At 53.3% G+C, this 108593-nt stretch overlaps 2 protein-coding genes across 3 annotated transcripts; both read right to left on the bottom strand.

The window, feature by feature from the left end:
• Positions 1 to 862: 862 nt before the first annotated feature.
• On the bottom strand, positions 863 to 74030 carry LOC140903746 (alpha-2-macroglobulin-like protein 1). Its single transcript, XM_073325506.1, has 35 exons — positions 73931 to 74030; positions 53057 to 53457; positions 52368 to 52530; positions 51848 to 51900; positions 50781 to 50801; positions 49801 to 49954; positions 47792 to 47876; positions 47398 to 47521; positions 46180 to 46294; positions 45125 to 45234; positions 29696 to 29860; positions 28928 to 29158; positions 25776 to 25839; positions 25485 to 25630; positions 24108 to 24257; positions 17494 to 17602; positions 16283 to 16412; positions 15217 to 15442; positions 14853 to 14979; positions 13146 to 13267; positions 12584 to 12635; positions 11902 to 11976; positions 11327 to 11503; positions 11112 to 11193; positions 10676 to 10832; positions 10121 to 10195; positions 9128 to 9284; positions 6754 to 6965; positions 6285 to 6500; positions 6009 to 6133; positions 5480 to 5570; positions 4990 to 5058; positions 4438 to 4540; positions 3682 to 3723; positions 863 to 1026 (listed from the first exon to the last, which is right to left on the bottom strand). The coding sequence occupies exons 1-35, from the start codon at positions 74028 to 74030 to the stop codon at positions 863 to 865; spliced, it is 4593 nt and encodes a 1530-aa protein (XP_073181607.1).
• Positions 74031 to 86738: 12708 nt separating this feature from the next.
• Positions 86739 to 103013, bottom strand: PRR29 (proline rich 29). 2 transcript variants are annotated; one of them, XM_073326129.1, is made up of 6 exons: positions 102771 to 103013; positions 100668 to 100758; positions 97071 to 97186; positions 91252 to 91451; positions 89715 to 89785; positions 86739 to 89120 (listed from the first exon to the last, which is right to left on the bottom strand). In XM_073326129.1, the coding sequence occupies exons 1-6, from the start codon at positions 103011 to 103013 to the stop codon at positions 89089 to 89091; spliced, it is 753 nt and encodes a 250-aa protein (XP_073182230.1). In that variant the 3' UTR covers positions 86739 to 89088. The 2 variants fall into 2 exon arrangements, with proteins under 2 accessions (XP_073182230.1, XP_073182229.1); XM_073326128.1 differs by lacking the exons at positions 86739 to 89120; positions 89715 to 89785; positions 91252 to 91451; positions 100668 to 100758; positions 102771 to 103013 and adding exons at positions 93934 to 94566; positions 94955 to 95514 and having other exon boundaries at positions 97071 to 97138.
• Between the last annotated feature and the right edge of the window lie 5580 nt (positions 103014 to 108593).

The following is a 108593-nucleotide window of genomic DNA, read 5'->3' as shown; positions in this document are numbered from 1 at the left end:
TTGACGTTAGATGAAGGTTTCTAACCGTCAGAGGAGTGAAGTTCTGGAGCAGCCTTCCAAGGGAAGTAATGGGGGGGGGGGCGGGGGGAAACCTAACTTGTTTCAAGACTGAGCTTGATAAGTTTGTGGAGGTTGCCTGCAATGGCCTATGGCCCATCTGTGACTGCTGTTAACAAGTATCTCCAACAACCAGAGATGGGGCACTAGATGGGGAGGGCTCAGCATAACTACAGTAAATTCTTTCCCCCTGTCTGGCTAGTGGGTCTCGTCCACATGCTCAGAGTCTAACTGATGGTTATATTTGGGGTTGGGAAGGAATTTTCCCCCAGGTCAGACTGGCAGAGACCCTGGGGAGATTTCACCTTCATTTGCAGTGTGGGACACTTAGTGGTTTGAAGCAGAGTAAATGGCGGATTCTCTGTAACTTAAATCAAGATTTGAGGAATTCAGTAACTCAGCCAAAGGTGGGTGGGTGAGATTCTGTGGCCTGCCATGTGTAGGAGGTCAGACTAGAACAGGGGATCTCAAACTTCATTGCATTACGACCCCCTTCTGACAAGAAAAATTACTACACGACCCTAGGAGGGAGGCCTGAAGCCTGAGCCTGCCTGAGCCCCACCACCCAGGGTGGGGGGGCCAAAGCAGAAACCCAAGGGCTTTAGCCCCAAGTGGGGGGCCTATAACCTTAGCCCCACCAACCTTAGCCCCACCATCTTCAGCCCCAGGCAGTGGGGCTTGGGCTTCAGCAAGTCTAATGCCAGCCCTGGCAGCTCCATTAAAATGGAGTCACGACCTATTTTGGGGTCCCAACCCACAGTTGGAGAACCGCTGGACTAGATGATCAGCATGGTCCCTTTTGGCCTCAGTCTCTCAGTGCTGGGTACCGCACCGAGCATGGAGCTGTCAGTGGGACAACTGGAGACCTGCTGACCCCAGAATCGGCATCGGAGGCGGCAGCAGCAGCTAGATCAAGCCACTGACGTGACTCTGGAGATGATACCGGTCTCTGAGAAGGCTTTGTTGCCACTGCAGCACAACCGGGGGCTGCACTCAGAGGAACGCCCAGGAGCAGCCTGCTGGGGAACCAGCGGTAGAAACGGGAGAGGCAGAACTCGCCCCGGAGCCGGGTAAGTGTCTGGCTCCATGTTTGTAGCTGCTAATAGAGGAGTGGGAGGGATTTCGGGTTTATGTGCCAATGCGAAAGTAACGACAAGGGTGGGCCAGCAGCGTGTATCTGCCAATGGCGGTTTGCACGCCAGCACCTTGGTGCCCCACCCCACCCCTCCCGCTCCACCTGGAATTCAACATGGGGAAGCAAACAGTCAAACAAACGTTTCAGCTTTAACTTTTATTAGGAACTCGCACACTCTTGCCAAAATGTGCTGGGATGTTAAAAATAAGAACCTTATGGGGGGAGGGATAGCTCAGTGGTTTGAGCATTGGCCTGCTAAACCCAGGGTTGTGAGTTCAATCCTTGAGGGGGCCATTTAGAGACCTGGGGCAAAAATTGGGGATTGGTCCTGCTTTGAGCAGGGGGTTGGACTAGATGACCTCCTGAGGTCCCTTCCAATCCTGATATTCTGTGATTCTATTGCCTTCCTGTGACTACAGTGTAATCATACACCTATAAACAATTAAATGTATGGGGTGGGGGGAGTCCATTTAAGTTACATGTAGTCCATGGGTGAGGAAATCATGTGTCCGAAATATGGCTGGGGGTTTGTAGGCAGCCCAGAAGTGTGCCGGGGTAGAGGTGGGGGTGTGACGGCCTGCAACAGCAAGGTTGGGGGGGCAGAAGAGGCAGAGTGGGGATGGGGCCTTGGGCATAAGAGGCGGGGCAGGGGGCTAGGCTCCCCAAACGGGGGTTTGGGGGGGTGCACACACCACCCATGCCTTTGCACCTTCTCTCACTCTCAACTTCAAAATCACTCTCTTCTGGCTCCTTTCCATCAACTAGGCAACTGCTTCCTCTAAACTCAGACACCTTCCCTCTATCCCCCTGTGGCTACCGCCCCATCTACTCCCCTGTTCCAGGGCAGCTGGCCTCTTGAAATGAAGCAGGTCCAGCTCCCCTTGCTAGAACAGGGGCTCCCAGTGTGGCCAATTAAAAGAGTGGGGCAGCACCTGGGCTATGGACAGCAAGGCTGGCAGTAAGGACGGGATGCTCATGGAGTAGGAGGCAGTGGGAACGTGCTGGGCGAAAAGGGGCACCAGGCAAAATGCCCTGGTAGGTGATGCTCTGTCAGAGGAGCACAGAAGAATCTGCGAAAGGCCCTGAAGCAAGAGGGACTGAGAGGCAAAGGGGGAAATCCCTGAGCATGGGCTGAGGATTTGTTTTGTTGGTTTTCTTTATGTTTGGGAAATAAAATGGCCTGATAAAAGACACTGGGTGTGGCAGCGGCTCCTCCATGGGCTGGGGACAAGCCAGCACCTTACATGTCCTTTGCCTCCAAACTCCTGGACTCCACTCCGTTGCCTTCCTCCCCTGGCTGGAGGGCAGCTTTGCTAAAGAGCTCAGCCCCCAACCTGCACCTGGCATGCTGACGGCTGAGAAATCTGGCCACCTGTTGGTATCTAAATGGAGCTGGATTGGCCTGGAAATTCTGGCCTTACGCTCTCCTGGATCCTCCCTGCATCTGGATCCTCTCAGCAAAGGTGAATTGGCATAAACCACAGCTTCCGAAAGCCCCTCTCCGGCAAACTGAGTGACCGCTTCCGTAGCGTGACATACAATTGGGGATGGGACTGCAAGGATTGCTCTTTGGGACCAGGCAGCTGAGGCTGAGAACTACTAACTCGCTGCATGGGTGAAATGAAAAGGGTTGCTAAAGCCACCATAGAGGGGGCAAAGGAGGGGGCGGTCACCAGGTGCTGACGCAATGAAAGTGACCAGGCTCTAAACAGTGAGTCAGGCAGGGGCCTTGGGTGCTCTGTCCATTCCAAGCAGTGCAGTTAGTGAGGGAGCAGGCCAGCAGCTGGTCCTAGCTGGGTAGGTCCCTGCCCAAGGTGTCCGTTTTCTTTGCACTAATCTTCCGCCGTCCCTCTCATTTTCGTGGTGAATTGTCACGGGAGCAGGTGGGATGTTTCCAGAGAGAACGGGGAGGCATTGGCCGAAGAAAGCGCTACGAATCCATGTCTCAACCGCGGGGCTGCAGCCTCCTTCCAGCCCAGGGCCAGGGGATAGGGCAGATGGTCCGGGAAGCAGCAGCTGAGACAAAGCCTGTCCACGCCCCCCCGCCCCGATCCTGGGGTGTCTGGCTGCCAGCAGAGCACTCTCGGGAGGGGAGGGGGCTGCCAAGCAGGGGTGAGGGTGTCAGCGGGAATTTCCCATCGTGTTCGCATCAGGAGCTTTAAACAAACACAAACATCCCCTCAGACAGGATCAAAATCACCCACACATACCTGCAAACACCTGTAGACATGGCTCCCCAGAACTCTCCCAACACCAACAAAGACCCTCCCCACAGTCACCCCCCGCCCTCAAGACAGATTCCCTTGTGCCCCACATAGACCCTTCTCCCCAGATGTCTCTCCCCCCACACACATGGTCCTGGTGGGTTCCATGCTCCCATCTCCCCACCCTTTGCCATCTACAACACACACAGACCTCTCCCGCCCATTGACTCCCCACACCCATAAAGCTGTAGGGACTGGAGTTGTGTGTGGGTACATCACACCTACCTGAGCCGCAGGGGGCGCTGTACTCAGCCTCTGTGTGTTCACCTGGAACAGCAAGGGATGTAAGGAATGGAGGAGAGACCCAGTGGGGGGATATGAACCGCTCCCCCTAATCCCACACAGGCAGAGTCTGTTACCCCAGCGCCAGGGGATCCCTCCTGCAGGTCTGACCCCAAGAAGGGAGTGGGAGGTCGCCCCCCACTGTCTGAGTGGGGCTGTGAACTCCAGGCACTCATGGAAACCATCCTGCCACCTCCTGGCCCAGCACAAAGGATTCTGGGGGATTCTGAGGAGCTGCATTGCAGGGTAAATGTGTGGGGCCCTGGAGAGGAGTGACACACCTGCTCCGGCCATTCCTGCTGGGAGAGCTCCAGTTACACCAGCCTCATGCGCCCCACGAGCCCGAAGAGCACATGGCTCCCATGTCCCTCCCGGTGAGCCGACGCCACAGATCGAACCCAGGAACATGCCTCCAGCAGGTGTCTCCAGCTTGACCCCCGCAGGCCCCACGGCTGGTCATCTGCCAGCATCTGCCCAAGTGCTGCGCTCAGGCCCGAGCAGGGGGAGATCAGCTATGGACACGGGTCACAGGGAGCAGGGGGGATTCCAATGGCACCACCCTCTAACCAGGCACTGGTTGTGACACAGAGCCCGCAGGAGTGGCTGTAATTGGGGCGGAGCCAGGACAGGACACCCGCTCTGCAGCCACAGACTGCAGCATGGGGCCCGCGGGAGCAGCCCTACCAGGGCGGGACTCACCCGTCTCGTAGTAATCGTACAGTCTCACTGGGGCTGCTCTGAGATTCTTCACAGGGAAATCCTGCTCCAGGGAGAAGGTGAAACTCGCCGCCTCCTTCGTCAGCTACCGAGAGAGCGACAGAGCGAGCCCCTGGGCTGAACGTCTGCACTGGCAGCTCTAACCCCCTCCTCCCCGAGGCTCGGACTGGCCCAACCCACTTCCCTCTGCCCCTGCGGCCTGGAGCAGTGAGAAAAGGCTCCCCCTGAATCCCTGTTTACCCCCCTGCAAAATGTGACCCCTTTCATCACACTCAGGGCCCAGCTCCAGCCTCCACAACCCTGAGCTCCCCATCGCTCGGTTCACGGCCCTCCCTGGGGTTGGCTGAGTCTGGTCCCATCTCCCCGTCCTTTATGGAAACAGGTCACTTGAAGCAGGGGAGATTTCAGTGACCCCACGCCGTGCGTGTGACACAGAGCCCACGAGAGCAACTGTAATGGGGGTGGAGCCAGGGCAGGACACGCCCTCCCCATTCACACCACGCCCCCCTGGAGCCCTGAGCCGCCCACACTCACCTGGTCCAGATAGAGCGTCACCTGGTCGTTCTGCACCTCCAGCCTCTTCACCAAACGCTGCTTCTCCAGCTAGGAGCAGAGGGAGGAAACGGCTGAGCCAGGAACAGAGGGGCTGGGGCAGGAGTGTCTGCTCTGATGGGGGCTGGGACATGGGGCACCAAATGCCCCTGTTGCTGAGGGGCCTGGCTGCCACCCTCCACGTCAGTCACAGCTGCGCACTGGGTGTCTGCTGGGGGAGGGGCGAGAGTCTAGACATGGGCGTCCTCTTCTGGGGGAGCTAAGCAGGGTCAGGACCTGCTCAGTGACTGGATGGGAGACCCCAGGGCTGCACAGTGACCTGCTGCAGGGGGGAGGGCTCTGCAGGGGGAGCTCCCCCAGGGGTCAGAGCTGCAATCTGTGTTCTCCTGGGGGTCTGGGCTCTCCCCCATGGATCAGCCCCTGGTTTCACGCTGTGACTGGCGCAGCGTGTTCTCCTCCCTGGGAAGCTCACCTGCCTCACGGAGCTCTTGACGGGGGTGTAGCCGGACGGCAGCTTGGCCTCGATGATGGCCATGTTGGTGGCTGAGCGCTCCCCGCTGTACCTGCAACAGGAGCCCTGTGCTGAGGTCGGGGTTTGCCCTGGATACAGACCCCAGGGGGATGGACAGGGAGGGGAGGCCTCCCGTCTTCTCAGCTCTGCCAGTGTCTCTAATGCCCTCTGCCTACTCTGGGCCGTGAGCCCCGCTAGCCCCCGGCCAGCCCTGAGCTCCCCAGACAAGGGGCCCCGGGCCCAGGAGTGTCTTGGGAGCTGACTGTCTGTTCTAGATCAGCCCCGGGACCAGCCCTTTAGCCCCTGGCACATTCCAAGGGGCCCCCTGCCTCTGCCCCGAGCCCTGGGGGTGGATGGCTCCCACAGCGATTCCAGCCATGCCCCGGCCCTGCAGTGGGGCGGCTCTGCCCCGGCCATTTCCCTACTGCCTGGGGCCTGTCCCTGCCCCCAGGAGCTCAGACCCAGATGGGTGGGGGGCTGGGGCTCATACCGGGCGTGCAGGACGAGGCCGAAGTGGGATCTGGCGCTCTCGGTGCACTCCTTCGGCTCCGTCTCCACCCGCAGGTCAAAGGTCACGGCGCTCTTTGGGGGCGGCACGTTGTAGCGCAGAGTCAGCTGGGAGAAAAGCAGGAGGGCTGAGGAAGAGCCTGCTGCGTCCTGCCACAGCAGATCAGAGCCTGGGCCCAGAGCCAGGTGCCGTGGGGCAGTGCCAGGTCACAGCCAGTCACCGCTGGGCCGGCTGGTCCCCAGGGGCCTCTGCACTCACCTGCACAAAGACACAGCCCTCGCCGCTGGCCCGCACTGTGTACTGGCCGGGGATCTCCTGCAGGGCCGCTCGCTGCAGCACCAGCCGGTTGGCGTTCTCCACGTGGAATTGCTGCCGGGCCCCGGCCTGGGAGCTCACTGTCACCGACACAGCCCCGCTCGTGCTGTACGTCAGGGCTGCGTATTTGGCCAGGGCCTGCAGGGCCACCACCGTGTCCTGGGGAAAGAGAGTCACCGAGCTGCTGTCACGCTCTGGGGAGAGGAGCCCGGCTCAGACTCACTGCGGCAGCATCGGGACCTGCTGGGGCGCTGACATCGAGACCCCGGCTCCCGGCCCCTGAGGGCAGGGGGCTCGGCACCCAGGACTCCCTCTCCCAGGAAGGGCCTGGCTCAGCTGTGGAGATGCAGCTCCTGGCCCCTTCCTGCACCAGGGCCCCCGCGCTCATTTGCCCTGAGGGCAGGGGTGTTACCTGTGTGGAAGCAAAGCCCCCGTAGGGGTTCTGCTGCTTGCTGAGCCAGCGGACGATCTGGGTGGCGGTCGCCATGTCGGCAGCAGACACATTGGGCAGGGAGAGATAGGCCAGGAGCACGTAAGCCGTCATCTCCACCTCCGCTGACGGGGCCTTGTTCCCGTAGGGGCTGGGCAGGGCCTTCACCTTCCTCTGCCAGTGGAGCTGTCCCCCTAGGAGAAGGGCCGAGGGAAGGGCAGCCCCATGGCTGCAGTTACAATACAGTGGGTCACCTGTTTGCTTTCCAAAGGGGCTCCAGGGGCTTCCCAGGCCAGAGGGACGCCTGCCCCGCACTGAATCAGTCACCTCTGGGGCAGGACATGGCAGCTGATTCAGAGCTCACAGGAGGGCTACACAAGTGTAACACGATGCCCCTGCGTGGGTCGTCAGCAGGGATTGAACCCTGGCCCGCTGGCTTGAAACCCCTGAACCTCTGGTGTCTGAGCTAAAAGCTGAGCCCAGGTGGGTCACTGGCTCCAGGCAACCCCTAAGCCTCTGGGGTGCAGCCACTAGAGGGGGGCAGAGATCCCCTGTGTTAATTTGGCCCCCTGCTCAGAGCCTGACCCAGCTAAAGGGCATGGGGCAGAGCTGATGCCGAGTTAACACCCCCCTCCTGAGTGATCCCTGGGGCCTTGAAGTTGGGACCCTCACCCGAGGGCTGTTTCAGTCCAGTGTCCCATGGGCCCTCAGTGCACTCCTAGGAGCAGAGCTCAGTCTGAGCTCAAATGGAGCCGGTGAGAAGCCCTGAGGGGGCGCATGGTGCAAACAGAGGCATACCCAGAGGCCTCCTCCCTGCCCCAGCCCCGCTCCCAGAACTGATTTATGCCTAGTGCCGCCACTGCTCGAGGGGGGCAGAGAGCCCCTGAGTGAATGTGCAGCCCCCTGGAGCACAACCCAGCTGAAGGACAGGGGTTGGAGCTGACGCCGTGTTATCACCCCCTCCAAGGGATCCTAGGGACCTCGCAGATGGGTCCTGTTACCCGAGGGCTGTTTTACCCCAGTGCCTGGCAGCCCCTCCCCCAGGAGCAGAGCCCCCACCTCTCCTTTCTCTGGGGCAGGAGCCAGGTGCTGCTCCCAGCACTTCTTACCCGCCTCGGGGCGGGGCGGGGCGGGGCAGGAGGCGACACGCAACTCGCGGGCACAGACCAGCTCCAGCCACCGTGCCGGGGCTTGGAGAGAAGGGACTTTTCATCTGAGCCGAGACACGACAGAGCGGCCTGGACCATGCAGGCTGGTCCTCTCTGTGGGGGGATGTCTCCCCAGGGCCCATCAGGAACCGAGCGCGCCAGGCCTCAGCTCCCAGCTCAGCTCAGTCTGAGCTCAAATGGAGCCGAGGAGACATACAGAGATCACGGGGCCTCTTCATGACGAGTGTGAGGGACCCAGCCTGGGAATCCCAGGCACCATACAGAGGGCTCCTTCAGCTCAGCACTGACGCGGGGCAGCCCCACCGCCTGTGTCCCCAGCCACGCTCCCAGTGGGCCTCAGGCCTCCCATGGGACCTCCCGCCCTATGGGGAGCTGACCCCAGGCTGCATAGCTCACATTGGGGGCTGGGCTGAGAGCGGCACAAACCCAAGGGCATTTGTGCAGAGAAAGGCTAGGGGAACTGGAGCTGGGGAATGAGCAGCCTCCCATAGGTCCATGGTGGGCACAGGCTGCAGACAAAGGAGCACCCAGAGACCATCTTCCCTGTACAACCCCCTCTCCCAGGGACAGCAGGGCCTAGCCGGCCGTTAGCCCAGTGCAGCCTGTTCCCCTCCCAGTATTAGCTGGGCCAAGCAGAGACTCGGGCAGGGACTCCCCAGCTGGGATGTCCCCAACACAGGATGGGTGCTGGGATCCTGCGGCATCTCTCCAGGGCTCGGTTACGGCCCGTTCCCCTTGGGAGCTGCCTACGCAAAGCCCTGCCCCACGGGCTCTGAGCCCACTGGATCCCAGCATGCTCCTGGCCCCGGGTGCTTTAGAGGGCTGGGTGGGACATGGGGCTTTGCCCCTGTAGGTTCTCAGCTCCGATACCCCCAGCCTGGAAGCGACCCAGACTTGTCCCCCTTCACTCCATGTGCTGGGCTCTGGGAAATGGCGGGCCGATCTCACTCCAGGTCTGAGGGGACAAGTGTCCCCATGACAGAGCCCAGCGCGTCGGCCCCTCACTGGCAGCCTCAGAGCAGAGACCACGGACTGACTGGGCCACAGAGACCCAGCTCCCCTGCCAGGCTGAGAAGGCCCCAGGGCAGGGATGACACCTGGGTGGGCAGAGCCGTGGGGGGCAGCTGGCCCTGCCATGTCGAGAGGCCGGCAGCGAGGAGAGCACTAGAGCGAGGGGCTGCCGGTACCCGAGCTGACGCTGTGCTGGGCCAGGCTCTGCAGAAGGGCGCCCCGCAGCTCTGTGCTCCCCGCCAGCCCGAAGGCATAGGCCAGCAGCGCCTGCGTGTAGAGGTCACTGGTGCTCGACTCCTGGAGGCACCGGAGGGCCCTGGTCATCATGGGGTCCTGGGACGGGGGAGACACCGAACAGACTCCCCGTCAGGCTGAGCCGGCCAGAGGAGACACCCTGCGCCTGGGGCCTGCGCACGTCCCCCGGCAACCACCCCATGGGGCCTTAACAATGCTCCACCAGGCAGGCATCTGTCATCTCCCCTGACCCATCCCTCCCCACCGCCACCTTTGCCATGGGCCCATCTATAAACAGCCCGCCCAAGCCACGCCCAGAGCCAGAGCTGGAGCTGGACCCAGAAACTGACCGAGCTGCTGCATCTTTCTGATGCCCTGACTCCACTGTCCCCATCCCAGTCTCTCCCTCACCCGCTTCCCAGTACCAACCCCTCTCCCCACGGCTCCCAACAGCACCCCAAATCCCTCCCTGGTACCAACCCCCCAGGACTCCCCCGTCTCACCCCAAACCCTTCCCTGGTACCAACCCCCCAGGACTCCCCCGTCTCACCCCAAACCCTTCCCTGGTACCAACCACCCACGGCTCCCGTGTCTCACCTCAAACCCTTCCCTGGCACTGACTCCCCAGGACTCCCCCGTCTCACCCCAAACCCTTCCCTGGCACTGACTCCCCAGGACTCCCCCGTCTCACCCCAAACCCTTCCCTGGTACCAACCACCCACGGCTCCCGTGTCTCACCTCAAACCCTTCCCTGGCACTGACTCCCCAGGACTCCCCCGTCTCACCCCAAACCCTTCCCTGGTACCAACCACCCACGGCTCCCATGTCTCACCCCAAACCCTTCCCTGGCACTGACTCCCCCCTCACTGTCACCAACAATCTCCATTTCCCCTGACTGTTGGCCCCTCCCCTGGGACAGCAGGGCTTGGCCTCACCGTGAGCGGCTGCCCCAGCTCCAGCAGCCCTGCCGTGATGTAAGCCGAGAGAGAGAGCTCGTCCACCACGCCGCCCTGAGGGGGATGGAGACACCGGGAGCCGGCTCAGACTGAGTTGTGGGCCACCTTGCCAGGAACAGGTGAGCCGCTGCCCAGCACAAGCCCATTGGGCCAGAACAGAACCGGCGCCAGCGCTCCGAGTGGCTGGGTTTGGGTCCTGCCTCCTGCTGCGACCTGTCAGGCCCTCTGGGTCCCGAGCAGCTGCCCCCAATCTGTGGCAGTGAGTTCCCCAGACTAGTTCAGGAGAGGCAGTAGTGGCTGCACTGGACTCCTGGTATAAAATCCTATCTGAGCCCCCCAGGAACCAGAGGCTGGTAAATTGCTTTGAACTGAGATTTGCCAGATTTCCTGTGAAGACCAGGAGCCCTTCCTGCAGAGGCTGAGGGATTTGTCCCTCCTTGGGTGAGTTCCTGCTCATTAAATAGCCTCCCCCATCCCTTCCCCAGCTTGTCTCCTCCTCCCCCATCCCATCAGCCCATCCCCCCAGCCTCCCACCTGCAGGGCATTGTTGAACAGCTTCCCCACACTGCGGAAGCAGCCGCTCTCCAGCTGGTGATGCTGCAGCCACCCTAGGGCGTCCTCTAGGTGCTTCTCGTCGATGGAGATGTAGGGTCTGGCCTGGCCAAAGGACTTGAGAACGAAGGCCGTCAGCCTGGGCGGGGAGAGACCCCCTTAGAGGGACACTCTGCTGGTGATGCTGCGGGCCAGGAGGGAGGCGTGTGGGGGACGGGGATGGGGGTCAGCATTGTGGGGGTGAGCAGAGCTGTCAGGGGAGCCCAGGACGGGAATGGGGGGTGGTTTGAGTGAGTATGTGGGGCAGAGCTGTGTGGGGAGCAGGACTGGGATAGCAGAGGGGCTGGGGGTCAGGCTGCAGCCCGATAGGCCCTGCCCACCCAGAGCCCTGACTTGCCCGTGCCATGCGGCCCCTCACCAGGTGTTGCCCACGGCGTCGCTCTCCCCAAAGGCGCTGTAAGAGCCGTCGTTGTGTTTATAGAGCAGCTCGCGCTGGTAGCCTGCGGGAACAGGAGAGAGACAGCGAGTCCTGTATCCTCTCACCCCCGGGGGCTAGAATCCACCCCCAGCCTGCACCCCGTGAGGCCCTGATCCCTCCATGCCCTGGAGGTGGAGAGGTGGGAGGACACTCACCGCTCTGGAGGAATCCCTGGGCCTTGTGTCTGATCTCCGGGCTCAGCTGCCCGCTCTTCTCCAGGTACTGCTGGATGTAGATGTTGGGAGCAAACCGGACCATGTTCTGCTCTCCACAGCCATAGGGCATGGCCAGCAGGCGGTCTATGTTCTGCAGAGCCGTGCCCATTATGTCTCCTGGCACCAAGCGAGTCGGGGGAGCAGAGAATTACCAGGCTGCACAACAGTTGCCCCGTCCCTAACACCATGTCTGTGGAGCCCTGGCTCACGGGGGCCAGTTCGATTCCGGTCTGGTGGGGTTATGTGGATATGTGGTGCTGAATGGCTAAGACGCCAGTGCCCTGGCACAGCTTCATGGCATCACCGTGGGAGTCTATTGCCCCTTGCTGGGGACGAGGCCCTGTAGCACAGACTGCAGGGACCAGTCCTGCCCCGGCCCCAGGCACCCACTAGACCTCATTGGTCTTTTCCATCCATGATACCCCAGCCTCTCTGATCAGAGCGCTGGGCCACAGACGGGCTGGCTGGCGAAGGGCACCGTGCCCTGACAGGGAGGGGGCACGGGAATTCCTTACCCAGGACAGTCACGTGGGCCCGCTCGGACCCTGCCAGGACGTTCGCAGGCAGCTGCAAGGAGATTTCTTCGGATGCTGCGTAACACGAAGGCAAAGACACACCGTTAAAGGTCTGTTGGGAACCTGCCCCTGCCTCCAGCCAATCAGATCCCTCCATTCCTCACCGTTTGGGTCTCTCGCCCAGTCACAGCCCCTCTCTCAATCCCAAGCTCCCCCCACCATGGCACATACGTACCCTTGAGGGTGAGGGCTGGGGGTTCACAGTGTGGGGTCCTGCCTGTGGGACTCGGTCCCTCTCCTGGCCCCAGAGAGCCGGTGTGACGAGCTCTGCAGGGAGCATCGTACACACAGGGGCCAGGCTGAAGGGGAGAGGAGCTGGCGCAACAGGGGTCCAGTGACACTCGGGAGCAGGAGCCAGACGTACTCGAGCCTTCGGCCTGTGGCAGACGGCTCCATAACTGCCCACTAGGGAGTGCATCTTCCCTGGGCAGCTGGGCCTGGACCCTGTCCCAGGCCGGACATTGGTCTGGATGCCCCCTGGTCCAGTCTGGCCGCTCCTGTGCCCCTAGCTGAGCCATCCAGCGGCCCAGCCATCACTGACGTGCTGCAGCCAAGTGACGGCTCGGGCGTCTCCCCGCGTTAGTGACACCCACTGAGCCCCGCACAGGTGCTGGGATCCTACCTTCCTGGCAGAGCAGGGAGCTGTGCGCCTTCTCCTCCAGGATCCCCCCCGGCTGTTGGGAAGGAGCATCAGACAAGGTCAGGACGAGGGACTGTGCACGTCACAGCCTGACAGGGCCTGCTAGGTCAGCCAGTGCCCTTAGCCAGGGCAGGATCATTCCCTACAGCCCGTGCTGTGGGGCTCAGGCACATCCAACTCTCAGTGCTCCAGCGATGGGGCTCCCGTCCCTTCCTCGGGGAGACGGTTCCCAGCCCAGCAGATCTTGCCATTTCTTCTCTGCTAATTCCCTCCGCCCCCTCGAGACCCCCGTGTTACACTCAGCCACCCCCCTTGGGGCTAACCCCCATCTCTGTCTGCCCCAGGACTCTCCTGCCAGCTCCCTGATCTCGCTGTGACGGGGCCGTGCAGGTCAGGGTCCGGGACATGGATGGTGTAGTGCTGGGACATTATTTCCTGTGGCAGGACAAAGAACAATGCAGACTTGGCCCACGGCTACCAGGGGGTGAGACCCAGACACCAGATCTTGCTCTGCTCTGCCCAGAGGCCCCGACCAGACACTGACCTGGACCAGTAGGGGCTTTATCACAGTGTCCATTCGTCCCTGGGCCGGCACCACAGCCAGTTCATTGCCGCACAGCTCCTCGGTGTGCAGAGCCTCGGTGCTGACAGTGAAGTTCACCTCCCCTGCCGAGCAAGGTGGGAGACGCTCCCATTAGACAGACCAACGCCCCGCCAGAGGCAGAGAGGAGCCTGTGTCCAAGGGGGGGGAGGATATTGGAAGAATCATAGAATCTCAGGGTTGGAAGGGACCCCTGAAGGTCATCTAGTCTAACCCCCTGCTCGAAGCAGGACCAATTCCCAGTTAAATCATCCCAGCCAGGGCTTTGTCAAGCCTGGAAGAGGGAGAGGCAGAAGAGAGGGTGGTGAAGAAGGGAGAGAAAAGTAGAGAAAATGGAGAGAGAGAGAGAGAGAATGGGGGAGAAAAGAGAGAGAAGGAAAGAGGGGAAGGAAAGGATGGAGGGAAATGATGAGTTGAGTGTAATGGGTTTCTCTGCCTTAGCCCTTGTGCGGGAACAGCGAATAGCAACCCAGAAACTGCCCCCCTCCCTGCTGAAATCACTGACAGCTGCGTTACATGGGGGACCCTCGGAACATGACATCGCAGCAGGAAGCAGCAACGGCCAGCGAGACGGCAGAGGGGTCCTGACCTACAGGGCTTGGTCAGTGAGACCACTGGAAGCGAGCGGGGAGAAACTGTGCTTGAAGCTGATGTAGTTTGTTAAGTCAGGTAATAGTAAACGGCTTCTCTCTGTTTTTCTTGTAACCATTTCTGACTTTTATGCCCCATTCCTTGCACTCACTTAAAATCTCTCTTTGTGGTTAATGAACATGTTTGATTGTTTTATCTAATCCAGTGTGTTTAAACTGAAGTGTCTGGGCAACTCCATTTGGGGTGACAAGATGCATGCATGTTATTCTCGTAAAGGAATATCAGCCTAAATGTAACTTGTATTGTCCAGGAGAGGGCTGGGCAGGCAGGACAAACCTTTCTGGAGGAAGATCTCGGACTGGGGGTGTTGGGGTCGCCCTGCAGTATAACCCAGGCTGGCGAGAGCCAGAGTGTAACCCGAGAGTGGCAGGCAGGCTGCAGTCACACACAGACGCTCATGGTGCGGCTTGCACACTGGGGTCTGTTTGTGAGCGGCCCAGGTGGGAGCTACTGAAGTCAGCCAAGGTGGCAGGGCAGGGGTGACAGAGCTGCTCATTCGTCTGGATTCTGCCCGGCTATAGCGCAGTGGCTCAGCAGCAGAGAGCCAGCGGAGCTGTGAGCCAGCTGCAGACAGCAGCAATAGAGGCGTTGGCAGTGAGAGAGGCCGAGCTGGCTCTGTGTCGTGCTCTTAAGGGGAGGCCCGAGATATTGAACCTGGCCCTTGCTGCTGCCAGCTCCACCTGGCAGAAGGGTTAACGTGAAAGGGGTTTTTCTGCTGGGTGTCCTTCTCTCTCCCCCCGCCCCCCACAGCCCTTCCCATCCCCTCCCCTTCCCCTCGGCACCAAGCCCTCAGCAACCCTGTTCTGCGCCCTCCTTCTCACTCCCAGAACAGAGCCTCCAATGCCCCTTACCCGTCTCTCCCCCCATGCAGAGCCTCCAAAGGCCCCTACCTGCTTTGCTAGTGCAAAGGCTCCAGCACCCCTCTGCCCCCTGCTGTGCAGAGCCCCCCACCCCTTCCCTGCCCCTCCCCTCCAGCACAGAGCCCCCAGCGCCCCTTACCCAGGCTGCTCGCCGTCACCTCCCACTGGAAGGTTTTCCCTTCATCTTCACAGAGGCAACTGGTGTAGGCGCCGTCCTCACTTTCCTGCACCTGGAACTGCGCAGACTCCGCCAGCGTCAGCCGCACCTGTGGGGCCCAACACGAGAGCCCCCTTAGGGCTGTGGGGGACTCACTCACATGTGTCAGCTCCAGGCCAAGACGTGGCCCCTCTGGGGCTCAGGCCCCCTCACCGCGATGTGCTGACCCCAGGGATCACAGGGTCACAGCCAGTGACTGACAGTGCCACTTGCCAGCCTGCACGGCTGCCCAGCTCCCCAGCCCCAGGTCACCAGCCCCAGCAGCTCAGCCCCGGGCGGCGCTCACCTTGATGCACTGCTGCAGGTAGTTGAAGACGGTGGCCTTTAAGGCGAAGGCCTCTCCCCGGATCACGGAGTACGGCAAGGCCAGCTCCACAAAGAAGGGTTTGAAGGCCATGAAGGTGGCTGTGGGGGAGAGCCCAAAGCCCACCTCTGCCGTGCAGAACATCCCAGCTTTCCACTCCGTGATGGTGTCGGGCACCGAGACTGGGATGTCCTTGGAGCCCCCCTCGCTGGGCCGGGACAGACACAAACCGAGCATCAGACACGCAGCTGCCCCATGGGAAACACCCATGAGCACGGCCACCAGAGACATCCCTGCCCGGCCCTCCGCTGGGCTGAGGCCTTGGGCTGGTGGCACAGAAACAGGGCAATCCCAGACAGCAGAGAGGGGAAGAGCTGTCAGTGTCCCCATCTCGTCCCCTCCTCCGCCTCACGTCAGCTAGCGCAGGATCCTTCCCTGCTCCGGGGCTTTCTGGGCTGGGCTCAGTGTCCCACGGGATGGGGATCCCCCCTTCCGCAGCCAGACACATCTCCCTGTCACGGGGCTATTCCTGGGTGTCAGCCTCAATTCCCCCTGCTCAGGATTCCCTGCCTCTCCCACTTGTAACCCACGTGCCGCTCTCAATGTCCCGCTTCCAGGGGTTCATTCCCTTCCCATGTTCTCAGTGCCGGAGCTCCCAGGCGCCGCTTGAGAATGAAACCACCAGAAAGGGCAATGGGGTCGGGATGATAAATGGGGTCGGGATCCAGGGAACAGCTGGGGAGGGGCTGGCTTGAACCCCGCTCTGCTGGCAAGACGCAGGGTCATGGTGCTGCCCGGGCTCCCAGCCCTCTCCCCCGCTCTGCAGGTTCGTTACATCTGTAAATAGACAAATCCCACAGCACTGGGGGCTTGTTATTCTCCATTGCTGTGCTGGGTTCCTCTCTGCTGGCAACAGGGTGCAGGAACCAGCCCCACGCGGGCAGCCAGCCCTCCCCCAGCCAGTGCACCGCCTCTGGGAGCTGGTGCTTTCGAGGGTGTGGCCTGGAGGCCGCTCCGCTGGGACAGTTTGTGACAGCTCCTCACTCACCCCACAGGGATCAGGTCCCACAGCCATGTCTCTGGGAAGTATGCACGTGGCGCTGCCTCCTTCTGGGTGCTGGGTTCTGGCACTAGCAGGTCATTGATCCGTGGGGTCCTTGCTGCACTATCCACATGTGCTGCCCCAGGGATCATGCCAAGAAAAGATATAAAGGCGGGTTGAGGGAGCCCCAGGCTGATTTGGAGGCAAATCCAGACGAGGATTCACGTGTGTTTGCACTTGCAAAATCTCGATGTTTGGGGACATTTTGGGGGACTGCACATGGCCACCAGGAGCTCTGAGAACTGACCCCTGATGGCAGGACTGGGGCTGGAGGGGGCTTGGGCTGGGGGTGTCCTAGATGCAGCACACACTGGTGGACTCAGCACTTGGCAGGAGCCAGGGAGTCCTGAGCTCAGTCCCAGCTCTACCCTGAACAGCATTAATGGTACGTTGAACTCCCAGAGCCCTTCACAAAGAGCCGCTAGCCAGGCAGGTCAAATCATTAGCCACACTGAGCAGCTGGGACATGGAGGCCTAGAGAGGCTTAGTGCATTTCTACTGCAACCAATGAGCATGAAAAGCCATCGGTCTCCGTGTGACCATAAGAACGGCTATACTGGGTCAGACCAAAGGTCCATCTACCCCAGTATCCTATCTTCCAACAGTGGCCAATGCCAGGTGCCCCAGAGGGAATGAACAGAACAGGTCATCATCAAGCGATCCATCCTGTCACCCATTCCCAGCTCCTCGCAAACAGAGGCTAGGAACACCATCCCTGCCCATCCTGGCTCATTGCCATTGATGGACCTGTCCTTCATGAACTTATCTAGTTCTTTTTTTAAACCTGTTATAGCCTGGGCCTTCTCAACATCCTCTGGCAAAGAATTCCAACCAAAGGAGGAGGACCAGAGCTGAATTGGAAGGGTCAGATGATCTTGTGTACCCATCCCACACTGAATACACTGGAGAAACCCTCCCATCCCTGCCCCATTGAGAACAATGGACAAACTCCCACTATCGGCATCTTTGAGAACAATGGAGAAACCCCCACCGCCCACTCCATTGAGAACACTGGAATTGACAATGACAGTGTCAGAACCAGGATCAGAACCCAGGTCCCAGGCCCAATCCATGAGCCCACACATCTGCCCTCAGAGGGCAGAGAGGGCATTTGGAATTGCTGTTCGAGGGAGATGGAAGCTCCCGGCCCATCTGACCTGCTGTGGGGAATGACAGGCCAATGCCTCTAGAGTCGAAGTACTGTAAGAGTCCACCTTGACAGGGCTGCTTGGTGTCTGTGTTGGTGAGAATTTTCAAAGCCGCATCCTGGGTGAGATGGAAGACAGAGGAAAAAGCATCAGGAGCTGCTAAAATAAGGGAGTGTGGCATCATACTTTGGCCTTTCTCCTCCCCCACCTACGCTGGAAGCAACAAGAACCCTGGGAGGACAAAGACTTCAACTGAGGAGACTGGTCCCAGGCTTAAAAGGGGAAGCCTGTTGTGACGGGCTCGGTCACAGAGATCCCCTTGGGATTGTCACCTGATTTGCTGAAATTACCTCTGAGCCCATTTTCCCTGCCAGCTTGGGACTTCCAGAACCCTGTCTTGTTGAGCCAGACACACTAGCCTGCTGCAACACAAACCCAGGGTTTGGTCAATGCCCCCAAAGCTGCAGACTTAACTGAAAACTGCTTAGCAAGTTACCTGTCTCCAGCACCCAGACACCCAGCTCCCAATGGGATCCAAACCCCAAAGAAATCTGTTTTACTCTGTATAAAGCTTATACAGTAACTCCTCACTTAATATTGAAGTTATGTTCCTGAAAAATGCGACTTTATGTGAAACGATGTTAAGCGAATCCAATTTCCCCATGAGAATTAATGTAAATGTGGGGGTTATGTTCCAGGGAAATTTTTTTCGCCAGACAAAAGACATTATATACATAAACAGTATAAGTTTTAAACCATTTTAAACAAGCAGTTTAATATTGTACACAGCAATGAATGATTGTGAAGCTTGGTTGAGGTGGTGGAGTAAGAGGGTGGGATGTTTCCCAGGGGATGCCTTTCTGCTAAATGATGAACTAGCACTCGGCTGAGCCCTCAAGGGTTAATACGCTGTTGTTAATGTAGCCTCACACTCTACAAGGCAGCATGGACTGAGGCAGTAGGGAGGAAACACAATAGCTGCAGGGCAGGATCCGCAAATACTTTCCTGCAAAAACTGAACATGATGATGAGCCCACGCTATCCAGCTGGAGCGCGCCACTCCCTCCTCCTGACAGCACATGCACCTCTGCACAGGTGCTGACTTTCCAAAGTGCTGTGGGGTGTGTGCATGAGTGAGAGAGAGAGAGACGTGCATTGCCCCTTTAAGTACGCCGATCGCATTTCAAGAATGTTGCCCTTTTAAGCAGATCAGCCAGGTCAGACAGGAAGCAACAGCTTCCTGCAAGCCCCCCGCCCGTCTTCTCCCCATGACTGTCCCCTCCTCTGCTTTGTGGAGAGGGGGTACGGAGGGGGCAGGGAAGGAACAGGGGGACATCTGACATCAGCAGCATAGGTGCCAACTTTTCCTGGCGCCAGTGGGTTCTCGCCTCTGGCCCTGCCCCGACTCCACTCCTGCCCTGCCCCCTCCCGCCCCTGCCCCGTCCCCATTCCAACCCCTTCCCCAAAGTCCCCACCTCAACTCTACCCCCTCTCTGCCCCATTAGACTCCTTCCCCAAATCCCTGCCCCGGCCCCGCCTCTTCCCGGAGCACGCCGCGTTCCCCCTCCACCCTCTCTGTCCCAGGGCTTGCTGCCGCAAAATAGCTGTTTCATGGCGGCAAGCCCTGGGAGCTAGATGGAGAAGCGGGAATGCGGCGCACTCAGGGGAGGAGGCGGAGCGAGGTGAGCTGGGGCGGCGGGGGAGGCAGGAAGCTGCTGGTGGGTGCAGTGCCTAGAATCAGCACCCCTCTCTGCCCCTTTGCCAGCAAGCAGGAACCTCCCAGGAGCAGTTCCAAGGCAGAGAGCAGGGCAGGAGGGGCTGCTCTTCCAGAGAATCCTGCAAGTGGTGGACAAAGCAGGCAGCTGCCAAACGACGTTATAAGGGAGCACTGCACAACTTTAAACAAGCATGTTCCCTAATCGATCAGCAACATAACAACGAAACAACCTTAACCGGGACAACGTTAAGTGAGGAGTTACTGTACATGGTAAATTCGTAAATTGTTTGCCCTTTATATCACTGATAGAGAGATATGCACAGCTGCTTGCTCCCCAGGTATTAATCGCTTACTCTGTTAATAAAATCACTTTTGTTTATTTATAAAGTATAAAAAGTAGGATTTAAATGGTTTCAAGTAATAACAGACAGAACAAAGTAAGTTACCAAGCAAAATAAAACAAAACACACAAGTCTAAGCCTAATACATTAAGAAACTGATTACAGGTAATGTCTCACCCTCAAAGATGTTCCAATAAGCTTCTTTCACAGACTAGACTCCTTCCTAGTATGGGCACAAACCTTTCCCCTGGTACAGTCTTTGTTAGATCTAGCAGACATCTCAGCTGGTAAGCAGGGATTTCCTCATGACTGGCAGCTCCCTTTGTCCTGTTCCACCCCATTTATAGCTTTGGCACAAGGCGGGAATCTTTTATCTCTGCTTGTCCCCACCCCCGCCTCATCAGTGGAAAAGTACAAGGATTAAGATGGAATCTAGTATCAGGTGACGTGGTCACATGTCACTGTAAGAGCCCTAGTCTCCATTCTTCCTGGGTTGGCTCACATGTACACAGGAAGGTTTGCAGGTAAACAAACCATTTACAGTCAATGGGAGCCATCAAGATTCTAAACCACCATTAATGGCCCACACTTTGCATAATTAGAAAATGGACCTCAGAGTTATACTTTATATTTCTAGCTTCAGATACAAGAATGATACAGGAATATATTCAGTAGGTTATAACATTTATTATGATACCCTACAAGAGACCTTTTGCATAAAGCATATTCCAGTGACATCATATTTACACTCATAAGCATATTTCCATAAAACATATGGAGTGCAACGTCACACCTATGTATTAAGAACTATAACCTCTAGTGGGGTGAGAAAATTGCTTGACCCAAATACTGCCTAGTGTAATTAAGGTTTAAGATTTAGACTGTGCACTTACCTTTTATTTTTGTTGGTAACTACCTCTGACCTTTTGTGCCTACCACTGAATCACTATCTTTCTGTAGTTAATAAATCTGTTTTATATTTTACAGAAAACAGGGTGTTTTGGTTGAAGTCTTGAAAAATCTCAGCTGAGGTTACAAAGGCTACTGTGTGTCCCATCTACACATCGAGGGAGGGGAGGACTGGGTTATAAACTTACCCTGGTCAGGCTTCTGAGCAGGGCAAGACGGTACAGTCCCGGGGTGCAAGGCAGGTGGTTTGCAAGATTGGCGGGTGCCTTTCTCTGTGTGATTTGTGAGTGGCTCTGGGAGCAGTCATGAAATCTAGCTGGGTGGGGGGCTCCACATGCTGTTGTGCTGAGCGATAACAGCACCTGGAGGGGTTTGCTGCTTGTCACTAGCAAAGCACTGTGAGAGACAACCCAGGTTGGAGAGTTAAGCGGCCACAGCAGTATCCCAGTCCCAGGTTGTACCCGGGGATCCCATCACACAGAGCTGTGCCTGAGACAGGAGGAGAGGGGCACGTGAACCTCGAAGGGTCCAATCTGCCTCAGTCCAGCTCTGAGGAGCCTGCTTGGATTCTCCTAACCGGGTGCTGGAGCTTTGCCCTTCCCTCTGGTCGATGCTCATTTCCTTGACAACCCTCTGCAGGAACGGCAGCATCTGCACGCGGCTCTTTCAGCCCTTGAAAACATCACCCTCAATCTGAGATTTTGGTCTCGGGCGAAACTCCACAGAGCCCCAGCCCGGCTGCACATGCGCACCCCACTCTCTGGGGCCTCAGTTCAGGTCGCCTCCGCTCAGGTTCTGACCGTTCCCCTCAGTTACGCTGGGAATATTGCTCCCCAGAGGCGGGGGTGGGGCACTAGCTGGGGTAAATCCCAAGCAGCTGAGATCACTTCGGGAGAATCAGAGCCAGAGCTGGAGCCCCAAGTGTGGGCAAACAGCACAATGAGAACTGGGCGGTTGTGTAAACACGTTTTATGAGGGGGGCTGTATCTTGAGTCCCCCCACCCCTGATCAAATGACCCCACATTTGGCCCCCTAGCCCCACCCTGCACTGCCACGAGGCACAGCAAATCTCAGGCCAGGCTGTGGATGTCAGTGCACTCAGACACTCCTCTTTTAAACAGCCAGTGACACTCAACCTCTGCTGGAGCAGAGCTGCTGCCCCGCTGCAATGTGCAGTACCCGCCCATGGGGCCAGCCGCGCCTCCCCGAGCTCCCCCCACGGCAGCATCTGTCTGGTCCCGTGGTGCCCAGAACCCAACGCCCCTGCCCGCCTGGGGGACAGTTCTGGGGAGTGACTTGGCCACTGGGCAGCCCCTAGATGCCGTGGTGCTGGGTGCCATGGGCACCACGCTCCCTGTACGGGGCTGCTGGCAGCGGGAGGGCGACCTCGGCCCATTCCACTATGGCTGTCTGACTGGGATCCCAGGCCCTGGGAGGCTGCCATCACTCAGAGCAGCCCCCAGCTGGGACAGAGCCCCAGCTTCTGCGGGATTCAGGAGGACGCCGTCCATCCCTCCCTCTGCTGGGGCAAGATGCCATCCCCCAGCCCTTCTTGACCCCTCTTTTCATTCCCCCAACTCCCTCTTGCTCCCTCTGCTCCCCAGACTGCCTGGGACCAGCTGGGGAGCACTGGGAGTGCCAGAGGCACGGTCTCCAGCAGCCCCGTTCCCGCACCCAGTGCCACCGCAGGTCCTGCTGGCCGGAGGAGCCGTTTCAGGAAAATCCTGCTCTGCCGCTGTGGCCCTGGGCTGGAGCAGGCTCAGTCGCTCTGTGGCGAAGGTGCGCACAGGCCGGTCGGCATGTAGGAGGGGATGGAGCAGGCGTGGTGCAGAGGGATTCCTCGCAGAACAAGGCTGCCAGACTCCAAGCCTCTACTGGGCATGTGGGTCCTGCCATTCCCAGGGGCTTCCCATTCACCCAAATGGGGGCTGGATGCCATGGGAAAGGCAAAGGGCACCTCCCTGACCCCAGGCAACCTCCCGGCCAAGGGTCAAGTCTCTGCTCCGAGGCAGGGAGCTTTTCAATTAAATAGTTACATTTTATCATGGAGAAACAGAGTATTTTCCCCACCTCCCCTTCTGAGCAACTGCTGAGCTGTGTTAGCTGAAATGCCTCAGAAAGTTCGGCCTGAGGCTGACCCCTGGCTGGAGGAATTTCAGTCCCAAACGTTTCAGTCAGACAAAGTTACAAGAAATGAAAACTTCTAACGGGAAGTGCCAGAGATCTGTAAGTGGAGGCGGTGCTGCCAGCCCCGCCTGTAACACCCCTGTGCCCAGGAGTGGGGCGGGATGGGGCGCTCCCGCTCTCTGGATACGCCGGGGATCTGTCCCAGGGCCTGGGCCGTGTCTGAAGGTGGCTGGGGAGGTGTTTCCCAGGCCTGAGTTAGCTGGGAGCGTCCCTGGGGATTCATTAGAAGAGGCCGGACTGTTCGGTGGGATGTCATCCCTGGTGCCAGCAGCTCTGAGCACACTGGAGCCAGCTTAGTCCTTTCAGGCTACAGAGGAGTGTGAGGCATGGCCAGGAGCAACCCTACCTTAAACAGGCTGTAGGCGTCACGTGGTGGAGGAGTCCAGCTGCTGGTCCCTCTGCGACACCTCCACCTGTGACTTAAGCCGTGGCAGTGAAAAGCTGGAGCTAGAGCGCCGTGCATATTAGAACATGAGTCAGGCTCGTGAGCTGCGGCGGGATAGTCTCCTTGGGGAAAATCGGGGAGCAAGTTATAGACCTAAAGACAAACACAGAACACATCAGCCATGAAACCAAGACACGAGCTACCACAGAGCCAGCTCCTGCCCCTCCTCCCACTAACACATCACCCCACAAACCTCCGCTCTCGCCCCAGCCTCATCTCTAGCCTGGACATCTCCCCGCACCCTGCCCAGCACCCAGCCCCGTCCCCCACATGGGCATCTGTCCCTGCATCTCCCCCCCACAGTCCTAGGAGAGGGACCTGTGGCTCCCAATGCCCTGGGAGAAGCTGGGGGAGGGAGGTCACGTGCCCCTTCTCTCCGTGGGGCAGTGAATGGCTTTTAGTGCCCCTCCCCCCCTCTGTCCGGATCACAGAGGGGCCTCGCCGGGGGCTGGCCCTGGGAACATGGCTCGCAGGGACAGGATGAGCCAGGGGCTGAGTCACGAGTTCCAACTCCTGCTGCCCCCACGGGACTTGGGAGGCTCCACTCGCCATGTGCAGAGCCCGTGAGCCCCTGGATGGCAGGCGCCAGCGATGGGCCGAGTGCGATTCCGAATCATCGCCCGGGCAGGGACGACTCCCACAATGCACCTGGCCAGCTGACCCCTGCTGTACATGGGGGGCAGGGAATTCTCCTGTCCCTGCCCCTGGGGACCAGCTCTGCCCTGGAGAGCGAGCTCCGGTTACCTGGCCAGTATCTCAGCTCCGAGCTCCATGTTCCCAGCCAGAGCTTGGAGGCAGGAGTGGGGGAGTGCCGGGAGCGGGGCACTGCATGGGCTGATGGGAGAACAGGCAAGGCAAGCGGGGACCCCCAGAGTTAGGGGCTGTCAAGTGCCATGGGAGCAGCCCTCAGACGGGGAGAGGGGGCCTTGAGGTCCCCCAGCAGCCGTGCATCGCCCCTCCCTGCATGGGGGGAGGACTCGAGCGGGAGGTGGCCGGGCGAGCGGCCGAGCTGCTCTGGACTCACGGTGTCGACGCTGAGCTCGGCCTGAGGCTTCATGAGCAGCACGCTCTGATCCACAGCGCGGACGGCGCACAGGGACCCGGGGGCAGCCTGCACCCGCAGCTGGAGCTCTGAGCCCGGCAGGGCCCGGTCCTGCGAGAAGGCCAGCTTCACCTGGGGAGGCACAGCGTGTCAGAGGGGAGGGGGAGACAGACCCCCAGGGGCAGGAGGAGACAGGCCAGGGCAGGGAGGGGCAGGCACCAAGTTTCACTCTGGCCCCAGACCCCACTGGCTGAAGGGCTGGGGCTTTGGGAGTCGGTGCTCGGGGGCGCGAGGATTGAGAGAGTCCAGGCTCATTCAGCGCCCCTGTGGGATGGCTCATGGAGCTGCAGTTATTCATAGACACCCCGGGGGTAGCGGGATAGGAGGTGCAGGAGGGTAGGGATACGATGGGATCGCCAGCCCCCCCAGATAAAACTCATGCGTCAGACCCCTAAAAGTCCTGAGATTCTTGACAAGGACGAAGCCCTGGGCTGCTGTCTGTCCTTTGGCTTCTCCACTCTCCTGCCCCTCCCAGTGTGTCTGGACACGCACAGCACTGCCGGGGGCAAGGGGGTCTGTTGACACTTGTGCCCCAGTCTTTAGAAGCCCTCTAAAGAAATATAGCCAGCTGGTGACCCCCACAAGACTCCAGAGAGGAAGGGGGATCAGACCATCATATCCTGCCCCCCCACCCCAGGAATCTCCAAGGGTGAGCAGGGGCAGCGCAGTTTGGAGGATGGGCAGTGGGTAGGATTGAGGCGGCAGAAGTTCTGCGGGGTTGGGGGAGCATGTGGCTGGGCAGACTGGGGAGTGGGGAGGCTCAGGGCAGCAGGTCCCTGCCGGGAAGCCCAGAGTGGGACGGGGAGGGGCTGGGTCACAGGTACCTGCCTGGACCTGGTCAGTGGGGCGGGAGGGACAGGAGAAGCAGGAGCTCTGGGGAGCTGGGTATAGGGAGGGCGAGAGGTGGGGCAGGCAGGCAGCAGGTACCTGCTGGGCCCGGAGTGAGAGGCTGAGTCCGTGGGGGAAGCAGGGTGGGCTGGGGGAGGCAGGAAGGGTTTGGGGAAGCAGGTACTTGCTGCGGCCAGGGCGAGCGGAATGGGGGCGGGGGGAGAGTGTAGGCACCTGCTCCTACGTTGTGTGGGGGCAGGAGCATTTCCTGTTGCGCCTGCAGACGGGGATGAAATGGCTCGTGATCAATTCACCGGAGCCGGCACAATCACTAAGAGCCTGGCGCTGCTGTAAGGCCGGGGAAAGGGGGGCCGAGGGCACCCAGCGATGCCCCTGCTCAGCGCGCCTGTTATGGGGCAGGGAGGGATTTCCCCACCCCAGAGGCTCCTCCGCCCCGAGCCCCAGGCTCACCTTGTTCGGGAGGCACTTGGCCATGCGCAGCAGGGTGCTGTCGGCAGCCATCTCACCATCAGGCAGCACAGTGTAACCCAGCACCTTGGCAGCGGGCGCCAGCTCAGCACCGATGGGCAGCTCCACAGAGAAGGAGCCCTTCAGCCCTAGGGATGGTGGGAAACACCCAGGGGAAGTCAGGCCCAGCAGGCAGAGCCCCCTCCCCCAGCCTGGCCCCTGCTCAGGGGCTCAATCCCCAGTTGCTCCTGGGAGCAGGGGCCTCCCTGCAGTGACCCCTCCCCTGCCACTTACCAGCCCCCTCCCTGAGGTCCAGCCCCTTGTGGAGGATCCTGGTGATGGCTCCCTTGGCCACGACCTGCGGAGGAGGAGACGGGAGTCACTGAGCTTGTGATGCTGTGTGGAATCTGGGAGACACTTTATGGTATGATTGATACCAACATTATAAAATTGCAGGGGATCTGACCAGATATGCCATGTGAGGTGTCTGTGTGAATGGTATGATTTGCCAAGCATGATGATCTTGTTTATATGTTTGTATCACCTTTGTACTGTGTTCTAGGCCTGTATGGTACATCTGTGTTTCAAAACGCTTGCTGTGGTTCTGGGTGACACCCCCACACAGGCTGGCATCAGCACTGCCTAGCCTGTTTGATGGCACATCACGGGTCATCAGCCCTGCAGTGAACCCACTGAAAGGAACTAGGGGACACACCTTATGAGTCAGCAAGGCCTGTAGGGCAGGCTGGTGGACAGAGAACTCTAAGGCTTTTCCATGCCATGTGCTGTGCAGCTTGTGTTTGGGACAAAGGAATGGCAAAGGCAAAAGGACTATAAAGGGCAGCTGCATTGTCTCCATTTTGTCTCCTTTTTTGCTTCTTACCTCTGGAGTCACTTTTCCACAAACGAAGCTCTGAACAAAAGACTGAACGACCCATCCAAGCTGTGGATCAGTTCCAGAGGGACTTTCAAGCCAGCAAACTCACCAATACTGCTCAGAACCTGATATATGGACTTTGAAGTCTCTGAGTGTGATTGCTTTACCATTTAACAACTCCCCTCTTCTTCTGGAGATAGAGGTGGTTAGGGACTATTTAGAAAAGCTGGACGTGCACAAGTCCATGGGGCCGGACGAGTTGCATCCGAGAGTGCTGAAGGAATTGGCGGCTGTGATTGCAGAGCCATTGGCCATTATCTTTGAAAACTCGTGGCGAACCGGGGAAGTCCCAGATGACTGGAAAAAGGCTAATGTAGTGCCAATCTTTAAAAAAGGGAAGAAGGAGGATCCTGGGAACTACAGGCCAGTCAGCCTCACTTCAGTCCCCGGAAAAATCATGGAGCAGGTCCTCAAAGAATCAATCCTGAAGCACTTGCATGAGAGGAAAGTGATCAGGAACAGCCAGCATGGATTCACCAAGGGAAGGTCATGCCTGACTAATCTAATCGCCTTTTATGATGAGATTACTGGTTCTGTGGATGAAGGGAAAGCAGTGGATGTATTGTTTCTTGACTTTAGCAAAGCTTTTGACACGGTCTCCCACAGTATTCTTGTCAGCAAGTTAAGGAAGTATGGGCTGGATGAATGCACTACAAGGTGGGTAGAAAGCTGGCTAGATTGTCGGGCTCAACGGGTAGTGATCAATGGCTCCATATCTAGTTGGCAGCCGGTATCAAGTGGAGTACCCCAAGGGTCGGTCCTGGGGCCGGTTTTGTTCAATATCTTCATAAATGATCTGGAGGATGGTGTGGATTGCACTCTCAGCAAATTTGCAGATGATACTAAACTGGGAGGAGTGGTAGATACACTGGAGGGGAGGGATAGGATACAGAAGGACCTAGACAAATTGGAAGATTGGGCAAAAAGAAATCTGATGAGGTTCAATAAGGATAAGTGCAGGGTCCTGCACTTAGGACGGAAGAACCCAATGCACAGCTACAGACTAGGGACCGAATGGCTAGGCAGCAGTTCTGCGGAAAAGGACCTAGGGGTGACAGTGGACGAGAAGCTGGATATGAGTCAGCAGTGTGCCCTTGTTGCCAAGAAGGCCAATGGCATTTTGGGATGTATAAGTAGGGGCATAGCGAGCAGATCGAGGGACGTGATCATTCCCCTCTATTCGACATTGGTGAGGCCTCATCTGGAGTACTGTGTCCAGTTTTGGGCCCCACACTTCAAGAAGGATGTGGATAAATTGGAGAGAGTCCAGCGAAGGGCAACAAAAATGATTAGGGGACTGGAACACATGAGTTATGAGGAGAGGCTGAGGGAGCTGGGATTGTTTAGCCTGCAGAAGAGAAGAATGAGGGGGGATTTGATAGCTGCTTTCAACTACCTGAAAGGGGGTTCCAAAGAGGATGGCTCTAGGCTGTTCTCAATGGTAGCAGATGACAGAACGAGGAGTAATGGTCTCAAGTTGCAGTGGGGGAGGTTTAGATTGGATATTAGGAAAAACTTTTTCACTAAGAGGGTGGTGAAACACTGGAATGCGTTACCTAGGGAGGTGGTAGAATCTCCTTCCTTAGAGGTTTTTAAGGTCAGGCTTGACAAAGCCCTGGCTGGGATGATTTAACTGGGAATTGGTCCTGCTTTGAGCAGGGGGTTGGACTAGATGACCTCCTGAGGTCCCTTCCAACCCTGATATTCTATGATTCTTTCCTTTTTCCTTATAAGAAACCTTTCATTTCAGACACTAAAGGATTGGCTGCCAGCATGGTATTTGGGTAAGATCCAAACTAACATTGACTTGGTGACGTGGCTCACGCTTTGGGGTCAGAAGAACATTTTGTATAGTGAGTAGAGGTTTTAAATGACTTCTCACTGTACTGGACCTTGGCGCTGATTGGAAGCCAGAGAACTGGAATGCAGTAAAGGGGGCTGTGTGATTTCTTTTTTAGCTTCTTGACAACCAGTGTGGGGAATCAGGAGCAGTTTGCGACTGGTTGGTGAGTCCAACTTCAGTGTGACCCACCAGTTTTCAGAGAATCTGCTCTTCTGTTTGCAGCCTGCCCTGACCTTGGCATTTCCAGTGAGGGCTACCCCAGGCACAGTGGGTCACGAGCTGATGCTATACAGGGGGCTGACAAATGCCCCGACGTGGGGATGGCCACGCAGGCTGGAGTCAGGGGAGGGTGCAGCCTCTCCTCCCCACGGACTGAGCCAGCAGAGGTGGGGGTGCAAGAAAGAACATTCAGGCAGATATCCCATTCCCCAGCCCCCCCAGGCCAGCCAGCCCCCACTTTGGGGCCAGATTGGAACCAGAGCCCCTAGTGGGGAAAGGGGAAAAGTCTCGTCCTGATCTAGGCCAGCCCTTGTAATTCAAAGGAACCGTTCCATTCCCCACTGCTCTACTGTGGGGTCACAGCACTGACTCCGCAGCTCATGCTCACACACACGTGCTCACACACACACACACACACACGCTTTAGTCTCCCAGGATGGGGCTCACCAGGAAGATGAAATCCAGGCTCCTGGACACGTTCCCCAGGGTCTCCCTAGCAATGATGTAATCCACCTGGAGCTGCTGGGCCTGGTCGCAGGGCAGCACCCCACCCAGCGAGCGGATCTTCAGGAAACTCTGGCTCTTGGAGTAGAAGGGCTCCAGGTAACGATGGGTATCCGGGTAAATGGGAGAGACTGTGTCATCCTCAGCGCTGTCGTTCACCTGCTTGAAGTGCCCCTGGGGGACAGAGAGAGAGATGGGGATCGCCGGGGTGGTGAGTACCCAGCACAGGACAGGAATGCAGCCGGGACAGGCCAGGCTCTGATGCTGCTGACTGAGCTCACCCCCATGGCCTCTCACCCTGCGTCCGTAAGAGTGACCTGGAAAACCCCAGTGGTTCGAATGGGGCAGCCCAACAGTGGCAATGGGGCAGCTCCTAAGCTGAGCTGCCCGAAGGGGGCGACCTTCCTAACTAAACCCCACCCCGAATATGAATGAGAAGACAAGTGGTGGCACTAAGATGCCGTTTGTGTCACCCCATTGATGACTCTGCTGGTGGGTTCTGCGCCTTCCTCCACCCACCGTCTGGCCTGGCTATTCAGCCTGCAGGCTCTTCGGGCAGGGCCGTTTGCTACGCTGAGTGTGTGCAGCGGCCAGCACCATGGGGCCCAGATCCTGGCTGCTCCTTAGGCACTACCCTAATAAACATCACAGACACAATAACAGAGGCTGGAGTGCAGGGGCCACACTGGGGCTCGGAGGCCCGTCGCTTACTTTCAGAGTGATGCTCCCGGTCCAGCCAGAGGTGTCCAGCTCGAAGGAGGCTCTGCCAGACTCGTCCGTCAGGAAGGTCTGGGCCTTATTCTTATCTCCATAGCTAACAAAGAGCTGCAGCTTCTCATTCTTCAGCGCAGAGCCATCTGCTGCCTTCAGAAGCATCTGAGCCAGGAGAGAAAGGGGGAGATGCACCATTCAAGGGAGCAAACTCCTGGGAGAGTGTTGCCACAGTGTTTTCCCCAGGAATTGAAATTGGGAGGGGTGTTCGAATTTACTGGGCAGGGGGGGAGTGTCAGGGCCGATGAGGGGTGAGACCGTGAGGATGAAGGTGGGCTGTATGGCACCATAGTAAAAACGGGAAAATGTTTCATGACCATTTTATTAGATTAAATTAAAGTTGGCCACTCAAGCCTTCTATGAAGCTCTACATCTACATCCTTCTTGGTTTCTTGTTATAATTTTGCACAACTCTGTTAACGAACTTCTTGAATGCAATGCGTTCCTCTTTGGTGGTTTCTCGTGTGTCTGGTACTTCCATTCCTTCAACTGATATGCTCATTAGATCATTCACATGATCAGGCACAAGGCGACTTCTTTCAAAACACAAAATTCTATTCAACAAGGCAAAAGAACGCTCAACTGTAGCTGTTGTGACTGGGAGTAGCAAGAGATGAATTTCTACTTCTTTCATCCCAGGAAACATAGCACAAAGATCGGGTCGAGCCACTAGTTATGATAAAAAGGAAGTTGAAGTCATACTTCATACATACATAGTTGAAGTCATAGTTGAAGTCGTAGTTGAAGTCATAGTTGAAGTCGTATTCGTCATACGATATTCCACTGTGTGTTCAAATTCTCTAATCTGTCCTGAGCGCATGGCAGCCCCATTGCCGGCAGTGCCTCACTCCACTCAACTGTCGGTGTTTTATAGGACAGGGATCTGTAAAAGCTACATAGGGGTTGAGTAGAATCTAGAAGTCGCTGTTGTAGATTTTTAAGAATCAAGTCTATGTACTTTTTTGATTGTCTTAACAAACACTTCTTGTCCTCTTAACTTAAGGATTCAATATAAATGCCTTCATTAGTCAACTTCTGGACTGACGTCTTTGCTTCTTCCAGTACGTTTTCAATGGATAGCTCTCTGATTGATCCAAATGTAGCTTCTATTGCTGGACAAAGATCTACTACTGTTGTAGCAGATGCCTGGATGGCATTGTTTAATGACCCAAGTAGTTTCAACAGTAGACTTACAAGAGAGAGAATCGCAATAGTCTTCTATGAACGTAGTAGCAAAAGTAATCCACCAGCGTCATTGATGGATCCACCCCATCTTGGTAGATACTTTCCAAAGACAGTACTAACGGCTGGAGTAGTTTTAAGACAACAGCCAAGGATCGCTCATGAGAAAGCCAGCGAGTTTTCCTAAGTTGGACTAATTTGAACTTCAGTCCCAGTGTATCTTCTATATTTTCCAAGATATTCAGTCTTTTTGGACTCTTGCTGAAAAAAGAATATTATGAAGACATAAAATTTTTAGCTTTTTAAATGTCTTTTGAAGAGTCTTCAGCTCGTACTAGCGCTATTTGGAGTAGATGGCCTCTGCAGTGTGTTTAGGAGAGATTAAGGTTACACTTTTCTCTGAGCAAAGCTTGTACTCCCCCATGTCTTCCAGAGAAGTTTGCAGCTCCATCAAATGCACAAGCAGCCATCTCTTTGGGGTCCAATTGACAAGCATTTAACTCTTCTAAGATGTGGGTTGTCACACATGCAGCCGACGTGTCTTCTATAACTTGAACATCTAGAAATGCATCTACTGGCCTACCCCTGACATCAAGATAACGTACACAATGACTTAATACTTGATGACCATTTGCATCGGTGCATTTGTCAGCCATGTATGCAAATTTTTTGAATGTGATGAGAGAGTTCTTCACTTTTTCAACTGTTGAGTCTTTCACTGTTGCACCGCATGCTTCTAGCCAGTCAGTTGAGTTTCTTGCAGAAAGATAGTGAGCATTTGCTGGTCTTGTTCGGAACCAGTGTTCAACTTCAGGATGAACAAGTAACAATGCACTTAACATTGGCCTCCAGTTTGTAGTGTGTGGTATCTCTTGCTTAAATAGAAAGTAGGATGCCACAGCCATGTTTGTTCGCATGAACTGTGTTGTATCTCCAGCATTCTTAACAGCCTCATTAAGTACTTCTAAAATTGGCTTTGAAAGGGGGCTTATAAGGCTTTCTGCATGTTGATGCACTCCAGAGACCTGGTGTTTTGCAGCCTTTTCATGTCGTTTGTCAGCATTGGCTTTGCTGATCGGTCTGACAAGCCCAGCTCCTCCACTTTTACCAACTGTAGCATTGGGAAGCTTTCCTTCTTCATAAGCTTCTTTGCAAGAGGTGCACCATCTTTTGTAACTTCAATAAATGGGAACAATTTGACTGACAAACATAGGGAACTGCCTTTAGGTTTTGGAGACACTGTTTCTTCAGTACGTAGCTGTATTTGTGCTTCGGGCTGGTCGGATGTAGATACACCACTTGAACCTTCAGATGACATGTTGATATATTCTTGGTTCTTGATGTGTTCTTCACCTTTTTTTTTTGAGGCCTTTGAGTGGAAAAATTGTTGCATTATTTTTTGCCTTTTCATTTTCACTTTGACCTGCAACATATAAAAGAGATATGAATAAATTAAATGTTTTGTTAGGATAATGCAAATTTAACATAAGGATAATGCAAAATACACCAAAACACGTAACAGTTCTAGATTTCTAAAGCAAATATAATTTCTTTTAAAAAAATATTTAATTTAAATTGACTTTTGAAAAGTAAACCATCATGGGATAAGAGGGAAGTCCTCTCATGGTTCAGCAACTGGTTAAAAGATGGGAAACAAAGGGTAGGAATAAATTATCCATTTTCAGAATGGAGAGAGATAAATAGTGGTATCCCTGAGGGGTCGGTACGGGGACCATTATGGTTCAACATATTCATAAATGATCTGGAAAAATGGGTAAACAGTGAGGTGGCAAAATTTGCAGATGATACAAAACTATTCAAGATCGTTAAGTCCAAAGCAGACTGCGAAGAGCTACAAAAGGATCTCAAAAAACTGGGTGACTGGGCAACAAAATGGCAGATGAAATTCACTATTGATAAATTCAAAGTAATGCACATTGGAAAACACAATCCCAATTGTACATATAAAATGATGGGGTCTAAATTAGCTGTTAACACTCAAGAAAGAGATGTTGGAGTCATTGTGGATAGTTCTCTGAAAACATCCGCTCAATGTGCAGCGGCAGTCAACACAGCAAACAGAATGTTGGGAATCATTAAGAAAGGGATAGATAATAAGACAGAAAATATCATATTGCCTCTATATAAATCCATGGTACGCGCACACCTTGAATACTGTGTGCAGATCTGGTCACCCCATCCCAAAAAGGATATATTGGAATTGGAAAAGGTACAGAGATGGGCAACTAAAATGATTAGGGGATGAAACAGGAGGAGAGATTAAAATGACTAGGAATTTTCAGCTTACAAAAGAGACGACTAAGGGGGGATATGATAGAGGTCTAGAAAATCTTGACTGGTGTGAAGAAAGTGAATAAGGAAATGTTATTTAATCCTTCACATAACACAAGAACTAGCAGTCACCCAATTGCATTAATAGGCAGCAGGTTTAAAAAAAACAAAAGGAAGTACTTCTTCACACAAGATAAAGTCAACCCATGAAACTCTTTGCCAGGGGATGCTGTGAAGACCAAAACTATAAGAGGATTAAAAAAAGAACTAGATAAATTCTGGAGAATAGGTTCATCAGTGGCTATTAGCCAGAATGGGGAGGGATGCAACACCATGCTCTGAGTGTCCCTAGCATCTTTGCCAGAAGCTGAGAGTGGGCAACAGGGAATGGATCACTTGATGATTACCTGTTCTGTTCATTCCCTCTGGGGCACCTGGCCTTGACCACTGTCGGAAGACAGGATACTGGCCTATATGGACCATTGGTCTGACCCAGTATGGCCGTTCTTATGTAAAAATTAATTATAATAATAAAAATGCTTAGTACAGAAACTCCCCAACATAATGGCCTCTCAAGATAGCAACAATGTGAGAAAACAATAATGCGTTTTAAAAATCTTGGTCTACTAGGAAACAGATTTATGTAAGTTTCCATTCCCTGTCACAAATCTGGCATTCTGGAGCAAAGTCACTAAAATATAGCCCAGCAAACAAATGTTTATTTAACGTGCCCCTCACTTTCCCCTCCACCGCACCCCACTCACCAGTGTTGTCCTTGGTCAGTGGAGACTCAGAGTTCAGAGGTGCTTTCACGTGAGTTCACCTCCCAGTTGGGGGGCAAGAAGGCACCTTGCTCGTTCCTCCAGCTGCTCACTATTCGCTCTGGCCGCTGTTGTTCATTGTGCCACCGTTCACTCCATCGCTCTGTTGCCAATGGCCCTGCACCGTCACCTTCTGCTGCCACTTGCCGCTGTGACCTCTGAGAGTGGGTCTCTTGAGGTTCCCTCAGCTCTCAGTGATTTCAGCCGAGCTCTCAGAGGGGGAACCTCACGGCTAGTGCAGGCTGGGCTGTCTCTTCCACAGAAACACTGTCCCCACCGCAGGTCTGAGCACGTAGACCTGATTCTCAGTGATTTCAGCTGTAGTGATCACTTAACAGAACAAAAGACTCTCTATGGAGCCTAATCAGCTCTGTCTTTAAACAGTGGAGAGGGGCAGGTCAACTAGTAGTTGTGACTCAGGCAGACCATCAAGCAAAACACCTGTCCCCACCCTCTCTCTCGATGCCCTCAGTCAGCAGAGGCTCAGGACAGTTCTACTGCCCTTTACTCCGACAATAAGAACAACAACATTTCACCCCCCCCCCTCCCATTCAAGTGATTTGTAACCCAACCCCAGCCAAAATCTATCACTTGGGCAACACCGCTCTGTTTGCTGGATACCTAGGTAGATTAGGTGTGAATGTAAATACAATCTGGTCCTGAAGCCTTTTCCCCTCCCAGCCCCCAGCTCATCACTAGCTGTCAAGGAGAGCTCATTTAGACTTTGCTTACAAATCATAATTTGAAATTATTAGGTTGGCCAACATCGCCGAAATGAATGCACTGACATTGTCATAAAAAACAACAGCTGGTCAAGGAAGCTAGTCTATGTTTATACTTTTCAAATCCATTATAGTTTTTCAGATACACGTATTTTATCATGCACTGTATATGCTTTTAAAGTGTGTATTAATGTTTCAATTGCAATTCAAATTTCCAAACAATCACTAAATTGGCAACACTGCATGTAACTAGTTCACAAAACTGGGGCGGGAGGGGGGTTGGGGAAATTCAAGGGGGGTGTAGGGAAATCCCTGGTGTTGCCCACTAGGGGCTAAAGAGCTGGATGGCGGCAGAAAGGGACAATGCAATCCAACACTGAGACGCACTGGGAAAGCCCAGGGCTGGGATGGGGTGTTGGGGGTGAGGACTGAGGGGCATTAGCAGATCTGGGAAGAAGTTGGAGCAGGACTGGAATAGCTGGGGGTGCTGGGGTGAGCACTGAGGGGTAACAGGTTGTCTGACCCCTTGACTGAGCCCTCCCTTGGGATGTGGGATTCTGCAGTCCAGCTGCCCCCAGGCCTGAAACCAGGGCCTCAGATCATAGAATATCAGGGTTGGAAGGGACCTCAGGAGGTCATCTAGTCCAACCCCCTGCTCAAAGCAGGACCAATCCCCAATTAAATCATCCCAGCCAGGACTTTGTCAAGCCTGACCTTACATCTCCCAGCCCCTTTGCTTTGTTTACACACATTGCCTCTGAGTCCCATCTGGGCTATGGCCATGCTGGGCTTTAAGATTAACCCCTTACAGACAATGTGGTAGGCAAGCAAGGAACTCGGGGTTAACAAAGGAATTTATGAACCACAGTCACTGAGATGGCTCAAGAGTTACAGATCTTTGCCAAAGAACAAACGTCCTGATGAGCACCCTTGTCTAGTCTGATTTCATCCTGCCTCTGACTCTGGGATTTGTCAACAGTTGAGGCTGGGCAGAATCCCTCCTGCCTTGTCGGTCTCCAGCCAGTCCTTCTGCCATGTGGTGATGGTCAGCCCGGCTGAACAGAGCAGCACCCCTTCTTAAGTATAGCCTCTCTGGACCTTTCTGCTGTGTGCTCAGCTGGAAAACTCCTTCCCCCTCCCCCAGACGTGCTCATCCCACCTGCAGGCCCTTGTGTAGAAATAACATTGTTCTCTGGGGGTGGGCCGGTAGTTGAGAGACAATCAATACTGATGGCAGTAGATTGCCATCTTGAGATCTTCTCCATGATAGTCCTTCAACAAAGTGTCACACACCTTTTCTAGGCTGGGCACCTGTCGGGAATGCAATATGATAATCTGCCTTGGGTAAATTTAGGCATGTGCACAACACATCATACAGTGGGAAGGTACTTACCCGTTAGTAACTAGAGTTTTTCAAGATGTGGTGTCTATATGTGCTCCACTTCTGGTGTGCATATGCCCTGTGCACTGGAGATCTGAAAGCATTAGCCACCAGTGTCCACTGGTTGTGCCTGCACCCTGCATGCCTCCCTTGGGAGCTGAGATCTAAGACATAACTAGTAAGCTGTGGTGCACTAGTCCTTTGGGAGCAGCAGGCCTGGTAATTCTGTGAGTGCCCAGTGGAGAAGGGGCCGGACACTATAGGGGATGCTCAGAGGACTGGGGGCTATTACTCCCAGACCCTTTCCAGCAGCACTATCACCTGGCCAGGTGTTCACCATTTTGTAGTTGTTCATTTGACTTCTCCTTCCTAAGTGACATCTTTATCATATGGATCCACGGGAAGGAGGCCCTTGAAGAATTCCACCTGGATTTCAACAATTTCCATCCCACCATCAACATCAGACTGGACCAGTCCACACAAGGGATCCACTTCCTGGACACTACAGTGCAAATAAGCAATGGTAACAAACACCACCCTATACCGGAAACCTACTGATCGCTATACTTGCCTCCAGCTTCCATCCAGGACACATCATACGATCCATTGTCTACAGCCAAGCCCTAAGATACAACCGCATTTGCTGCAACCCCTCAGACAGAGACAAACACCTACAAGATCTCTATCAAGCATTCTTAAAACTACAATACCCACCTGGGGAAGTGAGGAAACAGATTGACAGAGCGAGACAGGTATCCAGAAGTCACGTACTACAGGACAGGCCCAACAAGGAAAATAACAGAACACCCCTGGCCATCACATACAGCCCCCAGCTAAAACCTCTCCAGCACATCATCAACGATCTACAACCTATTCTGGAAAACGATCCCTCACTCTCACAGACCTTGGGAGGCAGGCCAGTCCTCACTTACAGACAGCCCCATAACCTGAAGCAAACTTTCACCAGCAACTACACCCCACACCACAGAAACACTAACCGAGGAACCAATCCCTGTAACAAACCCCCTTGCCTTCTCTGTCCCTATATCTACTCTAGCGACACCATCACAGGACCCAACCACACAAGCCACATCATCAAGGACTCATTCACCTGCACATCTACTAATGTTATATATGCCATCACATGCCAGCAATGCCCCTCTGCCATGTACATTGGTCAAACCAGACAGTCTCTACGTAAAAGAATAAATGGACACAAAACAAAAGCCAGTAGGAGAACACGTCAATCTCCGTGGACATTCTATAACAGGTTTAAAAGTAGACATACTTCAACAAATGACACAATGAAGATGACTGGATGTGGAAGCTGTGGTATGTACATGATCCTGGAGGGGGCACCTGGTAAGAGTTTTCTCTGCATGAAATGCCGTCTGATAGAGCTGATGGAGGAAAAGATCAGAGGTTTGGAGATGCAGGTGGAAAGTCTGGTAGAGTTTAGGAAGGGGTTTGAGCAGATTATGGAGCAAAGACATGAGGTATCTGAAGGGAAAAGCTCAGACTTGCAGATGGAAGCAGGACTAGGGAATTCTGAGGGGAGACTGGGTGAGGAAAGTGGTCAGTGGAAGCATGTGACTAAAAGAACTAGGCAGAGGAAAAGACGGGCTAGTGAAGGAGAAATAGAGCTTCAGAATAGGTTTGCAGAGTTGGAAAATGAAGAAGGGGCTCAGCAGGTAGTCACTGAAGGTGATAGGGCAAGGAAGAAGAGAAGAGCGGTTAGTCCTATAGGAAAAGGGGAAGAGTTAATGGAGATTACGCCAAATATGAGCCCCAGGAGGATACAGGATGGGTTAAAAAGGATTACAAGGGAGAATGGGAATGGAAAGAACTTGCAGCCAGAGGGAACAGGGGATAGACTGGAGAATAGCACCGTCACTAGGAAAAGGCAGGTCTATGTGATTGGGGACTCTTTACTGAGAAGAATAGATAGGCCTGTAACCAGAGCTGATCCAGAAAATAGGAGGGTGTGCTGTCTTCCAGGTGCTAAGATACGGGATGTAGACCTGAGGTTGAAAAGGATTCTAAAGGGAGCGGGAAAGAATCCCCTAATTATCCTTCATGTGGGAACAAATGATACGGCTAGATTCTCGCTGGAAAGTATTAAGGGAGACTATGCTAGGCTGGGGAGGACGCTTAAGGAAATTGAGGCTCAGGTGATCTTTAGTGGGATTCTGCCTGTTCCTAGAGAAGGGCAACAAAGGTGTGACAAGATTATGACTATCAATAGATGGCTTAGGCAGTGGTGCTATAAGGAGGGCTTTGGGATGTATGGCCATTGGGAGGCCTTCATGGATAGAGGACAGTTCTCTCGGGATGGACTTCATCTGAGTAGGGAAGGAAATAGACTTCTAGGATGGAGGCTGGCACAACTGATTAAGAGAGCTTTAAACTAGGAATTTGGGGGAGATGGTTGGGAGATGTCCAGGTAATCTCCACGCCAGAATTTAGCATAGAGTGGAAAGAAAATGAAGTAAGAGTGGATACAGCTGTAGGTAGGAGGAAGGGCAGTGTAGATACAAGTCTAATAGGTTATACTGGTAGTAAAATAACCGTGCCTAATAGGGTACAGAATGTGAGTGAGGCCAAACAGCAAAAATTAAGATGTTTGTACACTAATGCAAGGAGCCTAGGTAACAAAATGGAGGAACTAGAGTTACTGGTGCAGGAAGTGAAACCAGATATTATAGGTATAACAGAGACCTGGTGGAATAGTCGTCATGACTGGGCTACAGGTATTGAAGGGTATGTGCTGTTTAGGAAAGACCGAAATAAAGGTAAAGGTGGTGGAGTAGCATTGTATATCAATGATGAGATAGAATGTAAAGAAATAAGAAGCGATGAAATGGATATGACTGAGTCTGTCTGGGCAACAATTAAATTGGGGAAGAAAACTATTAGAGCCTCCCCTGGGATAGTGCTTGGGGTGTGCTATAGACCACCGGGATCTAATTTGGATATGGATAGAGCCCTTTTTAATGTTTTTAATGAAGTAAATACTAATGGAAACTGTGTGATCATGGGAGACTTTAACTTCCCAGATATAGACTGGAGGACGAGTGCTAGTAATAATAATAGGGCTCAGATTTTCCTAGATGCGATAGCTGATGGATTCCTTCAGCAAGTAGTTGCTGAACCGACTAGAGGGGATGCCATTTTAGATTTGGTCTTGGTGAGTAATGAGGACCTCATAGAGGAAATGGTTGTAGGGGATAATCTTGGCTCAAGTGATCATGAGCTAATTCAGTTCAAACTGAATGGAAGGATTAACAAAAATAAATCTGCAACTAGGGTTTTTGATTTCAAAAGGGCTGACTTTCAAAAATTAAGGAAATTAGTTAGGGAAGTGGATTGGACTGAAGAATTTATGGGTTTAAAGGTAGAGGAGGCCTGGGATTATTTTAAATTAAAGCTGCAGAAGCTATCGGAAGCCTGCATCCCAAGAAAGGGGAAAAAATTCATAGGCAGGAGTTGTAGACCAAGCTGGATGAGCAAGCATCTTAGAGAGGTAATTAAGAAAAAGCAGAAAGCATATAGGGAGTGGAAGAAGGGAGGGATCAGTAAGGAAAGCTACCTTATTGAGGTCAGAATATGTAGGGATAAAGTGAGACAGGCTAAAAGTCAAGTAGAGTTGGACCTTGCAAAGGGAATTAAAACCAATAGTAAAAGGTTCTATAGTCATATAAATAGGAAGAAAACAAAGAAAGAAGAAGTGGGACCGCTAAAAACTGAGGATGGAGTGGAGGTCAAGGATAATCTAGGCATGGCCCAATATCTAAACAAATACTTTGCCTCAGTCTTTAATAAGACTAAAGAGGATCTTAGGGATAATGGTAGCATGATAAATGGGAATGAGGATATGGAGGTAGACATCACCATATCGGAGGTAGAAGCGAAACTCAAACAGCTTAATGGGACTAAATCGGGGGGCCCAGATAATCTTCATCCAAGAATATTAAAAGAATTGGCACAAGAAATTGCAAGCCCATTAGCAAGAATTTTTAATGAATCTGTAAACTCAGGGGTTGTACCGTATGATTGGAGAATTGCTAACATAGTTCCTATTTTTAAGAAAGGGAAAAAAAGTGATCCAAGTAATTATAGGCCTGTTAGTTTGACATCTGTAGTATGCAAGGTCTTGGAAAAAATTTTGAAGGAGAAGGTAGTTAAGGACATTGAAGTCAATGGTAAATGGGACAAAATACAACATGGTTTTACAAAAGGTAGATCGTGTCAAACCAACCTGATCTCCTTCTTTGAGAGAGTAACAGATTTTTTAGATAAAGGAAACGCAGTGGATCTAATTTACTTAGATTTTAGTAAGGCGTTTGATACTGTGCCACATGGGGAATTATTAGTTAAATTGGATAAGATGGGCATCAATAGGAAAATTGAAAGGTGGATAGGGAATTGGTTAAAGGGGAGACTACAACGGGTCCTACTGAAAGGTGAACTGTCAAGTTGGAGGGAGATAACCAGTGGAGTTCCTCAAGGATCAGTTTTGGGACCAATCTTATTTAATCTTTTTATTACTGACCTGGGCACAAAAAGTGGGAGTGTGCTAATAAAGTTTGCAGATGATACAAAGCTGGGAGGTATTGCTAATTTAGAGAAGGACAGGGATACCCTACAGGAGGATCTGGATGACCTTGTAAACTGGAGTAATAGGAATAGGATGAAATTTAATAGTGAGAAGTGTAAGGTCATGCATTTAGGGATTAATAACAAGAATTTTAGTTATAAGCTAGGGACGCATCAACTAGAAGTAACGGAGGAGGAAAAGGACCTTGAAGTATTGGTTGATCATAGGATGACTATGAGCTACCAATGTGATATGGCTGTGAAAAAAGCTAATGTCGTCTTGGGATGCATCAGGAGAGGTATTTCCAGTAGGGATAAGGAGGTTTTAGTACCGTTATATAAGGCACTGGTGAGACCTCACCTGGAATACTGTGTGCAGTTCTGGTCTCCCATGTTTAAGAAGGATGAATTCAAACTGGAACAGGTACAGAGAAGGGCTACTAGGATGATCCGAGGAATGGAAAACTTGTCTTATGAAAGGAGACTCAGGGAGCTTGGCTTGTTTAGCCTAACTAAAAGAAGGTTGAGGGGAGATATGATTGCTCTCTATAAATATATCAGAGGGATAAATACCAGAGAGGGAGAGGAATTATTTAAACTCAGTACCAATGTGGACACAAGAACAAATGGATATAAACTGGCCACTAGGAAATTTAGATTAGAAATTAGACGAAGGTTTCTAACCATCAGAGGAGTGAAGTTTTGGAATAGCCTTCCGAGGGAAGTAGTGGGGGCAAAAGATCTATCTTGCTTTAAGATTAAACTCGATAAGTTTATGGAGGAGATGGTATGATGGGATAACATGGTTTTGGTAATTAAATATTCATGGTAAATAGGCCCAATGGCCTGTGATGGGTTTTTAGATGGGGTAAGATCCAAGTTACCCGGGAAAGAATTTTCTGTAGTATCTGGCTGATGAATCTTGCCCATATGCTCAGGGTTTAGCTGATCGCCATATTTGGGGTCGGGAAGGAATTTTCCTCCAGGGCAGATTGGAAGGCCCTGGAGGTTTTTCGCCTTCCTCTGTAGCATGGGGCACGGGTCACTTGCTGGAGGATTCTCTGCTCCTTGAGGTCTTCAAACTACAATTTGAGGACTTCAATAGCACAGATATAGGTGTGAGGTCTTTTTTAGGAGTGGTGGGTGAAATTCTGTGGCCTGCATTGTGCAGGAGGTCAGACTAGATGATCATAATGGTCCCTTCTGACCTAAATATCTATGAATCTATGAATCTATAAAAAACTTCAAAAACAGACTTCAAAGAGAAACTGCAGAACTACAATTCATTTGCAAATTTAACACCATTAATTTGGGCTTGAATAGGGACTGGGAGTGGCTGGCTCACAACAAAAGCAACTTCCCCTCTCTTAGTATTGACATCTCCTCATCAATTATTGGGAGTGGACCACATCCACCCTGACTGAACTGGCCCTGTCAACACTGGTTCTCCACTTGTGAGGTAACTCCCTTCTCTTCATGTGTCTGTATAATAATGCCTGCATCCGTCATTTTCACTCCATGCATCTGAAGAAGTGGGGTTTTTACTCATGAAAGCTTATGCCCAAATAAATCTGTTAGCCTTTAAGGTGCCACCGGACTCCTTTTTGTTTTCCTAAGCATAGTACCTCACACTAGTCTTTAACTAATTTCATCTTGTTGATTTCAGAACAATTCACTAATTTGTCAGAGTCATTATGAATTCTAATCCTGTCCTCCAAAGTGCTCGCAACCCCTCCCTGCTTGGGGTCATCCACATATTTTATAAGCGCACTCTCTATTCCATTATCCAAGTCTTTAATGAAAATACTGAGTAGTACCGGACCCAGGACTGACCCCGTGGGACCACACTGGACACGTCTTCCCAGACTGGAGCAAACTATTGAGAACTACCCCTTGAGTATGGGGGTTTCAACCAGTTGTGCATCAACCTTGCAGTAATTTCATTTAGACCAGTGATTTTCAACCAGGGGGACAGGGGCTCCTGGGGGGCTGTGAGCAGGTTTCAGAGGGTCCAACAAACAGGGCCAGTGTTAGACATGCTGCGGCCCAGGGCAGAGGGCTGAAACCCCACCGCGTGGGGCAATTGTCCTGCTTCCTATCCCTTCACACCGGCCCTGACATTTATATGCAGAAAACCAGTTGTTGTGGCAGAGGGGGGCTGTGGAGTTTTTACAACATGTTTAGGGAGAGGCTCAGAAAGAAAAAGGTTGCGAACCCCAATGTAGACCACATTTCCCTACTTTGCTTACGAGGATGTCAAAAGCCTTACTACAAACAGGATATATCGCGTCTACTGCTTCCCCCCAGCCACTAGGCCAGCTAGACGTGGCTTTTCTAACTGGGGCCTTTAAAATCTCCCCTATTGCTCCCCAGGGAGCCAAAAAGGGGCGTCTGGGAGTTCAGAAACGGTCCAATCACCTGGTGCTGTGCCTGTCAGTGCGGGACGCAAAACGAGATTCAGCACTGCCAGCAGCAGCGCTGAAGGACCCGTGCGATGGATGCTGAGTGCAGGAAATGGGACGTCCGGGCCACAGGTGCGGGTAGCAGAGGCGCTGAGGAGAGCGGCACCTGGCGCAACGAAGGCGAGAGCTCTGGTGGCGATGGGTCGGTGCGGAAAACAGTGGTGCCGACTGCACCCACAGCAGCAATGACTGTGCCGGAAGCAGTGGTGCTGAGCGGCCACCCCCAAGAGAAATCATCTCTGGGCTTCAAGGGATGAGACAGCAGTGGAACCAAGGACTCAGGACTCCTTCTCTTTGGGCGCCAGAGGGACCAGGGATTGGTCTCGAGCTGCCCTTCTTAAGTGACAAAGAAAGAGGTGACTTAGCAGGCACCTGGGGAGGAGAGCTACTCCCATGCTCCTTGGCAGGATGGTGTCCATCACACTTGAGGTCGCTAACCGGGGCAGGCACAGCCTTAGAGGTGGAAGAGATGGCTGCTAGGGTACTTTTTACTCAAGGATGAATTGGTCCAAGGAGAATTCTGCATCTCTTTAGGGACTGAGCCTGGCCTCCTAGACTTCTGCATGAGAAATACTTTCAGTCTAGTCTCCCTGGATTTCACAGCCCATTTTGGGAGGGCTCTGAAGTCCCTGCACTGCTCTCTAATGTGTGTCTGTGTATCCAAACAATACAGACACACATTACAGTGTCCCTCGTTCCAGGCATGGCAGACCCACATGAGGAACATAATTTAAATCCTGGGGACTAAACCCCCCTGTACTTGGAGAAGACAGCAATTGCTCACCTCACAGCCCTACCCCCCGGTACCAGGATTCATAGACTCCAAGGCCAGAAGGGACCATTGTGATCATCCAGTCTGACCTCCTGCATAGCACAGGCCAGAGAACTGCCCCAAAATAATTCCCAGAGCCGATCTGTTAGAACAACATCCCGTCTTCATTTACTAATGGTCAGGGATGGAGAATCCATCAAGAACCACAGTAAATTGTTGGTTAATTACCCTCACTATAAAAAATTTACACCATATTTCCAGTTTGAATTTGTCAAGCTTCAACTTCCAGCCATTGGATTGTGTTCGACCTTTCTCTGCTAGATTGGATATATGTTCCCCGATATTTACAAATTGCAATCAAGTCACCCTTTAACCTTCTCTCTCTTAAGCTAAATATATTGAGCTCTTTGTCTCTCACTGTAAGGCATCTTGTCTAATCCTTTAACCATTCCTGGGGCTCTTCTCCGAACCCTTTTCAATTTATCAATATCCTTGTTGAATTGTGGGCACCGGAACTGGACACAATGTTCCAGCATCAGTTGCACCCCTGCCAAATACAGAGTATCCTACTCGAGAGTCCCCCGTTTATCCATCCCAGAATCGCATTAGCTCTTTTGGCCACAGCGTCGCACTGGGAGCTCATGGTCAGCTGATTATCCACCACAACCCCCACATCTTTTTCAGAGTCCCTGCTTCCCAGGCTAGACTCCCCCGCCCTGTAAGTATGGCCGACATTCTTTGCTCCGGGGAGAGGGCATCTAAGACTCAAATCCTCCCTAAAACTGGAGAGTTCAGCTTACCACTATCTCCAGTAAAAATTATTAACTATCAAAAATTGCTATTTTCAAAACGTAAAGAGAAAAACTTCAGTGGAGCAGGAGACCGGACACTGCTGCTGGCTCTGTCTCACAGCCAGAGGCCCTGAGAAGGAACTGAGGGTTGGCTGGTTGCTTAACCCCCATTGTGCCCTCGGTAAGAGGGGGCTTGAGGACATGGAGAGCACAGCTAAAGCATTCTGATCTCCAGTGCATGGGGAGCATGTGCACCAGAAGTGCAGCACATCTGGCAAACAGTCAGTGTAAATGGAGGTTACAGTTTGGTTCAGACATATTCCACTCTGTCACACTGGTAATCCTGTTACCTTGCCAGTGTAGGGGATTCCAGCCTTGTAGGTAGCGTCAGCGTCCTCAAAGGTCACCGTAGCGATTTCAGACACGATATCGCAGTGCTTGGTTGCGTTGAGCTCCACCCCTAGCAGGAGAGGGAGGGACGATAGGACGAAGGTGCCGGGAGCAACACCAGAATTCAGGCTACGTCCCAGATTAATCTCCATAACAATACGTGCAGCCGTTCTACCCCCTCTCGCTATCGACTGGAGGATGTGATCTTGATGGAGAATTTGGGAAGTTTGGCGGGGGTCAGAGAAGGATTTTTCTGGGGAATCTGGAAACTAGAAAATTTAGATCCACCTTCCCATGGGGCTTAATCCCAAACCAGCCACTTGACATTTGCCAGCAGGCTCTCCTGCGCTGCGGCCCTTTCCCCAGCAGAGCGCTCTTTACTGAACGGCCCCAGAGCTGACCCCGCACACAGGCCTCTCGGCACAGTGCCTGCCCCCAGAAAGGGCCGTTTTCAGAAGTGCCCAGTGACCCGTTGCCATTCTGGAGCCGCTCTCCTCCAGCCACTTCGCCATCGCTGATGTCAGCACCCAAGGGTAACACTGTAGCCACCCCACAAGTTACAGTTTTCAGCCAAATGGGTGTCAACCGCTCTGGAAATCAGGATTCTTCTGGGTTAAATATGGAGTTATCTGGGGTCATTAATAAGCAATTAGCACTTGCAGTTTTGAACGCTAAGTGCTAATGTCACTGAGGCCGTGACTCAGGACCCAGCGACACAGGCTGGACCTTCACTCCACTCTGCCAGCTCAGTCCAAAGCCAGAGGCCTCTCGCGGGAGGCTGTTTAGTCTTTGCATGAATGTACCCAGGTCTAAACTCCTCATGAGGGATCAATCCAGAGATGGGCTGAACCAGAACCCCAGATCCAACCCGCAAACACTACCTCCTGGGCTCATCTCTAAAGCAGCTGGGGTACAAACGACATTACCACATGTGCAAGTGAGACCCCTCTGCCCCTGGGGGTTTACTGCTGGGGGCTGCCTGGGGGCGTGCATGTGTGCTTGATTTCAGTCCCACCTGTCCCCTCCTCCATGAGAGAGGCCTTGGCCTGGAGGCTCCTCTTGTAGCCAGAGTGGGTCAGGTTGAAGGGAGCCGTCCCCACCTCTCTGGAAAAGCAGCCGTTGCTCTCAGTCTGGAGGGAGAGAATCACGGCCCATTAGCAGCAGCTCTGCAGCAGGCCCTGCAGGTGTCAGCTCAGCAGGTCTCTAATCGGGCTTGGCCTGGTGAGCGCTTGGACGGGAGACACTCAAAGAAAACCTGGGTGCTGAAGTCAGCAGCAGGGGGAGCTCACACCTTGGAGTCGGCCCTGACACCGGTATCCCAGCGCAGCGCTAGGGGGCGCTGTGCAGCTGGAGCTGCTGTGGATGGATGAGACGTAAAACAGAGGCCCTGGCCACTTGTGACCATCCCCTGGTGCTTGTCCCCCATCGTCGTGTTAACGCTGGATAATTCCAATTGGTCCCCCAACCCCGCAGGACTGAGAGCATTCGGGGAGATCTGTGTCTTTACAGTGCCCCCGCCTAACGAGAGCTGCTGATGAGGAAGGGAGGCCCCGTAACCTGGGACACTGGCCTAGGTCTGGAGAGACCGGGGGGCAAGTCCCTGCTCTGCCACAGACTGCCTGCAAGTCCCTCTGAGTACGGCTCCAGCAGAAACATCCTGCGGCACCGAGTCTCAGAGCCCAGCTGCGGGGCTAAAACCAGCAGGTCGACGTTTGGGTCCAGGCTCTAGCCCCGGGAGGGGGGAGGGTCTCGGAGCCCAGGCTGCAGCCGAGCATCTACACTGTTACTTTAGCCCTGTGGCACAAGCCCCAGGCAGCAGAGCTGTGCTCAGAGACACTGCCGCAGGGTTTTTCCTGCGCAGACGGACGCCGAGCATCTCCGTGCCTCAGTTCCCCATCTGTACAATGGGGACAGGAGCCTGCCCCGCCTCCCGGGGCTAGGAGGGTCAGTGAGGCACTGAGATATTATGGTGAAGGGGTCGGGGGGCGCATAAGTCTGGGCCATAAGTCTGTCTGCTGCACAGCGGCCGTCCCCACCCCCCGACCTGCCAGACGGGGACCCTGACGGATCCAGGGCCTGATTCGCCTGCACTGACACCAGCTTTACAATGTCACCAACATCATCAAGGCAGATCACAGCGCCCCCTCTGGCCAGTGTAAGAAAAACATGGAGAGGAGTCTCCTCCAGCAGCATGCCATGTACCTCCCCTCCCCCCATCCGGAGTCGCACTCACCTGGCCAGTGAGCTTCATGCACTCAGTTAGCCCCAGATAGAAACGGTACCACGGATATGAATGTTGTTTCTCCCAACACAGGCTGGCCTGGACCCTCCCCAGGACGGGCTTCCCGTAGCTGTATCTGTTTAGCAGAGGGGAAGGAGAAGGTAAATAGGAGGGGAGGAGGCCAATGCCCCTGCCATGGGGGGCTCCCTGCTGGGGTGGGGCTGGTCATGTGGGTGGGAGGGAAAGCCCCAAGGTGCCCTGCCTGGCCATGAGCATGGGGCAGAGCGGGGCGCAGGCAGGGAAGGGGCAGGTCTGATCCTGGCCTGGGGGCGGTGGGGACAGAGTCAGGCCCAGGGCGGGACCAGCCCCCCCTTTATCGGCCTGGCAGCACTGCTTTCAGACTCACCGGCCACACACTCGCAGCAGGATCGTCTCATCCAGCACCGTTACCACGGGGGGCAGCTCGAGGATCACTTCGAACTTGGGCAGCACTGGGGGGCAGAGAGGGACGGGGTGAAACTTACCCGCAGCCCCGGCCTTGGAGCTTCTACCCGGGTCTTGCAGCCCCCAAGCAACCTGCTGGCAGGGCTGGGAAGGGGAAGGGCCCGGAAATGGAGCAGGGCTGGGAAGAGGCTTCAGCAGGAGCCTCAGCCGGCAGGACTCTTTTCAACCCCTCTTGACAATAAAGCTGAAAAACAGCCTCTGTTGCCCCGGCCTGGTTCCCAAAGGGCAGGGGCAGTGCCAGGAATGACATGGGCTTGGCAGCTGGCGTTTGGGCCAGAGACCACGGGGGGCTGAGAGCGAGGACGTGCCAGGGTCTGTGCGGGGCTGAGAGCGGGGACGCACCAGGGTCCACGTGGGGCTGAGAGCGGGGACGCGCCAGGGTCCACGTGGGGCTGAGACCATGGGGGCCCAGTGGACAGGGGTGTTTCTTCTGGCTGATGAGGTCCCGGCTGTTCCCCTCCAGGAGCTGGTGTTCGGCTGGGACCTTGCCCCCTGCCAGGCACCACCAGGCAGCCTGGATAGACAGGGCCAAATTCACACCGGGGTTTAGCCCAGAGGAGCCGGGGGGCTGCTCCATGGCACTTTGTCCCTCAGGGTCTGGGCCGTCCTGGGGCACTGATAGGAGCTGGCTGGGCGGCTCCAAGGCCCAGAAGCCCCAGGAGGGGAGCGTGTATCGGGGCTGGGTGAATGTGCAGCGCTGGCATGGGCCAGTGAAGGAGGGAATGTGTTTGTGGGGTGCCGCATTTTTTCCTCCTCCTCAGGGGATGGGGGATTGGCCAGTAGGGGAAGGAGGGAAGTATTGTGGAGGATCAGGGGCAGGGTATCTAAGGTGAGGGTGGGAGTAGGAGGCAGTTGGGGGGCTCAGGAAGGGTGTGTGGGAGAGTGGGGGTGGGAGGCAGTTGGGGGGGTCAGGGGCAGGTGTCTGGGGCGAGGGTGGGGGTGGGTGGCAGCTATTTCAAGGGAGACATCAGAGCTCTTCTCTCCCCCTCCCCCGCAGGAGCCAGAGGAGATTTTGGCGGGGGCGGGGATGGAGAGGGGGCCGCAGACATTTCCCTCCCTCTCCCAGCAACACCCACTCTGCGTAGGGTGTGTATGTGTGAAGAGCCCCTTATGGCGTTGGGGGGCACAGGGTTGATGTGGGTGGGTGCTGGGCTGGGGGCACAGGGCAAATGTGGGTGGGTTGCTCGGCTGGGGCAGGGCAGAGGTGGGGCTGGGGGGCACAGGGCAAATGTGGGTGGGTGCTCGGCTGGGGCTGGGCAGAGGTGGGGTTGGGGGCACAGGGCAGATGTAGATGGGTGCTGAGGTGGGGCTGGGGGGATAGAGTTAGATGCTGCGGGGTTGATGAGAAGCTGGAAGCTCCATCCCATCCGGCAGCCAGGGAGCTCCAGCAGCAGGAGCCAGGATCAGATCCCTCGATAACGTTGGTGACACGGTAACTGCCCCCATCCACCTCCCACAGACACTGCGGGGAGGTGGGGGCTGGGGGGAGTTGCAGAAATCCAAAGTCAGACCAAAAACAGGAAACAGTCATGGTTCTGACTGATGATGTTGGCGTGTCTGGGGCTGGCCATACTGAAATCCCCAGCTCTGTATCTCCCCAGCAGCGCTGACCTGAGGCCTCCCCAGAGGCCCTAGAGCAGAGTGGGGTGGGGCAGGGCCTGGGCAGGGCAGGGAGGCTGAATTCCCCTTGCTCAGTGTCCTGTTGCGAGAGGATTGGGCAAGGCGTGGCTGAGGCCCAGGAGAGCTTGGAGCTGCCTGGGCCAGTCCCAGGGCTCTGAGCTCCCAGGGACCCTCTGATAGGGACCCACGGATACCTCGCCCCAGGGAGACTCATGAATCCTCATGAATCCCCCTCCACCCCCACATGCCAGACCCGCAGCCTTGGTCGCTGCTCTGGGCTCCACTGCTCACCGTATTCCTCCACGCTGAACGAGTGCCTCGTCCCCTGTGCCTGGATGGCATACGTCCCCAGGGCCGGCTCTGCAGACAGTGGGAGGGACAGATCCACGATGCCCTGCTGCGGAGTCACATCTCGCCACTGGGCGATGCGGTTCCCGCTGGGATCCTGGCACACGGACAAGCCCTGCTCAGCAGCTGCCCCCACACACGGCTCATCCCTGGCAGCCCCCGAGTGCCTCGTGCTGCCGACAGGGCTGGATCGATGGCTGGGGGCTCAAATCCTACTCCTTAGCCTGGAGCAGACACCTCCGGGCAGCCGCTGGGCAAGGGGGCCCTGCCAGCGCCCCTCAGCCCTGACCCGAGGGCACCACCTGTGGGTCTCAAGGAACGTCCCATCTCCAGCCTGGATGAAGCCCAGGGAACACGCCGTAGGGACCATTTCCATCTCTGTGCTAGGCCTCTGTGGGTATGTTCCCTGTCCCCCACTCCCCACACAGCCCCCACAAGCCTCCACCCCTCCCCGCTGCCCCTGCAGCTCCCAGAGACCCTCCTCCTCCCCTGCCCTTCCCCCATTCAGTCTCCCACGGGACCTCCCCACTGAGTTCCCCACTGGCCTGATCAAGTCACCACCTGACCCGGAGTTCGGGGGCTGGGAACATTCGGGGTGAGCGGCTCAGGCAGGGATCCCAGCCAGGCCCAAACCCACCTGCCTCCCGGACAGGCAGCCCCAGAGGCTGCAATGGTGGGGTGGGGAGGACGTAACCCGATGGCACAAATGTCCCCTCCCTGCCCCCCATGTGGTCCAGCCCAGAAACACCCTGTGCTCTGGGATGCTTTGCACCCCCACAGCGGGGCAGAGAGGTCTAGAGCTGGATTGCTGGACACTGTGGTCACAGCCCAGACTCCTCTGGGATCCCCATGACTGAACACCCCTGGGTGCCCTCAGATGAGCCAGACAGGAAGAGGAGGAGGCTGGAGAGGCACAGACTGACCTGCAGAGTCACCAGGGGCAGCTGCAAAGCAAACAGACAGGAGATGGCTGGTTAGAGGGACAGGAAACACCCCCCCCCCCCGCCCAGGGCTCTGCCTGTGACCTCCCCAGGGCCAGGGTGTCTCTGAGGCCAGGGGGGATCATGCAGACAGCAGCGGGGTGACCGAGAGAGCAGGGACCGGAAGGGGAGCCCACAGCCCTGCCCACACTGGGACCATGAGGCTGGCGCCTCGCACCTCCTCTCCCTGCAGTGGCGGATGCAGGGCAATGGGTGGCTGGTCTGTGCGTGGAGGAGCAGGGCGAGAGGCTGGGGTCTCTGCCAATGGGCAGTCGAAGGGCCGGGGGTCTGTGTTGCAGCCAGTGGCCGGGCGAGATGGCTGGGAGGAGAGCTGTCAATTTGTATTTCCACACTGGGCCCGATTCTGCCACCTCACTCAGAGTGCCCAGCGCGGTTAGGCTGAAAGGTGCTAATGACTGTCATCCTGGGGGTGGGGGGCTGGCATCCACAGCCAATCACAGACTTCACTAAAGCCAGGGGGTGCCCAGTGCCCTCATTCAGGCTCCATGCCATGTGCAATCACCCCTCTCTGCGTAGTAAAGAGACTGCAAACAACAGAGGCGACTGCCCAAGGCACTAGGCCCCAAGGGGCGGGTCCGCACTGCTGTTTTCAGCCGGCCAGCACAAGCCCTGCTATTGCAAGTCTGTTAACCTGCCCTGGGAGACTCGCCCCCAGCAGCAGTGAAGACTGGGGTGGCGGCTGAGGCGTTCCCAGGATACCGGAGATCCCGGTGTTTCCAGGAATGGCGAGGGCCCTCCCCGCTGGCGTGACCTCCCACACGCGGTGTGTGTGAGTTCACGCCAGCAGGGGCGGAGCAGTGTGCTCTTCCAAAGGGCGCCCGCCATCCAGTACCAGACATAAGCATGTCCTGGACGGGGCAAACCACCCCGGAAGAGGACTGTCTGATTTCAAACTGGATGAATGGCCTGCCTGGTGTAAACATACCTAAGATGTTCAGTGCACCAGGGCCCTGTTACCCTGCCCCCCGGCCCCTGCCCCCCGCTCTCACCTTCCTGGGACTGGGAATGAAGTCTTTGTCCAAACTGACGATTCGAAACTTCACTGGAAAGGAGCAGAGGCAGAGGTGGGATCAGCCCCGGCTTGGTTTGTCTGAGTGAATTCCCAGCTGGGGAAGGTGCCAGCCGGACGCCCGGGCACTGACGGCCTCTGTGAACCCACAGAATGGGCACAGCCCGGGCAGTGCAGCGCCAGCTTCCCCACGCTGCCCTCTGCCAATGACCACGGCCCTGCCCTGCGCGGCTGGAGGCTGCCGGGGGGCCGATCGGTGTCCCTGCCGCGTCTGTGCCATCACCATGGACGGGCTGAGACCCCCCCACTTGGTTCCATACAGGCCCCCAAACAGGCCTCAGGCTTTGGGCCTCTCGCCCCCTGGGACTGGGTGCAGACAGGCCTAGAAGTGAGAGACCCGTGTCCCTCGCGAGGCCCCCAGCCCGACCCCAGGGCCCAGGAGTCCGTCCCAAGGGGCTGGGGCCCCAGGACTCTCCCTCCAGCAGCTCCTGCCCTCTCACCTGTCTGTCCCGGCTTGTAGACGGCCTTGTCCGTCTGCACCAAGGTCCCGGACTCCAGTGCCTGCAGCAGCACTTTCTTCCGCTCAGAGAAGTGCAGGGCGTCTCCCCGGATCGAGACGTGCAGCTCCGCCGCTTCCTGCCGCCCCCCGGATGGGGCTGGCACCTGCACACGGGGAACCCCAGCAAGGCCACAGCGGCTGGTAACGGGCCGGTCGTGGTGCAGACCCGCTATCGCGTGGGCAGGGGGGCCGTGGTGTTTGGGAGTCCCTGTTCCAGCCCCCCAAAACACAGGAACCCCCTCCCCAGCCTGGGGCCCTGAACGGGAGGGAGCATGAACCTGGGGCGCTCGATGGAGTTGGAAGCCAGGGCGCTCTGTACCCCCCACCCCATCCCCGCTCCCTCCTGCCTGTCGCTGCTGAGGGATGGTCTCGAGTCCTGCGGCTACAGCTGCCCAGTGAGTGACCAGCTCCGTGCCCAGGGCCAGTCCCCGAGCCCTGCTGTGCCCGGGCCCTGAGGCTGGGCGGGGGCTGCAGACCCGGGGCTGACGGGCTCCGTGCCCAGGGCCAGTCCCCGAGCCCTGCTGTGCCCGGGCCCTGAGGCTGGGCGGGGGCTGCAGACCCGGGGCTGACGGGCTCCGTGCCCATGGCCAGTGCCCGGGGCCGTGCCCATGGCTGCGGGCGGGGGCTCACCTGGAAGCGCACGTTCTCGTGCAGACGGGGCTCCTGGACCTCTCTCTCCAGCAGGGGGATAGCGCTGGGCCCATCCCCCCTCTCCAGCCGGACGCTCACCCGGACGGTCTCGTTGAGGTCGCTGAGATGAACTGACACCGTCCCCGAGTGCGGGTGGTAGAGCACGGCTGGGCTCACCACCACATAGCGCCTGGGGAGGGGAACGCACCATGGGCAGTGCGGGAGGGGACAGCCCAGAGCCTCCCCCAGGGCCGGGCGTGACTCCCGATTCCTGAGTGTCCCTCCTGCTGGGGACAGGCCTGGGTCGACGGGGCTGGAGCTGGTTCGTTTCTCTAACCACAGGGCAGGGGCAGGGCAAGGCCCTCCGCTGCATCCCCTGCCCCAGCCTGCCTCCCGCGGAGCTGGAGGGGCCTCAGGGGCACAGAGAGGGGCTCAGTTCCCGTCCATCCCCGTCCTCTCGGCTGCTCGGTCTCCCCAGAAGGGGGCGGCTAGTGGTGCTGAGAGTGAGCAGAGACCCCTGTGCATGGCGTGGGCGGTGGGGGGGGCTGATTAGTCTGGGGCTGGACTGAGCACCTGAGCCCTTTGCAGCCAGTAACCGGCTTAGACACAACGCCACCCCAGACCACTCTGCACCCCGGGGCCTCCGCCCGCTCTCACAGGGACCCTTTGGCGTTTGCACTTTCGGGGCACTCCCAGGTTCTGGCTGAGATGTTCGTTTAACACACTGCGTTTGTCGGTAATTAGTTTTCTATTTCACTGGGGCCTAGAGACCCATCCCAGCCTGGCCCCCTGCACTGGGGCTGGACAGACCCGCAGGCAGAGACAGAGACAGGCTGTGGCCTGAGGAGGTGACAGGCTGAAGGAGCAGGCGGCCACAGAGGATTATCATCCCATGGTACAGAGCCTAGCTGAGGCTCAGAGGGTTGGGGTCTGGCTGGGGGCGCACAGGGCGTCTGTAGCAGAGCCGGGCACTGAACCCAGCTCTCCTGCGCCCCAAGACTCTGTCTTAACCAGAGCCAACCTCCCCCGGCGCTGGGAGGCGCAGGACCAGGGGTCCCAGGAGGGACCCAGCATCGGGGTCTGAATTCCCAGGGAAGAACAAAACTGTCCCATCAGTTTCGGATCGAACAGCCCCCTCATCAGTGCCCTTGGCTGCTTCTAATCTCCCCCGCACCACCCACCGCGCAGACAGACAGGGCTTACGGCTCTGCAGACGTCCCAGCTGTGAGGTGCAGAAGGAGCAGCAGGCAGGCCGGGGTTACTGGGGCCCCCATTCCTGGGGTGCAGGCAGACGGGCAGGCGCAAGGGGACACACACGTCAGCCGCCTCTGGGTCCTTCTTCCTCCCTCTCTCCCCGGCTCTGTGCTGGAGACCAGCCTGCTCTGCTCTGATATAGACTCTGAAGCCAGAATTTCACTTTGATCCAGGGTAAACAAGGGTCGTGTCAGGTCTTGGGCTGGGAGACGCAGCCAGGACACTATTTACTCACCACGGCCAGCTTCCGGATTTGAGGCTCTGACAGGTTGTTGCAACTTGAGTTAGAGGATCATAGAATATCAGGATTGGAAGGGACCTCAGGAGATCATCTAGTCCAACCCCCTGCTCAAAGCAGGACCAATCCCCAATTTTTTTTTTTTTGCCCTAGATCCCTAAATGGCCCCCTCAAGGACTGAACTCACAACCCTGGGTTTAGTAGGCCCATGCTCAAACCACTGAGCTATCCCTCCCCCCAAGGTTCAGGTGGGCCAGGAGGCCCCTTGCATTGGTTACAGGGCAGGGGATAGGACCCCTCTGGGGGTTGATGGTGGTGCAGTAGCCAGGATGCTGGGAAAGCTCTGGCAGGAGCAGGTGGGAGGAGCGACTCCACTACTGCAAAGCAAATGAAAGGAACATTGGGGTTGCTGAGCATGTCTCGTGAAAACCCCATTCACAATTGCTTCTAATGTTCCCAAACTGGGACTGTCGGGGATGAACTGTCCATGCTCAGTCTCTGCCTTGGGTTGAATGTTTTTGTAAACTTTCAGAAAAACAAGTTGAGGCATTTCTGAGAACACGGTCAGCATTAACCCAGGTAGCTTTTTCCAGGGCAATCCATTTTCCTGACCATTTCTTTGAGGAGTTCTAGCACCTCCATGCTTTGGAGCCTGAGACTGAAATTTGGCAGGGGGATTGTGCTAGGGGAAGAGAAGTTTTTTTTCTGTTGCCATGAAAATCCACGTCAATGTAGCTAGTTTATAAAGTACAGAACATTGCCATTTGCACCTGGTCCATAGAGCGTCTCAGACTTGTTTCCGAGTCACTGACAACTTGGAAGAAAATGATCTTGAATGGTTATGGATCACTGTCCTAACCGATACAGCACAAGATAGCTGATATCTGGGGCAGATCACCAAATCACAGTAAGGAACAGGATGAGCAGCTCCTTATGCAGCTATTTATAGAGTGTAGGAAAAAAAGCTTTGTGATTCTGGGGGATTTCAATGTGAGTGACATGCTGGCAGTCTGGTGCTGCCAGTACTAAAACATCCCTGCAATTTCTCATAGATAACATTTTCCTCACCCAAAAGTGTTGCATCCACCATGGGAGTGTTCTTTATGAGCCCTCACCTTGAGAGGTAAGAAGAACTGATCACAGAACTAAAAATGAACAGTAGCCTAGGTACAGGTGATCATTACTCAATCACATTAATAATGTGCCAAGAGAATAACGTCCAGACCGGTAATATTTCTACTTGGTGCTTTGAAAGGGCCTGTTTCACAAAACTGAAAACAATTATGAGCCGAGCCAGCTGGGAGGAAGAATTAAATCAGAAAAATATGAATGATAATTGGAAATTGTTTAAGAACACTTTACTAGATGCCCCAAAAGCCACAATCAAGGAAAGCAGCAATACTGGTTAAAAAACTGACCTGACTTAGAGAGCACATAAAGGCAACCATAACGTATAAAAAATGATGTATAACAAATGGAAGAAAGGAGATGTTGACAGTAATGAATATAAATCAGAAGCTAGGAATTGTAGAAAATTGATAAGGGAAACAAAGGGATACAAGAAAAAATCTATGACAAGTCAAGCTAAGCACAATAAGAAGGAATTTTTAAAGTAGATTAGGAAAAATATGAATCCTAACAATGATATTGATCCATTATTAGATGAAGTAGTAGAATTATCAATAACAATGCAGAAAATGATGAAGTGTTCAATAAATATTTCTGTTCTGCATTTGGGAAAAAACAAATGATGTCATCATACCATAGGAACATGATAACACTCTTTCTATTCTACTTGTATCTGGGGAGAATGTTAAACAACAGCTAGCAAAGTTAGACATTTTTAAAGCATCAGGTCCACATATCTTGCATCCAAGAGCTTTAAAAGAGCTGGCTGAAGAACTCACTGGACCATTAATGGTGGTTTTCAGTAAGTTGAACACTGGGGAAGTTCCAGAAGACTGAAAGAAAGCTATTGTTATGCCAAAACTTTAAAGGTGGAATGACCTGGGTAATTATAGGCCTGTCCATCTGACATTGATCTCTAGCACTATAATGGAGTGGCTGATAAGGGACTTGATTAATAAAGAATTAAAAGAGTGTGATATGATCAATGCCAATTAGCATGGGCTTGTCAAACTAATTTGATATCTTTTTTTTATGAGATTACAAGTTTGGCTGATAAAGGTAATAGTGTCAATGTAATATACTGAGATTTCTGTAAAACATTTGACTTGACACCACACGTCAAGGCATTTTGATTAAAAACTAGACTGATAAAAAATTAACACAGCACACATTAAATGGATTAAAAAGTGGCTAACTGATAGGTCTCAAAATGTAACTGTAAGTGGGGAGAAAGAATGAGGAGTACTTATGGCACCTTAGAAACTAACAAATTTATTTGGGCATAAGCTTTCATGGGCTAAAACCCACTTCATCAGATGCATGCAGGGGAGGGATAGCTCAGTGGTTTGAGCATTGGCCTGCTAAACCCAGAGTTCAATCCTTGAGGGGGCCATTTAGGGATCTGGGGCAAAAGGGGGGGGGAATTTGGTTGATTAGTTGGGGATTGGTCCTGCTTTGACTAGATGACCTCCTGAGGTCCCTTCCAACCCTGATATTCTATGAAAATACAGTAGGAAGATTATATATATATATATATATATACACACAGAGAACATGAAAAAATAGGTGTTGCCATACCAACTCTAATGAGACTAATCAATTAAGGTGGGCTATTATCAGCAGGAGAAAAAAAAACTTGTAGTGATAATAAGGATGGCCCATTTCAAACAGTTGACAAGAAGGTGTGAGTAACAGTAGGGGAAAAGTGGCACCTTATAGACTAATGGATGTATTGAAGCATAAGCTTTCGTGGGTGAATACCCACTTTGTCGGATGCAGGGGAAGTAGGGGGAAAAAGTTTTGACTTTGTGTAATGACTCATCCACTCCCAGTCTTTATTCAAGCCTAATTTCACAGAATATCAGGGTTAGACCTTTTTGGAGGTCATCTAGTCCAACCCCCTGCTCAAAGCAGGGACAATCCCCAATTTTTGCCCCAGATCCCTAAATGGCTTCCTCAAGAATTGAACTCACAACCCTGGGTTTAGCAGGCCAATGCTCAAACCACTGACCTATCCCTCCCTCTGTTTAATGGCACCCACTTTGCAAATTAATTCCAGTTCTGCAGTTTCTCATTGGAGTCTGTTTTTGAAGTTCTTTTGTTGAAGAATTGTGACTTTTAGGTCTGTAATTGAGAGTCCAGGGAGGTTGAAGTGTTCTCTGACTGGTTTTTGAATATCATAATTCTTGAGGTCTGATTTGTGTCCATTTATTCTTTTGCATAGAGACTATCTGGTTTGGACAATGTACATGTCAGAGGGGCATGGTTGGCACACGATGGTAAATATCACATTGGTAGACGTGCAGGTGAACGAGGCCTTGATGGTGTGGCTGATGTGATTAGGTCCTATGATGGTGTCCCTTTAATAAATATGTGGACACAGTTGGCAACAGGCTTTGTTGCAAGGATAGGTTCCTGGGTTAGTGTTTTTGTTGTGTGGTTGCTGGTGAGTATTTGCTTCAGGTTGGGGGGCTATCTGTAAGCAAGGACTGGCCTGTCTCCCAAGATTTGTGAGAGTGATGGGTCATCCTTCAGGATAGGTTGTAGATCCTTGATGATGCGCTGGAGAGGTTTTAGTTGTGGGCTGAAGGTGACGGCTAGTGGTGTTCTGTTACTTTCTTTGTTGGGCCTGTCCCGTACCTGACTTCTGAATACTCTTCTGACTCTGTCAATCTGTTTCTTCACTTCAGCAGGTGGGTATTGTAGTTTTAAGAACACTTGATAGAGATCCTGTAGGTGTTTGTCTCTGTCTGAGGGATTAGAGGAAATGCGGTTGTATCGTAGAGCTTGGCTGTAGACAATGGATCGTGTGATGTGGTCTGGATGAAAGCTGGAGGCATATAGGTAAGTATAGCGGTCAGTAGGTTTCTAGTATAGGGTGGTGTTTATGTGACCATCACTTATTACCACTGTAGTGTCCAAGAAGTGGATCTCTTGTGTGGACTGGTCCAGGCTGAGGTTGATGGTGGGATGGAAATTGTTGAAATCTTGGTGAAATTCCTCAAGGGCTTCTTTTCCATGGGTCCAGATGATGAAGATGTCATCAATATAGAGCAAGTAGAGTAGGGATGTTAGGGAACGAGAGCTGAGGAAGCGTTGTTCTAAGTCAGCCATAAAAATGTTGGCACCCACAACTATTTCACATTTTGGGACAATGTATACCTTCAAGTCAGCCGCACTGCTATGGGTACCTGCATGACCCCACAGTATGCCAACACTTGGGAATTATGGAATTACGGAATTTCACCATGATATCCTCAAGAGCTCAATTTATTTGCTTAACACAGAGATGGCTAAGGGGTGATTTGATTACAGTCTATAAGTACCTACACGGGGAACAAATATTCTAAAGCATACTCTTTAGTTAACAGAGAAAGGTCTAACATGATTCAATGGCTGGAAGTTGAAGCTAGACAAATTCAGGCAGTGGATAAGGCATACACTTTTAAATGTGAGGGTAATTAACCATTGGAACAATTTCCCAGGCATCGAGGTGGATCCTCGCTAACTGGCGATTTTTAAATCTAGGTTGCATGTTTCCTCTAAAACATGCTCTAGGAATTATTTTGGGGGAGTTCTCTGGCCTGGTCTGGGTTACACAGGGAGTTAGACTGGATGATCACAATGGTCCCTTCTGGCCTTGGGATCTATCACTCTGTGAATCTTTGCTGCTCAAGTCTCCCTACATTCCATCTGCGCTGCTCCTGCTCCAGCCCTGAACTGAACGTGTTCTACAGACCCACTGCCCTGCATCAGCATTGAGCCTGTTCCTCGCCCCACAGACCCATGTGCACTCACCCTGCTCTTCTACCACACGGAGCCAGCCCCAGAAGCCCTCTGGATGGGACAGGACACACACAAAATGGATCCTCTTAGTTATTCCCATCAAAATATGCCGTGGCCTTGGGGAAGGTGCCCTATGTTGCAAGGCAGGAAACCATAAGCTCCTGTCTTCTACTGACTGATGTTAACAATTCTTTGCACTCTACAGCTGTTATTAATGAGCCAGCCCTTGTACATTACCTTAGATGAGAGGCAAGTGTCCATCCCACCAGTTTAACCAGAGTATCTCAGAGATTTTACAAGGTCACCTTTGGAAATGATCTCAGGTCTCTGATATGGCAAACCCCAATCTTAGCTACATGGCCTCCCATAAAGAATCTACCAAATCCAGGTGCTTGGCGAAGCCGTCTGTGCAGTGCTTAATTTGTAATGAAAGAGATGCTGGGGCTCAAGCAATATTTTTACTTTCAAAACTGATGCAGCAAGTCCAGAGGTGCCGGGGCTATGAACTGCCAAGCCCAGAAGTGCCAGGGCTATGAACTACCAAGCCCAGAGATACCGGGGACATGAACTGCCAAGCCCAGAGGTGCCGGGGACATGAACGGCCAAGCCCAGAGGTGCCGGGGACATGAATGGCCAAGCCCAGAGGTGCCGGGGATCAGCCTGGCAAGCCCTGGCACAAATTAAGCCCTGCATCTTTTAAATGTGTGACTGCTAGTCTATATGGCTCATTACATAACAAAGTTGCTCCATTAGATGAAGGGGTAAAGGTTTCTGCAGCAATGCTGAAGGTCCAGGGATTGAATCCTGTTAAAGGGGTTGTTTGAGTGCATATACTAATATTTATGTTTTCTTTTTTCCTTTATAACCCTGTCCACCGCCCACCAAACCCCAGGAAATCACATAGGAAAAAATACATGAAAAGAACATTAAGGTTGCAAAGCCTAGTAGTCAGTAGTTAGGAAATGCCAGAACTAAGATTGTCCTTGTGCTGCTCATTCAGCCCTTTCACATATACATTATCACATGCTACTTGTTCCTTCATTCTGGCATTTCCTAACTTTCAAGTGCTCGACTTTGCAACTGTAATAATGTTTTTCACCTAGGTTTTAAGTGTGTAATTATTATATTGGGTGCAGAAATCTACCTGCTGGCTGAGTCCTCACCCACCCACATTTATATGCACACACACACTCATAGGCGCACACACAAAACTCCCCCAGTAGAGCCCCAGCCCCATGCTGGGGTGGGCAAATTCAGTTTCCATGTTTGCTCTGTTTTGGGCTTCAGCACATACACATGCCTCCCCTTGCAGCCCCAGCCCTGCTGCATAGAGACCCCTCTGTAACAATGTGGGCTTTGGTGGGACACAAATGAGAGTATCAATTCAGGACAAATTGCTTAGAGCAGGGCAGTTACAGCCCAAGGCTGGTGGTTCTCCACCTCTAAGGCTCACCAGACCAGCCAAACAGAGAGGACTTTGGTCTCACCCCACTGGCTGACCAGAAGTCATACTGTTAATTTTGGTTTTAAACCCCGTTTACTTCTGCCAAATTATTGAAATATATGAATAAAGTTAAGATAAGTTCTGTAACTCAAAAGGGCATTTTGTTTTGGTAAAAGGATAAGGTAACCTCCACCTTGTGTCAGGTTCTTGTTCCTTGGTACCAAGAAAAGGCAGGAAATCACAGAGGTGGGAAACTAGATTTGCCCGGCAACAGCTCCCTATAAAAGTGTGTGAGGGGAGGAGCTAGGGGCTCTTGGTCTCGGGAGCTTTCGCGTTGTCAGAGGTTCAAGTGTCCAGTTCTCTCTCGTGGTGTGATACCATCTTGGCACTAGCTATTGGCCTGCAATAGCTGCTTACTAATTAGTTTGGGTTTGTTTATTCTTTTATTTGGGGAAAGCAGACTTGCATACACGGACTTAGTCCGATTAGTTAGATCAGTCTCACACACCCAGACGACACAAAGCGGGTTAGGGCGGGAGTTAAGATAGGGATACATAGCTGTCCATTCCATCTGCCATTCGCGGTCGGTGTGCGTCAGTCCATCGCTGGCTTCGGTCATCTGGATCCTGCAATCTTCATCGTGGACGTATGGAAAGGTAGAAGAACATCTTAGTACCATTGAGCGTATGTGTGAGTGCAAGTGTCAAACCAAATCTCCAGTATTGTTAATCCATTCCCCTTTCCTCTTCCCTTAGTTAAATAAAGTGTTGCTGTTTACTTTTATATTTGGTGTGTGTGTTGGTTTATGGAAATCCAGCTCTGATAGATGGGCTTAACAGGGGGACTCAGCCCGAGGTAAACTGTAAGGCTCCCTGAGATCTTCTGATCAAATTGGCCTCCAGCAATAAAAATCCTTACAATACAAGCCATTCCCTTAGACACTCCAGTTTCCCAGTATCACCACCAGGGCCACTCGTTATGGGGACGAATGGTTATGAAAACCAACACCCCAGTAAAAGAACAAAGGTTCTCTCGATCCCAAAGGACCAAGCCCCAGACCCAGGTCAATATACAAGTCAGATCTTACCCACAAATCACGCTGTTGCCAATCCTTTAGAATCTAAAATCTAAAGGTTTATCCATAAAAGGAAAAAGATACAGATGAGAGCTAGAATTGGTTCAATGGAATCAATGACATACAGGAACGGCAAAGTTCTTGGTTCAGGCTTGTAGCAGTGATGGAACAAATTGCAGGTTCAAATCAAGTCTCTGGAGAACATCCCCAGCTGGGAGGGGTCATTCAGTCCTTTGTTCAGATCTTCAGTTTGTAGCAAGGTTCCTCCAGAAGTAAGCAGCAGGACTGAAGACAAGATGGAGGAGATGCAGCTGCCTTTTATAGTCTCTTGCCATGTGGCCTCTGCTTTCTTTGTTCCAAAGACAAGCTGTCCAGCACATGGCATGGGAAAACCTTAGAGTTCTGTCCATAGGCAGGTCTCCGCATGCCTTGCTGAGTCACAAGGTGTATCTGCCGTCTCTCAATGGGTCAGTTGTATGGCTGATGGTCCTTAATGGGCCGTCAAGCAGCCTAGGCAGTGCTGATGCCACATTGTCTGGGTTGTCCCCCAGAAGCACAGCACAAGTTTGAAATACAGACAGCATAGAGCCAATACTTATAACTTTAAATACAAAAATGATACACGCATACAGATAGCATAATCATAACCAGCAAACCGTAACTTCCTCATAGATACCTTACTTGACCTTCTTTGTACAAGATTTGGTACTGGATCTTGGTTGCAACAATGATCTATATGGTCCCAGTTCATGTCAATAATGTCACACCCTCTCCCTGGAGCGATGGGCAAAGAGGTTGGGTAACCGAAACACCCACTTCCCCATCTCACCTTCACCTATGTGGGGGTGCATTGTTTCTTTCACTCCCCCATCCAATGCAGGGGTCAGATGGGGGCTGGAGGGTCCACTGGGACCGGATGAGTCCTGCAGAGCAACCCAGAGATGCGAACCCTGACTGTCCAAAGGAAGGGTTAGGTTTGAGGAGAGGGTGTGGGGAGAGGGTTGATCAGTGTGACGATTTGGGGAACCTATGTTTCTGGTTGGTATTATGGAGTTATTATGAAGTTGTTGCCATGAAAATTACTGTGTCATAAATGCGCTTCTGTCTCTGTGTATCCACCATTGCTGACGAGGCTTTAAGCATGTCCCTCCCAGATCAGGGACAATCGTAGGTCCTCAGAACTCAACAACTACCTATTCAGGGTGAAGCACCTTGTGCCCATGGGTTTGCTGGAGTCTAGGATGGGGAGGGATAGCTCAGTGGTTTGAGCATTGGCCTGCTAAACCCAGGGTTGTGAGTTCAATCCTTGAGGGGGCCATTTAGGGATCTGGGGCAAAAATTGGGGATTGGTCCTGCTTTGAGCAGGGGGTTGGCCTAGATGACCTCCTGAGGTCCCTTCCAACCCTGATATTCTAGGAGAAGCTACTTTCTCCCCTTGTCTGAAGCAAGGAGGGAAGCCGAGTGGAGATTCTCCAGACTGGACAAGGAGACAGGGGACAAAGCAGGCCTGTATAAAAGGATTCAAAAGGGGAAGAGCCACACAGGATGTCTGGGCAGGAGATAGCCGAGGTCAGAGTAGGCGATCTGCGGGAGAAGCTCCAGGTTTCGGATCACAGGCTGTGGACTGTAACAGAAGACCCAGGGCCATCCAGGACAACCCTGAGCCCTGCCCAGAGAATGCTCTGGAGCAGTGAGGAAAGCGAGGCAGGGAAATGCACCTAGGGTTCACTGGTTTTGTACAGACCTGTGTATTAAGGAAAGAACACTACCATACTAGTCACCCCTGCAAAGTGTCTGTGCGAGGTCTATGCTTCACCAACCCCCTTGAAGCCTGGCACCGGCAGCACGCCCCATCGGGTGGAGCACTGGGACAGGGTGCATCTCAGCTCCGGCGTGAGTTTGAGGGGCCAGCTGGTTCTAGGCACTGCATGGTGTCAGCTCTCGGGAGATCTGCACCTCGAGCATGTGCCCAGCGGCCCTAAGACAGGGGCAAGGCCTGACTCTGGTCAAGCTCTGGAGGGATGCTCTCTCAGCAAGCTGGTAAGTGGCCAAGAGGAGGTGTTCAACTGAAGTCACCCTCCCTCCCCCACCACTGCAGACACCTCCACAGTGAGGCAGCAGCCTGTTTGCTCTGGCTCGCTGTCAGCTCCAGGGATGCAGAGATCTGGCCCCAGGTCACTGCCCCTTGCTGGTTTACCCTCAAATATTTACCTGTCCTCAGGGACCGTTCAAAGGTAACATGGATTTCAGCACCAACAGGCAGACAGGGCCCCTTGAGGCTGGGGAAGCTGGGGGTGGGGCGAGAGTCCCCTGTCCAGGGGAGAGTGATTCAGGAAGGGGGTGAGCATCAGGCATCAGGCCTGGGGCCCGTATCCCTTAGATCGGTGTCCACGGAACGGCTCAGGTCTCTGTCACGGCCAGTCCTGGCATCACAGAGCCCAATTCTGCCCTTGGTCACAGCTGGGCATCCCGAGACAGCCTCAGCCAATGACCCAAGCAGGCTATACAGCCCCAGTGTGGTCTGGGCACAGCTGCGGGAGCATCTCGAAATCAGACCTGAGACCAAGCGACTGGGGACAGCTCGTCCTGCCCCTCCCGACCCAGCCCTGTCCCCGGTCAGTGCAGTGTCCTGTTTATACCAGCACTTTCTCCGCACAGGGCACCTTGTGCCAAGCCATATCTCGGCTTCACCACATCCATTCTGGCCAGCCCCTGTCTAAGGAAGGATGCGGCTGCATCCCCACATGCCCCCCTCTCTACACACACAACTGAAGAGACTACAGAAACCCACAGGGGATCCAGTGCGGACCCAGGATCGGTGCCGAAGATCCAGAGAACAAAGGGGAGTCATGACTGATGGGACCTGAGCCCGTGGGGGCCATGCAGAGCCCTGCCCTGCTGGGGCTTTCCAGGGTCTCTGTTGGTTTGCTCTGGGCTTGTCTATACTATGGAGGCATCGGTAGCCGCTCCTCTAGAGAGCAGGCTGTGTGGAGACGCTGAAGCCAGCCCAGTTTATTGCTGTAGCCTTAGATTTTCACTGAATTGGTGCGTGCCTAACTCCCTTGGGCTCCCTTGGAAATCCCAGCCTGAGTGCCTAAACTCATACCCAGTTCCACTCCACATGGATACCACGTGAAAGGGGCAGCCCGACCGGCCATGAGTCCTGATTGATTGGGGAGCTGGTCCCAGAGTCTTGGATGGCTAGATCAGGGGTGGTGGGAAATGCCATTGGCAGAGTGGAATGCCAGCCCAGAGCAGCTCAGTGGTGCCCCGACAGGGACAGGACTGGGTCAGGCCACCTGGTTTGTTCCGGGCCGCTCGGCTCACGCAGGGACGGTGCTAGCTGAAGGCTGCACAGCTTGGGGGAAAGCACCCGTGGTGGCTGCGGCTGCTGGAGGGAGCAGGCTGGGGGAACAGCCACCGCCAAGCTAGAAAAGTGAAGGGATCCCTGACCAGCTTGGGGGTGGGTACCTGGCAAGGTAGCAGAGCGCAGGGCTCTGAGCTCACACCGCACCGGAGGGGCAGGAGGGTCCCTGTTCTGGGAGCCGGGGCGGCAGGGCATGTGGATGGCTTGTCAGTGGAGCGAGGATCATTGTGCAGCTGAGGCGCCAGGCCTTGGGGCGCTGGGGTCTAGTGGGGATGGGGGTGTGAGTCTCCTGAATGGTCCCATGTGCTGATGGGGCTTTGGCCACGTCCAGCTCATCCTCACGCTCCACCTGAGTGCGACACACAGTTGGTCACTGATACCAGTCAGCTCTGTGTTCTTGGGGAACCAGGGCGCAGTATCCAGGCTGTCTGACTCACGAAAGACACCCCTGCCCCAGCCTCTGCTTGAACCAAAACCGATCAGAGAAAAGACTTGCAGAGAGCAGTGAAGGGCGGTGGGAGACACCTAGACCCCTCCTGACAAGGGTGACAAGATTAAGGCAACTCCCCCAGCCTCATCTGCATCAAAGATGGGACAGGGAGGCATTTCCACTAGCATATGGAATGGAGAACAGAGATTCCAAGGAAAGAACCGCACTGAACTCTGGGCCCAGAAAAGCAGGGAAGCACTGCATCCTGGGGGATCTCTGCTTCAGATGTTAATGAACCTACACCTGCACACACCCAGCTCAGCAGTTATCAGACCAATTCTAGTGATAAATCCTTGACTGATATCCAAAATACTGAAGCAGCCTAGCTGCACTGTGAGCTCCCTGGAAGGAATACCACCCATAGCCAAGAGTGATCAGCTCCTATTGTCTAGCCTAAAGAAAACCCTTGAGTCATCAGTTTACCCATAAACAAATCTAGTGTTCTCCCTTGAACCATTGTTGTTTCCATACAAAAAACCCTACCCGCACTCCAGTCAGTGTTCTGATGCATGGATCCAAACTCTGCATCAGTTCCAGTGGGATTTCATCTTCTCCTGACTGATCGTGCTGGGGGCTCTGCCTGTCTCCTGCCCTCAGGACCCTGAGCTACCACCATCACCTGGGAACCCCGACCAGTTCAAGCTTCATGGAGCGGTGGAGATCCGCGCCCCCCCCGTGTTCTTTTCTAACTCAGGTATTAACCTTTCATAATGTAACTGTAATGTTGGTTTAGGCTCTCCTTCTGCGGGTATCACTATTATTCAATAAATAACTTTTATGGTCAAGCTGGTTTCTTCCCTCTCTCTCTCTCTCTGAATTTTACTCTTTTGTGTCTTTAGCTTCCCCATTTACTCTGCAGCAACGCTTCTTTTACCTAAGCTAAAGATCCCTGGAGTGCCCCAAAATACTGTGGGGTTTGCTCATCCGGTGGGTTACTAGCAGTACAACTGTAACGTGAACGTGGGGATAGGGACGTGCTGAACCTGGGACATACGAGGGTGGCAGCCTGGAAGTGCTGCTCGACCCCGCCTGCTCAGGCGCCCTCTATTCTGGTGCGGCACCTGGGGCACATAAGGGTGGCAGCTTGATAGTGCTGATTGACCCGGTGCACTCAGACTTGCTCTGTTATTTTGTGTGTGTGTGTTCATCCAATTCTGGGGCTGGAGGAACCCAGCCCAGGGGAACCGAGGTCCGGCAGGACAGCTGCATTGGGAGGGGACTTGCAGGAGGGAGAAGTCGAGCTCCGTATGAGAACACAAGTGACACAAGCAGGACATTAATAGAATTGCAGAACACCCCCCCCCCCCAAAGAGTAACCCTAATAAATGAGTGTATCCCAAAGTAAGGAGCAAATCTGGTAACATCACGGCCTCCTGCCAAGCAGGCAAGGGGCGGGGCAAGAAGGGGCCTTGTCATGGTGCCCCCTGCCCAGCTCCCCACACTGCCTACATCCTGGGCCCTCAATGCCTCACTGCAGTGGAGGTGGGCACTTGTCGAGTGAAGACCCCCCCTCTCTGCCCATGGCTCCTCTCCCACAGAGGCTGGAGGGAGGCAAGTCAGTGCAGGCCCAGCACCCTTAGGAGACCTGTCCCCATCTCCCTTGGCCAGGCCTGATGCAAGGCCAAGACTAGGAGGGGAAGAGGAACCCCTCAGCGCTGCAGGCTCCCCTCCCCTCATTTATCCGGGGTCCTGTGTAGGAGCAAGGGACACTGCAAGCAGGGATCCTCCCTGCTGTCCTCACCCCTCCATAGGGTTGCCAGGCATCCACTTTTTGACCAGAACGCCCCATTGAAAAGGGACCCTGGCAGCTCCAGTCAGCACCATCGACCAGGCCATTAAAAGTCTGGTCAGTGGTACAGCAGAGCTAAGGCAGGTTCCCTGCCTGCCTTGGCTCCATGCAGTTCCCGGAAGCAGCCTCCATGTCCCTGCAGCCCCTAGGAGCACGGGTGATCAGGGAAGCTCCGCGCACTGCCCCCACCCCGAGCGCTGCCTCTGCAGCTCCCATTGGCTGGGAAATGCAACCAATGGGAGCTGCAGTACAGGGGCAGTACCTGCGGGTATGGGCAGCATGCACAGTGCAGAAGCACCTGGCTGCACTTCCACCTAGGGGCCGGACATGCCAGCTGCTTCTGGAAGCGGCGTGGAGACAGGGCAGGGAGGGAGTCTGCCTTAGCCCTGCTGTGCTGCCCACTGTGAGCCACTTGAGGTAAGTACCACCTGGCCAGGACCCGCCCGCCAAACCTCCTGCCCCAGGTTAGAACCCCCTCCCTCACCCTAACTCCCTCCCAGACACCACACCCTGCCCCAGCCCTAAGCCGCCTCCCGCACCCAAACTTTGTCCCGGAGCCTACACCCCAACCCTCTGCCCCAGCCCTGAGCCCCCTCTCACACTCCAATCCCCTCATCCCTGGCCCCACCCCAGAGCTCACACCCCCAGCCAGAGCCCTCACCCTACACCCTCCTGCACCCCAACCCCCTGCCCCAGCCCAGTGAAAGTGAGTGAGGGTGGGGGAGAGTGAGCGATGGAGGGAGGAGGGCTGGAGTGAGTGGGGGCAGGGCCTCAGAGAAGGGTCCGGGCAGGGGCGTATGGCTTTGTGCAATTAGAAAGTTGGCAGCCTTACCACTCCAGTGCCCCAGGAGCTGCCTCGGGGGGATCAGAGCCTCAGCTGGGATTTAAGGGTGTGATTTTTCAAAAGCACCGACATCCTTTCAGCTGAAACCCCTGGCCTCAGACCCTCGCACTGAAACTGCTGTAACCCCTGCCCCGCTGGGGACTGGGGTGAGAGCAAACAGCCAGAGAAGGCAGTTAGTGGACGCCCGGTAAACCCCAGATCTCCTGGGTTCTCCTCGTTGGCTTTGATGCTGAATGCCCAGTAACACCCCCCCTGCATCCCCCAGACACCAGGGGACTGCTGTGATCATAGAATATCAAGGTTGGAAGGGACCTCAGGAGGTCATCTAGTCCAACCCCTGCTCAAAGCAGGACCAATCCCCAATTTTTGCCCCAGATCCCTAAATGGCCCCCTCAAGGATTGAACTCACAACCCTGGGTTTAGCAGGCCAATGCTCAAACCACTGAGCTATCCCTCCCCCCCAATGGGGGCACCCTCGGGTCAGTGGGCTCAGCTGGGTCCAGATGCTGGGACATGAAGGGTTAAAACGCTCTGCAGAGTGGCATGGTCTATTCATGTCAATAGTTTGGTCTGTTTGTAGTGGCAGGCTGTCTCTGTCTGGCTGAGCAGCACGCAGCGCAATGTGGCACCAGGTCTCTCTGGGGTCTGGGGGGTCAGAGCTGTATCAACAGTGGGAAAAACACAAATAGGATGGCTCTGTAGTGGAGCAGAGTGGTTCTGCTGGGAAGTCTCTTTATTCCCTTCGAATTGGGACGTCCTAGGGTCATAGGGCTGGATCTGGCCACACTCAGGCTTTGTACCCATATCACTGTGTCAGGTCATGACCATGTACCAGCTACTGCACAATGGGGCTTGCTGGGGTGCATTCCCAGGTTTGCCCCAGGGCCTTTTAATAAAGACAGGTGCCACCTGGCTACTCTCCAGCACTTCGGGACAGCGACTGATTTGAACGAGAGGTTGCGTGTTGTATTAGGGCGCTCATAGAAAACTGAATCCTCAGTGGCTGGATTCAGCAAGGGGGGTTGTCAAGGTTTCTTCCCCACTCTGAACTCTAGGGTACAGATGTGGGGACCTGCATGAAAACCTCCTATGCTTATTTTTACCAGCTTAGATTAAAACTTCCCCAAGGTACAAACTATTTTCCTTTTTCCCTTGGACTTAGATGCTTGGTGATGGCAGCAATAATCAGATATATGACAGGGAAAGAGCCCGCCTGGAAACATCTTTTCCCCCAAAAAAGCTCCCTACACCCCCTTTCCTGGGGAAGTCTTGATAAAAATCCTCACCAAATTTGCATAGGTGAACACAGACCCAAACTCTTGGATCTTAAGAACAAGGAAAAAGCAATCAGGTTCTTAAAAGAAGAATTTTAATAGAAGTAAAAAAAAAAAATCACCTCTGTAAAATCAGGATGGTAAATACCTTACAGGGTAATCAGATTCAAAACAGAGAATCCCTCTAGGCAAAACCTTAAGTTACAAAAAGACACAAAAATAGGAATCTACATTCCATTCAGCACAACTTATTTTAGCAGCCATTTAAACAAACAGAATCTAATGCATCTCTAGCTAGATTACTTACTACGTTCTAAGACTCCATTCCTTTCTGTTCCCAGCAAAAGCATCACACAGACAGAGAGAGCCTTTGTTTCTCCCCCTCCAGCTTTGAAAGTATCTTGTCTCCTCATTGGTCATTTTGGTCAGGTGCCAGCGAGATTACAGGTGAAAGGGTTTTTCCTCTGGCCAGGAGGGATTTTAAAGGTGTTTACCCTTCCCTTTATATTTATGACAGGGCTCCTCATTATAGAGCAGTGCTGTGCCTTATAATGAAGAGCAGCTAAGAGGTGTAAGAAGATTCCCACCTATAGCTGCATGTGGGATTTGCTGAATGCACAGTCATTCTCACCTCAGCTGGGGAGGACAGATGGCCTCATTGCAGGGAGAAACCCTCCCTGCCCCACACCTCCCCACCTTCCAAAGAAAGCTGCTCACTCCAAAGTGGAGTTCCCCTCTATGCCACACATGTCCTAGGGATTGGGAATTTAATCCTGCACAGCTATTGACTTCAGAATTGCTGAATCTGGTAACCAAGCATGCAGGGGAAGGGCTGGGGCTTTGAACCATGCTAGCCAGCTTCTTCTTCTCCTTTGTGGCATTCATTAAATCCATTCCTACCTCATATGCAGCAGTGGAAGAATATTCTCCTTGTGTAAACAGACCTGGACAAATTGCAGAAGCCTGCTGCATATTGATTCTCTTAAGGCTGGGCTTCAAAGTGAAGTTGATTTCAGTTGTACATATAAGTTTTATGAGTTGAAACACACTGGGATTTATTCAAACTGATAAGTACCATTTTAAATATTAAATTGCAGCTTATGGTAAGCGCATTGTGCACTCGAGGGCACTGGAAATGCCCACTTGAGAGAAGAAGCCTTGCTGTGCTACAGGAAATTGTGTCCCTAAAACGTCCTTAAAATAACATGTGATGCCTTGTTTTTCATGTGGTTTCCCCTTATTTCCAGCCAACAAAGGTGCCCAGAATACCGAGAACACAAAGGTGTCCCCACTGCAATTCTGCCCCGCACGCACGAGTGGAGCCCAGGGCTGGAATAGTCAGCAGGTCAGGCCTGCAGGTGAAAAGTCAGGGCCGCGGGTAGAGCCACGCAAAAGGGAAACTAGTAGGTCTGCGAAAGGCAGAGCTGGTGAGCGAGGATGGGGCCAGCAGCTAATTACTAATGAGGAGTAAATGGATCTCCCAGCTCATCTACTAACACCCCCTTTGGTTAGTAACATGGCAAAGACTGGAACGTTTTCTTCCTGTCTCCTTTGTGCATCTCTCCCCATGCAGGCTATGGGAACCAGCCAGTTACGTTTCCCTTCTGCTCACGCTCCCTGCCTAGCTCCTTTCCTGTATAAGTAGGGGCATAGCGAGCAGATCAAGGGACGTGATCGTTCCCCTCTATTCGACATTGGTGAGGCCTCATCTGGAGTACTGTGTCCAGTTTTGGGCCCCACACTTCAAGAAGGATGTGGATAAATTGGAGGGAGTCCAGCGAAGGGCAACAAAAATGATTAGGGGACTGGAACACGTGAGTTATGAGGAGAGGCTGAGGGAGCTGGGATTGTTTAGCCTGCAGAAGAGAAGAATGAGGGGGGATTTGATAGCTGCTTTCAACTACCTGAAAGGGGGTTCCAAAGAGGATGGCTCTAGACTGTTCTCAATGGTAGCAGATGACAGAACGAGGAGTAATGGTCTCAAGTTGCAGTGGGGAAGGTTTAGATTGGATATTAGGAAAAACTTTTTCACTAAGAGGGTGGTGAAACAATGGAATGCGTTACCTAGGGAGGTGGTAGAATCTCCTTCCTTAGAGGTTTTTAAGGTCAGGCTTGACAAAGCCCTGGCTGGGATGATTTAACTGGGAATTGGTCCTGCTTTGAGCAGGGGGTTGGACTAGATGACCTTCTGGGGTCCCTTCCAACCCTGATATTCTATGATTCTATGATTCCCTTTCAGGTTCCCAGGCCCTGGCCTTGGCTGCAGTGTCCGAACTGCTGGGGAAAATCTGAGACAAAAATCTCCCTGTGCAGGCTGGTCACTTCCTTGCTTTACAATCCAGGGGAAGCCGATGGTTCTCCCAGATGGCAGCTGAGTGTCTGATTTCACCAGGTGTTTACAAGGCATTAACTAGCGCATGTAAGACCATAACAACTTACAAGGGCATCCTAGCGCATCTGCAGCACGGCATCTGGCCTGGCAGCATGCTGAACTTTGTCGGGCTTTAGAAGCCATTTTTCTGCATTGTTAAAAAACAAATGGATTTAGCACAGCAAAGAAAGAGCAGCCACAAGCCAGAGCAGAGCAGCCCCGGTGAGAGTCCTAGGAGCTGGCTTTGAAGGACCGAGCTGGAGGCGCCTATGTCAGGTGTCTGGCAGGTGGGTGCTCCTGTCACTCCCCAAGCACACACACACCTGCCTTCTGCAGATCAAAGTAACATCCCCAGCAGCTAAGGCAGGCCATCATTTGAGGCCATCATCTGTCCCCAGTGCCCGCTCTCAGTGGGCACAGGCTTCGTGCCCGCGCTCGGTATCTGAACAGGCTCTGCCACAGCATTGCCAACTCATGAGTCAGACCCTCAAAAACCATGAGATTTAGAACCCCATCAGATCATGGTTTTAATTTGGCTTTTGACTTTAACTCCCCCCCAGTCCTCTGCCAACACACATGGGAGAATTTCAAGGTTAAAAGCCACCCTTCCATGCACACACAAATGCACGCTGCTTCCTGGCTGCTCAGATGGAGAAGGGAACCACCAGCCAGCCCGTTACTGTCCTGCCTTTCCTCTCCTAGGTTATTTTCTTTGATAAAAGAAAGGCTGGATGGTAAATAGTTTGTGAACCACTGACCAAATTAGTGCATCATGTACTAATTAGTGCATCATGTACTTGTACACAGAACTTAACTTATTTTGAGAGTTGGTGAGTTACAGATATACGTATTAAAGAACTTTAACTCCTGCTTTCTGACTTAGCTGCAGAGAGTGCAGAGGAATATCTCAGGAGAAAGTGTCTTAGGCAAAAATGAGCATTGTACAGAACAGCAGGAGAGAAATACACTCCATCATTACACATAAATAAACTCACCATGTAGTACAGCAACAAAAGAACAGATGACAAAGTCACAAAAACGTGTGAAATAACTGGGGTGAATTGATTTAAATCAAGGTGATTTAATTCAGTGATTTAAATAATGACTTAAATCACCAAGTGGAAAGTCTCCATTTAAATCAATTTTAATCAGCTTTTCCATTTGTACTGCAGATATCTTCTAAAGAAAGATGCGTTTCCATTGGGTAATAAAACCATTCAAACATGGTGATGTGCAGATAAATAGAGCCTTTACACTAGATTTGGTACATATTGTTGCTAGCTGGGAGGGTATGCTATAAATATACATTTATTTAAGCAATTCTATAGCTTAATAATTTCAGATTCTTATGAATTGTACCTTTCTAGTATGCTGCAAATGGGGAATGAGATGTTGCTTATTTACTAGAGAATTAACTTTTTGCTCATGACTTTGTCAAGCTGCATTAGGACGGTAACCAGAATTTCATTAAGCACCCAAAACAGCATACCAAATGTATTTTTACTAAACAAGACAACCTTAAATGGTTTGGCTCATGAGCTGGAGAGTAACTTTCCATAGTGGGTGGAGTCATATATATTCATAATTTGAGAACTGAGCCCATCAGAGCTCCGGTAGGGAGAGGCCTGAGCAGGGGTGATAAATGAGCCATGAACATGGGTCACTTGGGCTTCAGGGGAGATTTCAGTGACCCCACCCCACCCTAATAACGGGAGCAGCCATAGCAAAGCTGGAGCCAGGACAGAACATACCCTCTGCAGCCACAGACTGCACCATGGGGCCCACGGGAGTGGCTCTACCAGGGTGGGACTCACCCGGCTCATAGTAATCGTACAGTCTCACTGGGGCTGCTCTGAGATTCTTCACAGGGAAATCCTGCTCCAGGGAAAGGGTGAAACTCGCCGCCTCCTTCATTGGCTGGTGGTCACAGCCTGTTCCTGGGCCTCTCTCCAGCTCCCTGCTGCCACGTGGCTCCCACCCCCAAACAGAGCCTGGCCCCCTCCTGGAACCTGACCTGAGGCAGGGGAAGTGCAGTGGGGAAAGGGGCTGATGGGCAATGGAGACCCTGCTTTGCAGATACATCACACCAGACCCCCCCCCCCCCGAAAGGCCTTCACCCCCAGTGAGCTCACCATCCCTGGCAGGGACACAGCTCCCCCAACCTCTCCAGAGACCCTGGCGCTCGGACACGCCGTTGGCCAGGACCTGTCCCCCCGCCCTTCGTCCCTGCACTGCTCGCTGGCACTTGGGGCACAATCCCTGGCTGCTCCCACCATGGGCAAAGGAGGCAGAAGGCGGGTGCCTGCGACACCTGCTCTTGCTCTGCCCTGGTTTCTCTGCGGGGGTGGGGGTCACAGTGCCCGGCTATCATGGAAGACACAGCACCTTGGCCAGGTGAAAGCTGCCAGCCTGGAAACTGGCATCAGGCACTGGGGTGCTTTCTTGGGGGGTGGGCCTGGAGGGGTGGTTCGGGGGGGGGGGGGGCAGGGGCAGGGGCCAGAGAAGGTACTTTAGACAGCAGCACTGTCAGCTGATTCGCTGTGTGACACGGGGGTGAGCGGAGGGGGAGGCAGGCCGTGGTGATCAGCATCATCCGCTCTGCGGGGGGAGCTCGGCCTGAGCTGAGCCCCACCTGGGGGCAGCACAAGCCCCTTGGCTGGAATGAGAGTGACCCAGGGCAGCTCAGTGCTGCAGTTGCTGCCTGAGCCGTGATAACGTGTCCACCCTTCCTGGCCCCCGACAGGAACCACGTCGCCCTGAGAACAGGCGCGGACAGGCCGGTCACAATGCAGTCGCTACCAGGTCCGGCCAGGCCTGGCGGGGCTGACGGGAAGGGGGGTGGGGTGCAGCTGGGGGCTCAGGCACCTTTCCCCCAGGTCCCCAGGCCTGGCAGCAGCTGAGATGCATTGCCTGATTGCAGCCCTAAGTGGCACCTTTGCTCCATGCAGGGTGGGCTGGTTCCAGCGCCTTGATGCCCGAATGAGCTGAGGCCCTGCGCTGGGCAAGTCTCGCTCTTCACGCCGCGTCCTTCCGCAGCACAGGGTACTCCTGAGGTGCAGCAAGAACCCTTGTCTGGCGCCCCCTTTTCCGCTGCCCCAGGGTGGGGAGGCTGCCCTGTGTGGGACGAGGGCTGAGAGGAACTGTCCCCCCCGGGTCCAAGCAGACACAGAGGATCCGGCACACATCTGGGTGGGTACAATCTGATCCTGCCAAGCTACGAATGCCAAGTGTCCAGACAGTGCCATTCTCTGGGACTCCCCAGCAAGCTGCTCCCACACTGGCCGGCCGCAGCAGCTCCTTAATGCTGACCAACCAGGAGCCCCCAGCTCTGCATCCCGCCAGCTAGGCCGCGCAGACACACGGTGCTGAGGGCCGCGGAAGAACCTGCACAGAACAGAACAGCCGGGCAGGCAGGGAGATCAGAGCAGGGCTGAGCGCCGGACGCTGCTTCCACTGCAGCTCAGCACTCCCAGCCCTGGAGCTGCCAGGCGTGGGGGGGCAGCGTACACAGAGCCCAGAGCCTCCAATTCAGGGGCAAGCTTAACTGGTACCATGACAAACTAGCCAGCCCCGCCGAAATCAGTTAGCCCCTGGCTCACCTTGTCTGTATCCCCATTTTAGAGGGGAACTGTCAAGGTTCCTTCCCCACTCTGAACTCTAGGGTACAGATTTGGGGACCTGCATGAAAACCTCCTAAGCTTACTTTTACCAGCTTATGTTAAAACTTCCCAAGGTACAAATTAATTTTACCCTTTGCCCTTGGATTTCCACTGCCACCACCAAACTTTATCTGAGTTTACTGGGAAACGTAGTTTGGACACATTTTTCCCCCCAGAATCCTCCCTACCCTTACACCCCACTTCCTGGGGAAGCTTTGGTAAAAATCCTCACCAATTTGCATAGGTGGCCACAGACCCAAACCCTTGGATCTTAGAACAATGAAAAAGCATTCAGTTTTCGTACAAGAAAGACTTTTAATAGAAGTAAAAATAAAAGAATCACCTCTGTAAAATCAGGATGGTGAATACCTTACAGGGTAATTAGATTCAAAACATAGAGAATCCCTCTAGGTAAAACCTTAAGTTACAAAAAAGGTACACAGACAGGAATAGTCATTCTATTCAGCACAGTTCTTTTCTCAGCCATTTAAAGAAATCATAATCTAACACATACCTAGCTAGATTACTTACTAAAAGTTCTAAGACTCCATTCCTGTTCTATCCCCGGCAAAAGCAGCATTCAGACAGACACAGACCCTTTGTTTTTCTCCCTCCTCTCAGCTTTTGAAAGTATCTTGTCTCCTCGTTGGTCATTTTGGTCAGATGCCAGCGAGGTTACCTTTAGCTTCTTAACCCTTTACAGGTGAGAGGATTTTTCCTCTGGCCAGGAGGGATTTTAAAGGGGTTTACCCTTCCCTTTATATTTATGACAGGAACCATAAGGTCAGAGGGGAAGTGACTCATCCAAGGTCACACACAGAGTCAGTGGCAGCAGGAACAGAAATCCTCACTCCCATGTCCTTGCTCCATGCTGGACATAAACCAGTGATTCTTAACCCCCCACCCCTGAATCCCCCATCCCAAGTAACAGCATGGGAAAGGCAGGGTGGTCGAGCCTCAGGTTGAGAACTGTGCTACCCCTGCCCTGGCAGAGATTCAAGCCCTGGGCACACCTGCTGCTTTATCTTAGATTCACAGATTCCAAGGTTAAAAGGGACCACTCGAGTCTGAGCCCCTATAGAGCACAGGCCAGAGACCTGCCCCCAGATAATTCCCAGAGCAGATCTGTTAGAAAAACATCCAGTCTTGATTTAAAAGCTGCCAAAGATGGAGAATCCACCACGGCCCTTGAGAAACTGTTCCAGTGGTTAATTACCCTCGCTGTCAAAAATGTGCCCCTTATTTCTAGGCTGCATTTGCCAAGCTTCCACTTCCAGCCATTGGCTTGTGTTGGACCTGTCTCTGCTAGACTGAAGAGCCCATATTAAGTATTTGTTCCCCATGTCGGTATTTACAGACTGTGATCAAGCCACCCCTGAACCGTCTCTTTGTTAAGCTACATAGATTGAGCTCCCTGCATCTAGCACTAGAGGGGAGGTTTTCTAAACCTTTAAACATTCTCAGGGCTCTTCTTTGAATCCTCTCCAATTTATCAACATCCTTCTTGAATTGTGGGCACCAAACTGGACTCAAGATCATAGGCACCAACTCCATGGGTGTTCCGGGGCCGGAGCACCCACTGGGAAAAATTGGTGGGTGCTCTGCACCCACCGGCAGCTCCCCACCCTGCCCCCCTGCCCCAGCTCACCTCTGCTCCACCTCCTCCCCTGAGTGTGCCACTGTGTCCTGCTTCTCCCCCCTCCCTCCCAGTGCTTGAGCTGTGAAACAGTTGTTTTGTGCGGCAAGCGCTGGGAGGGAGGGGGGAGGAGGAGGAACACAACGTGCTCGGGGAAGAGGCGGAGCCAGGGTGAGGATTTGGGGAGGGGTCCAATAGGGGCAGGGAGGGGGCAGAGTTGGGGCGGGGCTGGCGGTGGGGGTGGGAGGGTGCAAGCGCCCCCCAGTGCCAAGGAAAGTTGGCGCCTATGCCCAGGATTCCATACACGGCACATGAGTCTTCCGTCTGGGGAGGCTTACACGTGGGCACTGGAAGCTCCCTAGAAGTAGGGGGGGAGAGGGGCGGCACTGGTGCTTTGACCATGGCCCCGTGGCCACCCTTCCACTAAGGCCCTGCCCTCAACCCTCCTCTTCCTGCCCCTGCTTTGCCCCCTCCCCCGAATCCCTCCTGCTTATCTCTGCCTCCTCCCGTGAGGCTGCCCGCTGCTCACTCCTCTCTGCCTCTTCCCCCAAAGCCCACCCTTGCTTGCTTCTCTCCGCCGCAGAGAGGAGTGAGCAATAGCCCCAGGGGAAGAGGTGGAGTGAGGATGGCGCCTCAGGGCAGAGCATGGGTGGGGCCAAGGTCCAGGCACCAGTGCCCCCCCCACCACTTCTAGGGAGCTTCACTTCCGACACTCCAAAGGTGGTGTGCTGGAGTGCCTCCAAGGGAGGTGACCCGCCTCACATCTGGGGCATTTACCCTCCTGCATGGCCAGCCTTTCTGGGGGAGGCTTAGCCTCCGATTTGCACTGCCCGGGCAGTTTTCCAGCGGTGGGGTCTCACCAGTGCCAAACACAGAGATAAAATCACCTCTCTGCTCCTACTCCAGATTTCTCCGTTTATGCATTCCAGGATCACAGTAGCTTTTTTGGCCACAGCATCACACTGAGAGTTCATGGGCAGCTGATTATTCACCCCCACCCCCAAATCTGTTTCAGTTGCTGCTTCCCAGGATAGAGTCCCCCATCCTGTAAGTATGGCCGACAGTCTTTGTTCCTAGATATGTATATTTACATTTAGCCGTATTAAAACACATATTGTTTGTTTGCACCCAGTTTACCAAACGATTCATATGGCTCTCTATCAGTGACCTGTAAATAATAAATAACTTCATTATCTATCACTCCCCCAATTTTTGTGTCATCTGCAAACGTGATCAGTGATGACTTTATGTTACATAGGGAAGAACCCAGAACCGATTCCTGTGGGACCCCACTGGAAACACACTTGATCAATGATGATTCTCCATTTACAGTTACATTTTGAGATCTATCAGTTAGCCAGTTTTTAATCCATTTAATGTGTGCCAGGTTCATTTTATATCATTCTAGTTATTAATCAAAAGGTGCAGTACAGAGTCAAACACCTTACAGAAGTTTAAGTGTATTACATCAACACTATTACCTTTATCCACCAAACTTTTAATCTCATCAGAAAAGATACCAAGTTAGCTTGGCAAGATCTATTTTCCATAAACCTACGTTGATTTGCATTAATTACATTACTCTTCTTTAATTCTTTATTAATCAAGTCCCATATCAGTCACTCCATTTTCTTGCCCAGGAATGATGTCAGGCTTACAAGCCTATAATTACCCAGGTCATCCTGTTCACTCTTTTTAAATATTGACACAACATTAGCTTTCTTCCAGTTTTCTGGTACTTCCCCAGTGCTCCAAGACTTACTGAAAATCAACATTAATGGTCCAGCCAACTCCTCAACTAGCTCTTTAAAGTTATTTGGATATGCTGGTTTTAAAATGTCTGACTTTAGCAGCTTCTGCTTTACATCCTCCAGTGATACTAGTGGAATGGAAAGAGTGTTAGTATCACCCTATGATGAGAGGTTTCAGAGTAGCAGCCGTGTTAGTCTGTATTCGCAAAAAGAAAAGGCATACTTGTGGCACCTTAGAGACTAACAAATTTATTTGAGCATAAGCTTTCATGAGCCACAGCTCACTTCATCGGATGCATGCAGTGGATATGATGAGACTATATCATGTTTTCCCCCAAATACAGAATAGAAATGTTTATTGAATACTTCTGTCTTTTCTGCATTATTATTGATAATTCTACCATTTCCATCTAGTAAAGGACCAATACCATTGTCAGTATTCTTTTTGTTCCTAATATACTTACAAAACTCCTTCTTATTGTCATGAATTCTGTTGGCCATAGAGGTCTCCTTGTGTCTGTTTGCTTCCCTTATCAATTTTCTACAATTCCTAGCTTCTGATTTATATTCAGTACTATAAATTTCCCCTTTCTCCCATTTATTATATATTTATTATTTTTATAGCTGCCTTCACTTCCCCTCTAAACCAGATAATTTTTTTTCACCTTTAAGGCTGTCTTCCTTATGTGTGGGATTGTGCCTTTATGGGCATAGAGTAAAATGCACTTAAATTATTCCCAATTAGCATCCACATTTGTCCAATTAAATTCTTCCTGCCGGCTGGAAGATGAGATCCCCTGATGAGATGCCCCCATGCCTGCCCCTTGCGCTTATGCAGGACTCTGCTACAGACAGACCTCCTGCCTAGAGCTGGAGGGTCCAAGTCTTTAGCAGACAACAATGGCACCCCAGTGGTGGTGATCATCTCTGTGCCAGGGGTTCATTCCCCCAGAACCATGCACCCTCGGTTGACATCCAGGGCCACACTAAAGGGGGTAGCAGAGTGTGGGCTCCCCTGCCTCTCTTTGTAGCTGGGATGAAATAAGCACTAAGATGACTACCCTGACTGTCAGGCTACAGAATCATTCTCGCCTGAGACTGACAGCCCCGGGCAGGTCCCTGTGGAAGCAGCTCCTCACACCACTCAGCCCCCAGGGGAGGTTTCAGGAATAAATTGATAAACTAAACAGTAATAAATCACCAGGCGCAGATGGGATTCACCCAAGAGTTCTGAAGGAACATAGATGTGAAATTGGAGAACTATAACTGTGGTTTAAAGAAAAGGAGTACTTGTGGCACCTTAGAGACTAACAAATTTATTTGAGCATAAGCTTTCGTGCATTCATCCGAAGAAGTGAGCTGTAGCTCACAAAAGCTTATGCTCAAATAAATTTGTTAGTCTCTAAGGTGCCACAAGTACTCCTTTTCTTTTTACGAATACAGACTAACACGGGTGCTACTCTGAAACCTAACTGTGGTTTGTAACCTATCATTTAAATCAGCTTCTGCACCAGATGACTGTAGGGTAGCTAATACAATGCTATTTTTTTTTTAAATAAGGCTCCAGAGACGATCCCGGTAATTACAGGCCAGTAAGCCCCACTTCAGTACCAGGCAAATTGGTAAAAAAAATATAGCAAAGAACAGAATTATCAGACACATAGATGAACACAATTTGTTAGGGAAGAGTCAACTTGGTTTTTGTAAAGGAAAATCATGCCTCATTAATCTATTAGAATTCTTTGAGGGGGGTCAACAAGCATGTGGACAAGGGTGATCCAGTGGATATAGAGTACTTAGATTTTCAGAAAGCCTTTGACAAGGTCCCTCAACAAAGGCTCTTAAGCAAAATAAGCAGTTGTGGGACAAGAGGGAAGGTGCTCTCATGGCTCAGTAACTGGTTACAAGATAGGAAACGAAGGGTAGGAATAAATGGTCAGTTTTCAGAATTGAGAGAGGTAAAGTGATATCCCCCAGGTCTGTACTGGGACCAGTGCATAAATGATCTGGAAAAAGGGGTAAACAGTGAGGTGGTAAAATTTGCAGATGATACAAAACTACTCAAGATAGTTAAGTCCAAAGCAGACTCTGAAGAGATACAAAGGGATCTCACCAAACTGGGTGACTAGGCAACAAAATGGCAGATGAAATTCAGAGTTGATAAATGCAAAGTGATGCACTTTGGAAAACATAATCCCAAATATACATACAAAATGATGGGGTCTAAATTATCTGCTCCCACTCAGTAAACAGATCTTGGAGTCATCGTGGATAGTTCTCAGAAAACATCCCCTCTCAGAACACAACAATGTACAGCGGCAGTCAAAAAAGCTAACAGAATGTTAGGAACCATTAGGAAAGGGATAGAAAATAAGACAGAAAATCATATTGCCTCTATATCCATGGTACACCCACATCTTAATTACTGCATGCAGATGTGGTCGCCCCATCTCAAAAAAGATATGTTAGAATTGGAAAAGGTTCGGAGAAGGGCAACAAAAAGATTAGGGGGAGGAACGGCTTCTGTATCAGGAGAGATTAAAAAGACTGGGACCTTGCAGCTTGGAAAATCAGTGACGAAGAGGGGATATGATAGAGGGCTATAAAATCTTGACTGGTGCGGAGAAAGGGAATGAGGAAGTGTTATTTACTCCTTCACATCACACAAGAACTTGGGGTCACCCAATGAAGTTAATAAACATCAAGTTTAAAACAGACAAAAGGAAGTATTTCTTCATAGAACGCACAGTCAATCTGTGGAACTCGTTACCACGGGATGTTGTGAAGGCCAAAACTATAACAGGGTTCAAAAAAGAACTAGATAAGTTCATGGAGGACAGGTTCATCAATGGCTATTAGACAGGATGGTCAGGGATGCAACCCCATGTTCTGAGTGTCCCTAGTCTCTGGTTGCCAGAAGCTGGGAGTGGACAACAGGGGATGGATCACTCTATGGTTGGCTGTTCTGTTCATTCCCTCTGGGGCACCAGGCACTGTCGGCAGACAGGATACTAGGCTAGATGGACCATTGGTCTGACCCAGTGTGGCCATTCTTATGTTCCTCCCTCCAACCCTGCTGCCTCTCTCCTGCCTTTAGTAACTCAACCCCCTTTGTAAATGTCATTTACACTGATGCCACCTTGCAACCCTGCATCTGGTTGCCCTTCATTTCCTTACTCACAGGGAGCTGCTGCCCCTCAAGTGCCCTCTCAGGATCTGGCTACTTTACAGGGAACAACAGGGCCCCATCTCCCCCAACCTCACCCTCTGAGGTGTTGGAGACAGGGCCTCGCCCGTCCCAGACCTGTCTATCGGCTGGTTTTGAGAAGTTCCCGTGAAACCAGGAAGCTGGTTCCTAAATTGATTCAGACCAAGGCCACGCCCACAATGTAGGGCTCTCTGTCCCCCTCTACTGGTAGTGGTGCCACATGGCAGTCACTAAACCATCACAGGCTTGGCGAGCAGAGCAGGGCTTTAGCTCAGGCAACAGGTTGCACTTTAAAGTCCTGAGGTCCCAGGTTCAATCCCCCCATTGGTGGCCCAGCTGTCAGTGTGGCGGTACACCACCAGCTCCTTCCAGGGCAGTGTGAATCTTTCTCCTGCCACCTCATTGTTATTTTTGACACACTCTGGAGTATTATGTCACCTGTCAAGGTAATTGTCTGTTTTGACGGTCTGTCCTGTTTGTGAGTCGTTCGTCTGCGGTGGTTGGCTGCAGGCTGGGTTCCATTCGACAGGAGGCGGGCAGTGCAGCCTGCTGGGCTGGTGCCAGAGACCCTGGCACACCTTTCTCCAGGCACGTCTGAGCGGGTGCGTTGCTCGTGCAGGACATGCCACTGAATAGCAGACAGCTTGTTCTGGCTGGAGAGCACAATGCTGGCAGTAGGCCAGGCCAGACAGGGCTCAGCCCAGGGACATGCTGGCTCCCAGCTGTGAGACAAGGTGGTTTCTTGAGACTGTAGCTCTCTGGGCCCCATTGAATGTGGAAAGTTGGGTATCCTGGAGGGCAACCAAGCACACAGGGACCATGTGCACTGGTGACCAGCTGGCTGCATGTGCCCAGTTGCTGTGACTAGATGTACAAGTCAAGCATGCAAATGCACATGCAATTCTATGGAGAGCTGGCCCAGGCTGTCAAGGTTCCCCCCTCCCCACTCTGAACTCTGGGGTACAGATGTGGGAACCTTCATGAAAGACCCCCTAAGCTTATATTCTACCAGCATAGGTTAAAACTTCCCCAAGGCACAAATTCCTTTCCTTGTCCTTGGACAGTACGGCTGCCACCACCAAATGATTTACACAAAAATTTAGGGAAGGGTCACTTGGAATCCCTATCCCCCCAAAATATCCCCCCAAGCCCCTTCACCCCCTTTCCTGGGGAGGCTTGAGAATAATCTACCAACCAATTGCCTTAACAATGTGAGACCAGACCAGACCCCAGGGCAGCTCTACCTTTTTGCCGCCCCAAGCGGAGAAGCAAAGAAGAAAAAATAAAAAAGCTGCTGCCAAAGTGCCGCTGAAGAAGGAAAATAAAAAAGTCCGAGCACCGCCCCAAGAACGGCCGGAGGGTCGCCCCTTCCGGGTGGCCGCCCCAGGCTCCTGCTTCCTTAGCTGGGGCCTAGAGCCGGCCCTGCCAGACCCTTTGTCTTCAGGATGCTGAAATCAGTCAGGTTCTTAAAAGAAGAGCTTTATTATAAAGAAAAAAGTAAAAGAATCACACCTGCAAAATCAGGATGGAAGGTAATAAAAAGATTTAAAACACAGAGGATTCCCCTCTGGGCTCAGCTTCACAGTTACAAAAACAGGAATAGAACTACCTTTGCAGCATAGGAAAATTCACAAGCCAAAACAAAAGATAACCTAATGCATTTCCTTGCCCTACTTACAATTTCTGTGGTTCTAGGTGGATTATTCCAGGTATATTTTCAGAAAATGATGTACCTGCTTGGCTTCTCCCTCTGTCTGGAGAGGGAACAACAAAAGAGAACAGCAAACAAATCCTTCCCCCCGAGATTTGAAAGTATCTTCTTTCCTCATGGTCCTTCTGGTCAGGTGCCAACTAGGTTATTTGAGCTTCTTAACCCCTTACAGGTAAGGCGATTCAGTACAGCTGCCAAGGAGGGATTTTATGCTACTGCATACATAAAGGTTGTTACCCTTCCCTCTATATTCATGACACAGGCACTGGAGAATCCCAGAGCTAGAGAAATGGCACAGCGCTCCTGCCGATCAGGTGACCTTTCCACAGCGGGCGACCTAAGGCTGAGGTGACCTGCGGAGATGTAGGGAAGGGATGTGGTGGGCTCAGGAGAAGGAGCAGGCTCAGGGCATGCCGTGGAGATCCCATGGCAGCTAGAGGAGGGAGGGGCTTTCAGGCTAGACAAGGTGTGGGAGGTAAAAGCCTCATTTGTTTTGCCACCTTGTGACCTCCAGATTGTCCCAGTCGAGATGATAACTTGCCAGTCCTGGGAGCCCTTCCTCCAGATGGGCCATCACAAGGGACAGTGGGCTGGGGGTTATTTGGGTTCCTCACGACGGGCTCTCTGGAAGTAGCTGAGCCATGCTAAGCTCTGTATTCTTCTCCTTAAAGAAACCCAGCTCTCACACTCTGAGTCTGCCGGGTGGGAGCCAGGGGCTTATCACAGAGTTTAGTCACCATTGTGCCCCATCCTTTTATCCATCGCGGAGGGCCTGGATGGATTAACTTCCCAGCTGAGGCCACCACTTTGCTCCTCACCACCTTCCCCCAGCTGGGGGTGGTGGGGATGTGATCATCCCAAACCCTCTCTCTGATGGCCATTCCCCCCACCCCACCCCACCCCCACCGCCCCCCACAGTCTCTGGGAGCGGAGCTGGCTGCCAGGTGCAGGAGGAAAGGCTCCTTCCCCTTCCTAGGGCCCCTCTCTCAGGGTGATCTCGGTCAGCAGCCCAGTTTCTACAGGTGGCTGGGCTGTTTGGAGAGGCCCCGATGAACCGTGGGATGGGGCAGGATCTGCAGTGACCCTGCTCCTCTCCTTTGGCTGGGCCTTTTACTCCCTGAGGGTTTCCTGCTGTGGTGGCCAGCAGGTCCCTGCCACGCTGGAGTGGGGGCAGCTCCGGGAGCCTCAGAGAAGTTCCCAGGACAGGATGATATGGGCAGCCTGGCCTCAGCCATCCTGCATGGGCCATGCAGCCTGGCCGGCCCTTACCCTGGGCTGCCCCACGTGCCTCATCTACAGTCCCCCAGCCCTCACCCTACTGCTGGGACCCCCTTTGTGCCTGGTGCAGCCGCACAGCACCCCATGGCAGGGAGCGGCCTGGCGCAGCACGGACCCACAGGCCAGCCCTGGGTATGTTTCAGACCACGGGCCAGCTGCTATGAAGCCACGGCTCACCATGAAGGCGGAGCCACCCCTTGGGCTGGCAGAACAGGGGTGTAACTGGCCCAGGAGAGGGGAATTCCTCCCTGAGCCCCTAGGGACAGTTCGATAGGAGGGTTCCTGGTTGTCCTTGTCCCTCATGCCCATCCCCTCTTGAGTCTTAGGCCTGGGCTCAGCTCTGCTGCCAGTGTCTGGGTTGGCACGGCCGCATAGCACCCTGGCAAGGATCCCATGTCCCCTCCCTGCAGACAACTCTCCCCATATGGCCCCTTGGGCCTAAAGGGCTGGGCCAGCCCCCTCTCCACTGGGGACGCCCCCAGCCAGCTGGCCTCCGAGCTCCTGCCTCCTCAAGGGCCAGTCAGCCCTGGCCTCTGCTCAGACCGCTCTCCCCAGCCCCATCCTACTGTCCCTGAGGCCCCGCTGCCTCCCCTAGCACTATGGGTCGCTACGCCTGCTCCCTTAGGACTCTCCCAGCAGCACCGCGCCATCCTCATGGCGATCAGGGGAGGTCCCGGATGACTGGAAAAAGGCTAATGTAGTGCCCAGCTTTAAAAAAGGGAAGAAGGAGGATCCTGGGAACTACAGACCAGTCAGCCTCACCTCAGTCCCTGGAAAAATCATGGAGCAGGTCCTCAAGGAATCAATTCTGAAGCACTTAGAAGAGAGGAAAGTGATCAGGAACAGTCAGCATGGATTCACCAAGGGCAAGTCATGCCTGACTAACCTAATTGCCTTCTATGACGAGACAACTGGCTCAGTGGATGAGGGAAAAGCAGTGGACGTGTTATTCCTTGACTTTAGCAAAGCTTTTGACACGGTCTCCCACAGTATTCTTGCCAGCAAGTTAAAGAAGTATGGGCTGGATGAATGGACTATAAGGTGGATAGAAAGCTGGCTAGATTGTTGGGCTCAACGGGTAGTGATCAATGGCTCCATGTCTAGTTGGCAGCCGGTATCAAGTGGAGTGCCCCAAGGGTCGGTCCTGGGGCCGGTTTTGTTCAATATCTTCATAAATGATCTGGAGGATGGTGTGGATTGCACTCTCAGCAAATTTGCGGATGATACTAAACTGGGAGGAGTGGTAGATACGCTGGAGGGGAGGGATAGGATACAGAAGGACCTAGACAAATTGGAGGATTGGGCCAAAAGAAATCTGATGAGGTTCAATAAGGATAAGTGCAGGGTCCTGCACTTAGGATGGAAGAACCCAATGCACAGCTACAGACTAGGGACCGAATGGCTAGGCAGCAGTTCTGCGGAAAAGGACCTAGGGGTGACAGTGGACGAGAAGCTGGATATGAGTCAACAGTGTGCCCTTGTTGCCAAGAAGGCCAATGGCATTTTGGGATGTATAAGTAGGGGCATAGCGAGCAGATCGAGGGACGTGATTGTTCCCCTCTATTCGACATTGGTGAGGCCTCATCTGGAGTACTGTGTCCAGTTTTGGGCCCCACACTACAAGAAGGATGTGGAAAAATTTGAAAACGTCCAGAGGAGGGCAACAAAAAGGATTAGGGGACTGGAACACATGACTTATGAGGAGAGGCTGAGGGAACTGGGATTGTTTAGTCTGCAGAAGAGAAGAATGAGTTGGGATTTGATAGCTGCTTTCAACTACCTGAAAGGGGGTTCCAAAGAGGATGGATCTAGACTGTTCTCAGTGGTAGCAGATGACAGAACGAGGAGTAATGGTCTCAAGTTGCAGTGGGGGAGGTTTAGGTTGGATATTAGGAAAAACTTTTTCACTAGGAGGGTGGTGAAACACTGGAATGCGTTACCTAGGGAGATGGTGGAATCTCCTTCCTTAGAAGTTTTTAAGGTCAGGCTTGACAAAGCCCTGGCTGGGATGATTTAACTGGGGATTGGTCCTGCTTTGAGCAGGGGGTTGGACTAGATGACCTCCTGAGGTCCCTTCCAAGCCTGATATTCTATGATTCTATGATCCTCACTGGGCTGCTCTGCCTCCTGTTCTGCCCCCAGCCCCCAAGGGCTGCTCCTCCTGGCCACTGCTCTGCTGGGCTCGGCCAGCTGCAGCCTCCACCCTGCCCTCTCTCTCCTGTCTCCTTCTGCTCACTCTGGGTCACAGCCTGCTGTGACGAAGCAGGGAGGTTTCTGTTGTGTTCAACGGTTTGCATGTAGGGGGCATGGGACTCAGTTTTCCTGGGTGTTACTGGTTTAACAAGGTGGTGGGAGAGGGAGTTTGTTGTTACAGAGGGCCAAGCGAACGGCCTGGAGAATGTGTACCCCAGTGACTGGTGACCTGGTGACCGGCCTGGAGAATGGGTACCCCAGCAACTGGTGACCTGGTGACCGGGAGGCCCAGGTCAGGAGTCACAGCCAGTTCTGGCCAGTGGGAGGACAATTGGCTGTGAAGAGAGGACCCCGGTGACCTGACCAGCTGGTTCCAGCCAGAGGGGAAACAAAGGATGGATGAGAGGAGAGGAGGCCCAGGGAGGCCTGTTTACATGGGACAGAAAACAAAGGACAGAGGCTGGACTTGGGGGACAGTGATATCGGATGCCCAGCTGGAAGCAGGGGGTCTTTGGGCTGGGAGGGGAGAGCAAGCAGAGCCCATCTGGAGGCTGCAGAAACCTAGACGTCCTGTGCTGAGGGAAGCTAGGCCTGAGGCCCTGAGAGTTTCCTGTGCTGTGTTCAGATGCTCAATAAACCCTCCTGTTTAATGCTGGCTGAGAGTCACTCCGGTCTAGAGAACAGGGTTGCATTATTCCCTCTGGGCGTGGAGGCCCCAAAGGTCCAGAGCGAGTGGACTCCCTGGGGGGCCCATGGCAGAGACAGGCATGCTAAGGCTCAGAGAGGTGTGGTTCCAGGAGGCAGAAGGGCCTATGGCTTGACCCACAAGAGAGAGTGGACCCCTGAGAAGGGCTGTCACGCCAAAGGGGGTTCCTCCCAGGGACCATACAGAGCCGGGAGAGAGCACGAGTCCTGTGAGTCCGTGACACCTGCCCCTCTGCTGGCCAGACGCTGCCCTGTGCCTTCCTGCTCATCTCAATGTGATCCAGAGGGCAGGCAGCTGGCTCGTTCCCTCATACCCTGGAGATACCAGTGGTGCGTGTGTAACCCACTGGTGAGCGGTACGTCAGCTCCCCCTCAGGCCTATCCACAGCTGTCACGGCTCCCAGCTCCAGGCACTCACAGCTAGCTTGGGAGGGCGCCAGTTCAATCCCCGGTGTGTGGGCCAAGAGCATGGCTGTCACATAAGGATGGTGCAGGCCAAGGTGGCACTCAGACATAGCTGACAACCAGGCACCAGCCCTGCCCATACTGAGAGAGCCAGGCCCAGGACACCAGGACTGTCCACTTCCCCAGGAACCTCGAGGTCCCTTCCATGGCAGCAGAGGAAGGGAGAGGACGCATCAGATGGCAGCCCGTCGCTGCCGGAGCTAGTCCAGTTAATGAGGGGGGACAAAGGACAGAGCGGTCGGTCAGGGCCCAATGCACCAGCTTCGCTGGGCTGGGGGGACACCTGCTGCAGCAGGGATCCCTGGAGCCAGGCAGGGACACGGGTGCAGGTGAAGAGGAGAGCTCCCAGGAGGCACAGAGCCAGGCTCACAGCTTGCCCTGGGTGTAGTCGTAATACTCTGCGGAGAGAGAGGGGAGGTGGTGACAGTGCAGCGAGGGGGCAGCCCGTGGCCCTGCCCTGCCCTGCCCTCCTGGATGTCAGAGGGATGCAAGGCCAGAGGGACCCCAACGCCGGGCCCAGAGCCACCCAGCGAGGGCTGGGAGGGATTCGGCCTGGCCACGTGGGCCATGGGAGCAGAACCCAAGGGGAGCCGGCAGAGACGCCAGCAGGAAGGGTTGTGCTGCAGGGTTGTGCTGCAGGCTGGAGCTAACCTGCATTTACCGACCCCGCTCCTGGCCCTTGGGGCTGTTGCTTTTCGGATCCCTGACCCAGGGCTTGGCCCTTCAGCGGGGAAGGCGAGCGCTGTGTACATGGGCTGGCCCAATGGCGCGGGACCTGGGAGGGTTAAGGCCTGTGCTAGCAGCCGGGGTGGGGGCAGTGACAGTGATGCCGAGGCTGAAGGGGGAGATGGGCTGGGCCCCTCACAATCCCCGTCAGGCTGGCGGGAGTCGTGAGGGGAAGGGGTGTGTCTGCAGCTGGAGGGGAGAGATGGCCACCTCTGCAGGTAGGAGCTGTGCCAAGGGCAGGCTTGGGTGGGGAAGGGCGTCCTTACCAGTGGCCGGTGGGACGTCAGCTCCCACTGTCCCCGTGGCGCTGGGCGGCGGGGGCGGAGGGACCACTTTGCTGTGGAAACAAAGCGAGGGCAGGGAGTCAGCAGCGAAGGGGGCAGGAGGGAGCTCCCCATCCCCTGAAACAAGCCAAACCACCGCGGCCTGCAGGGGCTAGTGGAGGGAACAGTTCGGGAGTCCTGGAGGCAGAGAGCCGGGGCAGAGAAGACCCTCGGGCTCACACAGTAGGAAGGCCCTGTATCTAAAATCCCGCTCCTAAATCTCTCCCCCCACCCACGGCATAGCCCATCTCCCAGTGATGCTTCACCTGTCACCCCGGGTGCTAGTTAGCACCCAGGGGCCCAGCTAGGCAAGGAGCCCTGTTGTGCCCGGAGCTGTGCGCGTGCCCACACACACACAGACACTGTTGTGTCAGGGTGCTGCCCACACACACACACAGAGTTGTGCCAGGTGCTCCACACACACACACACACACACATGCACACACACAGAGTAAGAGCCACTCCCCGCCCCAAAGAGCTCACAGTGTGAACAGAGAAGGCGACGGGCAGGAGAGGGGAACGTTCCATCCCTGCGTTACCCAGGCACAGAGATGAAGTGACTACCCCAGCATTACCCCGGGAGTCTGTGTCAGGGCCAGGGATCGAACCTGGATCTCCTGAGTCCTAGCCCAGTGCCTAGCCACAAGGACATAAATGTCGAAGGTGCGGGTCTGGTTAATTACATCTTATAAAATTAGCTGCCCCCTGAGGCCCCAGGTCCCACTGTCCAGGTTCCCTGGCTGCTCTTCGTCACCCCTCGTGGCAAGGGCTGGGTGAAAACTGCTCATGTAAACAGGAAGCCTGAAAATTGGGTTTCTGCCCCAATGACTGTGTTCATGGCACTCCCTGGGAAACTTCACATTTTTGTAAAAAACTGGAATGTCCCCAAACCAAACATTTCTCTTTGTCTGTCCCGCTGCAGTGGTTCATGGGAGCTGCAGTTCAGTTTCCACATGCCCCCATTCCCTTCTATGGGCCGGGCTACATCTCCCGCAATGTGCAGGGGGCCTCATGCACCCCTCTCTCCAGACAGGCCCCCTGCTAGTGCCCAGGCTGGGATTTTAATATGCACCTTGGAATGGCCCCCCCACCCCAGTCCTGTCTCCCACCTGCACCCCTCCCTGCCTCCACGGAAGGGACTGGCCCGGGGTCTGAATGAGAGGAGGTGGAGGACCTGGTGAGTGCGGTCCATGGGATTCTAACCCGGTCAGAGGGGATGTAGTTAACTAAATGGGAGAATTTACTGGAATTCTTGAATTCCCTGCAGCTGGCTCCGCCCATCTCCCACTTTGATGCAGCTGGGACCAGGACGTTTCCCACCTTCCCTGCTTGTTTGATAAACCCATCACCCCCCTTCTCTGCCCATGCACCAGCATCTCCTCCCTCTGCTGGCCTAGGCCCACCTCCCCAGCACTCAGCATCTGACTCCCTACGCCTCCTGTGGCTGGCTCCCCAGTGACAGAGCATTCTCATTACTCACTCCTCCCGAATCCTGCCTGCTGGGGCTGGGTGTGGGTCCAGGCCGACATGGCGTATGCTAGGGGGCTCCTGTGCCCATGCTGGAGGCTGTGCCAGGGGCTGCCATGGGGGGCTGGGAGTGGTGCTGGGGTATGGTGCGTAATGGTGGTGAAATACCACATCTGCTTCTTCATCTTCAGTGTGCAGAGGGACCAGGTTCACCTGCAGGGAAGGAATAAAAGGCTCTGTGGGGTGTCTCCTTACCCTTGGCCATGACCGCTACCCCTGGAGCTTTACCTGACCCTCGGTAACTGTGTTTAGAGAATTGTTTCCTAAGCCCACCAAGACACCCCCATGCTCACAGGCTCTGCAGCTCACAGCTGGGCTTGCCGGCTGCTCTTACAGCTTACGGCTGGTGACCCTGATCATAGAATCATAGGATCATAGAAGATTAGGGTTGAAAGAGACCTCAGTAAGTCATCAGGTCCAACCCATTGCTCAAAGCAGGACCAACCCCAACTAAATCATCCCAGCCAGGGCTTTGTCAAGCCAGGCCTTAAAAACTTCTAAGGAAGGAGATTCCACCACCTCCCTAGGTAACCCCAGTGCTTCACCACCCTCCCAGTGAAATAGTGTTTCCTAATATCCAGCCTAGACCTCCCCCACTGCAACTTGAGACCATTGTTCCTTGTTCTGTCATCTGCCACCACTGAGAACAGCTGAGCTGCATCCTCTCTGGGACCCTCTAGCTCAGTGGTTTGAACATTGGCCTGCTAAACCCAGGGTTGTGAGTTCAATCCTTGAGGGGACCATTTAGGGATCGGGGCAAAAATTGGGGATTGGTTCTGCTTTGAGCAGGGGGTTGGACTAGATGACCTCCTGAAGTCCCTTCCAACCCTGATATTCTATGATTCTGGTAGTTGAAGGTTGCTATTAAATCCCCCCTCATTCTTCTCTTCTGAAGACTAGGGGCATGGCTACACTTGCAGATTATAGCTCTGTGAGTTAAACCAGCCCTTGGAGAGCGCTGTTGTGTGTTCACACTGACAGGAAAAAGCGCACTGGCATGGCCACAATTGCGGCACTTTCAGCGGCATTGGGAGTGGTGCATTATGGGCACCTATCGCACAGAGGACCTCTTCCCATTCTGGCGCTGTGGCTTGTGGGAAGGGGGCAGGGAGCGCAGGGCATTCTGGGTCCTGTCCCAATGCCCCGTGATGCATCACTTCGCATCCCAGCAAACCCTGTGCTTCCATTCACATTTGGTGCCATCTTTCAATGTTTTTTGTACTGCGCGTGCTGTCTTCCTTTTTGGTCTGTGGGAATGGAGCCCAAAGTGCTGAGGAGTATGCTGATGGGTGTCACCAGCATGTCACGTCTGGCAGTCGAGTTACTCCTTAAGCTACAAACTGACAGTGAGGAGTCCAATGATGATGTCGACTCGCATAACGCATGTGACACGAGATTGCTTGTGGCATTCACAGACATGCTCACCGCAGTGGAATGCCGCTTTTGGGCTCGGGAAACAAGCACTGAATGGTGGGATCACATTGTCATGCAAGTCTGGGATGACGAGCAGTGGCTGCAGAACTTTCGGATCAGAAAAGTCAGTTTCATGGGACTGTGTGATGAGCTTGGCCCCACCCTGTGGTGCAAGGACACGAGATTGAGAGCTGCCCTGCTGGTGGAGAAGCGGGTGGCTATTGCAATCTGGAAGTTGGCAACTCCGGACAGCTACCGATGGGTTGCTAACCAGTTCTGAGTGTGAAACTCGACCGCTGGAATCATGTTGATGCAAGTTTGCAGGGCCATTAATCACATCCTGCTCAGAAGAACCGTGACTCTATGTAACGTGCATGACATTGTGGCTGGCTTTCCACAAATGGGTTTCCCTAACTGCAGAGGGGTGATAGATGGGACGCATATTCCAATTCTGGCACCAGCCCACCTAGCCTCCGAGTACATTAATCGGAAGGGGTATTTCTCTATGGTTCTCCAGGTGCTTGTGCATCACCGTGGGCATTTCACTGACATTAATGCAGGCTGGCCTGGAAAGGTGCATGACACACACATCTTTCGGAACACTGGCCTGTTCTTCCCAGACCAGAAGATCACCGTGGGGGAAGTTGAAATACCCATTGTGATCCTTGGAGACCCCACTTACCTTTTAATGCTGTGGCTTATGAAACCCTATACAGGGAGCCTTGACAGCAGCAAGGAGTGGTTCAACAACAGGCTGAGTCTGCAGAATTGGGTGCACAATGACTGTGGAGTGTGCTTTTGGCCATTTAAAGGGCTGCTGGCACTGTCTGTATGGGAAGCTAGACCTGGCCGATGACAACATCCCCACGGTTATATCCACGTGCTGTACCCTCCATAGCACTTGTTAAGGGAAGGGTGAAAGATTCACTCGGGCATGGACCTTGGAGTTTTAACACCTGGAGGCTGAATTTGAGCAGCCAGAGAGCAGGGTTATTAGAGGGGCCCAGCGCAGGGCTGCAAGGATTAGGGATGCCTTGAGGGAGCAATTTGAGGCTGAAAGCCACCAGTAATGTCTGGTGCCCTGCACGGGAGTGAAGTGCAGTGGTTCCAATGTTAGTAGGAATCTGTGTTTGCTACACTGACTTGCGGTGCCTGTTGCTTTCCTGGGCTAAGGTATCTTTTACTTTATGCAATAATAAAGAATGTTTTCAAAGCCAAAATATCCATTTATTGAAAAGAAAAAATTCATTTATTGAAAAGAAACACAACTGCTTGGGAAACAGGAAGGGCAAGGGGGTGGGGTGGGGAATGGTTCAATCACAGATTTGTGTATGTCCTGTTCTCATACTCAGCCTTCCTGTCTGGAGTGCTGTGCAATGAGGGCTGGCTCTACTGCATGGTGATGGGGGCTGAGCGCGGTGGGTCGGGGTCGTAGTTTGCAGGGCTGGGTGGTGAAGCTCCAGGTGTTGGAAGCAGCTGGTGGCGATAAGAACCCAGATGTTGGGGAAAGTGGGTTGGAGGTGATATGGGGGCACAAGGGAAAGAGTTTTGGGACAAGGGCTATGTGCGGGGGTATGGTAGTGCTTCGCCTGCATTGCTACGAGCGCCTGGATCGAGTCCGCTTGGCGCTCCATGATGCTTAGCAGCCGCTCTGTGCTTTGGTGCTGGCGATCCGCATTCTGCCGGCGGACCCTCCTTTCACTCTCCTGCCACTCCTGTGCTTTTTTATTTTCATTAAGGGATTGCTGCATTACTTCATGCAGCATGTCCTCTTTTCTTCTACGTGGCCGCTTCCTAATTCTTTGGAGTCTTTCGGCTGTTGATAACAAGGATGGCTGAGATCTCAAGGTTGCATCTGTAAAGCCAAAATGCAACACTTAACAGATGCAGCATTGTTCACACCAGACAGAGCAATGATTCAGCCATACTTAAACTAGACAAGCACAGTCTACACAATAGCAGAAATTGCCCATCCCAAAGCGATCACACATAACCCACGGGAGCCCCAAAATGGTGGCATGGACATGTTAGCCTGACTGGGACAAGGAGTACAGTAGCGCTCCCAAGGAACCTGTACAAATAGATTGCCCAGCTTCTGCCTGAGACCTTTGAAGAGATCACTGAGGCCGATTACTGAGCACATCAACGCCCTATTCTGCATCTAGGCATGCATGCAGCCCTAACCCTCCTTGCCCCAAGAGCCCACACTGAACAACTTCCTTCCCAAAATAAAAGCCGCTTACCGGGCATGTCCTCTGGTGTTTGTCCTTCCCCAAGCACCAGCCGCTGCGACTGGCTACCTTCCTCCTGGCTTGAGAACAGCTCCTGACTGCATGCACCTAGGGATGCTGGGCTGTTCCCCTCCTCCTCAGCACCCTCGCTCCCGCTTTCCTCCTCCTCCTGCCTTGTTGAACTGGGCTCTGAAATGTCCATGGTGGTACTCAGAGTGGAGGTGGAGTCGCCCCCAAGTATTGCATCCAGCTCTTTGTAGAAACGGCAGGTCGTGGGGGCAGCACCGGAGTGGCAGTTTGCCTTGCAGGCTTTGCGGTAGGCATTCTGCAGCTCCTTCACTTTAACCCTGCACTGCTGTGCATCCCAGTCATGGCCCCTTTCCATCATGTCCCTTGATATCTGCCCAAAGGTATCGTAATTCCTACGGCTGGAGCGCAGCTGGGACTGGACAGCTTCCTCCCCACAAACACTGATGAGGTCCTGCACCTCACCATTGCTCCATACTGGGGATCGCCTGGCGCGTGGAGGCATGGTCACCTGGAAAGATTCACTGAGAGCACTCCACGCCTGGCTGAGCAAACAGGAAGGGGATTTTCAAAATTCCCAGAGAATTTAAAGGGCGGGTCTGACGGTTGGTCACCTGAGGGCAGGGCAGTAGAGTTCAAAGTGATGACCAGAGTGGCCAGAACAGGCATTGTGGGACACTTCTGGAGGCTGATCAGAGCTCACTAACAGACCAGGAGCATCAAGCGTTATGCTTCTCGTTGAGGTGGATTATTACCAGGAGCGCTCCAGACGCAGAGTCCAGGTGCTCTACGTGCCTTGCCAGTATGCACGCATCATGAGTTAGGGCGCCCTGGGCTGTTTTAATGCACTCTAACTCCCAAGTGTAGCCATGCCCTTAGATTATTCCAGGGAAAGAATTTTAAAATCTTATTTACATTCCGCTGCTAGGACAGGGGCTTACTCACCTTCTGCACCTAGGTCAGTGGCTCAGGCAGTGAACTCAGGTCAAGTTCTAGTCAATATTTCTGTGACGCTGACAGATTAGGGGCCAGCTCTTGCCAAAGCCCCAGGCCTCACTGAACGCTTACAAATGCATGGCTGGAAGCCATGTCAATTCCCTTGTGTATTAGTATAGATCAAAGTGGTTGTTAAATGTAGAAGAGTGTTTAAACTTCACGAAAACTAATGGGATGTTACATGCATGGTTTTTACTACTCTTTAGCCTGTTATAATGTAGCAAACATTCACATTGTGTTACCCCGTAAGTAAATAACCCACTAAACGAGAAAGAAGCCTTGTGGCATGCAAATGACAAACTTTAACAGGAAAGTGCTAATTTCAAAGCAAGCGGTCATTGCGTGTGTGATGATTGGAGGTCAAAGACTCTAAATGCATTCCTCAGTCTCCGTCCTCAAAGGAAAAGCCCAAATGGGTAGTGACCCCGGCAGCCTGCTTTCTGTGAGAAGAAGCTATAAGTGTGGATTCACAGGGAATCCTTCATCTCTGGACTGTTTGGATCCTAACAGGGCAGAATAACTGAACGAGAAGATGGAAATCCCCAGAGTTATTCTGTGTAGCCCTGAGAGACTTTTGGGAAACTAGCAGACTACTACATCTCTGCTACCATTTGGAATTACAGTCTGTGACTCACCTGTACATATATTGTACCTGCTTTAACCTCTCAATAACTCTCATTCCTTTCTCTTAGCTAATAAACCTTTAGTTACTTTACTATAGAATTGGCCACAGGCATTGTCTTTGGTGTAAGATCTAGGGTACCAATTGATCTGAGGTAAGTGACTGGGCTCTCGGGACTGGAAGCAACCTGAACGTGGTGTGATGTTTGGTATAAGTGACTATTTATCCCAAAGTCCAGTTTGTCGGGGTGGCAAGATAGAGTGGAGAATCCAAGGGGACTATCTGTGACTCCATGGTTAGAATGGGATAGTGATCTAGGAGTACACATTTGTTACTGGCTTGGTGAAATCTAATTAGAAACCACACCACCAGCTGGGGGCGTCTGCGCTTGTTTGTGACAGTCTGCCCTGAGGCAGGAACTCACGGTGGTGGGCTACTCCAGACAGCGTGACAGTCTCGTCCTCGTCAGGCAGACACACATACCTGGGCAGCAGCGGGAGCTGGGTTGAATCCAAAGGATGTCAATGCGGCCATCGTCATGTTGTTCATGATCACCTGATGCATTTGGGCATTTTGTATCATCATGAACTCTATCAAATCTGCCAGGGGGAAAGAACAACCCCTCACTATAGAGCTGGGTGAGAATGAGCGAGCAAAGCCATTCAGCTCAGAGTAACAGTCAGTTCGACTGACTAATGCCAAGCTATTTGCTGGCTGTTGTGCACAGAGCTCCGAGAAGATCGATAAGAGGCTGTTAATCGTATCTTAGGGGACACGGCCATAGCTTTGCTGTGTCAGGAATTCCTGTAGCTGGTTTCAAGAATTGGAGCAGTCTGACCTGATGTCAGCTGTGACCTCATAAGAGCATGAAGCAAGATGCTTGGAAACAGTTAACCCGGCTGTGTGATGCTTCCTGGGGATGACCAGGGTTGGGAGGCACCTCGCTACCACCTGCTCCTAGCATGAGGCTTGTCTGTGCCTCCCAGGGGTCAGCTCCCCACCTCCACCAGCAATGGGCAACACAAGCCCTTTTCTCTCAGCCTGCCCACTCTGCTGGGTAGCAACAGGCACGCGCCCAGCCCCAAGCATCCCCCTGGAGTGTCCAGCCCCCGTTTCACTGGCCACTTGCAAAATTCCCAGGTCCGCTGTTCCCAAAGGACCAGCACCCCGGATTACCAGAGACACCACGGGACCACCGCTCCGCTCAGGTCACAGCACTGATTCATGGTGAAACCAAGTGTAAGCTTACTGAACAGAGATTCAAGTAATAGTAAGTGGGTAGAAGCAGTGATGAGCTGCCAAAATCTTAACAACCAGTTCCCTCCTCACCCCACGAGGGGGTCGTGGCCCCCCCCGGGACCCCTGCCCTATCCACCCCCCTCCGCTGTCTCTTGACTGCCCCCAGAACCGGGCAGGAGGGTCTCGTGGGCCATCGTAGTGGGTGTTCACCCCGCCCCGCCCCTAAGAGCCAGAGGGACCTGCCGGGGGGCAAGGTGGGAAGTCCCAGCGGTGCTTACCTGAGGCAGCTCCTGGGAAGTATCCGGCAGGTCCCTCTGGCTCCCAGGGGTAGGGTAGCAAAGTTAGGGGGGTAGCAGGGGGAGCAGCTGCTCCCCGCACTGATCACATCAAAAATGGCACCTTAGGAGCCAACTCCATGGGTGCTCCGGGGCTGGAGCACTGAAGGGGAAAATTTTGTGGGTGCAGAGCACCCACTGGCAGCTCCCCACCCCGCGCCTGGCCCCAGCTCACCTCCACTCCGTCTCCTCCCCTGAACGCCCTCCCCGCCCTCCCCCTGGCTTCCTGCGAATCAGCTGTTCACGCGGGAAGCCTGGGAGGGCTGAGAAGCAATCAGCGGCTTCCTGCTCAGGCCCAGGGAGGCGGAGGTGAGCTGGGGTGGTGAGCAGTTCCCCTGCGTGCCCTCGCCCCCCAGGTTACCTGCTACGGCACGGGCAGCCCTCCTTGTGTCCCCCCGCCCCAATTCACCTCCACCTCTCCGCGCAAAGCCACCACTTGATTCTCAGCCCTCCCAGGCTTCCAACACAAACAGCTGATTCGCAGGAAGCCGGGGGGAGGGCGGAGAAGCAGAGCGGGGCAGAGCGTAACTCAGGGGCAGAGGCGAGCTGGGGATGGGGACAAGGACAGGGACGGGAAGGGGAGCTGCTGGTGGGTGCTCTGCACCCACCAAATTTTCCCTGTGGGTACTCCAGCCCCGGAGCACCCATGGGGTCAGTGCCTAAGGCACCACTTTTGGCTGGTTGTTAAATTTAGAAGCCTTTTTAGAACCGGTTCTAAAAGGGTTTCTAAATTTAACAACCGGTTCCAGCGAACCAGTGCGAACTGGCTTCAGCTCACCCCCGGGTAGAAGTTTTGGAAACAACTGGTTCCAACTTTTAAAAAAAGTCATACCATGCCTTCTAGAGCTTAGACTTACCTAGCAAGCCATTCCCCTGTCTCATACAGATTAGCTCAACCAGACTCTTCCTCCTAGAGTTTAACAGACAGGCTGGCCCTGGCCCTCCATTCTGAAGACATGCATGCTGGCTGCTTGTCCGCTAGGTAGGTACTGGGTGTCTCTCTTCATTCTCCAGAGATACCAGACTAAGGGCTTGTCTACACTTGAAATGCTACAGCGGCACAGCTCCGCCTCTAATGGTCTGGTGTAGACACTACCTGCAGCGATGGGAGGAGTTCTCCTGTTGGCATAGGGGAGCCACCGCCCCAAGAGATGGCCACTAGGGCCTTGTCTACACTACACAGTTTCGTTGACGCAAGTTACGCCGACAATCAAAAAATGGTGTAATGACATCGCTTGTGCATGTTCGTACGGGGCTCTTTCTGTCGATGGAGCATATCCAGAGTTGGTGCTCTAGCATCGACAGAGAGAGCAGTGCACTGTGGGTAGCTATCCCACGGTGCTACTCGCCACCTACTCGCTGGGAAGACGCGAGGTGAGCTGTCCTCGCCGAGCAAACAGGAAGTGGAATTTCCAGAATTCTTGGACCTTTAAAGGGGGAGGGGTGAATGCCTGCTACCTGGGTGCAGGGCAGTGGAGTTTGAACTGCTGACCAGAGCGGTCAGGATGGGCATTGTGGGACACCTCCTGGAGGCCATGTACAGTGACATAGCCAGGCGCGGTGTCTACACGCTAACACACTGTGCTGGAAAAAGCTCTATGCTTCTCATCAAGGTGGTTTTATTTTGTCGGCAAAGCAGGAGAGTTCTGTCGGAAAGACCAGTGCAGTGTGTACACCTCCACTGTTTTGTCGATGAAACCTGACTTTTGTCAACAAAACTGTGTAGTGTAGACAAGGCCTAGGTCAAGAGAAGAATTCTTCCATCAACCTAGAACTGCCTACACTGGGGGGTTAGGTTGGCTTACCTACACCACTCAGGGGTGTGGAGTTTTCACAGCCCTGAGTGACAGAGTTAAGACGACTTAATTGTCTAGCGTAGACCAGGCCAAATTCTTTGATCTTAATCATAAACAGGACAACCCCCTGCTGTGTGTTCCTTTCTGCAGATCTCTCCTTGACTAGACAATCTTGATTAGCTCATGGCACCGTATGCGGATCGACTTACATTGTAAGAAACTCAATGATCAGCCAGGGAGAGAGAGAAGCCTCTCCTACCCCCTGCCTGAACCGAATCTGTTTATCACCTTCAAGTGACCTGTCTGAACTTACACATCTTCAGAGCATAGTTTTCAGTGTGGTGACATAACTCCTTAAATATCACCCATACCTACATCTCCCAGTGACTAGGATGACCAGTGCTTTACTGGCTGTTGGTAGAGACTTCCGTGCCATGCTTTGCCGCACTGAGGTGTAGGCATTAGACCCAAGGGATCCTTGTAAACCTCTAGGTACCCTCTATGCCTGCTACAAGTTGGCACCAAGTGGGCTCTGGGTCACGAGTACCTGCTTTAAAAGGGATGATGTGCCCTGTTTGGTTTCTTTCGAATTGATAAAGATATCCATTTAAACCATTGTTCTGGTTGGTTTTTAGCATGAGAATTTCAGCCGCAGTATTGTTAGTGTTGCTGAACTTGCAGGGAAGGTTTTATGTTTTACAGTCTCCTACCTTCTCGGACGTGTCCTGGCCTTACGGGCTGAGTGAAAGGAGACAGGATCCCAGAGATCTGCTGAAATACTGTCATTGGCTGTTGGGGAATCTAGAAAACAATGCAGAGAGCAACTAATCTGAGAGGGCTGTGGGGGGCGATTGGGGGGAGGAAGGACTGGGAGTGGGGGGGAATTGGGGAGAGGCAGCTGTGGGGGTGAAGGGGCCACACCCCACCCCTCTGGAGGGTGAGCCACATGTGGGGTGCAGAGCCGGCCTGCTGCAGCCCGCCAGCACAGGCATATCTGGGAGGTTTCAGCACGGGGCAGCCCTCGATGATCCTCTGCCCTCACGGGCGAGGGCTCCGGACAGGGCCTCGCACCCGGCAGAGCCAGGAGCAGTCGGGGGGGAATCTCACAAGGAGGCCTAGTCCCAGCCCAAACCGCCACCCCAACCCTCCTCATCCCACCTCACCCCAACCTCCCTCGCCCCAATCCCACCCAACTCCCAGCCTCCCCTCACCCCAACCCCCCCTCATCCCACCTCACCCCAACCTCCCCTTGCCCCATCCCCCCTCACCCCAATCCCACCCAACTCCCAGCCTCACCTCACCCCAAACCCCCCCTCATCCCACCTCACCCCAACCTCCCCTCACCCCATCCCCCCCTTGCCCCAATCCCACCCAACTCCCAGCCTCATCTCACCCCAACCCCCATCATCCCACCTCACCCCAACCTCCCCTCACCCCATCCCCCCCTCGCCCCAATCCTACCCAACTCCCAGCCTCATCTCACCCCAACCCCTCATCATCCCACCTCACCCCAACCTCCCCTCACCCCAAACTCCCTCGCCCCATCCCACACAACTCCCAGCCTCACCTCACCCCAACCCCCCTCATCCCACCCCAACCCCACCCAACTTCCAGCCTCACCTCACCCAACCCCCCTCACCCCAACTCCACCCAACTTCCAGCCTCACCTCAACCTCCCCTCACCCCACCTCACCCCAACCTCCCCTCACCCCAATCCCACACAACTTCCAGCCTCATCTCGCCCCAACCCCCCTCATCCCACCTCAGCCCCTCCCCCCCTCCCCTCACCCCAACCTCCCCTCACCCCAATCCCACCCAACTCTCAGCCTCACCTCACCCCAACCCCACTCATCCCACCTCACCCCAACCCCCCTCATCCCACCTCACCCCCCCAACTCCCAGCCTCATCCCCCCTCTCCCCAATCCCAACCACCCCTCACCCCAACCCCACATTCCTACCTGGGGTTACCACCTGGCTGGTATTTGACTGGCCTGGCTGGTTTTTTATGGATTTGCAGTTGACAGAAAAATAATTTAATCTGCTGGGGTTTTTTCATGTGGGTCTGAAGAGTTGCGTTATTGTCACACCGCACTGGGCTAGCTAAAGCTCAAAGTGTCTGTGGCTGGCGAGAGATGCTGCAGCGTTTCCATGCCACAGTTTAAGCAATAACAGGTCAAAAGTACTGAAGATACAGCCACTGTCTGCCCACCACCACACAAGTGCACCGCAGGTGTGCGAGAGAGGGTTTGAGTCACAAGAGTGAGGAGACCTGCGCGGTCACCCACCTTCTCTATGTATGTTCTCTCACTAGACACTATAAAGTGGCGTGGGGAGGGGGGGTTGCAGAGTTGCTTTGTGGGGGTGGGCGCCAGTGTTTGTACATTTCAAAGGTGGTACTCTACTCCCACTCCCACCCTCACCTCACTCCAGCGCCTCCCACTCCTGACCTGGGCTCCCCCAGCCTGCTCACTCCCACCCCAACTCGCCAACCCCCGCACCTCATCCCAGTCCCTCCCCTGATTACCCTGTCTCACCCTAGTCTCCTCTCCAGCCCTGGCCCCATCAGAGAGGCCAGGACACTAGGTCTCCTGGGGGCGGACACTGTCACCAGCAGTCCTGGCAGAGGGGTGGAGGAACAGCCAGAAACGCAGTGCCCTGACCATCTCTCACCGTGGCAAAGGGAAGCCCAGCCCAAGAAATCAAGACCTGGCTGCCCCATAGCTGCCCCGTCCCTGGGGCCAGGCAGTGCCAGCCATGCATGAGCAACTCAGCAAGACCTTAATCTGCGGCTCGGTCTCCAGGATTTACCTACCGGCTGTTGGATGATCTGTACCCGTGGTGGAGTCTCCCCCCGGGCCTCAGCTGCCCCCAAATACATGGTGAAGATGCAGCCCCCGTCTGGAAGGAGCTTGCCAGTGAGGGCTGGATGGGAGCAACCCTGCAGGGAGCAGGAAAACAGTAGCTGGCCAGTACAGCTCGTTGCTATAGATGCCGTGTGCAAACAAACCCGCTCCAGAGGCCGAGAAGGCGTCTCAGCAGGGCTCTCCCAGTGCATTGTGTCCCCAGAAACACAGGCCCTGGCTCTGGAGAACCCCTGCACTGAAATGAAGCAGGTACACTCAAGGGGCTGAGTTAAGGGTGCAGCCTTCACTCTGGCATTCCTAGCCTTAGAGGGCACAAGCTTGTAGCCCCATCATCCTGCTAGGGCCGGAGGGTGATCCTGATCTGAGGAAACACTCACCAGCATGAGGCAGGGGTTCACACTCTGGCTCTGGGTCACATCCCTGCGCCCGCAAGGTTAGCCACGCACCAGCAATGGTGCGGTCACCCTGAACTTTGGGAAGAAAGGCTCAAAAGCCAGGCCACGTATCCGCAAACCCAAAAAGTGACCGAAAAGAGAGATTTCAGAGGCCGAGCTACGACTAAAGCAGAACAATCGCCCAGCTCCCACTGTGTTCCAGGGACCAGAACCTCCTAGTATCAAAGGAGGGTCAGATTTGTAAAGGTACCAGGCACTGAAGATGCGCTTGGTGGGATTTTCCAAAGCTCCTAGGCTACTAAGACAGAAAGGCAGCATGGTCCAGTGGTTAGTGCACTAGGCCTTGTGAGACCTGGGTTCAGTTCCCAGCTGTGCTACACACTTCCCGTGTGACCATGGGCATCTCTGGTTCTCTGCTCCCAGGGGGCTCCTAGCCCTGCCCTGCTTAACAGGGGGGTTGGGAGAGTAAATACATTAAAGATTGGGATGGTCAGTTGCTGTAGTGAAGGGGGCTAGATAAGGACCTAAGACAGAGTCACGGTCAAACAAGTCATTGGCTTACAAGGGACCAGCAAAGACAGAGTCTGTCAAGTTCTAGTTGGTGCTCTAACCACTGGCCATCCTGTCCCTCTGATTCTAGGACACTTTGCCTTGGGGAGCTCCTATAAGGCACAAAGGAAAGGAGAGGTGTCTGCAAAGCCACGAAGCTGCCCCGGAGTGAAAAGGGGTCATACAGAGCAGCTGACACCCTGCTAAGAAAGGCGGAAGGCTGGATGGAGTGGAAGGTGTCGGTAAGCGCAGGCTGGGGATCTACGGCAGCTGGGACGAGGGAAGTCTGTTAAGCGATTTCTCAAGAGGATGATTTTGTCAGGGCCTTTCATATTTGGATCTGTCTCTTTCCCTTTAGAGTGGGAGCCTCTGCTCCTCCCACTTAGCCCCCAGCTTGACCGGAGCCCCCCCCCAAGGATCAAAGGCTCTAAGGGTGTTGTTCTCTCCTTACAAAGAGACGCTTTCACGAGGCCTGAGATAATAGTGAGCTAATGGAAGCCCTTTCAAGTGCCGCACTTCCAGGTGCAAAGCGTTTGGGGAAGGGAGCAGTGAGCTGCGACTGACCTGGTGGGAGGAACTGAGCGTGTGAAAGCTCCTTGCACACTCGTGCATTCCAACTTCATAGCACTGGCCTGGGGAACCTGCCCCTAGGGATTCAGTCACGCCCTGGGGCTGTGCATGGGTGTAATTCCATTGGCATCCATGCAGCTCCTCCCCAGGGCAGCCGCACTTCATTGTGTCAGGCTTGCTGCACCCTTCCCAACTGGGGAGCAGGGGGTTGGAAAGGAGGGAGGGGGAAGGGTCTTCTCCAGTTGGTTCCTTGACCCCAATCTGACCTGAGGCCCCGTACTAAAGAGGCATCCTCTCTCCAGCCTTCTGGGGTGGGAAGCACCAGCGTCCACTCCTTCTGTAATGGGGATCTGGCCACATACCTTGCATAAAGTACAGTCCAGGGATCCCCTCCCCACATGGGCAGCGTCAGCTCCCTGCAGTCAGAGTCTATGGCACATCTATTCTCTGTGCTTCTCGGAGGTGAGAGCTCCACCTGGCCTTTTCCTGCACGATGCTTCCAGCCAGGACGCTGGTCTATTAGCTGTATTTTTCCAAGCAAATTTGCCTTTTGTTACTATTCTCATAGATTTTTAAAGCTAGAAGGGATCACTGTGATAATCCAGGCTGCTGTTCTGTGTAGCACAGGCCTGAAAACCTCACCCAGGGATTCCTGACTCAAGTCCATAACTTCTGGTTGAGCTTGAGAGTATCTTTTTGAAAGAGACACCAGCTTATGATGGTCCCTTCTGGCCTTCAAGTCTATGAATCTCTGAGTCTTGACTTAAAGATGGCAAGTAATGGAGAATACACAATGTTCCTGGGTAAGCTGTTCCAATGGGTAAGTACCCTCCCTGTGAAAAATGTACAACTTATTTTGATTCTGAAATAGTCGAGCTTCATCTTCCAGCCACTGAATCTCATTCTGCTTTTTTTCCCCCTGCTAGATTAAATTTTCTCTCCATGTTTCTAATTTCTCCAGGCCCTTCTGGATTATTGCTCTGCCCTCGCTGGCTTTAGCTATAACTCCCAATTGAGTATTATTTTCACATTTAATTATCAGGCTGATCACGCCCTGTATCCGGCAGAGCCCAACCTGCCTGCTATGAACGGAGCCTGCTATATAAATCTTGGTGGTTAACATGCTTTACTCTGGAGTAACAATTTGCCTGCAAAAAGGTTTGCTTCCATTTGCATGGTAATGAAACATTCCGGTAGAGGCATTGGAGGTAGTCAAGAGAGAGCTAATTCGGGTCACCTATGATGACATGGTGGCCACAACTCTTAGGAGAAAAGTACTTGCTGGAAGTTTGATGAGATGCCCACCAGGAATGGGCAGGGAACCGGCTGTGTGTATGAAAGCGAACCTCCTCAATGCGGCTTTGGGAATAAGCTGTGACACTGGGTATTGGCTCACAAGCAAAGATGTTTGCAGTGATGTTGTAGCCAGGTCAGTCCCAGGATATTAGAGAGACAAGGTGGGGGAAGGAATGTCTTTTATTGGACCAACTTCTGTGGGTGGAAGGGACAAGCGGTCTAGATTCACAGAGCTCTTCTTCAGGTCTTCTTGCCAGCCCTCGTAGGCGCCTCATCCATGCTGACTGTTGCTCATCGCTTTACTATCTTCTAGATGTTGGCAAATTGATTGCTTCATTATTTGCTTCATTATCTTTCCGGGTACAGAAGTTAGGTTGACTGGTCTGTAATTCCCGGGATTGTCCTTATTTCCCTTTTTATAGATTGGAAAAGGGCAAATATATTGCCAGTCTTCTGGAATCTCTCCCGTCTTCCATGACTTTTCAAAGATAATCGCGAATGGCTCAGATATCTCCTCAGTCAGCTCCTTGAATATTCTAGGATGCATTTCATCAGGCCCTGGTGACTTGAAGACCTCTAACTTGTCTAAGTAATTTTTAACTTGTTCTTTTCCTATTTTAGCCTCTGATCCTACCTCATTTTCACTGGCATTCACTATGTTAGACGTCCAATCACCACTAACCTTCTTGGTGAAAACCGAAACAAAGGAGTCAGTAAGCACCTCTGCCATTTCCACATTTTCTGTTATTGTTTCCACACACTCCCCCCACTGAGTAACGGTCCTACCCTGTCCTTGGTCTTCCTGTTGCTTCTAATGCAAGTTTGATCTCGTTTTGTGTCTTGGCCTTTTTAATTTTGTCCCTACATACGTGTGTTATTTGTTTATATTCATCCTTTGTAATTTGACCTAGTTTCCACTCTTTGAAGGACTCTTTTTTTGACTTTTAGATCATTGAAGATCTCCTGGGTAAGCCAGGGTGATCTCTGGCCATATTTGCTATCTTTCCTATGCAGTGGGATAGTTTCCTCTTGTGCCCTTAGTAATGTCTCTTTGAAAAACTGTCAGCTGTCTTCAGTTGTTTTCCCCTTAGATTTGCTTCCCATGGGATCTTACCTACCAACTCCCCAAGTCTGCTAAAGTCTGCCTTCTTGAAACCCACTGTCTTTATTTTGCTGTTCTCTCTCCTACTATTCCTTACAATCATGAACTCTATCATTTCATGATCACTTTCACTCAAGCTACCATCCACTTTCAAATTCTCAACCAGATCCTCCCTATTTGTCAAAATCAAATCTAGACCAGCCTCCACCTAGTAGCTTTCTCCACCTTCTGAAATAAAAAGTTGTCTCCAATACATTCCAGGAAGTTGTTGGATAATCTGTGCCCTGCGGCGTTATTGTCCCAACAGATGTCTGAGTAGTTGAAGTCCCCCATCACCACCAAGTCCTGGCATTGGATGATTTTGTTAGTTGTTTAAAGAAAGCCTCATCCACCTCTTCTTCCTGGTTAGGTGGTCTGTAGTAGACCCCTACCATGACATCACCCTTGTTTTTTACCCCTTTTATCCTTACCCAGAGACTTTCAACAAGTCTGTCTCCTATTTCCATCTCAACCTCAGTCCAAGTGTATCCATTTTAATATATAAGGCAACACCTCCCTTTTTCCCCTGCCTGTCCTTCCTGAGCAAGCTGTACCCTTCTCTACCAATATTCCAGTCACGCGTATTATTCCACTAAGTCTCTGTGATGCCAATTATGTCATAGTTGTGTTTATTTACTAGCATTTTGAGTTCTTCCTGCTTATTCCCCATACTTCTTGCATTAGCATACAGACATCTAAGATACTGATTTGATTCCCCACCTAGTTCTGTCTTGTCTCTCCCTTATCCCTGCTATACCAGCCCATTCTCCCCCCAAATTCCAACCCTTCTCCCAGGTCTCCATGATTTTGACTTACCTGTGGGCTTTGGTCACCTGCCCCCTTCAAACCTAGTTTAAAGCCTTCCTCACTAGGTTAGCTAGTCTGTATCCAAATATGTTCTTCCCCTCCTTGATAGATGGACCCCATCTCTGCTAGGCAGTCCTTCTTGCTGGAATAGCATCCCATGGTTAAGGAAGCCGAAGCCCTCCGGGCAACACCATCCTCGCAGCCAGACATTCACCTCCAGGATGCGTCTGTCTCTGTCTGGGCTCCTACCCTTGACCAGAAGGATTGAAGAGAACACCACCAGAACTCCCAACTCCTTCACCCTTATCCCAGAGCCCTGTGGTCCCTTCTGCCTGCAGAGGGTCATACCTCACAGTATCATTAGTGCCCACTGTTCGGGGGGCTTATTCCTTCACCCACTTCCTTCCCTGGTCCTTCTCGCATGAACAAAGAGCAACAATACCCAAAGTCCAAAGGTGCAAACAATTCGATGTTTATTGGGGTGAACTTCCAGCAAGCATGATTCCAGTTTCCTTCCTTAGTATCCTCCTTCCCAGCTCTGACACCACAGAGCCTTACACCTGTGTCCCTGTTCCCATTCCTGCCCTTAGTCAAACATGATTCCAATTTCTTCACCCCCATTCCCTGTTCCCATCTCTCCCACCCACACACCCACCCCCTCACTTCCTGATTGACTGCAGACCATATAGTAAAACTTGAGTTCGGCTTAGCTATACCTTAACTAATCATTTTCCTGAAATTTAACTAACCAATCCTAACATATTGTAACATGATTAGGTAACCAATTATATCCCACCACCTTAATAGTTTACACCCAGCAAAATTAATTATACAGCAGACAGGAACAATCACAGAACCAGACAGAGATTATACAGACAAACAATAGCAAAGTGGGAACTATAATGACAAAACAATACAGAAGTGAGGATTTCACATCCCAGTATTGATAAGTGAGTTCTTGCCAGACAGGATGCTATCAAACTAAGTTTCCTTTTACATTTTCTAGGCACTTC

Source organism: Lepidochelys kempii, chromosome 27, assembly GCF_965140265.1.
Source record: "Lepidochelys kempii isolate rLepKem1 chromosome 27, rLepKem1.hap2, whole genome shotgun sequence".
Lineage (NCBI taxonomy): Eukaryota > Metazoa > Chordata > Testudines > Cheloniidae > Lepidochelys > Lepidochelys kempii.
Note: the sequence above shows the minus strand (reverse complement) of the source record. Positions and strands in the feature narration are given on the sequence as shown.

Excerpts from the sequence above, each read along its gene's own strand:
- LOC140903746 (XM_073325506.1), bottom strand. The coding sequence starts at position 74,030 with ATGAAGGAGGCGGCGAGTTTCACCCTTTCCCTGGAGCAGGATTTCCCT. Across the intron at positions 50,802-51,847 it reads TCATTCCCAGTCCCAGGAAG|CTGCCCCTGGTGACTCTGCA; the intron begins GTGAGAGCGGGG and ends TTTGCTTTGCAG. Across the intron at positions 11,194-11,326 it reads CCAGGGATTCCTCCAGAGCG|GCTACCAGCGCGAGCTGCTC; the intron begins GTGAGTGTCCTC and ends CTGTTCCCGCAG.
- PRR29 (XM_073326128.1), bottom strand. The coding sequence starts at position 95,474 with ATGCCTCCACGCGCCAGGCGATCCCCAGTATGGAGCAATGGTGAGGTG. Across the intron at positions 94,567-94,954 it reads AACACCAGAGGACATGCCCG|ATGCAACCTTGAGATCTCAG; the intron begins GTAAGCGGCTTT and ends TTGGCTTTACAG.